Below are 117,792 nucleotides of genomic sequence, written 5' to 3'. Positions count from 1 at the left end.
TACGTGCATTATGCCATAGTTTCCTTCACGGGAAAGAAAATACAAATGACGCAAACTGCATGCCATTGATAAAAGCAGAGATAATTCTCACTGATCTGTATTCACAAGCGCCACCAAACCTTATTCTATGAAAAAGCTGATATGATAATAATGGTGAAAAAATAAGTTAAACAAAGAGTCATTGCAACCTGCTTAAGATAAAGCCCATTCAAAATAATAATAAGAAAAATAGGTAAATAAAAAAGTTTTTTATATAAAGAGTAATTTCGGCATTATAAACAATAGCTGCTTGTGTGTTCTTAAAAGGATCTTAAAAATTGTTAAGACTAATGTGTCGATTATGGATAGCAACCAACGTTCAGTTGAGTGGTTGTTGTTGTTGTTGTAGCAGTTTATTGTGTACTATCTTTCGTCTGCTTGATTCTGTTGAGTGTCAAGACCCAGGAACTCCGCGACTAAGATGGGGTGCGTCCACAGGGATCTGGGTCTGAGTCGAGTGGGTCTGGCCGGGCAGTTAAACAGGTGACGTGTATCGTGCGGTCCCTGGTTACAGTCGGGACATACATCTTGCACGTCGGCATCAATCCTAGCTCTGTGGGAATTGAGGCGGCTGCATCTGCCGGAACGTAATTGAGCCAGAATCACTCTGGTTTGCCGGGGGAGGTCGATTTCTTCGGGTGCAATGGGTGGCGGTCGTACTCCAAGGACTACATTCACCCGGTAGCCAGTTAACGCGTCTGCTACCGTGTCTGCATGAATGTTGTTCAGACCCGCTTGATATGCCGCTTGATCTAGAGGTTCTCTCTTATAGCGCTGGACCTCACGCTCTAGATCATGTAGATCTACCTTAAGGCTTCTGGGCGGTGGGTATCTATCCACAAGATGATGATTTGGATGATTTCTGCGATAACAGCCCAAAAGGTATTGCTTAGACAGCATGTAGTTATGTCTTCGCACTGGTAGGATCTTTGTCTCCTGGTGGAGGTGGTCCACATGAGAACTAAGGAGGCAGCCCGTCGCAGTTCGGAGGGCGGCATTCTGACAGATCTGAATATTATTCCACTGCGTGTCACAAAGCTGACGTGACCACACTGGCGCTGCATAACTTACCACAGACCGGCCAATTGCTTTGTACGTGGTCAACAAGGTTTCTTTGTCTGCACCCCAAGTGCTGCCAGCGAGTGACTTGAGGACCTTGTTTCTACTTTTGACTTTATTGCAGATTGCTGTGGCATGTGGGGAGAAAGTGTAGGAGCTGTCAAATGTGACGCCAAGTATTTTGGGACACTTGATGGTCGGAATCAATTCTCCATCGACCATCACAGTCAGCTCAGAATTCACCTCACGCGTATTTGTAGTGAACAGTGTGGCTGAAGATTTGGTGGCGGATATCTTCAGATTTCTTGCAGCGAAATATGAGGCAAGCTCGTTGAGGTAGACGTTCAACCTATCGCAGATGTCATCAATGGGTGGGGGGCCTGATGCCAGGATCGTACAGTCGTCCGCATATGATACGATCTCTATGCCGTCTGGAGGAGGTGGGATGGAGGAAAGGTAGAGGTTAAACAGAGCCGGAGATATCACCCCGCCTTGGGGAACTCCCTGTTTCACTCTACGGTGTTTTGACTTCTTATCCCTAAATTCCACAAATGACTGGCGGCCACACAGATAATTCGCGACCCAACGTTTAAGGCCTGGCTGGAGGGACGTGTTGGCGATGTCCTCAAATAATTTGGCATGGCTGACCGTGTCGAATGCCTTCGATAGGTCCAATGCCACGAGGACCGTCCTATCACATGGCCTGGGTTGATTGAAGCCACGGCAAATGTGTGTGGTGATGGCATGCAAAGCTGTTGTTGTGCTGTGCAGTCTCCGAAAACCGTGTTGATGCTCGGCGAATGGAAATTCTCCTACGAGGCTCGGGAGGAGTAATGCCTCAAGCGTCTTAGCCACTGGTGAGAGAAGGGAGATCGGTCTGTACGACTCCCCCAAACTCGGGTCTTTACCAGGCTTCAGTAGCGGGATCACTCTGCCCATTTTCCAGACATCGGGAACTATAAGAGTGTTCAATGACAGGTTAAGGACAGTGGTAAGGTACTCAACTCCAGGTAAATCCAGATTCTTCAGCATCAATGTAAAGATTCCGTCGGGGCCCAACGCCTTGGAAGATTTGGCGCCACGGATGACATTCGTAACTTCGCCCACGGTAAATTGTGATGGCTGTTCATCGGCTCGGAGACCACGAATACGGCGAATGGCTCTCCTCCTTGCCCTGTCTCTCTCGGGATGCACGATAAATTGACGGTTGAACAACCTGGCGCATCTCTTCGGATCAGTCACGGTTAACTCGCCAAAAGTGACTGAGGTCCTGTCGTCCCGTCTACCGGGGTTCGAGAGAGACTTAACAGTGGCCCACAATTTGCCTGCACCGGTGCCTAAGTTACATTGCTCCAAGTGTTCCAGCCACAAATTCCGCTTATGTTCGTTGACTACCCTGTTTATTTCCAGATTCAGCTCGCTGATTCTGGGGTTAGCGGGGTCCATAGCACGAATCCCATCACGCTCGTCTGCGAGTACCACTGCTTGCGCCGGGAAATTGGGTCGCACTTGCGGTATTCGACCGGCTGGTATAAAGCGAGCGGCTGCTGCGTTGATGATGTCTCGGAATTTCCTCTCGGCCACAAGCACATCAGAGGGGGGTGGCAGTTCATTGAAGCGGCGATTGGTATACTCTCTGAAGCCAGTCCAATTGGCCTTCTTATAGTTGATGAACGTTCGGCGCTCAGAGGTTATGAAGTCGGGTGGTCGGTCGATGGTGAGGATTATGGGGAGGCGGTCTGACCCCAAAGAGATGACGGCTTGCCAGGATACGTCACTCAGGAGATCAGGGGATGCGATTGAGATGTCTGGCGAGCTGCTGCACCTCCTCGTAATCCTAGTGGGGGCATCCTCATTCACCGTGCAAAACGTGGAGCTATCTATCTGCTCTGCCAAAGCTATGCCACGCTGGTCGTTGCCTAGGGGAGAATGCCATGACGAGTGATGTGCATTGAAATCCCCCAGAACCAGACGACTATGGCCAGATAGCAACCCACTTATGTCGGGGCTGTAGGCCTGGCCATTAATCGGGACACAGCTGCCAACCGGCGGTATATACACGTTGTATATCTCTATCTCGGCAGTACCAGACTTGACTGCTACCCCCATACATTCCATGTATGGGTCACTAGCGTCAAGCGCAGGCGAGATAGGTCTATACTGCACGGAATGGTGTATAACGAAGGCCAATCCCCCACCTCCATTCCTTGAGCGATCCTTACGTAGCACATTGTAGCCGTGACAACTGTGCAAGCTGCAGGTGTTAGTCAGCTTTGTCTCCTGGATCGCTGCGACCGATATGCTCTTCCGACTCATAAAATCCACAATCTCATCAATCTTGCCTCGCAGTCCATTGCAGTTTAACTGCAGGAACGATACATTTCCCGACACTGGCCTGGCAATAGTAGGGCTAGGGTGCTGTCTTTGCATAAATTGCCGTACGGGAGAGGTCGGGGGGGTCACATAGTCCGACGACGAGGACGCCGAAGGCGACGACGGCGACGCTTGTGACCCACTGCTGGCTGTGTTCGCACAGCACCTAGCGACATAGCCAGTATGACTATACTCCCGTAGCGAAGTTAGGCCAGAGCAAGAACGGAAATGTACCCACTCCAAGCACCTGTTACACCTCACCGACACTGACCGATGATGAAGGCGGTTCTGGCAAACGGAACAGAACCAGGGTCCGGGGTTCTTTTCAATCCCGGCACGGACCAAAAGCATACGGAGAAGGCACTCCGGGATGTGCCTCTCCCATGACGAAAAAAGACGAACACGTACACTGAGGCGGCAGCCCTTGCCGATGAAGATTCCATCGGGTCAATCCGGTACGTACAACCGGCTGCCATGGGATTGCGAGTGGTTGTCTGACAATGCAACCAAAATAAAAATTTGTATTATGTGTGGCAACTTTTGTCAATTGATGCAGATAATAGTGTTTTGCCAGTCCCGCAATAAGAAAATGTGTAAACAAATAATTAAACCACCATAGAAGTTGTGAAATATCATGAATTAACATTTTATTTTGAATTAAAAGTAATGTTGAACTATCTTTTACCATGTAAAAGATTGTTTTATGTGGTCGTTGGCTACCCTTCTCAATGGTTTTCTTTAGCTGCTCCAAACCCAATATATTTTGAACACTTAAGAGCTCACCTACTGCTGCCATCTGTAAATCTGCTGCCGTCTGTATAAAGGGAATATGTAGACACTCCTGGCGGTGGCCGACGGCCAGTGATTCGTGCCGGAAAACCCATTTTTTTGCAACTTCAGTTGACATCCATAATGCAAATTTGTCAACTGACAACGCAATTGAACTAATGGTTAAATTATGGATTGCAACTAGACTGCAGTTGAGTTGTCAGGGGACAAAACCACGAAGTAAAAATTAGTATAAAGCTGGAAATTTTTGTCAATTTCATGCAATATCAGTAATTTTAAAGTTCAGCTAATAAATACAAAAATGAAAATTTCTGTAACGAATTTGAACGTTGGCAACGCAACTGAAGTTAGGTTGGCTTCCATAATTGACCCATAAATATACTCTCTATTGCAACGGAATCTATTCTCCGAAACCTTGAAGCTTGTTTCCAGATGAACCTAACTTAATTTATCTCCATTAATCTCTCACTTGTTAAACTTTCTTGTGTTTTTCTGTGTCTTTTTTATGTTTAATAACTCACTTTAAAATGTAAAGGACAGCAAATTTTTACCAACTGTAAATATATTGGTCCGCTCGCTGCAGCCTTACAAAGCAATTCTTTCGTGTTACAAATTGCCGGCAATGCGGAAATTTTAATATAACTTTCCCTCCAAAATAAACACTTACTTTCTCTCTTCCTTGACGAGGAAGACCAATTATATGCACGCCACTTTATGTGATTTCATTTTTACCTCATATAATTTCCACAGAATTTCACTTTCATTTTTGCGATGCAATCGCCTAGAGAAAAATGAAAGTTCGATAATTCTTAGTAATTTTCCTTGCAATTTCAAAAGAGTTTTCTGTGATTGAAGAAAAATAATCTATAAAATTGAAATTGCTGTGTATAATATATCTTGAGCTATAGAAAATCTATGTATGTACGATATATTTGTTTGTTCGCTTTATTAAAACTATTATTAGTAAGTATGTATTACCTTCCTATACTTAAAAAAAAACTATGTAACCTAACAAAGACTTATTTGAAAAAACGAAAAAAAAAATTTTTACCCTTAGGTTAACAAGCAACCACTCCAAGGCCCATTATGCACATTTACTTCTAATTGTTATAAAACTCTTCTAAATGGAATGTATAAAAATGTCATCAACATATTTCCTGATTTATTAGAAATTGTTTATATGAGTTTGAAAATGATTATAAAGATGCAGAGCAAATGCCATAAAAAACTTAAAACTGCAGTAAAAGTTCCAAAAATTAGGTTCAATTTATTCTGTGAAATATAAAATGTTGAAAACTCTACAACTAGACCGAAAAAGACGGTCCTGCAGGCGGAGAACCGAGAGAGAAATGGTGTGGTGCTAACGCGAGGACGTCGAGTGTGAACATCTTTGCCGATAGTAAAATGCCATAAAGGCAATTGCAGTGTAAAAAGGAGATTAACGCCTTCTCTGAGGATGGCAAAATCCGCATCGTTTGGGTGCCGGGCCATAACGGAGTAAGGGGAAATGAAAGTGCAGACGATTTGGCGGTGAAGGCCAGAGGACTGCCGTCAATAAACTTGGTTAACCCGCAGCCTTTCAGATCGACGCGGTCCGAGTTAAGGGAGTGGGCGACGAATGCGCATGCAACATTGTGGAACAGCGAAACGGTCGGTAGGACGGCGAAAATCCTATGGGGGGATCCAGATCGTGAGAAGAAGAATGTTGGAGAACTTTCTTTGTCATTGCCCGGCTTTCGCGTCTAACAGATACCGGCACTTAGGTGGCGACACAATACTAGACATGAACCAACTTAGAGGACTTTGAACCAATTTAAGGATTTTGTAAGTAGCACGGATTTCCTTACGTAAAATACTCTTTTAGAGGTTACTTTATAGTTTTTTGAGCGCACAACAAGCCGATAACTGGCTTAGGTGTATGTCCATAATGACATGGAGCGGATTAATATCTGCACCCTCTTTTCAACCTAACCTAACGAGATGAGTGAATACATAAAATGAATCTTTCAGCAAAAAGAAAGATTCGGAGTTCAGTAAGTGCACGTTGTACAATGCATGCATTTTGCGTAAAAAAAGTAAAATTTTTCTTGTCGTCTGCTTTCGTACGAAGGCAACGTTGTTTGTTGTGTCAAAAGCATGGGTAAACACATGACATAATTACCAGGTAGTGTACCGTAAACAGCTGAGTACAATTTTTTCTCGCGAAGTGCACTATCTGTCAACGAGTGTATGTGTGTGTATTATAGTTAAGAACCATAGCACACACAAACAACGAAAAATGGCGCGAACTAGTTACATACACAACATCAGAGTTGCGCTAATCACTGATTTTGACAGAAAGTGCACTCAATATTTTGTTGTTGGGCAACTGCCACTACCTGTAAAATAATATTTCTGGGGTTGAACGTACCGGATTGAAACGATGATGCTACAATACAACAACTCTCTTCATGTATATGTAGACCAACTGAAGTGTAACAAACAAATATGCATATTTTGTTTTTCATAATTAATTTTCTATAAATTTTATTTTGAACTAATTTTTTTTAAATAAATGTTCTTTAAAATGTAATAAGAATTTAATATAATTTAATTTAATATATATATAATATAAATTTAAAAAATCCATATTCCCTTTAGAAGAGCAATAGATGAAAAGTCATAGCATAATGGGTGACTAAGATCCTACAAAAAAACATTTTTTTGTAAACATTCTTTCACATCATCCCTCAAAAAAAAAATTTAAAAATCTTTTTAAATCCCAACTCTTAAACGTTTCAGTTATTGAATTTATTAGAAATGCAATTGATTCAAAGCAATTTTGTATTAAAAAACACATACACAAACTCCATTAAAAAAGCGAAAACAAAAACAACACAAGGACTCCTATTACAAACTACACAAAAAAAAAACAGAAATCCCAGGAATTAAAACAAAACAAAATCTCAAAGAGAACAAACACCTCCATGGAAAAGTTGTTAAAGTTAGCAAATAAAAAGAAGAACGCCCCACTCCCAAGTCTCCCGTATAGTTTTGGAAACAAAACCCAATCCAACCAACCGTTTATAGAATCTACACTTGCTTACACATTAAAAACATATACATACATATATTTTGTAGCTAAACTCCTCTCACAATGTAATACTTAAAATACTACTATACCAAAGCTACTACACGAACAAAGGATAACTTCCTATCCTATCCTATACGTACATTCATACATATGTCCATACATACATATGTATGTATTTCCTATTAAGTAACTCCAATACTATATTTATGATTGTTTGTACATTTCATTTGCTTTGTTCTCTGCAAGTTTCCCTCATTATATAATACAAATGGGGGAAAGGGGAACGATGAGCACTTGCTTCATCAATTAAATGTGGTGAGGAAGGGAGTAAAGAAAGTAAGAAAACTGATGGAAAATTTCCCTTATTTCCTGCTTGTTTTGTACATGTAATATATATATACTGAAAAAGCAAATACATACATACATAAACATAGTTAAATACTATATCTGATAAGAGGAAAAACGAATGTACTAAATATAATAGTTGGATTTTTAAAGAATCTTTATTGTTAACACAAACACTCACTCACACACACACACACACAGTCATACCGAATGAAACATCAAACAAAAAATTTTACCTTTTTTTGTTTTTTTAAATAATACTTTGATTTATTCTAAATAACATACAATAACTGATATGATTAGAACTATAAAGAAGGCAATGACTCCAGCTCACATTGTAAATGATCATGTGTGGGTGGGGGGAAAGGCAGCAGTATCATTGTTTAAGCATGACCATCGGTATAGTTTTATATAGACGAGAAGATTGATTTAATTTAATTAAAAAAAAAAACAAATTCGAGTAAATCATGAATACAACTAATAAAATGAGGCAAATCGAAAGCAAAACAAGTGAAACACACACACACAATACACAAAGGAAAAATATGATAATGAAAGTGCAGGAGAACCTTAATTCCCCCAAAGGAAATACTTAAAGGAAAAGAATACTAATTATAATAAATATTAATACATTATATACGAAAAGTCCATTGAGTTTGAATTAATTAACATTAACGCAGTCAATAGGAAATGGTATGTATATTAGGGTGAATCAAATTGTACGGGCACAAAAAGAACACCTAGCGGTTGTAAAAGTCGTAAATAAACAATGGCCTGCCATCATGTTTCCGCGGCGATCGGTTGTATAGACCGGAACGAGCTTGCTCACCTAAAAGAGCTTGACGAGGATCGCCAACTCTTACGTACTAAATGAGCCAAAACTGAGCTTCGTCGCTGAACACAAGAAGCGCGCAATGAACTTTCATAACAGAGCACTTATTTTGATAATAAAAATCAATCACATGCAACCGTTGCTCAATTATAAGGCGATTCATTTTACATTTCATTGTATTCTATAACTTATTCGCCTTCGACAGTTTGATAATAAAAAAATATTGTGGCAAATAAAAAAAAAAAAATAAAAAAAAGTAGGTTCAATTATCTTTCGACAGACAGGCGCGATGTAGTTTAGTCTACGACAACCATAATACCATTTTGTAAAAATTTCGACATTCGACTACGCCATCGCCAACCGGAACAAGGGGGAATAGCTAAAAAATCACCCTTTATAATCGGTTTATATTGAAGCTATGTCTAAACATGGACCGATTTGGCCCATTTATTATCCTAATCGACCTACATCAATAAGAAGTATTTGTGCAATATTTCCAGCACCTAGCTTTAGTCGTTCCAAAGTTAGCATGCTTTCGACAGACGGACGAAGATGGCTAGATCGAATTAAAATGTCATTGCGATCAAGAATATTTATTTCTTATGGAATTTTAGACCAATATTTCGATTTGTTCCAACCGGAATGATAAAGCCAGTATACTACCATGCTATGGTGGAGTACGAGGTCTGATAGAAAAATTACCGTTATTTTCAAATTTCGTGAGTTACGTATGTTCGACTTTCGCATTCCCCCTTCGAAGACGAGAATTCGTTTACATATTTGATATTACGAATTCGACTGTCAAATTAGACAAAATCGATCGATATAATTGCATTCTAAACTACATAGCGCCTGTTTGTCGGGAGGGTATGGAACCAATCTTTATATTATTTTATTTTTTATTTACCACAATATTTGTCTATTATAAAACTGTCGAAGTTACAGAATAGGACGAAATATGAAATTCGCCTTCTACTACGACTGCTGTAGATTTTCGCCTCCGAAATGACTGCAGCTTTCTTCTTGGCTGTCCAGGCAGTAAGACAAAAAGTGTTTTCCAAGCAACGCATCATAAAACGCTATTTGCATGATTCCACAAACCCCATCGATCTTCCAAGCTCATCGTCAATGAGAATTGTAATGAACTGTTTTTGAACAACAACAACAAGTGAAAAAAATTGAGACCAAATTGTAGATATTTTTTTTAAATCTCAATTTAGCGCACACTGAAGTGATTTTTTAACCCAAAAACTAATGACACAAATAAAAAAACAAAAAACAGTTGTTTTGTCCTTTCAAGGTGTATTTTCAGTATAAGGAGGAATTCACATTGCTTTCACCATAAAATTTTTAGTGAAATGGTTTCACAGTTTTTTTGGTGAAATCTATCATACGGGTCACCTCATTTCACAAATTTTTCACATTAGCCTGCGAAACGAAACCAAGGTCATACCCGATAAATTCAAAATAACGGTTATATTTTGATCAAACCTCGTATACTTTCTTGGGTCTCAGATCATTACAACATGAGTCACAAACGGAAAAATCAAGCGACATATCAAGCAGGTCTGGACAACATTCATGCAGACACGGTAGCAGTGAATTCCTTGGAGTACGACTTCCATTGCACCTGAAGAAATTGACCTCCCCAGCAAACCAGAGTAGTTCTGCTCAATTACGTTCTGGTAGATGCAGCCGCCTCAACTGCTGTAAAGCAAGGATTGATGCCGACATGCAAGATGTATGTCCCGATTGTAACCAGGGACCACACTATACACGTCACCTGTTTGACAGCCCACCCAGACCCATATCCCTGTGGACGCATCCCATCTTAGTCACAGAGTTACTGGATCTTGACACTCAACGGAATCAACCGGAGAAAGGTAGAACACAACAAACGAAAGGACGATTTTAGTATTACTTTGAAGGAGCAAGATTATTATTTATAAACAAATAAATACTTGTTTTATTTATTTTAAAATAACGGTTATTTTTTCATCAGACTGAATATATTAAAATAAATAAAAATATTTAAATTAAAAAAATGGTTTAGTTTGGAATAAATCTTCTTTAACTGAATGTCGTTGAAAAAATATGGAACAGTAATAGAAAAATATTGTGTTTTTGGAGCCACTCGGTCTGCTCAGTGCCAAAAAGCCTCAGAGATATCACTGCCATTTCTATAAACCTCATTTCGCGGTGGATAAATCGTGTAGACAGTAGTCCGAAAGTCGGATGAAATAAACCCTCCACCATCGGTATAGCAGTAGAGCTGGCAACATATCGATGGTATCGATATTTAATTTTTTTGACTGAATATCGATTGATATTTTTCTGAAGGATACTATCGCAAAAGCTAAATTTTTTGCAAAAATAAGCAATTGCACACTGAATGTATCCTTTAAGACACATTGCGCCTATAGAAGGGGCAATTTTCATCCGATTCGACTAACATTTTGTACAATGATTTCTTGCAAGACTTTCAACTGGCTTTATTAACCTCGGTTTTATTTGGTTTGTGCATTGATATTGCTTCTATATAAATTGACCTGCAGATTTTTACTTCTCATTTTCGTTTGAAATATGGGTGATGGGAAATTAAATATCGAGATTATCGATATTTATTATTAAAACTATCGAAAATATCGAATGTTGCGATTATCGATAGTTTGCCAGCTCTATACAGCAGCCGTATATTCTTGTTAAGCATGTATCTGTGGACGTCTTGGTCCTCTTTTGGGTCATTGGCATAGATAAGACGATGTTGAAATATGTGGCTCTTACGCGGATCCCAATTTAATTCAATTACCTCTACAGTAGTAGTGAATAAAAACACGCTAATTGAATTTCCCATGATCATTCCATAAAAGAACTTCTATCATATTAATGAGTGCAGTCCGATTTAAGTTTTAAGCATAATAATAAGTGGCCTCCTTATTTACGCCGCGTCCGAACGGCATACCGCATAGCGACAACACTTGGTAGAGAAGTTTTAACATGGCAGGGTACCTCAGAAATTTTGTCATTAAGGGGTTAACAACCGCTGAAAACGTTTTAAATTTGAACCCAGGCGATCGGCGTCATGGGCAGACATGCTATGCTCTTAATCGGGCCCCAAAATCACGCATTGTCCCATTAATTTCAAGCCCGTAGGCTCATGTTTTTGTGTACGTGCGCAATAATGTGGATTAATGTGTGTTTGAATACAGGCAAGGTTTGACTAGGTTAAAGGGGCTGTCTATTTTCTAACCACACTCAGATTAGTAAAGTCAATTGTGATACCAGACTAACGGCGTGGTCTGCCGCTACTCTGGTGGGAATCAAACCCAGCACCTCCGCACTTTCAACAGAGCACCCTACCAACATGACTACCGAAACGACTGCATTTAAGGCTATTTTGCATTGCTGTCTACATCCCCATATAGAAGAAGATCATATACGTCAATTTATTTTAGTTTTATTCAATTACATTAAAAATAATCCTCATATGGCCACTCAATATATTAGACCAAAAAATATAAGAAATGCAATTTCTATCATGTTGGATATTTCGAATTCACTAGACTTTTAGAACGAACGTTCGATAAAGCAAAAATTATTTCGATTCGATATTAAATAATCCATTGTTAGTCTATCTGGGACACATGGCGTGGCGACCACCATCAACAGCCAAACTGACACCAGTGCTAAAGGTGGCCAAATCGCTGGCCAAGAAACAAATGGCATTAGCCACTTCGTCAGCAGTGCCAGGACGACCCAACGCATGAGTTGTCTTAGAATGTTCCAAGAATTTGGCATACGTTTCAGCATCCATGCCACCACGCTTGTGTAGGTTGGTTACCGTCACACCAGGATTGACACAATTCACTCTCACCCCCTTTGCAGCCAATTCCAGAGCAGCGCAACGCGTAAACTGGTCCACACCCATCTTGGAGATATTGTAAGCCAATACACCAGGGAAAGAGCGAATGCCATTAACACTGGAAACATTAACAATGTTGCCTTTGGTCTTAATCAATTCCGGGACGGCCAACATGGACAAGTGATAGATGGATCTTAGGTTAGTATTCATTACACGATCATATTGCTCAAGGCTGGTGTTTTCGATAGTTCCAGTTTCAATGATGCCGGCATTATTAACCAAAATATCCAATTTTTGTTGTTTTTTCAATGTTTCTTGCCACACACGTTCCGTATCAGCTACCTTCGAAAGGTCACCTACAACAAGTTGTGGCGTTTGCTTGCTGCCTTGGGCAGCACATAATTTTGCTACCTTTTCCAAGTTCTCTACATTACGTCCATTCAAAGCGAGTACCGCACCAAGTTGTGCAAATTTAACAGCCGCTGCTGCTCCAATACCCGAAGAAGCGCCTGTGATGAGAACTACTTTGCCAGCAAAGTTCATTTTTTTAACTAATTTCGAGTATATTATAAAAGAAAGCAAAAGAAAATATGATATTTTAAGAATTGCGTAATATTTGGCGATTTGTTTATTGTGTCTCTTACCGGCTCTCGTCACAGTTGACAATAACTGGGCGGCAGAGATCGTCTGATTTGTATTTTTCAATTTGCTTCTTATCTTCTATTTGCAATTCTTTTTGTTTTGCTCATTTAGATTCTGTATGTTTTTCCTTTCGTATTTACGTGCATATCTTTTAAACATTTTTCGCACCCAGAGCAAAGCGTAGGGATGGTATACGGTTAGCATTACCATTAACATCAATAAATGATTTTAAAGTAAAAAAATTCTGAAATTACATTCTGACGAAATTTATTCTGAAAACGCAATTTTGGTAAAATTGTCCTTCTGCGGCAGTCCAGAATCGAAATCCATTGCCTAAAGCAGAGTATTTTGTTCACATTATACTTTTTTCAAAATATAATTTGTTTTCAAACATAATCACATGAAAATTTTTACCAGCTCAACCTTACATTCATACAACACTAGGATTAATTGTTTTTAAGTGCTTTTTTTAAGTCATTAGCGTAAATATTAATTTCATATTTTTTTTTAGAAAATACGTTTTTTATGAGGTTTGACTGTTTTTCGCGTGAAAAGCCGAATATTCATGTTAGGGTTGGTTCCCTACAAAGTTTTTCACCAAATTTATAAATTTTGCATTTATTTTGTGCGATAATCAAATTTAGATGTTAGGAAAAAAGTGTTCCACGCTATATAAGATCATCACCACGCTATATAAGCAATCAACAATCCCATGGCAGCCGGTTGTATGTACCGGATTGACCCGATGAATTCCTTCATCGGCAAGGGCTGCCGTCTCAGTGTACCACACACTGCTACTACAACAACAACATCAAGCTTGGTACTAAGTTTATTTTCCACCTAACACTTTCTAAACATCCTTCAAGGAACACAGTAGTACTTCAGTGGAATTAATTCAAACATTCAATGTATTTTATTTCATAAAAATCACAATTATTTTCTTTTGCATTTGTATAAAATAATGCTTATCTGGGGCACATAGCATGACGACCACCATCTACGGGCATATTAACTCCAGTTATAAAACTTGCCATGTCACTGGCCAAGAAGCATATAACCCCCGATACTTCATCGACTTGTCCTGCTCTTCCTAAAGCATGAGTGGCCTTGCAATGTTCCAAGAACTTTTGATATGCTTCCTCATCCATACCTCCGCGCTTATGGAGTTCTGTGACAATAACTCCTGGATTCACCGAATTGCAACGTACACCGGATAAAGCCAATTCTAAGGCAACACAGCGGGTAAACTGATCAACAGCAGACTTTGAAATATTATAGGCCAAAACATTGGGAAAGGAACGTAAGCCACATACACTTGAGATGTTAACAATGTTGCCTTTGGTCTTTTTCAGTTCCGGCACAGCCAACATTGTCAGCTGATAAAGGGAGCGCATATTTGTGTTCATCACCCGATCGTATTGTTCCAACGAAGTATTTTCAATACTACCATTCTCTATGATGCCGGCAGCATTTACTAAAACATCCAATTTTTGAAATTTCTTTATGGTCTGCTTTATAATTCTTTCCACATCTTGTTCATTGGTCATGTCGGCAGACAATTGTAGATGACTGTCGGAATTGGTACATTTTGCCGCAGTTTCTTTAAGTTTTTCAACATTTCGTCCCACCAAAACTAATTGAGCTCCAAGTTTGGCAAACTCCTGGGAAGTGGCTGCGCCAATGCCGGAACTAGCTCCTGTGATTAAAACCACTTTTCCAGAAAAATTCATCTTGTTTGCGGAAAAATAAAAGAGAAGCAAAACAATGCGATAAAAATAATATAACCACAGCAAGTGTTTTTTTATGCGTGTGTGTGTTTGTTTTGAGCCCTTGACATAAGTTCATTGATAAGGAAATGGAAAAAAAGCAGATGGCGTTGTAGTTCTTTTTTATAATTATGTTTCCTTTGTCTTTTTAGGAATTTAATGTGTTTTTATCCAGAACGGCGTATGATTAATATGCAACAGCATGAATCTACGGTAGAATTATATACATTTGAATTTATCATGCATGAATCCATACAATACGCATACGTCACCCATGAACCTATTTCATTTTACAACAGTGATGGGCACACTAACACTGTTGAAAAGCCCCAACTATGTGTGACTATCATCAAACACCAACTAAATGAAATGGCTTTGACGTAGTGACAGCCGAACGAAGCCACATATGTGCGGAGGTTCATACTGCCCATCTATGTTTTAGAACAGTGATGGGCAGTTGAAAATAGGCAATTTTGTTTGTGTGAATGGCAGCAAAAACCGACCGGTCAAATAAGTGAAATAGCTATGTAAAGTAACAAAAAGGCGTAGAAGGAACGAACCACACGAAGCTGCTTAAACAACTGTACATTTGCTACTAACCGTTTTTGCTGTTGTTTGATGTTGTTGTCCATCTATGTTTCAGAATTCTCCAGTGTAAAGTGTAGGGTATTGACTGTTATATATCGACAATTAACATATCCAATGCATAGATGGGCAACAACATCCATCCACTCAGAATTTTCTATTACCGCAGGCATCGGGCAACCGGTATTGTACTTATTGGCATAGATTTAAATGATTCTTCATCTTTACTAGTGTATCTTCAATTCTTTTTTTGGGTAAAAAGAGAGGGTCCAGCGTGCCCTCTAAGACAAAAAGCAAGCGTAAATTGGTACAAGATCAAGGCAGATTTAAAAAGGTGGTCTCACACGAACAGCTGACCAGGTTTGACGGTATTAATGCCAGATTTTAGTTTGCATTTTCTTTGTTATCATCTTTTTTCTCGCATATTCTCTGCCCATGTACGTGCACGTATACACATACTCACGCCAATTTTTTTGTGTGTGTTGGCAAAACGTCGATCTGTTTGATGGCTAAATGGCGGATTGCACCATATGATTTGCGATTGTTGTACAAATGGGACCGCCTTTAATTGTTTCGCCATGGATTAAGATGAGTAGATTACGAATTTTGAAAAAATCCAAACAATCGACCCGGGAAGGGCCTTTGAGAACTTGAAATTATTGGATTGGAAAGGTGCCTTTTGCTATTTTTACATATTACACACATCAATTATTATTGTTATTGTAGCCGCAAATTCACATGTGAAGGTAGCAATCCTCGGGACGCTCCTATAGGTGAGTAAGCTCGTTCCGGTCCACAAGACCAATCGCCTCGGAAATTCTTATTTAAAGGTGCCAATTACTCGCCTTGTCATATCGAGCGTCATAGGCACTCAGTAATAAAGCATGAGCCGGTTCCGCCCGACTTCTCACTAAGACTCCTCTTGATACTGCTAATTATCGGCAACTGCATTTGCATCTACTTCATATGGAGCATTACACTTTCCATAGCCTGTAGAAGCGCTATGTAGCTTTCAGCTGAGCTTCTCACGATAACGTCCGGAGCTAAAAGTTCCAAGCTGTGTAGTGTTCAAAGTTATCACGTGCCAGGACATCAATTCCTTTGAATTGATAATCTTCCCTAGCTTGCGGGTGTCACAATTTTCTGGTTCACTATTTGAATATTTTTAGTGTTCCTGGGCTCAAAGCAGATTTGTGTAGTACATATCTTTGTATTCGCAAACTTTGCTTAAAATTTGATTTACTGCTTTCTTCCTTTCAACATGGCATGGCAAGATCGTAATCGAAAATGATCGAAATTGTCTAATCAAGAAAATGGAAAATAATCTTATGCGGATATAGAAGGCTTGTCCAGTAAATTGCCAATCAAATTAGGGGCGTTGTGATAAGAAGATCATTAAATGGATTTTACCGATAAAGTCATTATTGTTACTGGGGCAAGTTCGGGCATTGGAGCTGCAGCTGCAGTAAATTTTGCCGAATTGGGATGTGGCCAGTTAACGATTGTGGGACGAAATGTGGATAAATTGCAAGAAACAGCTAACAAGATCCTTGCCGTTAATGGAAAAGCCCCTCTTCAACTTAAAGCTGATATGGCCAATGAAGAAGATGTGAAGCGTATAGTGCAGGAAACACTTGGTAAATTTGGAAAAATCAATGTTTTAGTCAACAATGCCGGCGTTTTGGAAACTGGCACTATTGAAAATACTTCATTGGAACAATACGATCGTGTAATGAACACAAATATACGGGCTGTATATCAATTGACCATGATAGCAGTTCCCGAATTGATTAAGACCAAAGGTTCCATTGTGAATGTATCAAGTGTTAATGGCATACGCTCATTCCCTGGGGTATTGGCGTACAATATTTCCAAAGCAGCGGTGGATCAATTTACTCGCTGCGTTGCCCTTGAGTTGGCATTGAAGGGTGTACGTTGTAACTCTGTGAATCCAGGAGTTATTATAACGGAAATCCATAAACGGGGTGGTATGGATGAGGCAACATATGCGAAATTCTTGGAACATTCAAGATCCACACATGCCTTGGGAAGACCCGGACAAGTGGAGGAGGTGACAGCTGCTATTGCATTTTTGGCTAGCGAAAAGGCTAGTTTTATTACTGGAGCTAGTTTGCCCGTGGATGGTGGCCGTCATGCCATGTGTCCAAGATAATAAATTTTAAAACTTCATAAAATCACAGCCATGAAAAAATTTAGCGCGAGATTATTTTATTTTTAAAAAAATTATAAAAATTCTTATTAACCGAAAATATTGAAAAAGTATAGTGTCAATAAATGTGATAGCAATTCTTATTAATTGCGTAATTTTTACTTTGTACATCCATTGTATGTACCTATATATAGTTAAACTCTTATTAAAGGAAGATAGAAACGGAAGAATTCAAAAAATGTTTGAAAGCATGCGGTAAGTTAAGCCGCATTCATTCATTGTTTTAAGGTCATGGAAAAATTATTTTACACAGTAATGACTATGAAGAGCTTTTGATAATATATTAACTGATATGTATTAAGTTATTTGTATTAGGGTGGCGGCATACGAGTTCAAGTGCTTTGAATGACTTTTTCAAATACAAATGTACATGAGCTATATCAAGTTATTGACCGTAATTGTCATGGCTGATAGATGTCATAGTAAAATACCACCTTCAAAATTTCAGAAAAATCGAGGAACAATTGCGCCATCCAGAGGCTCAGAAAGCTAAATTAAGGGATCGGTTTATATGGCAGCTATATCAGGTTATAAACCAATTTAGACCATACCTGGCACAGTTGTTGGAAGTTATACCAAAGCGACATGTGCGAAATTTCAGGCAAAACGGATAAGAAATGCGGCCTCTAGAATCTAAGAAGAAGTCTAATCGGGAGATCGGTTTATATATCAGCTATATCATTAAGTAGTATGAATTATTTATATTTTTATACCCGAAGGATGGGGGTATATTCATTTTGTCATTCCGTTTGCAACACATCGAAATAACAATTTCCGACCCAATAGAGTATATATATTCGTGATGAGCGTAAAAATTTAAGACGATCTAGCCATGTCCGTCCGTTTGTCTATTGAAATCACGCTACAGATTTTATAAATAGAGATATTGAGCTGAAACTTTACACGGATTCATTTTTTGTCCATAAGCAGGTTAAGTTCGAAGATGGGCTATATCGGACTATATCTTGATAAAGCCCCCATATAGACCGATCCGCCCATAAAAGGCACATTTATTATCCGATTTTGCTGAAATTAGGGACTGTGAATTGTGTTTAGTCACTCGACATCTCGAAATTTTACTAAAGTATCAGGCACATCTTCCTGCGGAGACAAGAAAAGAAAAACTGGTAACTGATACAAATAGTGTGCATGAGATATAGAAAGAAAATTATTTTCCCGCTGCTAGTATCCGATAGTGGCGGTAACAAGGGTACTGCAGAACCAATGCCTGATTATGGTAAATAATGTATACCGCCTAGTTGGAATGAGGTCGAAGAAACCATCCGACTGAAAAGCAAGGCAGCAGGAGCTGATGGGTTGCAGCTGCACAATTTAAGACCTAAGCCGACATGCTGATAAGACGCATGCACCCCATGAGCAAAATATGACCCGTTTACAAGAAAGGGAACAAGTATGCTTTAACTTGAGAGGAATGAGTATCCTTCACATCGCTTACAAGATACTTTTGAACGTACTGTGTCTTCGATAAAAATCTAAAGTCAATGAAATAATTGGGCTCTATCAATGCGATTTAAGAAGAGGAAAATCCATCATAGACCAGATATTCATGATGCGCCAAATTCTAGAAAAGACCCAAGAGAAAGGGGACACTTACCATCTCTTTTGAAATAAAACCAAGAGTAAGCACCCTTATTCCGGTTGTCCGAAGGTGAAAATCGACAGCAGTGTTGTCAAAGGCGAATTTCACATTACGTGATATTTTGTAACTTATTTGCCTTCGACAGTTTGTTTATGTTGTTGTTGTAGCAGTGGGTTGTACACATTTTGTTTCTAGTAATAAATATATATTGCAATAAATAATAATTTAATGTTAAGGTAGCTCAATACTATCTAAACAAATAGGTTTGGTGTGCTGTAAACTGAGATGCATATCGTTTCCATCAAATTTAAAAGTCGAATTCGACATGATACCAAAAATGTACAAAAAAAAATCCTATACGACAACTTTAATACAATTTTGTAAAAATGTTAAAATTCGCCAACCGGAGTAAGTATGAATATCGGCAAGTTTAGGAACAAGGTCACCTCCCGACCTACGAAAATTGCACTATACAAGACAGTGATACTAGCCGAGACCAATCCCATGGTAGCCAGATGTACGTACCGGATTAACCCGATGGATTCCTTCATCGGTAAGGGTCGCCGTCTCAGGGTGCAGCACACTGCTACAAAAACAACTAGCTGAGTTGTGGTTCCGAGGCATGCTTGTGCAAGCAGGCGAGGCAGTGCTTTGGAGTTTCCGACATAAAAACCTTCGTAAAATAATTGAACCAGCCAAAGAATGCATGGCAACGTTAGCATACCTAAACGTATCAAAATACGATTGCATTAGCTAGATCAGTTTGTCAGAGTGAAGAAGAAGCTACACCGAAGATCTCTTGAAAGGAAACACTGTAGCATACGGAAAAGGTGAAGACCAAAACTCCGGCACGGGATAGCTGTGAGCACCACACAGGCTGAGGTCCGATCTGTGTGATGTGTATTGCTGTCACAAGAAGCCTAGTTGCGAGCTACCGGGTGCGTACACAGGTTGCGGATAGTGGAATGCTCCATACGGAGTACCTGCAATGGCAGTCCCGGACAATCAGCGGTATCGAGCGAAGTTTCAGTGAAAGGCCGGGCGGCACCGCCTCTTGCACAAATACTGAGTGCTTATGATGCTCAATATGTGAAGTCGGGTTATTGGCGCCTTTAAATAACCAACGACCACCCTGTTCCCGCGGTGATCGGTCTTTTGGACTGGAACGAGCATGCTCACCTAAAGGAGCTTGACGAGAATTGCCACCTCTACATGAAAATGTGGCTACATCGACAACAACCAAAACTCCGATACACGACCTCTCGAAACTAGGTGCGGAAATTGGAAAAGATTTCAATAATAGGCCTTAAATCAAGGTGACGAAAAATTTACTCTAGCCATAGTGGCAAGATTCCTTACATTTAGTGCAGAAGGCGCTTAATAAGGATTTAGCAACATACGAGTGTGTTCTGTGGGTTGATTTTAAATGTCCCCTCAAATTACTTGGTATTATTACGCCAATAAAATGTCATCATAGGATTTCCTAAACAAAACCAAAGAAATATTTTACCATAAATGCACCATGTACCACGTGCAATTTTGGACAATTTTCTTTACGTGATAATACGAATTAATTGGTATACCAATTTTTGTTTTTTTTTTTGCTGTTTGTTCATGACCACTTCTTTAATTTAAACTTCATAAGATGATTTTGTTTTTTAACTTAATTCTTTTATTAAAAACATTTTTATCAGGCCGTCCCATTTTTTCACGTTTTTTTCATAAAAAAAACTCACACCTATGCTATTATAAAGTAGTCTATACGAAAATTAACATTCGTAACCGTAGGACTTGATGATTTTGTTGAAGGGTTCGGCTTGCTTGGCAATGTTTTCGCGAGCCTTGACGGTCAACTTCTTCATGAGTCTGTTGTGTTTCAAGGTGACCTGCAATTTGGCCTTGCGTTTGCGTTCCAAGCTCTTGACAACATCTTGGTGGTGCCAGCCGACTTCACTGGACAAGCGGCCCAATTGACAGTATTTACGGTCAGAGCGCAAAGTCAACACACGCATGGCAATGGGTACGCAGACACGACGACGCTTATCGTAGGGCGATGGAATACCATCGAAGACGCGGAGACGAGCCAAAGCAGCTTGACCGCGCTTAGTTTTGTGTGGGATCATACCTGTGAAAAGAAAATTAAAAGAATTACTATAGAGGCCAATGAAAATATGAATGCAACATTTTTAGATGGATGTTCAGTTAATGATGACTTTTCACGACTCAATCAAATAATGTAGGTAAGAAAGGTATTATTCATCATAATAGCAGGAAGACAAGTGAAAACGTTGCCCAAGGATGTACATACCTGGAATAAAAAAAAAACAACGAATTAATATTAAATTGATTACCTATTTAAAAGTAATAAAATGTTCTCCTTCCTGTTCAGCTTATATTGGATTATTTTCACGATGTAATCAAATAATGTAGGTAAGTTTTTATTTGTTCATCATTCGACAAGTTATTATGGCATTAAAGGTTTTACTTCGAAACTTACCTAAAAAGAAAAAAAAAAGACATTAGTAAAGTTTGTATAACGTAAAAATTAAATATATGAACTAGTTTCAGTCTTAATGTTCGTTACATAGGTATTGTTCAAATAATGTAGGTAAGAAATTGTAATCATCATACTACAGCAATAAGATTGTTTATCAAATATGCCAAAATATATGAAAAATATTTTCTAACGAGTAAGAATCCCTGTTAAATTTTCTAACGGCAAAAATAGCAAGCAAGTAGATAAAATAAATTGCGGTAAAATTTAGGCAATGAACTTATTACAGTAATGCATTTAGAAAATTAAAAATATTGCTTCCCCACTCGCGCCACTAAGAAACGTTCAAGGTTAGATCTGCAAAGCGTCCTCATTGACAGACATAAACACGATATAAACTCGAGCTAGATTACAGTGTTTAGATTGGACCTGGTAACATTGATTCTATTTGCTGTAATAGCTCAGCTCACTAAACGTTCGGTATTTGAAAAATGTTTGCACTAACTTCTGCATATTTGATAAACAAAATTTTGGCCAAAGTATATTCTTGGTAAAGCTTACCTCTAACAGCTTTGTAGAAGATTCTGGAGGGAGCACGGAAGTGGAATGGACCACGGGCAGGGTTGACATTGCAACGTTTGCGCAAGTAAGCCAAATACTTGATCTTGTTTCTGTAGAAATGACCAGAGAGGTTCAATTCTTCGCAACGGACAATAGCAACTTTGCCACCTTGCAACAGGTATTTGGCAACGACTGAAGCCAAACGGCCGACCAAATGGCCACGACCATCAATAACAACGGCCTAAAATATAAATCAAAAACAACAAAATATAATTAAAAAAGCACTGAATCACATGTGAGGTTAAGTGGAAAACATCATACACGCACGTCGCTGCCCCAACAAACAATTGAAATATTTTTTTATAAACAAAAACGCTGTTCGCAAGAATTTCGAATATGATACTTAAAAAGCTCTTTGGATTTATTAAATCTTTTTTACTTTCACATTATTTAAAGTCACAGTTCCACATGGTATAACAATAAAATTATTGTTTGATTCACAGAACTGAAATAATGGTTGCTATACATTTTGGCAAATGTCACTACGCTAGGGCACGTGTGACAGTCAACACTTCTCATAATTTTTTCATGCTTCTTTTCAAGAACTAGGATTTATTTCTCACTTTTTCCATACATTGTTTGTTGACACAGCATTTGCAATTAGTTTTGTTGAATTTTTACTTTAATTTTGGTGAAATTTTTAATAAATATCACCACTTACCCTATTCGTTAAACCAGTCATGTTTAAGAACCGCACGGAAAGAAATTCATAAAACGGAAGCGGCCATCTTGAAAATTTGACATTTCACGATGACATTCGAGAGCGTATAAGACGTCCTACGTCGCTCTTTAGTTTACGCAAACGAAAGCGTCTGTAGAGGGATCCCATTCTTTGATACATCTACGAAAAATAATTAAAATACATTTTTTACATGATGCATTTTGAACATAAAAATGAATTTAATTTAAACTTTCTTAACATTTTTACTCAGTTTTGTTGGATATTTCATTATTTTATGAACAATTGAGGATGTTCTAATCAAGTACATTTGCCATGGCTGAATTATTAAAAGGTTGTCTCAATATGCACCCATAAAGTGAGGCCAAGCTGAGTACAATTTTTTTGTTTTTGATTATGCAATAAATCTAAATGTCAAATGCTTATTAAAGTTTATTTCTAAAACCACTATGACATTTGATTTTATGGCATTTGCCAATAAATGTAGATTTCATGCTTGAATTAAGAAGGTTGCCCCACTTATCCAATAACAACGAAATCAACGATACAACTCTGTGCCGATGGTGGCGTAAATTCCAACAAGGCTGTCAAATTTATGGACATTTTCTCTGCTCATGTACGCACAGGTATACACGCACGCACACAAATTTTGTGTGTGTTGGCAAAACGACTATCAGCTTGATGGCAAAATGCATACAAATAAGACAACCTTTAATTGTTTCGCCATGAATCCAAACAAAGCATTTGACGTTCTAGTGGGATTTGGATGCAATTCTGGAGTATGATAATAAAATCACCTGGGCAAAGTCAACCTTTTTAATTCAACCACAGGATGCACTAATAAGGTGAGCTAATGCGAACAGCTAAGTACAATAGTTTTTTGTTTTGATTTTGCAGTAAATCAATATGTCAAAGGCTTAATATCATCTAGAATCTTAAAAAGATGTTCTATTTGATTCGATATTGCATACATAAGCAACAAAACAGTTTTATAATTATGAAAATACAAATATAAAACACATTTGTAAAATATAAGTTGCACAACAAAGTTTATTTCTAAAACCATTTTGACATTTGCCACTGAAGGTAGTTTCGTTGGAGCTAGATTTTTGTTGTTGTGCTAATGACACTACCTCTTAATTGCACCATGAATCAACTATGGCGTCACTCAAGATATATTCATTTACAAGTAGCGGCAGTTGCCCAACAACAAAATATTGAGTGCACTATCTGTCAAAATCAATGATTAGTGCAACTCTGATTTTGTGTGTGTAACTAGTTCGCGTCATTTTTCGTTGTTTGTGTGTGCTATGGTTCTTAACTATAATACAAACATACAACCAAAACTCATTGATAGTGCACTTCGTGAGAAAAAATTGTACTCAGTTTTTTACACTATCTGGTAATTTTGTCATGGGCGACACTCATTTATTAATAATTTAAATTAATTAATAAGTTAAAAATAAGCTTACTTGCCCAACAACAACGAAATCAACGATACAACCCTATGGCAATGGTGGCGCCATTCCCAGCCACTAGGCTGTCAAATTTCTGCACACTTCCTAATAGACATTCTAATTTGTATTTGCATTATCATATGTAGCAGCCACAAGATCAGGATTCACTAATAGAAGGTTAGGTCACATGCAAAAACACAAAGTGGATAGGCCCCATAAACATCATTAAGGATGTCAAATCTGACGATTGAAAATGTCATCATATAGGAGAAAACGTAAACAAAGAATGAATGTAAAAAGAGAACAAGTTGACATCCTCAATGCCAAGTACTGCCAAATATTAAAAAAAAGTATATCGGCTGATCGCTTGGCTTAACCTTATTCAGTGAATCCTGCCACAAGATCAAAAGATTTATGATTATAAACGAGTAAATTATAAATTAAAACAATTAAAATGTGAAAAAGGAACAAAATGTGAAAACAGTTTTAAAATCCAAACCAAGCATTTGACGTTTTAGTGAGATTTGGACACAACTCTAGAGTTGGACTATTCCATCAGCTTGACAAGTGACCCAGGATTCACTAATAGAAGGTTAGGTCACATGCAAAAACACAAAGTGGATAGGCCCCATAAACATCATTAAGGATGTCAAATCTGACGATTGAAAATGTCATCATACGTAAACAAAGAATGAATGTAAAAAGAGAACAAGTTGACATCCTCAATGCCAAGTACTGCCAAATATTAAAAAAAAAGTATATCGGCTGATCGCTTGGCTTAACCTTATTCAGTGAATCCTGCAAGTGACCCAACCTTCTTAATTCAACCATGGCGACACTCATACAGTGCTGTATTCACAAATCGAAAGGCTATGGCAACCCTTACACAACCGGCTGTCCAAACTGGTTGACATTTCTCCATATACTAACTACATTATTATCTTCAAATAAAATAAATATTTTATATCCATTCGTAAGCTATAAATCCGTATATGCGAATTTTTATCTTGGGAGCTCTATTTAACAACAGCATTTAATTTACTTTGATATACCGTAAGTTAACCTTGAGAATATCCATGATATTCGCTTGGAAATATACATTGTTTTGAACCACTCCCATAAAAAGAAAGAAAAACGCCTTTGTGTTATCTTTCACTGACCCACATATGTGTGTGATTTCTTTTTGGATTACTTGAATGAGTAATCGTGTAATCTCTAGCCATAAAGTTCAGTTTTTCCTTCTTCTGTCTAAATAGGTAGTACCAAGAACTCAAAACAAAAATGTGGAAAGCCACAGCTGGAATGCAAATTCAAAACGCCAATGCTGCGGAGGATGACGACTGGGAAACTGATCCAGACTTTGTAAATGATGTTAGCGAACAAGAACAAAGATGGGGATCTAAAACTATAGAAGGCAGTGGGAGAACAGCTGGTGCTATAGAGTAAATATACGATTGTTTGAATAGTTTTTTGCTTTTTATATTCAACTATTTATCTTTGCACTCATAGCATGGAAAAGTTGCGCTCGGAAACGGAAAAGGCAGATCAGGCTAAAAAACAAAAAGAAATTGAAGAAATTAATCCCGGCTATGGATATGGTGGTAAATTTGGTGTTCAAACTGATCGCATGGATAAATCAGCTGTAGGCCATGACTACCAGGGCAAAGTGGAAAAGCATGCTTCCCAAAAAGATTACGCCACAGGCTTCGGTGGAAAGTTTGGAGTACAAACTGATCGTGTAGATAAAGCAGCAGCGGGCTGGGATCACATAGAAAAGGTTGAAAAGCATGGATCACAAAAGGGTATGTTGATAGACTTTTAAAATGAGAAAATAACCTACAGAATATAATTTTTGTTTTTTATTGTAGATTATTCCAAAGGCTTCGGTGGTAAATTTGGAGTCGAAGAAGATCGCAAAGACAAGTCAGCTGTTGGTTGGGATCATATTGAGGCACCACAAAAACACGAAAGTCAATTGGATCATAAAATTGTAGGTATTACACAGAGAAAGATTGTCTTAGATATGTTAAATCAAAAATGTATTACTTAATCTAGACCAGTGATGGGCACTCGTAATACATTTGCACATTATTTCGAAGTCCACGAACTTATGTTTAGTAAACGTAGAATAATGTGCAATAGTTTGTGAGACTTGTTTGCCTGTCTCTAATATAGGCCTTTGCTATTGAATATGGACTGCAGTGACTCGAAACTAATGTATTTAATAACATATAAAATTATGACTCATTAATATTTATTCATCCAATGATTTCGAGCATCACTATTTTTAGCAGTCAACAATGTTTCAATATCAAATGTAACACTTTAAAATAGCCTTACATCCAATTTATTAAAACTTTCGTTTACTTTAGGGTTTTGGTGGAAAATTCGGCGTTCAAAAAGATCGCATGGATAAGTCGGCGGTAGCTTACGATGATGGTGGCAAACAACAGGTTGGAACAAACTATACCAAGACAAAGCCTGTTATCGAAGGTGCCAAACCCTCGAACCTAAGAGCTAAATTTGAAAATTTGGCCAAAGTGTCCGAAGAAGAAAATCGCAAAAGAGCTGAGGAGCAAAAACGATTGCGTGAAGCTAAAGACAAACGTGATCGGGAAGAAGCTGCAAAGAAGACGATTGTCGAAAATCAACCACTGCCTCAGGCCGATGAAGCCAAACAACCACCACCCAAAGGGGCACGCTCAACCATTGTAACAGGACGCGAGGGAGGCATAGGCAATGCCATAAGTGCTTTTAACCAAATGCAGTCACCCACCAAAGAAGAGCCGCCTGTCATTCGCAAAGAACCCATACACATTCCAAGGGAGGAACCTAAGAGTGTAGCTAAAGCAGAGGTAGAAGAAGTTAAGCAACAGGTTGGGGAGCAACAAGTTGCACCTGCTGCTGTTGCTGCCCCACCGCCAGATCTAATACCTTGTATAGAAATAGATACTGTGGCTACACCGCCCGAAGTACAAAGTCCCGAAACGGTTGAAACAGTTGCAGCGCCAGCAGCAGTTGAAGAACCATTATATCAAAATCAATCGGAGGTTCACAGTTCCATACCTGAAAATTCTGCTCAACCAGCCGACCACGAAACACCAGTATCTTATGAAGGCGATGTTATTCCCGCAACTTCCGACAACTTGGCGGATTACATACAAGACACCCAGGTACACGCTATTGCATTGTATGACTACCAGGCCAATGATGAAGATGAAATATCCTTTGATCCGGATGATATTATAACACACATTGAGAGGGTAAGAGTAATTCAATAGTTTACTTAAAAAGGAAAAAGAAACTTTCCATCTTGCTTTTAATCACTTTTTTCCAAAGTCACAAGCTAAATATGGTAGAAACGTGTATCGGCATTTTGTAGATCTAGGTAGGAGGGTGCATATGCCAAGCCATTTGGATATATTTGAAAATATTCGACTTAAGATTTCGTTGAAAGCGACTCTATGAAGGGGTCTTTTTTGTCCTTTTTCAAAAACATAAAGACTAAAACAAGCTTATAGGTTGTTGTTGTTGTAGCCACATATTCATGTGGAGGTGACGATCCTCGTCAAGCTGCTGTCACAGCATCATAGGCACTCAGTATTTGTGCAAGAGCCGGTGCCGCCCGACCTCTCACTGAGACTCTCTGCTCGATACTGCTGATTTTCTGCGACTGCCGTTGCAGCTTGGAGCATTCCACTATCCGCAACCTCTGGACGCGCTCGGTAGCTCGCGGCTAAGCTTCTCGTGATAGCAATGAACACCACACAGATCGGTCATCAATGTTCCGGCCTGTGTGGTGCTGACAGCTATCCCGTGCCGGGAAGATTGTAGGTAATCAACATATTCTACAAAAATATTTTTCGTTATGATCAAAGTCAGCAGTACAAACAAGCTACTCAACTTGATAAAGAAACCAACCTGTTTAACTTAAAGAAAGAAAATGGCAGGTTAATTGTAACTAATGCATCGCTAGTGAGGACTCGCCAGAAGAGTGGCTAACAGTGAAATAAGAATCAGACCTTCTAGAAAGCTGCTCTACGTCAAACAACATATTGTTTCCTCAATTCCTCAAAAATCTTTCCTATGCGAGCACACAATCGAAGCAGCCATCTAACTCATCTTCTTGTGGATAGGCAACCATCATCTAGAGACAGATTCGATATTTGGTTGTAGAACAAGAGGTTCTGTGTTACAAAAGGGAATATTTACAAAAAATTCTAGAATTGATTATTTAACGATAAAAACATTCAAACATTCAAAACGCCGATACGCCTTTAAGTTCCACAGAGTTTATTAAAAACCAGTAAGGAAAGGCAAAAGTCGGGCGGAGCCGACTATATAATACCCTACACCTACCCTACAATTATAAATTCGGGCAATACAAAAATATATATGTATATGAGATCTATATCTAAATCTGAACCGACTTTCAAACAGATCTTTTATACGGCCATATATGTGCAAATCAGGCGATACATATATATGGGAGCTATATCCAAATCTAAACCAATTTTAATGAAATTTTGCAGATATGATAGGATCAGTAACTGTAAAACTGTCCCTGCCAAATTTTGTGCAGATCGCTTGAAAATTTTAGCTTCTACGGCCATTTAAGTAAAAATCGGGCAACATATATATATGGGATCTATATCTAAATCTAAACCGATTTTGATGAGATCTCATAGACATGTTAGGATCAGTAACAAAACAGTTCTCGTCAAATTTTGTGCAGATCGGTTGAAAATTTTAGCTACTACGGCCATTTAAGTGCAAATCGGGTAATACATATATATGGGAGCTATATCTAAATTTGAACCGATTTGGATGAAATTTTGCAGTCATGTTAAAATCGGCAACGAATCAGTCCGTGCCAAATCGGGGCAAAATTGTAGCTACTACGGCCATTTAAGTGCAAATCGGGCAATAAATATATATGGGAGCTATATCTAAATCTTAACCGATTTTTAGCAAAATCAATAGCGTTCGTCCTTGAGCCAAAAAAGTGATACGTGCGTCATTTCGTGAGTATTTGACTCACAGACGAGACAGAGTATTTGACTCTCTTCAAAATGAATTTTCATTTATGCAAAAATTAATTTATGTTTTCTTAATTGTTTTTTTTTTCAGATCGATGAAGGTTGGTGGCGTGGTTTGTGCAAAAATCGTTACGGTCTCTTCCCAGCAAACTATGTACAAGTTGTCAATCAATAATCAAAACACTGACATTGATCACCCCCCAAACTATGGAATGTTAAATGACAATTGTTTTACTATATATTTAAACTCATATAACTAATATAGCATATATGTATATGAGAACAAGATGAAAAATTGTATTGCCAATCAAAAACAAAAGTATTTTTTGTCACAAACCACAACGATGATGTATTTTAAATTATTATTTTTATTTTATTGTTTCCTTTTTTTGAGACAAATTCTGGCATTTGTAGTTTAAGAGTCCATAAAAACATTCGTATTTGTTGTATGTTTTAAACATACCCAAACACTTTTTTTGTCCCAATTTGTGTTTTAAAAATACGTACTGCAAAATCTACTGCATTGAAAACAAAAAGCATTAAGTATACATTGACATTTATATAGTATAACATTATCTTCATTATTTAGGAAAAACAAACTGTTACAATCTTTTCATTTTGGAAGTGTTTCTTCTTAAGTAATAATAATTATTGTTCCAATTAAATGAAAATGAGTCAATAAAATTATTAAAACTACAGACTGTATGCAATTATAAAAATAAACTTAATAAATACATTGTTCTTTCTTTAAGTCAAACATATTTGCGTACGATACTATCTCATGGTTTACTTTTGAATGCAAGGAAAGTATAACGAAACAATTTTTCACTTTTTTGGCAAGGAAAACAGTTTTATCTTGCAAGTTGTTGTTGTTTTTTGTAAGAGTCATGAAGAGTTTGAATTGTGAAATGCATGTTTGAGTGGCGGCATTAAGATAAGAAATGCGTGCTACCTGTCTACACTTAAATTGTATGTATTAAGTACTTAGCAACTTCTCTGGGATGCCGAAACATGTCAGTCAGCCAACAATGCGATTTTATGTGGAATATTTTTTTTCTATATTATGTTTGTTTCCAATTCGTGTAAAAGTCTAAGAGTTCATTATAATTCCATTCTGTATGAATTGGTTGACACTCTTGTTGTTAGGGGCATTTAAGTTGATACTCTTCAATATTTGTGGTATCACACATTTGTAGATGTGCAAAATAACATGAAAACTGTTAACCTTCAACGTTTGTTTTTAAATTTTGGACAGAGCTTTTTGAGTGGTGGATTTGCAAAATGTCATGAGTTTTTGATAGATACATGGATCAAGTCAAACAATTCCATTCCATATTTTATATGTTTGTCTTTGTTTAATAGGAATGATGACTTAAGTTTCCTATACCTGGATTAAAATTGCTGACTCACTTTACAACATCATTCGTTTTGTTAGATTTGGCAAAGAAATGATCGCTGGGTGAGAATTTTGGTCATGTAATTGCGGCAATATACTGGCATGTGGGGTTAGAGATCCTTGGAAAACTTCTTTGTTTGAGATGGATCGGTGCGAGCATTACGAACAATCGCTGGATAATCTGTGTTGTCATTTTTGGCTTTTGTACCACATTTGATTGGTAAATTTGCGCTCAATAGGGTGTTAGGCTGACTTTTGGTAGAGTTACCTAAATTGATAAAATCCGGTCAAATTTTTTGAGAAACTCAATATTTTGTCCCACCTATGGAGGCCACGGTAGCGCAGAGGTTAAAATGTCTGCCTATGACGCTGAACGCCTGGGTTCGAATCCTGGCGAAACCATCAGAAAAAATTTTCAACTGTGGTTTTCCCCTCCTAATGCTGGCAACATTTGTGAGGTACTATGCCATGTAAAACTTCTCTCCAAAGAGGTGTCGCACTGCGGCACGCCGCTCGGACTCAATCAAAATGCAAATTTTTCCCACGAACATTCCATTAAGGCACAGGGGCAAACTACTCACATATCAATGAGTGCAGTCCGATTCAAATTTAAGTTCAATGATAAGGGGCCTCCTTTATAGCCGAGTTTGAACGACGTGCCGCAGTGCGACACCTCTTTGGAGAGAAGTTTTACATGGCATTGTACCTTACAAATGTTGCCAGCATTAGGAGGGGAAAACCACCGCTGAAAATTTTTTCTGATGGTCTAGCAAGGATTCGAACCTAGGCGTTCAGCGTCATAGGTGGAAATGCTAACCTCTGCGCTACGGTGGCCTCATCTCATCATCATCATCATCTATGTAGCATTTTCAATTTAATGACTGGAAATAGACTGTTTATTAATCCTGCGAAAACCTTTTCCATTCTCGCTTTTTATTGATAACCATATGGTTGAGTTTGCGGAATCTATTGTCTTGGCTTGACATTCGGTTCCAGCCTGAATTGTGGATCTCACATACAATTTGTGTTATCTTAAGAAGATTGTATGCTCTCAGATCTTATAGTCCTAGCCGTATTCGTCTGCGATTAGCCCACTCACTTCGAATGTCACAGGTGAGTTATGGATTCGAGGCTTATTGTGGACCTTGGTCTTACAACTTACATAAGGTACAATAGATAGAGTGGTTAGAAGTAGATAGAGTCGTTTTTGTTTCGGATTGACCGTGCCTGGTCATTTTGGCCGATGTGGGCTTTCTTTGCATTGGTATTGAAAAATATACATAAATAAATAAATTATGATATTTGGGCCTTTTTTCGTTTACTTCGTCTAGATCATAAGATTAGCACACTCTCTCAATGGTTCTTGGTCTAAGTATGCATCGCATTTGCTGCTAATGACATCTGATACCATATCCTCCAAAATATATAAAGCAAACTTCACGAATGGGTGGATTTGAATTTGAATTTTTGTCCCTAGACCTTAATACACTGAAATGGCTCTCCAGAGCGTCTTGATTAAATCGCCCTTGAGGAACAAAGATTAAACTTTTTTCTTCCTCCAGAATAGAGCTTCTCTTCGACTCAAAGCGATTTTAGTCGCTGCGTACCTAGCATACAAGGAAATTATAAAGGATGATGTTTGTGCCTTTCTTAGGTTACTTCGTCTAGCTCACCAGATCAGGACAGCCCTACAACTTCTCAATGATTCTAAAGGTTAGAGAAAGGCTGATGCCTGAACAGACTCTTATTGGTTGAATCAGCTGGAACTCTCGCAGTTCAATATTTTGTGGGATTTTTTTAAAAGCCAATGGTCTTCCTCCACCTACACAGATCCTTAAGAGTACCCTGAACGAAGTCCGCAGTAGTAGAGTGAAACAAGTTATCCACAATACCCTCACCCTCTTCTCCTCAAACGACCTGAATTTAACCCTGATAACTTAGAGCCTAAAAGATGGTCTTAAGCCCCTCATTGAGTCTGCTAGTAATGATTTGATGATCCCTCTCTTTAGCATTATGAACCTAATGCAACAGGAAAGGATTCTTCATTACAGTTGGATCAATTGGAAAGTACCAAAAACGCAACTAGGCGTTTGTAAAATCTTAATCTTGGTACAATTATAAGGTAAAGTCATAAGCTCAACAAAAAAAAAACAATCCAGTGGGGATGGTGGCGCAAATTCCCACTAGGCTGTCAAACTTCTGTACACTCTCAAATTGACATTCTACTTTTAATTTGCATTATCATGTTAAGCAGAGTGGTTAGAGTTATGATTATAAACGAGTAAATAATAAATTCAAACGATAAAAATGTGAAAAAGAAACAAAATATAAAAAACCTTTAAAATTCAAACAAAGCATTTGACGTTCTAGGGATTTGGATACAACTCCGAAATTGGAAAATTTGATCAGCTTGGCTTATGACTTTAGCTTTTTGTTGTACCAGGATCTTAATCTGCGACAAATTCTAAGAACATTTGCTACAAAAACCATGTGTCTAAAATCAAATTTGAGCTTCCGGTATTTAATTTCATTTTCATTTATTTTGTGGAAAAATGAAATCACTTAAAATTATCTGAACAGACTCACTACAACACAGAGCTGCCAAGTTTTAAATTCAACAAATGCCTGTTTGCCCATTAATATATTTAGGATTTATTACGTTCCAAAATTGATAAACCGATTTAAAACCCAAATACTTTCGATTTATATTTCATGAAATTTAGTTAGGTGTTGCAGCAAACTGTTTTTTTTACAAATCACAGCCAAAATGATTAGCATGCATTTTGTACACTTTCTAAAAACGGGTAAATGGCAACCCAGTTTACCGATAAAGCGTTCTCTTAAATTAATATGTTACTCTCTCAATTGACCATTAGTCAAACTGTCAACTTTTCAAGAGAAATACTATATAAGCTGAACCAAATTAATATACTCTCAGTCGTTTGACGTTTTTCGTTGGTGGGTTTTCGCGGAACAATAAAGATTGCAGGATTGCAGGATTTGTGTTGATTCTAAACAAAACACAAACACAACGACAACCCTGTGCAAGAGTGAAATTGGAATAAGTTGTTAATAAAGAAAAATAAATAGCATTTAGTAGAAAAAGCTTGCATAAAACCATAAAAATATGGAATACAGATTGCATGAATAATTAAAGATATTGCTGAAACAAGTTAAAGATATTGTACCTTTGACATTCATTGATGTGTATCGTTGTGTCGTTGTCGCCGTAAAGAAAATTCGTTCTCATCGTTTTGGTCAATGCAATAAATTAACCCAAATAGAAAATAAAAGTTTTAAACAAAGAAGTGCCAACGCGTTTACAATAATAATATAAAAAAGAAACAAGTAATCATTGCGGAGGCAAACGACAAGAAAAATACATATGAATAGCAGATACCTTTAATAAATAAGAAATAAAGAAAACAAAATACCACACTGCTGTGATCAAAAATCATTATAGTAAGTGCCACATGTTGCTGTGAAATATCGATTATTTTTTATCAATCAATTTATGAATGTCCCCAATTGGAACTTTAATATATAATTTTAATACAAATCAATAAACGGCATATCGGAATATTTGATGTGAAATGTAATTATGTATTCGTTCGTGTGTGTGCGTGTGTGTGTTCAAGTGCCAACTGGTCGAAGTTTTCTCTTTCTGGAAGAATGGTTATGTCTCTTCTGCCACATTCCCCAATTTTCTTGTCACTTGGCTCTCAATTCTCCCATAAATTAATGTAATGTAATTACACTCAAAAAATTCTCAAATGCTTGCAATTTCGTGACATTGTCATTCTGATAAGAATGTGTTAGGTGTATGTTTTTGAAAATGGCCTTTGTCCAAAGTTGAAAGCATATGGGGAACAAAAGTGCACTTTTTTTTAGGTAACACTCAGAGTAAACGAATTGTGGTCTAGACAATTATGGCATATTAATTTCACCGGAAAAAGGTGCAATTTATGTTTGTCAAATCCCATATGCTAGTAGTCAATTCTGAATTTCATTTCCTGTGTACAACTATCAAAAATAATACATACCTTATTTCTCTTATGTCAAAGTAGGAATTAATTTAATAATCAATAAATAAATATCCCGCTCTTATTATTGAGAGACGATTATTGATATTTCTCAATAGTCACACAATTATGTTTATAGATATTTTGGTATTTTTAATAACAGTTTTAGATAATAAGTACATACCTACCTATAGCAAACATTTGTGCAAAATTTGTTTCTGGGTTTTTAACTTTACATTTCTGCAGTTCATATTTCAATAATTTCCTAAGAATTTCAAAGAATTTCTTGACCTTCCTCCTTCATACTACCTCTATATCCAGACCCTCCAAGTAAAAACAATAATCGCACAATTTTTTCCACAAACAAAAAATAACACGGACTCAATGAACTTAAATTGATTTGATGACTATAAACAAACTCAAACAGATACAAATTAAACAATAACAAAGCAAGAGGGAGAGAAAACACAGCAACAACAAATAATTAGAAGAATCAAATGATTGGACAAAAGAAGGTTTGCCGAATAGCTGGTTTCGTTTTCAGAACGCCAGTGGACAGACAGACAGCTACTACACAGTCACTGACATGCAATGAGAACTTTTTTACAAATCATCAAAATTTTAAATTTCTTTGCTTACATACCTACCTATCTGCTTTGACAATAGGTGGCCACCCGAATAAAAGTGATCATGCGAAGGAAGCAACAATTTTTGTAACAAGATGCGATAAAAGAGCATATTCACGAAATTATTATGAAATTTAATTGATGAAATTGGAAATTATCCCTCCGAACACACTACTAAGGAACTGAAGAAACACCTTATATAACTGAGCGCAGTCGTGTTCAGATCAATAGCTAGAGACGAGGTCCAAGTGCAGTTTACTGGCCACACACCGATTCCTCTGAAAATGACATATTGACGTAATGTACAGCTTGGCGAGCTGATTCCAACGATATGAAAAACTCCCGGGGGTCAGACCTGGGTCTTGGTTAATAGGCCTCGAAAGGGTCAGTCAAAACTATTGACTATTCCATCCGATTTTTAAAAATTTGACATGTGGATGTAAAAGAGAGTTTTAATTAAAATACTTTTGGCTTTTTCCCAATGGTAGACATATGGTGGAGGAGAAAATCGTAAATCCGGCCGTAGGTTGGCAAATTTGTCCAACTTTGGATGGCAAATAGAGTATTAATTAAAATACTTTTGACTTTTTTCCGACTTTTGGACATATGCAGAAGGAAAAAATGTAAATTTCGTTATTAAAAAGTTAACTTGGTGTATTTTTAGCGAATTATACGTCAAATAAAAGCATAGCGGAGTGTTTATTGTGACCTGATGTAATTTAGTTTACTTTTTATAGGAAAATTTTGATTATATTGTCGTTTTTTGAAAAAAGTTCAACATTTTACTATTTTCAATAAAATTAACAGTGTTTCAAAGATTTTTTAAAAATATTTCATGTTGTCTGGGATTTAAAAAATCTACAAGATCAGTTCAAAAATAAACAGGCAAAAGGGTACTATGTTCGGCCGGGCCTCCACCAGGGATCGCATTTGTCAAGTTCTTTGAATGACTTTTTCAAATAGATAAACACCTGTCACAGAAAAATACCGCCTCCAAAATTTCAGTCAAATCGAGTAATAATTTATATGGCAGCTATATCAGGTTATATACCGATTTAGACCATATACATAGACATGGATAAGAATTATGTACAAGTAGTCTTATCGTGAGATCGGTTTATATGGCGGCTATATGAGGATGTGGACTGATTGAGACAATACATGAAACAGTTGTTGAAACTCAAAATAAAGCACTTCATGCAAAATTTCGGCTAAAACGGATAAGAATTGCGCTCTCAAGAATCTCAAGAAGTCAAGACCCAACATGGGCTTATATGGCAGCTATATCTGGTAATGGAACGATTTCAACCATTCTTAGCAAAATTGTTGAAAGTCATACCAGAAAACTTCATGCAAAGTTTCAGCCAATTCGGATAGGAATTCTGCCCTCTAGGGGCTCAAGAAGTCAAGATCCCAGAACGGTTTATATGACAGCTATATCAAAATATAGACCGATATGGTCCATTTGCAATCCCAACCGACTTACACTAATAAGAAGTATTTGTGCAACATTTCCAGAGCCTAGCCTTACTCCTTCGAAATGGCGAGGGGCTCGTAAGTTGCACTGTGAGGGTGTCGTAAATTGCTGCTATACTAAGAGGATTGCCCATTAAGATTAATTTAAACATTTTAATCTGCTCGCATATGACTACAAGTGTAAACCAACGAAGATCTATATATGTGGGTCATGCTGTCAGCTGATGAATTTTTTTTTCAATTAGAATTTTTTTGTTAAGTATGGTCTAAATCAGTCCACATCCTGATATAGCCACCATATAAACCGATCACCCGATTAGAATTTTTGGGGGGAGAAATTCTTATCCAATATGATTGAATTTAACATATGTCGTTTTGGTATGACTTCCAACAACTGTTCAAAGTATAGTCTAAATCGGTATATAATCTGATATAATTGCCATATAAACCAAACTCCCAGTTCGACTTTTGAGACTTTAGAGGGCGCAATTATTACTCGATTTGCCTGAAATTTTGCAAGTGGTGTTTTTCTATGACTGGCATTTTTCTATTCTAGAAAAATATTTAAAGAACTTGACCAATGCGATGAAGGTGGTGGGTATATAAGATTCAGCCTGGCCGAACTTAGCACTCTTTAACTTGTTCTCAATTTATTTGGATTTTGATAAAATTCTAAATATCAAATGCATTTCAAATAGGCTTTGCGGTTGATTGCGGTGATTGCTGTACATAAAACTCTCATTGCAATTAATGGCTTTTAACGTTAAACATATGGGATCGAACCCTGGTGGGAAAATTTAATAAATTTTCAGTAGTTTTTCAGGCGACATTTGTTAAATGCTACGCCATGAAAATGGTATATTATTTTACTTTAATTGGTAATGAAAGAAAATTTGGTCACTATGCGAATTCAGAGAAGATTTCCAAGTAGATTGATCTCCTGCGCTATTTTCTAATTTCTGACACCCAGTTTCGAACACCGACCACCGTGGCGCAGAGGCTAGCATGTCCGCCGATGAAGCCGAGCGCTTGTGTTCGAATCCAGGCGTAAACATCAGGAAAAATCTTCAGCGATGGTTATTTCCTTAAAAATGCTAGCGATATATGAAAGGTATCCATCCATGTAAAAATTCTCTAACAAGTGATGTCGCTAAGCGGCACGCCGTTTCGACTCAGCACAAAAAAAGAGGCCCTATATCATTTGAATTGGACTGTTTTCTTTGATATGAGAGAAGTATCCCCTGTTCCGTAATGAAATGTTCATGGGAAATTAAATAGTAGTAGTAGTTAAGTTTTGATATAGCTTTCTTTCCTAGAGTTTTTCATTGGAGTTTTGGTCTCATGCTTTTGCGTATCAACTTCGCTTGAGCTTCTTCATTCATTCTGAAAACATGACCTAGCCGAAGCAATAGTTTTACAAACGATGCCAATATTTTCCATCAATGAAGATAAGCCCATAGATACTTTATAAAAGTGCTTAATCTTGGGGACTTTTCACACCAATTGCTAAAAATGTCTATTTTTGTTACAATCAATTTCGCCAAGAACTAAATTAAAAATTTTTTGTTATATTTAATCCGGCTTATTATAATGTACAGAGATACATTTTTATAGTTCCATATTCACACACAATACAACAATAATTGTATTGAAATGTTTTTTTTTATATTCAAGCAAAATTAAAAACGAAAAAATAAAAATTAAAGTACTTTACTGTTTTTAATTTTGGGTACTTTTAATGCTTTTTAATTGAACAGACAGACCATTTGTTATCTATTGGTCTGTCTGTTTCCTATATAACAAAAGGGGGATCACCGCAAATTGATCTTCATCTGCAATTATTTCATAGAGTTATAAATATTTCCTGGTCTTATGACAAAATAAAAACGAAAATGAATTTGACTATAGTCACGATAATGTAAATAAAGAAAAACTGTAAAGCGTCTGAATTTTTTTAAAAACAATTATCTACAATTATTTTGCGTGTTAATTTTCTCTATTGTTGAATACATTTGATGCATATTTTTATTGATCATTTTCCCAGTGAAAAAAAAAAACAAATTTAAAAGGGTGGAATGTATAATATTTTGTGTTTTTAACCACCACCATATAATGGGGGTACAAATATTCCTGATCGTCTCGATGCTCTGAGTCAATCTAGCCATGTCCGTCCATCCGCCTGTCGAAATCACTAAAGCGAACGCGTAAATTTAACCGCTTGAAATTTTGCACAGATGCTTAGTATCGATGTATTGTAGGTCGTTGGGGATTGCAAATGGGTCATATCGGTTCATATTCGGATATAGCTCCCATATAAACCTATCTCCCGATTTGATTTCTTGAGCCCCTGAAAGCCGCAATTTTTGTCCGATTTGGCTGAAATTTTGCATCTGTTATGACTTCCAACAACTGTGCCAAGTACGGTCCAAGTCGGTCTATAACTTGATATATTGTAGCTCCCATATAAAGCGATCTCTCGATTAGACTTCTCAAGCCTCTGGAAGCCACAATTTTTGTCCGATTGTGACTGACTTTCAACGACTGTGATAAGTACGGTTCAAATCGCTCTTTAAGCGGTTATAGCTCCCATATAAACCGATCTCCCGATTTCATTTCTTAAGCCCATGGAAGCCACAATATTAATACAATTTGGCTTAAATTTTGCATATAGTGTTCTGTTATGACTCTCTACAACTGTGCCCAATACGGGTCCAATTCGGTATATAACTAGATAAAGGTCCCATATTTTAGCAAAATCCATAGTGGAAGGTTTCCAAGATTCAGCCCTTAGAACTTAGAATGCTTTTACTTGTTTTGTATTACAAGCATTACTTAATTGAAAAAGGGAAACTTCTACCTTATCCGATTCAAGTTTAGCTCAAGGACACAGATCCTTATTTATCTATGTTTAAATTTGTAAACAACATTACATTAGGAAAAAGCGGTGTTCATACAAATCAACACTGTACGATTCACGTTTTAACTCAATGATACGTGAAGTGCTTTTTACAATATACCTTTAATTATTGACAGCGACAGCTGGTTGTAGGTACCTTATCGACCCTATGGAGTCCTTCACCGGCAAGGGCTGCCGCCTCAGTGTGCAACACATTGCTACAACATACACAAGAACAGCGCACTGCTGAACAGAAAAAGAAATAAAAATCAGTTTCAATCACAAAATTAACAATCCAATTAATTTTTTAATTGCAATGGTTTCACCGTCTTTCAAATGTAAATTCCCAGCGGTCTAAGTGTACATCAAAATGAGTTTTCAATTCATTTGTTCTTTATTTTCCTGTAACGTTATAAAAGGTATATATTTATAAAATTTAAAATGTTATCTTATAAGTAATAAATCTTATAAGTAATAATTATAAATCTTATAAGTAATAAAGAAATATACAGCATGGGTTTTATTTAAACCGTCTGCCAGAAAATTGAGTTGTTATTATACTTTTTAATGATTTTATTTCAAATAATCAGTAGTTAAACTCTTCTATTAGATCTTTTCTATATTTTAGTGCTTCTTTCAGGAATTTGTACAAGTTAAGCCAGCTTAAAATTTCCCCACCATGTTGGAATATCTAACACGTATAATTTTAATTATTGGGCAACAACCCATGAAATGTTCCAAAGGTTCTTGTTCCCCAATGTTACACAGAGAACATCTTTGCTCATCTTCAGTCCTGTGTATATTAGAATTCAACCAAAGAAGATATCTAGCTTTCATTATTAAGATTATTTGTTCTTGGCTGTAATTATCATTGCAGTAAAGTGGGCCAGCCCTGAAGTCAAGGAATTTAAAGATACCCAAAAAGTATTTGCGGAGTTTTTAAAAGAAAGTAAATGCATTTTTAATAAAACTTAGAATGAACTTTAATCAAATATACTTTTTTTACACTTTTTTTCTAAAGCAAGCTAAAAGTAACAGCTGATAACTGACAGAAGAAAGAATGCAATTACAGAGTCACAAGCTGTGAAAAAATTTGTCAACGCCGACTATATGAAAAATCCGCAATTACTTTTTGGGCAACCCAATACAACACACTGCTACAACATTACATATTACACAGTATATTTTGTGCCTTTAGATGTCATTATGGGCTAGAGACAGAAAAAGTCAGTCGAACTCAATAATTTTCTCCACTGTAATCGAATGAATATAGGCGAAAATTGAAAAAAAAACATGTTTTTTATATGCAAATTATGAATTATTTTTGAATGCCATTGTCCCATTGCCCCACTTTCATCAACGAGTTTATTGGGTACTCATTCCAAAAAAACAAAGAAATTATTTTTGGAAATGAGCGATTTAAGACTGAATTATTTGCCAAATGCTAATGTAAATTTCAATTTAAAGTTTGTTTTTACCTGTGAAAAACAAATATGGTACCAGCCTTAACACTTATTTACGGAGTTAAGAATTAATTATTTCTTAAAAACATCAATTTAGTATGTTTTAGTTTTACTTCGATGTTAGTATATCTGCCGGGCCGAACTTTGGATACCCACCACCTCGGGTATATACGTAAACCACCTTTTGTCAAAATCCGGTGAAAAATGAATACCTTATGCCCCATAGCTGCTATATAACGAAATATTGATCTTTTTAGTAGCTATATCGAAAAATTAACTGATCTGAACCATATACGACACGTCGAAAAGCCTAACATAAGTCACTCTGTCAAATTTCAGTGAAATCGGACAATAAATGCGCCTTTTATGGGGCCAAGGCTTTAAATCGAGATATCGGTCTATATGGCAACTATATCCAAATCTGGACTGATTTGGGCCAAGTTGCAGAAAAATGTCGAAGAGCCTAACACAACTCACTGTCCTAAATTTCGGCGACATCGGACAATAAATGCGCCTTTTATGGGTCCAAAGCCTTAAATCGAGAGATCGGTCTATATCGCAGCTATATCGAAATCTGGACCGATCTGGGCCAAATTGCAGAAGCATGTCGAATGGCTTAACACAACGCACTGTCCCAAATTTCTGCAAATCGGATAATAAATGGCCCCAAAACCTTAAATGGAGAGATCAGTCTATATGGCAACTATATCCAAATCTAGACCGATCTGAGTCAAATTGAAGAAGAATGTCGAAGGGTTCAAAACAACTCACTGTCCCAAATTTCGGCGACATCGGACAATAAAATTGCCTTTTATGGGCCCAAAACCTTAAATCGAGAGATCGGTCAATATGGCAGCTATATACAAATCTGGACCGATCTGGGCCAATTTGAAGAAGAATGTTGAAGGGCCTAACACAACGCACTGTCCCAAATTTCTGCAAATCGGATAATAAATGTGGCTTTTATGGGCCTAAGACCCTAAATCGGCGGATCGGTCTATATGGGGGCTATATCAAGGTATAGTCCGATACAGCCCATCTTCGAACTTCAGTTTCAGCTCAATATCTCCATTTTTAAAGACTGAAGCGTGATTTCAACACATAGACGGACGGACATGGCTAGGTCGTCTTAGATTTTTACGCTGATCAAGAATATATATACTTTATAGGGTCGAAAATGGATATTTCGATGTGTTGCAAACGGAATGAAAAAATAATGTACCCCCATCCTAAGGTGGTGGGTATAATAAAATAATATAAAAAGTTTTCATTTTATGTCCAAAACTATTTAATTTTTTCTATACACTGTACTGTGCCTCCTTTCTTAATTTGCCATACATTTTTGTAATCGAATACGTAAACAAAAATATTACACTGGAATAATTATTTTCGCCGGTCATTATTATTGATTAAAAAAAACACATACAACAACAATCAGGTGTTGTGGCATACATCTTGTGAAGTTGTTTGGCCATTTTCAAGACCTTTGTTTTGGTACGAAATCAGGTTTACCTTGAAGGCACACTTCAGAAGATGTTGAAATGACTAACTTTGGCAAATGAAGAATTCTGTCAACAATTTGGAAAACTTGGTAATGAAGTCTTTGGTCATTGTTATTTACTTTACGAAATATAAGAAAATTAAGTAACGAAAACAAAAAATGTATTACAAAACTAAATAACTCAATAGAATATGAATTTTCTTAAAGGATTTCTTGCAAAAAAAATCTGAGCAAAAAGCCATTAGATAATATTTAGCGATGAAGATAACAAAGTACACTTACAATTTAGGTATGAAAATTCAACCTACCACAAATGCAACGCTGATTTTGTTAGCTTATGTGAAATTGGATCATAGTTGCACCGTCTGCAGGGTAGCTGGCACAAAGTATTACCAATTTAAAGATCACATTTTTTTGTGAGAAACATTTCCCAACTGAGCAATTCGTAAACTCACAAAATGATCGTGTTTACTTAACCGAGTGCACGTATGAGAATTCGTCTCATTTTGTGTCATTTACCCCATATTGTTGTATGCCGGCAACGACGCCAGACTCAACCAGAAATTACTTGCTCTATTTTCGGACATGTCTTTCTTGTGGATGATGAAATATCGAATATATTTGAATTATACATTTCAAAAAAGACTTCGATCTTCGATATTGAAGAACTTCTTAAACTATTTCCTCGCATATCTTAAACGATGTATAATTTGTTTATGTTCTGTTTATATTGAGTACAAAACTATTTATTTTACTTTTTATCATTGTTATTTCTCTTATTTATATTAACTGAATGAACCCTCCTCCGAATATTTAATTATTTTCTACATTTCCTTAAGTAGAGCTCATCCATTTTGAATCGAAATGCTCGACATACCAAATTCAAATATGTATTTTTTTAAGAAAAAGTACCATTCCTTCTGGAGGCAACCAAATATTTTGACAGCTGTTTTGCTATTCTTAATAGCGCGTATGTAAATTATCTAAACAAAAGAATATGACGCTAAGAGGCAATCCCTATAAAAAAAAATATTATTTGCACAAAAACATCGAAAAAAGAAGCAAACGCTAAGCTGAGGCTTCACAATCGTTATGAAGGTAGCTTAGTATTAGTTCAATTTGGTTGTGTCATTTAACACCTACTAGGCGTCATCTTGTCATTGCATATTTTTCGTTATTAATGGTGACTTGGAAAAGTCGGGGAATCACTAGATGGGCCTTCCGTACATATTCATAATGCAAACGTTCATTTAGTGATCATGTTCGAAGTACTCATTAAACGGAAACTTTATTAATTGTATAGAGTAAGCCACAAAAAGTTAAGCAATCTCTAAACGACATGTTGGGTCGATATTAAGGGAGAATTTTAAAGCATAAATAAAATTATGTATAGTACAAAAATACATCACTCTTATATGCTAATAACACATACACGAAGGAATGTATAAACTTCTAAAAGTTCTATTACATGGCATGTAAATTTTTTGAAATAAGAAGTATTAAGTTCTTTTTACGAAATGATTTCAATATATTAATAGCAACAGTGTCAAATTTCGTAGATTTTAAATGTACAAGTATATTATTGGGTTGCCCAAAAAGTAATTGCGGATTTTTTAAAAGAAAGTAAATGCATTTTTAATAAAACTTAGAATGAACTTTAATCAAATATATAATTGCCATTTTGTTCGATAACCTTTTGCCATCTTCCCGGCAAATTTAGTATTCCACGCTCATAGAACTTCTGGCCTTTATCTGCAAAAAACTGAACCATGTGCGATTTTATAGCCTCATCATTGCCGAAAGTTCTACCATTAAAGGAGTTCTGCAAAGATCGAAATAAATGGTAGTGGATATCAGCCTTTGAAGTGGTTTGAGCTGGTTCACCATGCTTGGACCATGATCGTTTTCGACTAACGTTGTTGTAGACAATCGATTTTTCATCTCCAGTTATGATTCGTTTTAAAAACGGATCGAATTCATTGCGTTTAAGGTGCATATCACAAGCGTTGATTCGGTTTGTAAAATGAATTTCTTTCAATACATGTGGTACCCATATTAAAATTGACGCCAAACAAACAAATGTAAACAAAATTTCGCGCTCTTTTTTTCTAAAGCAAGCTAAAAGTAACAGCTGATAACTGACAGAAGAAAGAATGCAATTACAGCGTCACAAGCCGTTGAAAAAATTTGTCAACGCCGACTATATTACTACTATATTACCGACAATTACTTTTTAGGCAACCCAATAATTCCATTGAACAACCAATCAGCTACAATATTTACAGAAATTGTTAAGAAATGTTGTCTTTTTATTTTGTGTTGTAATTTTTTTTTGGGTAGTGATATTCTGGATAATGAGAGGCACTGCATCTTGGACCTGGACCAATCCCTGTTAAAAGAGGGACCTGAGAAGTTCGGGCCGCTTTCAGCCTAAAGCCACCTCTCCGGGAAGACAAACTCCAATTCGCCATTGAAGAAAGATCCGCCCGCTACACAATCCGTCGCAATGCCACGTCGTCGTCCCACGCCATCCGCATTCCGTAGAACAAACGAATGCCCGAAATCCGAAGAGTGCCATGTAACTGACTACATCAGTCGGAAGGTAGACCTCAACGACACGCCCTCCGCGTGCAAGTGCAAAAGTCTCCGAGTATCGCATTTAGTTTTGCGCTGCCTCCCCGCCTCCGATACCGCAATACCCTGTACTTTCTCCACCATGCCGATTTGACTCACCCTTTCCACGATCAGGTGCCACACCAAGCGCTTATAGGCCCTGGTCTATCTTCCTAACTCCTGTCTATTGAGTTGCGCCATGAATATAGCGCGCTCAGACTCCGTTTAACTCTCTCCTCAACGTACATTCTCCCGTTCTATTTATGGTCAAGAATAACGCCCAGGCAGATCTCCATTAAGGACCAGTCCCCTGGTCGTCGTCTTCTTCTGATGAACTACATCCGCTCTGTCTTTCTGAGCTTTACGTCAAGCCCATTTGCGCTTGCCCATCTATACAGTTGTCTCACCATACTCTGAAGGGAATTTGTGATAGTACTGACCTACCACGCCTGAGTTTGACGTTTGTGACTCATACATGGAACGTATGACGGTATCAGTCAATGCATTAACAGTGCCTTTCATGATACATGGGGACACTTTGACATCCTTATTTTCTCCTGGGGAATGAAGATGAGGCTTGGCGGCATGTTATAAGCGGTGCGAATGATTAGATATCAGTGAGGCTAAAGGCTCTGGCGTCGAACTATGTAAAGTAGAAGATGCATAGAGCTTCTTTGAACCATGGAAAGGGCGGAGCCGAAACTTATATACCCTCGACCATGGATCGCATGTGTAAAGTTCTTTGCCTGGTATTTATTTAAAAGCAAAAAGAGGATAATGGAACAGCATTTGCTATGCTGTTGGTGCTATACTAGGTTAAGAACCTATTCGGACCATTAATGGTTTTGATATTGAAGACAATACTGGAAGTGATTATGCAAAAATATTTGGCACATACGCACAACATTTCAGACACATAATCGGGAGATGGGGTTATATTTCTTTAGGTGCAATGGGTGGCGGTCTTTTCCAAGCATTACATTCAACTTTGTATTGTTGTTGCTGTAGCAGTTTATTGTGTTCTATCTTTCGTCTGCTTGATTACTGTACTTGATTACTAGTACTGCCAAACATACAGCAGCTTCTGTTTCTAAATCCATGTAATTGTTTTATCTTTTAAATATTCTTCAAACAAATTCGAGTTAAAAAATGCCAATTCGTTTTAAGTTTGATTGACATTCGTATGATAACAATGATGTCAATATACAACTGTTTACTACCAAAACAACGCTTTAAACGCCAAATAAAAAGTTTAATTACAATTGAACAAATTAGCAACACTGTTGCAAACATTGTGAGATTTCACAAATTTTATTGATGTTTAGAAACATTTTCCGCAAAATCGGAGTCAGTACTAGGCTTAAGCCACAAAAAGTTGAGCAATCTCTAAATGACATGTTGTGTCGATATTAAAGGGGATGTTTAAAGCATAAATAAAATTATATGTAGGAAAAAATACATCACTCTTTCCATATATGCTAATATTACATACACAAACGAATCTATAAACTTCTAAGTAATAGTTTGAAAATGCTTTAACAGGTAGGGAAAAGTCAAATTATGTGTCGTTTATATTTGGGAATGCAAAAACTTTTTTGTTATTTCATTAGCATTTGATTTTCAAAGCCTATACATTTTTTTGCCTATGCCAAAACTTAAGTGGTTGTTGGTTGTTTTTTCCATTTAATTTTATCAAAAATTTAGAATACATCAAATGTAGTAAATGCGCTACTTTATTCCGCTTTAAAACGAAAATGTATTTTTCCACCGCAATATACATTAGGGTGGGTAATTTTTTGTTTTTTGCAACAATGCGTTATCGAACTCATCTGGGCTTAGAATATAAATTAGATACGGACGAAAACAAATTTTACTGTTTAAAACCGAAAGCTCCATTTTGTTTTAGAATCATGATTGCTTGGGCAATAAATGACCCACCCTAATGTACATACACTTATATATGAACGTTCAAATGTGTGTAATGTACACTCGTATAAACAACCAGAAGTAACAAAAGATGCGTATTGAATATAGGTAAAGATATCATTTTTTGTTTTGAGAAAACAATTGTTTTGAAGGCCATTCCACATTGACTTGACAATGGCAGTGCCCGACATGCGCGTGTAATTTGTAATTGATATCTGATAACAAATTATGTGCCTTTTATAAATGTAAGGAAAATGCAAAAAAAAAATACTAACTTAAATGTTTGTAGATTTTGCGACTTTGAGCTCCAAACAGTGTTGTGTTAATCGTTGTAACGAGAAGCTTAGCTGCGTGCTACCGGGCGCGTCAACAGGTTGCGGATAGTAGAGTGCTTCATACGGAGTACCTGCAACCACAGTCGCGGACAATCGGCGATATCGAGTGAAGAGTCTCAGTGAGAAACCGGACGGCACCGGTTCTTGCATAATTACTGAGGGTCTATGATACTCGATATGACAAGGCGAATTTTTGGTGCCCTATATAACCATCGTGTTCCCGTGGCGATCCCGGAACGAGCTTGCCCATCTATGGAGCTTGACGAGGATCGGCATCTCCTAATACAGACATGTGGCGACAACAGACATGTCCGTAAAATGTTATAGTTTTTTGATTTCCATTTTTGCTAAAAAATTCTCGCTCGAAAGCAAAATATCAAGTGACCGGTTTTGAAATATGCTTCGCATTGTTGACAACTATTTCGATTTAGATGAACCGAGTTTGTATGGGAATGCTTACGTTTTTCTTCGGCTTGTCATTCGATAAATTCTTTGTTTAAAACGAGATATACCAACCCAAATCATTTTTTTCGTTTACAGGCCGAGCGTTCGACGTCGACAAACGGGCTATTAAATTTTAAGAACAAACGGAAGTAATGTTGTTATATAAATTCTGTACATGTGGCAACTACATTGAGCATACCGTTATAAAATGTGCTATGGGACGTTTACATTGATCTTTTTGGTTATTTTTTGGTAAACATTTTATCGATTAATTTTAGAGAGATTATATTTAAGTCTTAGGTGGCTTAAGCCACCGTAGCGCAGAGGTTAGCATGTCCGCCTATGACGCTAAACGCCGAATCGAATCCTGGCGAGACCATCAGAAAAAATTTTCAGTGGTGGTTTTCCCCTCCTAATGCTGGCAACATTTGTGAAGTACTATGCCATGTAAAACTTCTCTCCAAAGAGGTGTTGCACTGCGGCACGCTGTTCGGACTCGGCTATAAAAAGGAGCTTAAACTTGAATCGCACTGCACTCATTGATATGTGAGAAGTTTGCCCCTGTTCCTTAGTGGAATGTTCATGGGCAAAATTTGCATTTGCATTTCCCCAACTTCTACTTTGGACAAGTGTAGACATTTTCACAATAATAGAAGCAAAAAACCCTATCATTATTTTATAATATCTGTTTAAACCGGTAGCTAATATTTTCCAGTGTAGGAACACTTTTACTCCAAAATCATTAACACCATAAATAACCAAAACATTTCTTTGAAAGTATGAAACGGCAAGCTCTGTGGGATATTTGCATGTTAATCTGTGATGGTCTAATAAACAGATAAACAAACTAAAATGGAAAAACAAATTTATGAATAACAATTTCAGTTTAAGTGTCACAATCTATTGTAGCAAAAACATATGAGCTAAAAAACAGTCAAAATACGTGAACAACAAGCTTTGGGAAAAGCTGTGTTTATCTTCAATTGTCTTAGCAAAGCACAAAAACAATTAAAAAATCACAACAGTTTCATTTTTTAGGTTCGCTTTTAAGATTATTATTACTATTATAGAGTGAGTATTGATAAATTTCTGAGTATCACCTGATCACCTTTGTGAGCATCACCATCACCTGATCTTAATTGTAATGGCTGTATATTTCCGTATTTAGACATATAAAGCTAAAACCTGGTACAGTCTAGTGAAACGCACTTAAAAAATTCGGCCTAGTGCTCAAAAATGGTCTGACATAGACAATTTGTAGAACATTGTTATAAAACATTTGCGACGGACTAATGCCTATGGGGGAATCGAAACCAACACTACGGCATTGGTAAGTTGAGCTCGCACCAACTCAGGTACCAAGTCGCGTAAGTGTACATTAAATATTCCGATACGAAAGTTCGAAACAGAACTGACTGTGCATTATAGAATGCGATACTGCATCACTAAGGGTGATACAAACTGAAGCACTAAAAGTAACTCGAACCTCAAAGCCTCTGGATTTAGTGGCTACGAAATGTGTTGCCATATCTTCCTCTAATATGGCTACGGTACGGTGTCATCGTTGATTTGATAGGCAATTTAAGCAAACTAGTATGCTAGATTAGACCTACATATTTTAAGACAAACATAAGGACAAAGGGGACAGAAATAACAGTGCAATTTAATTTCTAAAAATTTGACATCAAATGGCAAGCTTATAGGTGTCGTTAATTATTATATTTTCTTTAAAGCAAGCAGCAAAATGCAAATTTTGCCCATAAACATTCCACTAAGGAACAGTCCGATTCAAGTTCAAGCTCAATGAAAAGGGCCTCCTTTTTATAGCCGAGTCCGAACGACGTGCCGCAGTGCGACACCTCTTTGGAGAGAATGGCATAGTACCTCACAAATGTTACCAGCATTAGGAGGGGAAAACCAGTGCTGAAAATTTTTTCTGATGGTCTCGCCAGGATTCGAACCCAGGCGTTCAGCATCATAGGCAGACTTGCTAACCTCTGCGCTACGGTGGCCTCCGCAAGCAGCAAAAAGAAAGAAAAGAAAGAAAATAAAGATACGCATATTGCAAGCTAAGACTGCCAAAAACCTTCCCGGGTAAGGAAATAATTGATATTTAGAAAATGCAAGTAACGCAAACAGCATGCCTTTCAGGGCAGGTGCGATCTATAAAGAATGCACACCCTCCACCATAGGATGAAGGTATACTAATTTCGTCATTCTGCATGTGACACCTCGAAATATGCACCATAAAGTATATATATTCTTGATCGTTATGACATTTTAAGTCGATTTAGCCATGTCCTCCCGTCTGTCTGTCGAAAGCACGCTAACTTTCGAAGGAGTAAAGCTAGTCGCTAGAAATTTTGCACAAATACTTTTTATTAGTGTAGGTCGGTTGGGATTGTAAATGGGACAAATCGGTCCATGTTTTGATATAGCTGCCATATAAACCGATCTTGGGTCTTGACTTCTTGAGCCTCTAGAGGGCGCAATTCTCATCCGATTTGACTTGAATTTTGTACGTTGTGTTTTGGTATCACTTCCAACAACTGCGCTAAGTATGGTTCAACTCGGTCCATGTTTTAATATAGCTGTCATATAAACCGATCTTGGGCCTTGACTTCTTAAACCGCTAGAGGGCGCAATTTTCATCCGATTTGACTGAAATTTTGCACGTAGTGTTTTGATATCACTTCCAACAACTGTGCTAAGTATGATTCAAATATGTTAATAATCTGGTATAGCTGTCATATAAACCGATCTGGGATCTTGACATCTTGAGTCAATAGAGGGAGCAATTCTCATCCGATTTGGCTAAAATTTTGCATGAAGTGTTTGTTATGACTTCCAATGACTGTGCTAAGTATGGCGCAAATTGGTAAATAACCTGATATAGCTACCATATAAACCGATCTGGGATCTTGACTTCTTGAGCCTCTAGAGGGCACAATTGTCATCCGATTTGGCAGACATTTTGTACAACGGCTTCTCTTATGACTTTCAACACACGTATCTAATATGGTCTGAATCGATCAATAGCTTGATACAGCTCCCATATAAACCTATCTCCCGATTTTGCTTTTTGAGCCCCTACAAGGCGCAATTCTTATCCGAAGGAACTGAAATATTACACAATGACTTCTACAATGTTCGGCATTCATTTATGGCCCGAATGGGAGTATAACTTGATATAGCATAACAGTTCTTATTCAATATTCTTTGTTTGTCTAAAAAGAGACAGAACTGGTACATATCGAATACTACTTTTCGCAATGAAAAACCGGTAGAAGACGGAACATGTTCTATTTATTCGAAGATCTACTTAGACCTATTTGACGATTCAAATCTGTTTGAATTCGTATTTAATTTCCACAATAAAATCTGGTGCGGATATTAATACCCCATGCCACGATGGACACACACTTAACCCATTAACTTAGGTGGGGACACAATACCAGACATGAACCAACTTAGGGGAGTGGTATTGAAAACAATTATGGATTTTGTAAGTAGCACGGAATTTTTTTTAAATATTTAAATTTTACAACAACAAAAATAATTTCCTTTATATTTTATAACCATTTAGCGAAGAAAAGTTAATTTTAATGACTTTAACATAAAATAGCAAATGCAAATTTTGCTCATTAACATTCCACTAAGGAACCGGGACAAACTCCTCACATATCAATGAGTGCAGTCCGATTCAAGTTTAAGCTCAATGATAAGGGGCCTCCTTTTTATAGCCGAGTCCGAACGGCGTACCGCAGTGCGACACCTCTTTGGAGAGAAGTTTTACATGACATAGTACATAGGAGGGGAAAACCACCAATGAAAAATTTTTTTGATGGTTTCGTCAGGATTCGAACCCAGGAGTTCAGCGTCATAGGCGGTCATGCTAACCTCTAGTAGGCGTATAAATTTATTTTTATACCCTGCACTATAGGATGGTGGTATACTAACGTAGCTGTTTCGTTTGTCACTCCTCGAAATTTTGATCTAAACCCCATTAAGTATTTATATTCTTGATTGTCTTGACATTTTAAGTCGATCCGGCCATGTCTACCTGTCTGTCTGTGGAAAGCATGCTAACATTCGAAGGAACAAAGCTATGCGCTTGAAAATTTGCACAAATTAGTGTAGTGTAGGTCGGTTAGGATTATAAATGGGCCATGTCGGTCCATATAAAGATAGTTCCCTTCCCTTATGAACCGATCTCCATATTTTACTTCTTGAGCCTCTAGAGCGTGTAATTCTTATCTGATTTTGCAGATATTTTCACAACGATTTCTCCTATGACACCCAACATACGTGCTAAGTAGTCCGAATTGGCCGAAAACCTGATATAGCTCCCATATAAACCAATTTTTATACGATTTGGCTGAAATTTTGTACTAGATTTTACTTGTACTAGATTTTATTTGAGAATCTAGAGCGCTTAATTCTAATCCGATTTTTCTGAAATTTTCACAAGACTTCTCCTATGACACCCAACCTACGTGCAAAGAGTGCGAATAGGTCTATAACCTGATATAGCTCCCATATAAAATGATCTCCCGATTTTACTTCTTGACCCTCTAGATTGCGTAATTCTTATCCAATTCGGCGGAAATTTTGCACAGTGACTTCTTCTATGCCTTCTAACATAAGGCAAATGCAATAAGGCACTTAAATGGTTTTCAGAAATCTCACTTCAAAGAATTTTGAGAAAAATTTTTGTTTGATTTTTCGAGCTTTAAAAAATTGCCGACTTTCGACAAGCCAGTTTTACCCCAAAACATGACCTTATATGATGTCAAATATTTTTTTAATTTGTTTCATTCATCCACTTTACGTCAATCTAAATTTCATTAGGATACCTTTTTCCTACTCGAGCTAGAATTTTTCAATTCGGCTTAAAGGGATTAAGCCAGTTATCGGCTTTTGGTGTGCTCTAAATAATGAATAGTACCACGAAAACAATCTAAGTCAGATATTCCTTGCTGCTAAAAAATTCCCTAATGGTTCTCCATTCTACGCCACTAAGTCGGCAAGTCTGGTGTTGTGTTCCCACCTAAGTGCCGCCGTCTGTTAGCCGCGAAAGCCGTATAACGGGGGATTTTTTTTTAAATAAAAATTGTATTGAAGGCTTTAAAAGTATGGCTAAATAATGAATAGTACCACGAAAACAATCTAAGTCAGATATTCCTTGCTGCTAAAAAATTCCCTAATGGTTCTCCATTCTACGCCACTAAGTCGGCAAGTCTGGTGTTGTGTTCCCACCGCCGTCTGTTAGCCGCGAAAGCCGTATAACGGGGGATTTTTTTTTAAATAAAAATTGTATTGAAGGCTTTAAAAGTATGGCTAACTGAAAAATATGTTTCATCTAGAGTATCTTTTTAATAAAATTCCTTTTAACTTACTTAATTTTAATTAAACTCGGAATATAGAAGTACCATACTTAGTCTGGGAATTTTTAATAGTGTTGTTGAAACTTCAGCCACTTTAAAATTAGCAAAACTAAAAAGGAGACATAAGCGACTGCTCATTTATTAAGAAAACATTAAGACGATGGTTTAATATTTGCTCGATAAGTGAAATCAAACAGTAAATTCCAGGAAAGTCATATTCTAAAAGAAATTGAAGTTGATTACACAGATAAAACGACTTTGAATGCATATTGGCTGTAACTCGCAGTAAAATTACTTGAAATACTCCTGACTATTGTTACAACTTTTTTTTTTATATTAACACATTCTGAATGTACATGGTACTGATATGATGGCTGTTCATAGAGCGATACCATTGCTATCATAACTTATCGTCAAGTCCAATGTTATACCACAAGTACACGAGAGTATCAATGTAAACATGCTTATGGTGTAAATTATACCATTTTTTATCGCATCACCATTTCCTCTAGCCCTAGTATTTTGAAGAGAAAACGGGGAAGATAAACATATTACTCATGGTCATGTTTTTGTTTTGGTTTTTTTTTCATACCGACCGGGTTTTTACCAGTTGTAAATTATTTATTTTGCTTTCTTTTTCCCATTTTAGATAAGCCCACCAAGAGAATGTCATCAAATGACGGATATAATCGCAATGAGGAGCAAACTAATGGAAAAGGAAATACTGATTCAATATTTGCCTCAGCCGATGATGTACCATCCCACAGAATGCCTTCCACATCAATGCAGCCACAGCCAGCACACATGATAGCAAATGAGGCCACCCATTTGAAGGGTGATTCGAAGCAGGCTTATTTCAGCGATGAGAAAGTTCTAATTCCACAAACAGAAAAGGTAAGATTATAGGATTTTTATATCGCATCGACCCCCCGATTAGACTTTTTGCACCCCAGGAAATCATAATCTATACCCAATTGCATTCTTTAGTATAAAAAATCCCCTTTAAACTGAATTTTTTGTGCTTTGTTCTTAAGGAACATTCAAGTTGTTGACTTTTTTATCGACCCCATTGTTATTCCCAGAGTTATTTTTTTTGTCTTTCAACTGCCAAATGCGCTATATGAAGGGGATTTTTTTCTCTCAAATCAACTAACATCATGAAAATTCATTTTTTTATTTTCTTTTTTACCACCTTAATTATTTACCTATTGTGTATTGTATTAATGTTTGCCCATATTTTTTCAGCTTGGCTTTAGTTGGCGCAAACTTTGGGCGTTCACCGGTCCAGGGTTCCTGATGTCAATCGCTTACCTCGATCCGGGCAACATTGAATCTGATCTCCAAAGTGGTGCCGCAGCTAAATACCAAATTCTATGGGTTCTATTGTGGGCGACCGTGTTGGGTTTGCTGATGCAACGCTTGGCTGCAAGGTAAATTCTCATTCTCATGTGAAACAAGTAAATGGGAAAGACAATATGATGAAAGTAATTAACATAAAATTTATTTTTTTACCTTTTTCTATTAGATTGGGTGTTGTAACTGGTCTTCATTTGGCCGAGATGTGTTTTCGGCAATACAAAAAGATACCACGTTTTATTTTATGGATTATGATTGAAATAGCGATTATCGGCTCGGATATGCAAGAAGTCATAGGCACCGCAATAGCCATTTATCTATTGTCAAATAAAGTGTATGTATTGACTTAGTCCCCACTTTTGTTTTTTTTGGATAAATGACCGATTATATTGCACATTTTGTTTTGGCATTTTCAGAATACCATTGTGGGGCGGGACGCTGATAACCATTATCGACACATTCACGTTTTTGTTCTTAGACAAATATGGTCTACGTAAGCTAGAGTTTTTATTTGGGCTTCTTATCACCATAATGGCTGTGACATTCGGTTACGAGGTATGTATTATAGTACATTTTTTTTTTGTTTATTTTAGCACAGTGATTCCCAACATCAGGAGAGAATCATTAAAAAGGGCAGCAAGTGAAAAATGTTTGAGGGGTCATAGAAAGGAACAAGTTAGAGCGTGCTAATCTCATATACCCTCCACCATGGATCACATTTGTGGAGTTCTTTGCGCGGTATCTCTTTTAGAAAAACAAAGAATAATGCATATAGTCCGATTCGGACTATTAATGAATTGTATGCTGAACATTGTACAAGTCATTGTGTAATCTTCAGTTCATTCGAATAAGAATTGAGCCTTGTAGGGGCTAAAGAAGCAAAATCTGGGGATCGGTTTATATGGGAGCTGTATCAAGATATAGATCGATTCAGACCATATTGAACACATATGTTGAAGGTCTGGGAGAAGCCGTTGTACAAAATTTCTTCCAAATCGGATAAAAATTGCGCCCTCTAGAGGCTCAAGAAGTCAAGATCCCAGATTGGTTTATATGGCAGCTATATCAGGCTATGTATCGATTTGCGCCATACTGAGCACAGTTTTTGGAAGTCATATCGAAACACCTCATGTAAAATTTTAGCTAAATCGGATGAGAATTGCGTCCTCTATCGGCTCAAGAAGCCAAGATCCAAGATCGGTTTATATGGTACCTATACCAGGTTATGAACCTATTTTGAACATACTTCGCACAAATATTGGAAGTAATACCAAAACACCACGTGCAAAATTACAGCCAAATCGAATAAGAGTAGCGCCTTCCAAAAGCTCAAGTAGTCAAGACCCCATATCGATTTATATGGCAGCTATATCAGGTTATGAAACGATTTAAACCATACAGAACACAGTACAGTGATATCAAAACACTAAATGCAAAATTTCAGTCAAATCGGACGAAAATTGCGCCCTCTATAGGCTCAAGAAGTCAAGACTCATGATCAGTTTATATGGCAGCTATATCAAAACATGGACCGATCCCAACCGACCTACACTAATAAGAAGTATTTGCACAAAATTTCAAGCACCTAGCTTTACTCCTTATAAAGTTAGCGTGCTTTTGACAGACAGACGGACGGACATGGCTAGTTCGACATAAAATGTCACGACGATCAAGAATATATATACTTTATGGGGTCTTAGACGCATATTTCGAGGTGTTACAAACAGAATGACGAAATTAAACGATAAAATGGTTTTCCGTAGGGGTTTTTTTTAAAGTTAGATTTTCAAAATTTTGATTAAATAAGTCAAATATTTCTTTAAGAATGTAGCTCTAAATGAAATGCCTCAAATATGAGATTAATCATGGAATACCACTTCATTCATATGACTAAAGTTGTTGTTGAAGCCACAGATTTGCGAAGGGGCGGCAAACCTTGGCTAGATTCGATTTCGGTACATAAATCCCACGGTAGTCGGGATCATGTGACTATTTCAGCTAGACTTGTACTTAGCCCATTCAGTCGACCCAAAAGCATTTTTGATTGAGTGATCCTCTTCAGCTGTAAGGGTGAATTTAGCTCTTTTTGAAATGCCTCACATATGAGGTTAGGCATGTAAATCGTATCACTACTGTTGTTGGTGTAGGCTCATTTATTAATTAATTCATTAATTTCATGTTTCAAGCCCTAATTGCCTCTGCTTGCTTGGTGTAACATTTATTTTTAAAGGCTCCAGACAGCAACCTCTTAATATCGCCTAAATATGTTTTTTTTTTAACTTTTTGAAGAAATAAGACAACATTCAAGGAATGAGGCCATTATTTAATTTGAACGTTTTCAGGCTAAGGCTGTTTAAATTCCATATGATTTGGCAAACTCTGCCTTTAAGGTGAATTTACCGTGTGTTCAATGCTACGGACACCCAATTTTTCCAATATCAATTTCAAGTCCACAATTTTATTTATGATTTGTTGTTCTTGATAGGTGTCGTTGACGAGTTTATGATCTCCGTGTCAAATGTTGATAACTATTTTTTGGTTGCTCATGGTCTAATTATTAAAATTGTTTTGGTACTTGCAATAGGATACGTGGCTTGTATTAGAAGAACGAATAGAGTGTAGTTCATGCTATCGATTTTAAATTAAAATTAAAATTCTCGTCTCTTCTTTCTTATTTTAAAATTTAAAACTTGGGTCTTTCGCAGATGTGGACTTCGGTATGGAAGCTTTTTTTCTGAAAGGTATATAATTGGGAATGTGCAGAAGCGACTCATCAAAACTCGTTCAAACTACAAAGCAACTTACCAAATATATGATCAAGTATACCCTGACAATGCCAACTAGTGAATGGTAGCTTATTTGAAAATGCAACCACCCTAAAGGTATTGGCAGCCTCAAAAGTAGATCGAAACTTTGTGTTAATAGCACACCCTTCAACGCAAAACTTAAAAAAGAAAAAAATAATCTAAAGTTGTTAACTCCGGAAACGTATAAAAGGTCATGATTTGCCTGAAAGAACTATGAAAAGATGCCTTGAAAAAGATATAAGTTTGGCAGTGCTTTCGACTTCAAATCGATCATGTTGTGATTTACAATAGGAATTTCTACTGTGTGTTGGACGTACAATCGATGTGAGACGCCATTATCACCACCTTTGTGGGGGCAAATTTTCGTCAAGAATCCTTGAGAGAAGCGTACAATCTCTAGACACCCTAAATCGCAACGGTATATTCCCCCTAACATGAGTAATGAAAACATTGCTTGTCCCATTAATACAGTTTTACAATAGTAAACTATTGTCGTCTGTCTGTCGAAAGCACGCCAACTTTCGAAGGAGTAAAGTTAGGCGCTTGAAATTTTGCACAATTTCTTTTTATTAGTGTAGGTCGGTTGGGATTGTACATGTGTTGTACACTGAGGGGGCAGCCCTTGCCGATGAAGGACTTCATCGGGTCAATCCGGTACGTACAACCGGCTGCCATGGGATTGATATGTTTTAATATAGCTGCCATATAAACCGATTTTGGGTCTTGACTTCTTGAGCCTCTAGAGAGCGTAATTCTCGTCCGATCTGACTGAAATTTTGCACGTGGTGTTTTGGTATCACTTCCAACAACTGTGCTAAGTATTGGCAAAATACCCTGATATAGCTGCCATATAAACCGATCATGGATCTTGACTTCTTCAGCATTTAGAGGGTGAAATTTTTATCCGATTTGTCTGTAATTTTGCACGAGGTATTCTGTTATGACTTTTAACAACTGTGCTAAGTATGGAACATAACCTGGTATAGCTGCTAAATAAACCGATCTTGAATCTTGACTTTTTGAGACGCTAGAGGGCCCAGCTCTCATCCGATTTGTCTGAAATTTTGCATGAGGTGTTTTGTTATATTTTCCAAGAACTGTGCTAAGTATGGCGCAAATCGGTACGTAACCTGATAAAGCCATATAAAACGATCATGGGTCTTGACTTCTTCAGCTTTTAGAGGGCGCAATTCTTATCGAATTTGGCTGTAATTTGGTACGTGGTGTTTCGGTATCACTTTCAACAACTGCGCCAAGTATGCTTCAAATCGGTTCATAACCTGACATAGCTGCCATATAAACCGATCATGGTTCTTGACTTCTTCAGCTTTTAGAGGGCGCAATACTTATCCGATTTGGCTGTAATTTGGTACGTGGTGTTTCGGTATCACTTCCAACAACTGTGCTAAGTATGATTCAAATCGGTTTATAACCTGGTATAGCTGCCATATAAACCAATCTGGGATCTTGACTTCTTGAGCCTCTAGAGGGCGCAATTTTCATCAGATCTGGCAGAAACTTTGTCCAATATGGTTGAATCGATCTATTGCTTGTTTTAGGTTCTCGTCATGACTCGAACTCTGGCGTTCTGTGTCAAAGGAGGACGTGCAGCCTTCTAAAGCAAAACTGAACAGAACATAGAACATCAGACTGAAGTCTTTGATACAGGCACTTCCTTCTGATGGTAGACTGATAACACGTACAGAGTGTATGCTGCGGATATGAAGATAATATTTTTCTAAATTGTTGGTATCCTGATAGAAGCGGTGACGACGATACCTCCGAATCAATAGCTGATGACGAACAGAATGCTTACCGCCTATCCAGATTGAAGTAAGAGCAGCATAAACCCGTTGGGTTGCCACCTAAGTTACTTAACAGGATGTGACAATATGGCTTTAGACCTAGTAAAGCAGTTATCGGCAACCCTTAAGGTGTAGTTACATACCTATTATTCGCACGCATTAAAAATGCAACTCTGTAAACAAATCTTATGGCTGGTACTATGTTCGTTTCCTTTTTTTAGATAATAGATATTGAAGCAAAAAAATTAATCATCATTAATCATTAATTATGAAAAAATCTTCATAATGTATTATGTTTTCATTGAGATTTTTGTAGTGTTTGAAAAAAGTAACGGTGAAAAAATGTGCTTTCAACTGTGAAAAACGAATAAAGTACCAACCTTTAGATGATTGAAATCGAGTGTCATTCTGTGTTGCCGTATGTGAAGTAGCGTTTTTAGGCATCAACGTTAACATTTTTTTTAACTTTTGTGCCTTGCTTTTGTGGGATTTTGCATTTTAGTTGTAACTCCCTCTACGTTCAAACGTATTTTTAACCCATGTCTGAGTTTCCTATGCCCTCAAACTTCTTACGTAAAATAATACAGAATCTCTCTCCTCAGAATCAGTCCAAAAAGATTTCTTGAAACTTGGTGTCACAATTTGCATTAAGAATTTCGCAATGTCTTGTGTTTGTTAGATGACTATTGTTTCCAGTGCTAGACACTATGCAAATTCCTACAAAACTCATCACATACTTTTCTAAGATGATAAGAAAGTGCAACACTTATTACATATTTGCAATTTCGTTGATTTATTTAAGGAACAAACCTGTATATCATAGAAACAAATTGGTATAGAATACTGCAGTGCATTGGTTTACTCTTGATTATTCACCTACGCTTGTCCAACAATATGAGCAGAACGTTGTTATCTGGGTTTACACTTCTAGTGACGGGCATACGTCTGTGTGGATTATAAAATACCATACCATAGTAGTTGCTTACTATGATATCAGAGGCGTCATAACGACCTTAACTGTTATTCTTAATTTACTTTTCCTCTAAAGAAATTTAAAATCATCACATTTCTTATCTTCATGTGAGAATATGAGTGTTTGGTCTTTAGCGGAAGAGTGTCATAAATCAAAATTGCTTAATGTAAAAAAAAATATTGAAAAAAAAAATATCCTTCAAGGCCTAACTTGTTTAAGACAAAATGTGGTTTTGTTTTTTAAATATGTCATTCTTCTAGCAAAAAGAAAACTACCAGACATACCTCCATTCATTATTCAAATATGAACTATTTCAACTTGATTTTGCGTTTTTTTTTTGTTTCCGAGAAGAACACGAGCGATAAAATAATTGAGTACATAGTGAGTGGTGTTGTTTAGGTTTCTGGTTTTTTTCTTCTTGCAATTTACAGCACTTGTCGTCCGTTTATTTTGTATCATTTGCGGAAATTTATAACTGACATCTTTTAAAGAAGATGATGATGTTTGCTTAAATTTTATTGCCATAAATTATGTCTGAAGTTTATGACAGAGCTTTTGCTATGTTTGCAAAGATTTTAATTATTAAAAAAAAAACCCATTTTCGGCAATAAAATGTATTTATGTGAAGTACATATTAACGGCCTTATTCACAAAACTTTATGAAGCCTTAAAGTGGATTTTTGTGACAGTTCTATAAAGGAAATATGGGTGAATCCTGCGTGACAAACGCTACATATTTACGCAATTTTCGATTGAAATCTATGATTTTTTGTGATGTGAAGAAATTTGTTTAATTTGCTTTTAATGAATTAAGGGATTTATAAATACTTTCGACTGAATAAAAAAATTGTTCTCATATATTGTAAAAAAAGGTCAAAATGTTGTGTGACCCACGCTTCAAAAATAAAATTTTCTTTCGAGGTTGGTATTTTCAAGAGAATTTTGGGCAGTTAACCTCAAAACTGACATTCTATGATTTAAAGATGAACAAACAACAATTTTTAATTTGTGTCTTAACAACCCAAACCTTTAAAAACTTAAAACCTAGTACAGACTTCGACTTTTCGCCTGAACAATGCAATTTAAAAAAATGTTGACGAAGAAAATGCGAACACATTCGGAGAAAGTGCTCAGAAGCACTATGAGTAAAATAGTAGGGACATGTCGCTGTGTCAGTATAAATTTCGCTTCAATTAAATGCTTACGAAATAGGCATCAATGAACTCTGTTTTAATGCTGTTGTCATTATTGTGTGTTGTTGTTTGACTTTTTCTTGTGTTCTGGCGAAGAATAGAGTCCGTCCGATTTCGCAATAATTTAATCGACATTTTCGCTGGGAATAAGGTATTTATTTTAACGGATTAATGTGTGTTATCATTTATTAATAACATTTTAGAGAGATTTTATGCATTAGATCAATTTATGAATTGCAAATTTTGCCCACGAACATTCCATTAAGGAACAGGGGCAAACTTCTCACATATCAATGAGTGCAGTCCCATTCAAGTTTAAGCTCAATGATAAGCGTCCTCCTTTTTATATCCGAGTCCGAACAGTGTGCCGCAGTGCGACACCTCTTTGGAGAGAAGTTTTACATGGCATAGTACCTCATAAATTTTGGTCCCGCCAGGATTCGAACCCTGGCGTTCAGCGTCATAGCCGGACATGCTAACCTCTGCGCTACGGTGGCCTCCAATTTATGAATTAGTATTCAATTATATATGAATTTTATATTTTGATAAGTAGTTTATGGTCTTTAAAAGCAAAAACGGATATTGGCTCGTATAGCAGCTCTCAGGATTCACTGAATAAGGTTAAGTCAAGCGATAAGCCGACATACAATTTTTATACCCTCCACCATAGGATGGTGGCATACTAATTTCGTCATTCAGTTTGTAACTACTCGAAATATTCGTCTGAGACCCCATAAAGTATATATATTCTTGATCGTCGTGACATTTTATGTCGATCTAGCCATGTCCGTCCGTCTGGCTGTCGAAAGCACGCCAACTTTCGAAGGCGTAAAGCCAGCCGCTTCAAATTTTGCAGAAATGCTTCTTAGGTCGGTTGGGATTGTAAATGGGCCACATCGGTCCATGTTTTGAATAGCTGCCATATAAACCAATCTTGGGTCTTGACTTCTTGAGGCTCAATCTTATCCGATTGGAATGAAATTTTGCACCACGTGTTTCGATATGATATCCAACAACTGTGTCAAATATGGTTCAAATTGCTCCATAACCTGATATATCTGTCATATAAACCGATTTGGGGGCTTGACTTCTTGAGCTTCTAGAGGGCGCAATTCCTATCCGATTTGGAAGAAATTTTGCACGGCGTATTTTGTTATGACTTTCAATAACTGCGCCAAATAAAGTTCAAATCGGTTCATAACCCCATATAAACCGATCTGGGATTTTGACTTCTTGAGCCTGAAGAGGTTGCAATTATTATCCGATTTGCTTGAAATTTTGTACAACGGATCCTCTCATGACTATCAACATACCTGTTTATTATGGTCTGAATCGGTCTATAGTCTGATACAGTTCCCATATAAATCGACCTCTCTATTTTACTTCTTGATCCCCCAAAGGGCGCAATTCTTATTCGAATAGCAGAGCAAATCTTTTTTTTATCCTTTTTTTGCCTAAGAAGACATGCCAGGAAAAGAACTCGACAAATGCGATCCATGGTGGAGGGTATATAAGATTCGGCCCGGCCGAACTAAGCACGCTTTTACTTGTTTTAATTGTTGTTCTCTTTTCACATTCATTCTTTGTTTACTTTTTTTCCTATTTGATGACATTTTCAATAGGCAAATTTGACATCCTTAATGAAGTTCATGGGGCCTATCCACTTTATGTTTGCGCAAGTGAAATCAAAAGGCAGTTTTGCTTTATAATAAAGTCGAAATAAAATTTTAGCCCCTCTTAGCACCCCATTAGCTTCATCCATAATATTAAAATTATTTAAAAAAAATTATTAAAAATTAAAATATTGGTGACAGGTCAAACCGTGACGCACGCTACAGATAATATTTTGCTATAACTTTTTTCAGTGTATAGTAAAACTTTCGTATTTTGTCTACATGAAGGAGCACTAGAAGCGTTATATCGTATAATATAAGATTTGTAAAAAATCCACTCAAAGAATAAAAAAATTTATTTTTCGTGACACAAGCTGCAACGCATGGACCTGACTTTGCATGTCTAATATTATATATGTTTCTAAAATAATAAACTTATTAATTTTTATACGCTCCACCATAGGATGGGGGTATACTATTTTGATCATTCTGTTTGTAACACCTCGAAATATGGGTTTAGACCCCATAAAGTATATATATTCTTACTTTTGAAGGAGTAAAGCTAGCCGCTTGAAATTTTGCACAAATACTTCTTATTAGTGTAGGTCAGTTGGGATTGTAAATGGGCCAAATCGTCCCATGTTTTGATATAGCTGCCATATAAACCGATCTTGGGTCTTGATTTCTTGCGCCTCTGGAGGGCGCAATTCTTGTCAAATTTAACTGAAATTTTGCACGGAGTGTTTTGATGTCACTCTCAATAACTGTGCTAAGTATGGTTCAAATGGGTTCATAACCTGAGATGGCTGCCATATAAACCGATCTTAGGTCTTGACTTCTTCAGCCTTTAGAAGGCGCAATTCTTATGTGATTTCGCTGTAATTTTGGTGGTGTTTTGGAATCACTTCCAACATTTGTGCGAAGTATGTTCCAAATCGGTCCATAACCTGATATAGCTATCATATAAACCGATCTGGGATCTTTACTTCTTGAGCCTCTAGAGAGCGCATTTGGCACAAATTTTGTACAACGGCTTATCCTATGGCCTTTAACATACGTGTCCAATATGGTCCGAATCGCTCTATAACTTGATACAACTCCCATCCGAACCGGAGTATAACTTGATATAGCTCTTCCTCCTCCTCCTTCGTCCTTATTCATTTTTCTTTTTTACTATTTTTAAATACTTAAATGGTTTGGTGCATCCATGTTAACCGTACTGTAATATATGAACACATAGGTTAGGTTGAAAAGAGGGTGCATATATTAATCCGCCCCATGCCACTATGGGCATACACCTAAGCCAGTAATCGGCTTGTTTTGCGCTCTCAATACAACAAAAACAAAAATAACCTCGAAAAAGAAAATCGTTTAGTGTTTTCCATGCCACTCCCCTAAGTTGGTTCATGTCTGGTATAGTGTCCCCACCTAAGTGCCGGTATCTGTTAGACGCGAAAGCCGGGCAATGACAAAGAAAATGCTCCAAAGTCTCATCATCTTCCCCAAAAACACATATGAACACATAAAAAATGTGTTCAACCTACCAAACTAGGGTAGAATTTGGATATGATTTCTATATTCAATATCATCGAAATTCAATTTTTTTAGATTTACAAATGTAATATTTACTCTAACAAAAAAATTTATTTGAAAATTTGGTGGTTGGTAAACTGTTTCTAGGATCTGCCCATATGTCAAATAAACCTATTTCAAATATACATTAAGTATTGTGAATAAGGCCGTAAATATTTACCTTTTATATAGTACGTAAGTACAGTTATCACCTGGGGATGCTACCGGCGATAAGTACTAAAAAGATATAGCATAGACTCATATGCTTTAGGGCAATTCTGTGAACGTTAGTAGTATAAATAGGAGGATTCTGAAACCGAGCATCGAGCATTGATGACGTCATAACCGCAACCGCAACCGCAACCGCAACCGCAACCGCAATGATGACGTCATAACCGCAACCGCAACCGCAACCGCAATGATGAGGTGATAACCGCAACCGCAACCGCACCCCACCCCACCGCACCCCACCCTACCGCACCGCACCCCCCTGCACCCCACCCGCACCCCACCCGCACCGCACCCGCACCGCACGTGACCGCAAGCGCATGGGATTGAAAGCGCACGTGACCGCAACCGCAGCTGATCGTAGCGCAGGTGGCGACCGCCGGTTGAAATGTGTGGACGGACATAGTGGTGCAGATCGCAGGGCGCAGATCGCAGGGCGCAGATCGCAGGGCGCAGATCGCAGATCGCAGGGCGCAGTGGCAGATTTCGATGATGACTCATCGCCCAGAGTTGTGGTGAGGGTAGTTTAAAATTAGAACTAGGGTGTTATGTCAACATGTTTTCAGTGGTTAACATATAATACCTGCTATGCTTTCTCATAATTTAAAATTACAAAGCTCAAACTCAAAAGTGTTGTGATAATAAAAATTGAAAAGTTTTCTGTTCTAGAATGATTTATTGACTGACTTATATTTATAAATATTTGCTATACCACACATATTACTAAACGCAATTGCGGTAAAGGAAATTAAAAAAAATTCAAGTTGAAGTTAATAATTGGTTTCACGTTTATATAATTCCACAAATGCCTGGTATGCTTTATCATAATTTTAAATTTCAATCATTGTGGTGAAGAAAATAACAAAGCTCAAACTCAAAAGTGTTGCTATAACATAAATTGAAAAGTTTTCTGTACTAGGGTGGTATAGTGGTTAACGTATGCAAATACAATGCGATAATGTGAATGTACCCATGAACATTCCATTAAGGAAGAGGGGCGAACAGGGTGGTTAACATATATTTATTAATATATGCTATACCACACATATTTCTAAAACCCAATTGCGATAAAGGAAATTAAAAAAATTCAAGTTGAATTTAAGAATTGATTACACTTTTATTGCAAAGAATGTGATAGTATAAATTGTAGAGTTTTTGTAATAGGGTGTAACGATTATATTTAATTATACAACTACAAATATTTATATTTTCTATCGAGTTCAGCTTGCAGTCCCATGTATGAATTCCATGTGTTGTTTGTATAAATGAAGTATATACATTTTTATATATCCTTAATTCTTCAATCATCTCTTCAAAAAATTGTTTATGTTCCTTATCAATGTAGGAGTTGTATTCTTTTAATAGATATTTTATATTCGTTGATAATATCATTTTCTTTGAGAAGTTACCCCAACAAAATGGAAAAAGGAACTAATGTATACTTACATTACATAGCCATATATATCCTAAATAAAGAAAAAAAACGATATGTTTTTTATTTTATTTGCTTTATTTTAAAAAAACATTAATAAATTGGCTTAATAAAATAACATTTTTTTCAGCACATCTATAATTAGGGTGTTGTTTATGATAACTACAAATTTTCATATGCAAATTATTTTTATAAAGATTACATATGTTTGAACAGTTAGCATCATCTAAATTTATTATATTTATATCTTCTTCTATTAATTGTCTTATCCATTTTTGTTTTTCACATCCTTTCACAAATATTGTTAGATTTTCTTGTTTTTTTATAAATTTATTTAAATAATCGTTAAATTCTTTAAAAATGATGTTACCGTCATTCCACCTCAACCCATGAAAATGTTTCGTAAGCCAGTTATTTGTAATCTTTTCCTTTAATGATAGGGAAGAAAATTTGCAAGGGGGGTATATAATAAACTTTTTAATTGTCTGATTATGTTCAAAAATACAAATTTCCTTCGCAATAAATTTATTATCTAAGAAAAAACCTTGAACATCTATAATTATGAAATTGTTTTTAGACATTTTTACTCATCGGTCGTTAAAATTACAATGATTGTTTTTAACTGTATTGTAAATATTTTTATAATTTTTAATTATTTTCGCAGCAGCTGCTTCTCCCTTTATTTTATCTATATCATAGAATCTACAATTACATGTATCTGGACCACATTGTGCGTTATCATTTGACCAAACACAGCAGTCATAGTGGTTACCAAATTTACTTTCTTTATATTTTAAACTATCCACAAATTCCAGATGAGATTTTATATTAATTAATTTATTTTTATCTTCTTCGGAAACGATATTGGTAAATGTTTTTAAAAAATTATATATTTCTTTAATCATATTGCTTTTTTTTCTTATTCCGGTGAGAACTACTGTATACTCATGTGTAACGTTTGCAAATAATCATTAACATCAAGCGTCCTGATATTTATATCATTTTCTTCCCTTTCAAATAATGGGTTAAATTCACTCGTACTTTGATTATATTTGTAATTATACTCAAATTTATTAGCGTTATACTCAAAACAATAAATGTTGAGTTTGCGGTATGTGTAGTTACTGTAATAGCTACATATGAGTCTAATTTCTACATTTTCATATTTTAAGTTGAAATGACGGTAGAATACTGTAGAACTTTGAATGATCCCACCAATATTAGTTTCCTTTTCTATTAAGTCTTTTCTAAATACTTCAATGGCTTCATCAATAGTAAAAATTTTAGGTCTATCCGTTTGGCTATTTCTTGGTGTTGTTGTTGTTGTTAGTGACTCATCGATTGTTGCATTATTTAATAATTGAATTGATAAATATACTCTTGCTCCTGTATTATTTGATAGTTTTATTCGAAATTCTATACGTTTACTAGTGTCACCATCAAAAATAGCATTTTGATTGGTATTATATCTATCACATTGATGATTTTGATTACATCTATTGTAAGGTATTGGATAGTATTGTTGTTGTTGTTGTTGAATACTAGGATATATTCTATATATGATAATTAAAACAACAACGTATATTAATTTATTTAAATACATACTACTATTCAATTCAATGTATGTAAGAGAACTAATTGCTGTTTTCTAACTTATTTCCATTTTATATGTTTGAGTATAGTTCTCAATATCAGTTATTACAATATTTTCTAAATGTTTTTTTAGATCTTGAACTCGAACTTTCTCAATTTCACCATTACTTAAAATTCGTTCTTGTTCAATTTCACGATATTCAAAACAACTTATTTTTAGTTGACGTAACATGTAGTTACTATCATATGTACAACGGATTGGTATATTTAAATCTTCATATTGTAAATTAAAATGACGATAAAAAGGTTCTGCAGCATCCAGTATACCACCAATATCTGCTTCTTTTGTAATTAACCTTTTGCGAAATGCTTCTATAGCTTCATCGACAGTAAAATATTTTTCTTCACTTTCTTCACTTTCTTCACTTTCTATAGGAATTATTGTAGTGGTGCTAGTTGATAAGTCTGTATCATCTGTTTCATTTTTTATATAAAAATCATCTCTGTTTTCTAATATTTCACTTTCTTTCATCATAACAAATGAAATATTTACTTTAAGAATATCTTTGTTTGGTAGTGTTAAATTAAATTCAACGGTTTTTGAATTTAAGTCGATTGTAGGATCAGATGTAATGGATAACGCTGAATCAGTTGTGGAATCAAATATAACTGGCAATGATAATGAATTATGAATTGTTACATGAAGTATAACAAAACAAAGTAATACCCAATATAATTTCATAATGTTAATTTATTATTTTCTTATATCTACACTATTGGAGGTGTGTTGGAGAGATACTAATTAATGTAGTATAAATACCCAACCTTATATATTCTATAAATGTAAAGCAATCACGAAATAAAAATCACGAAATAAAAATTCTCTTTCTCTTCTCGACATTAATTCTCCCTCTCCCTCTTTATATTTAAACAATAATTCTACCCCTCCTTCTTTACATTTAAACAACTCACCTATATATTAATATTACATTATTAATAAAAAAAAAATCATTTTGTTTGTGTTTGTTTTTTGCTTTTTTTATTTTATACATATAGTTACTTTTACAATAATTTTCTTACTTCATTTGTTAGAGGTATATATTCAAACATTTTATCATGAATAATTAAACAGTATAGAGATGTGTTCGGTGATATATTTTTAGATGTTTCCAATTCAATTCGTATATCGATGGGGCCAGTTTTTACTGTTTCATTTTGATGTGTTACATCAAGAACAATAATCGGTGCTTCACTCTTGAATTTTTCACGCGTTAATAGAGGTTGCGGTTCACGTGTATAGTAGCTTTGTTGAAATTTTATATACATATCATAAAGTAGGGCGAAACGGTTCCTATCAAACTTGAGGTTAAGATCATCATATGGATATGTATCAGAATTCAAATGAACCTTAATGTTTGTTATATCACAGTGAATAAATTTTTTTTCACTACTTTTGAATCCTAAAAGAAGAAAACGTGGTCGCTCATTTTCATTTGCAAGCTTAACATTCCATAAAACTTTTGTATTCGATGGAACTGCAGGATAATAATACATATCCCATGTTCTAAATGATATATTTAGTGGTTGACGGTTATTAATTACTTTAAGCATTTGCAGCTTGTATACATCAGCAAGTTGAATATGTGGAACTTTCCATGTAATATTTAAAATTGATAGTTTACAGGTTTCACTGGAAATGATAGATTTCAATACATTCGTATCATCTTTTGATCGCAATAAAATTAATTCATGTTTAGCATTAACTATAATTTTATCAAAATCTTCAGCAAATCCAAGAAGCATTTTTAGTGGAACACAAAAATTAAAATATCCACTCACAAGAGTAAGATCATCTGTATTAGATGGAGCCCATCCTGCGTTGACTAGATTTCGACTTTCACTTTCATTTAATGATACATAATTTTTTATTTCTGTTGCTATACCCAAATGACGTGTACGATCAATTTCTATACCATTAAGTTCATATCTTATCTCATCAAATAAGTGTGCTATGCAATTGTTTAATAACTTTATCGATGCTGATACTGTAGAGTCCGCTTTTGTTGCAAAACCTTCAATGTATAAAAAACTCTCACCAGGAACGACATACAGGTCTTGGTTTTGAATGGAAATCCTAATTTCGTCATTATTTTGAAATGATTGTAAATATGATATATAGCTGTGATACTCCTTTCTTATTATAGCATTATCAAATTGTGGTTTTTGTAAAACATTAATAATGTTACTCATTTTTAAACTCAACCCTTTATTATTTTAGTGTGAAACCCAAGCTTTCCAGGAACTCTTGGTTAGTTTTACTTAAAATATTTCTCTTTTTCCTTTTTAATCCTTTATGTTTCCTGTTGTGGTGATGTAATATTTTAGTTGTGTATCCCTTCAAAGTAGATGGTTGAGTGATTTTTATATCCGCAACTACCTCCTTTTTGTTAAATATTATCATTCTTTAGATGGTTTCAAGTGTAATCTAATTGAAATTTTTTCCCCACGAAAGTTTATCAATTTTCCAGATTGATCAACAACTTTCAGAACAATGGTATTTATTGTGTTTGTATTAACAGGTAGATATATAACGTTAGTGGGATTTTCTGTGATTTTATATCCTGGGCTAACGACGAGTGAAAACTGATGAAGAGTGTGCGCTGACTTGTTGTTTATATAGGATCCTGTTACAATATTACACTCAATAACTATAGTGTTTACTTTTGTAATTTCTATCACTTTATCAGAATAGTGATCAACATTCGATTCAAGTACTCTTTTACTAAAACCTAATAATGAACCAATAGTGTTTTCTTTATCAAAATAAATTGGATCAAGCGTACTCTTTAGATATGTTTGAAGTGTATTATAATTTGCTTTCATAATAAGATTTCCATTTTTTTTATTAAGCTTGTGATATTCATCCGTTATTAACTCAGTTATATTCGAAAATTCATATGATCCAAGAGGAATAGTTATTTCATGTCCACCTATATGAAATTTATTGTTCTCTTCATCAACATTTGGTATTGAGTGATATGTATCAAAACTTATTAAACCACAAACATAGCTTTGTTTCAAAATTATTGGTGGAAAGTAGTTGGCGACAAGTACTGATTTTTCATCATTTAAGGTTAATGTTATCGACATCTCTACGGTTGACGTTAGAATAAATGTTTTATGTAATTGATTATTCTTTTATTGTGAAATATTATTAGCATTTATCCAAGAGTTATGCTCTGAAGAAAATCCTAACCATTTTACATAAAGTCTATTTCCTCTCCTTCTAATCACTTTTTCCACTAAATATGTGTGTGGAAATTTGGTTTTTGATAGCTCATATTCATAAAAACCACCTTCTATATCCCTTCCTTGATAGTCCTTAAGTATATATGTATTAGGATTTGTATTTTTAATAGATTTAACTGTAAATATTTCGGTAGTCCAATTTGGTGTATATCCTTTTTCAAAATGTTGTTTATATTTACTTATTCGCACATTATCATTGATTTTAAACTTTGGTCTTTTAAATACCTTGAGGTTGTTGTAGACTGAATCTAAAAGTGATTTCTCATTTAAGGAATTCACATCATTCGGCGACATTTTTATAGTTCGATGAAATGTGTTATTATATATATTAACTAGGTTTTTATATATATCAATCCATTTATAATTTCCACGAAAACTAAACTCTTTCCACATTTTTCCTTTCAGTGTTCTATTAAATCGTTCTATGATTGATGCTTTTAGAGTGCTGTATGTTGAATAATGATTTATATGATTTGTTTGCATAAGTTGAGAAAAATTGTTATTAAAAAACTCCTTTCCATCATCAGTTTGTAAATTTTTGGGTTTTCGACTACTTTGATTGAAAACTTTCTGCATAGCCTTTACTACACTTTGAGCTGTTTTATTTTTTATTGCTTCAACCCAAGCTTTTTTCGAGAATGTATCTATAACGGTTAAAAGATATCGATATCCGCTGTTAAAGTTCACATAACTACCCATTTCAACAAGATCCGCTTGCCACAAATCATCGATACCCTTCATAACCACTCGTCTCCTTCCAAAATTTTTTCGTGCTTGCTTGTGTAGTTCATTAACAATTTCTCTCTTATCCTGGTTAAGCTCCATATTGATGTTGTCGATTGAAGTAAAAATTGTTTTGTTTTGATGTTATATACCCTCTACTATATCTTATTTTTGATTTTAAATATTTAATTAAAATATTTATTTTTTCTAGTATATCCAATACTTTGAAAAAGAAAATCTTCGATGGAATCAAATCGGATATTTATTATTTTTAAAGTATCTTCAATAATTTTTTTCGTATCTTCAATATTATGATTTTTCAAAATATTCAAATTGGTACTCAAGTTGTTGTTAAATTGATCAATCACACTTTTTAGTTTAGTTAAATCACTGTTTATAGCTTCAATATGTTTTTTATTTTCTAGAACAATTTTTTCCACTTCAACCCATTTGAAAATATATTCTTTCATTTTTTCTATATGTATGTCTTCTTTTAGTTTGTTCTGTAATTCTTCGAATCTTCTAAGTATTTCATCTTGCTGATTTTTGATTTTATTTTCGATTTTATCTATTTTTTTTTTCAAAAATATTTTTGTTACAGCATCATCAGGATCAGAGGGAGCACTTAAATTAGTTATTTTCTTCCCATGAAAGTTTAAAGCATTGTTGTGAATAGTAATTCCAAGTGATCTACCTAAACTCAATTTTAGCATTGCATTGTTGACTTGGTTTTTACTTCCGCTCTCTCCAAATTTATTGATTGTATACATTTTTGATTTTTTTATTTAATAATATGTGCTTCTCGCAATTCTTCAACAATTGAAATAATTTCGTTTTTGTGATTGTTGTGACCAACACCTTCAGATGAAAGGAGCAATCTTAATCTGTCAACCAATTCGTTAGGGTCATCCCAATATATATAATTTGGTTTGTGATTGTCTAATGATTTCAAACTCAATCCATTACCTTTGGATATCCTATTTGAATTCACATCAAATAACCGTTTTATTATAAATTGATATTTATAAGCTTGAGTTCCCTTAATTTGTTCTCCTGGTGAATAATTTCTTTTATGAGCATTTGTTTTCATCAAAATATCCTTATATTGATTTAAATCCTTCTTTGTATAATGTTGAGGTTTAATGTGAAACATGAGTTGAAATAGTCCGGGAGACATTTTCCAAATAGATTCCCCAATTTGAATAGAGTTACATCCATTAAATTTTAATTGATTTTTTCCAAAATACATATTTCCATTTGTATCTATATGAAATCCATAAACTTTATCTAATTGTCTATTATCGATAAGTGTTTGTAGAACGTTGGGTAATGAAGATGCTACATTTATGTCTGATAGATTATCACTACTCAATTTTATTCGCTTTCTATCAATATTTAATTGCGTAACAGCTTTTCGTTTATTCAATTTTGATGAGATATCATTATTCAATTTTATACGTTTTCTATCAAGATTTAATTGTGAAACACCTTTCCGTTTATTCAAGTTTAATTGGTTGTTATTAATCAATTTTAAACGTTTTCTATCAGTATTTAATTGTGAGGGTCTTTTTCGTTTATTTATATTTATGATTTTGTTGTTAGTTAATTTTATACGTTTTTTATTAGTATTTAACTGAAATTCACATTTTCGTTTTGAAAATAGATGTGATTTTTTCATCCGCTTATTATCGTTATCGTCAAATAAACTGAGATTGTTATCATTAGATCGTTTTAATTTTTCTCTAAGCTCATTCCGATTCACTCCACATTTTTCTAGTGTATAATCTTTTCTCTTTAAATCAACTGGAATATTATAATTTTTTCTTATCCTTTTATTAGTGTTATTTTCATCTGATGAAAATTTTCGTTTTTGTGAAAATTTCTCTATATCCATCTGTTCTATTTCTGAATTATCTTCTTTATGTGTAGAATTTACTATATTCGGAAATATTGTTGATGAATGTTGATTATTATATCTTTCATTATCATTACTTGAGGTAATATCTCTCATTTGAAGTCCATTGCTAGACATATAGTCATCATCATCATTATAAATGTCTGATATAAAGCTATCATCATCATCATCATCATCCTTATTGTTTTTATCAAGTTTTCCATCGTCTTCATATTGTTTATTATAATCATAAATATTTTTATCATTATATTTATTAGAATACTGATTACTTTCTTTTTTGTTCTCATCTAGTTTTCCTATAATATCCTTCAAAGGTTTGGTTATTGGTTGAAATGTATCTTCTAATAGATTATCCCTATCTATTTGATTAAGTTTAATGTTTTTTAACTTTTCTTTCAATACTGCTCGTGTTTTTACAATTTCCTTCAACAAATTGTGTCTCTTCATGATTGGATAATTTATTTTTTATTTTTTTTGGTTATGTATCCATCTGCTTCCGATCTGCTTTACATCTGCTACCGATCTGCTTTATATCAGCTACCGATCTGCTTTATATCTGCTACCGATCTGCTTTCTTTCTGTCACCAATCTGCTCTCTATTCTGTTTATAATCTACATTATATCTGTTATCAATCTGATTTATATTATAACTGAATAAAACAATTGAATCCTTTGCGATATCGACCTTTATCAATGGGATCATCCTTGCTCACAATAAGAAATCCATATTTATCTTTCCAACATTCACTACAAAGCTTTAAAAAATCTTTAAATGTCATGTCACCCAAGACATGATCATTATATATATGTTTAATATTCATTTCATCTTGCTTAAATATGATAATCATGTTTGCATTATCACGTATTAAGTGTTTAGGAATCCTTGTATATGTTTGACATAAATAAAAACAATCAATGTGTTTATGTCTTCCCTTTATACAAACAACACATGGAATTCATGTGGGATTTTGCATTTTAGTTGTAACTCCCTCTACGTTCAAACGTATTTTTAACCCATGTCTGAGTTTCCTATGCCCTCAAACTTCTTACGTAAAATAATACAGAATCTCTCTCCTCAGAATCAGTCCAAAAAGATTTCTTGAAACTTGGTGTCACAATTTGCATTAAGAATTTCGCAATGTCTTGTGTTTGTTAGATGACTATTGTTTCCAGTGCTCATCACATACTTTTCTAAGATGATAAGAAAGTGCAACACTTATTACATATTTGCAATTTCGTTGATTTATTTAAGGAACAAACCTGTATATCATAGAAACAAATTGGTATAGAATACTGCAGTGCATTGGTTTACTCTTGATTATTCACCTACGCTTGTCCAACAATATGAGCAGAACGTTGTTATCTGGGTTTACACTTCTAGTGACGGGCATACGTCTGTGTGGATTATAAAATACCATACCATAGTAGTTGCTTACTATGATATCAGAGGCGTCATAACGACCTTAACTGTTATTCTTAATTTACTTTTCCTCTAAAGAAATTTAAAATCATCACATTTCTTATCTTCATGTGAGAATATGAGTGTTTGGTCTTTAGCGGAAGAGTGTCATAAATCAAAATTGCTTAATGTAAAAAAAAATATTGAAAAAAAAAATATCCTTCAAGGCCTAACTTGTTTAAGACAAAATGTGGTTTTGTTTTTTAAATATGTCATTCTTCTAGCAAAAAGAAAACTACCAGACATACCTCCATTCATTATTCAAATATGAACTATTTCAACTTGATTTTGCGTTTTTTTTTTGTTTCCGAGAAGAACACGAGCGATAAAATAATTGAGTACATAGTGAGTGGTGTTGTTTAGGTTTCTGGTTTTTTTCTTCTTGCAATTTACAGCACTTGTCGTCCGTTTATTTTGTATCATTTGCGGAAATTTATAACTGACATCTTTTAAAGAAGATGATGATGTTTGCTTAAATTTTATTGCCATAAATTATGTCTGAAGTTTATGACAGAGCTTTTGCTATGTTTGCAAAGATTTTAATTATTAAAAAAAAAACCCATTTTCGGCAATAAAATGTATTTATGTGAAGTACATATTAACGGCCTTATTCACAAAACTTTATGAAGCCTTAAAGTGGATTTTTGTGACAGTTCTATAAAGGAAATATGGGTGAATCCTGCGTGACAAACGCTACATATTTACGCAATTTTCGATTGAAATCTATGATTTTTTGTGATGTGAAGAAATTTGTTTAATTTGCTTTTAATGAATTAAGGGATTTATAAATACTTTCGACTGAATAAAAAAATTGTTCTCATATATTGTAAAAAAAGGTCAAAATGTTGTGTGACCCACGCTTCAAAAATAAAATTTTCTTTCGAGGTTGGTATTTTCAAGAGAATTTTGGGCAGTTAACCTCAAAACTGACATTCTATGATTTAAAGATGAACAAACAACAATTTTTAATTTGTGTCTTAACAACCCAAACCTTTAAAAACTTAAAACCTAGTACAGACTTCGACTTTTCGCCTGAACAATGCAATTTAAAAAAATGTTGACGAAGAAAATGCGAACACATTCGGAGAAAGTGCTCAGAAGCACTATGAGTAAAATAGTAGGGACATGTCGCTGTGTCAGTATAAATTTCGCTTCAATTAAATGCTTACGAAATAGGCATCAATGAACTCTGTTTTAATGCTGTTGTCATTATTGTGTGTTGTTGTTTGACTTTTTCTTGTGTTCTGGCGAAGAATAGAGTCCGTCCGATTTCGCAATAATTTAATCGACATTTTCGCTGGGAATAAGGTATTTATTTTAACGGATTAATGTGTGTTATCATTTATTAATAACATTTTAGAGAGATTTTATGCATTAGATCAATTTATGAATTGCAAATTTTGCCCACGAACATTCCATTAAGGAACAGGGGCAAACTTCTCACATATCAATGAGTGCAGTCCCATTCAAGTTTAAGCTCAATGATAAGCGTCCTCCTTTTTATATCCGAGTCCGAACAGTGTGCCGCAGTGCGACACCTCTTTGGAGAGAAGTTTTACATGGCATAGTACCTCATAAATTTTGGTCCCGCCAGGATTCGAACCCTGGCGTTCAGCGTCATAGCCGGACATGCTAACCTCTGCGCTACGGTGGCCTCCAATTTATGAATTAGTATTCAATTATATATGAATTTTATATTTTGATAAGTAGTTTATGGTCTTTAAAAGCAAAAACGGATATTGGCTCGTATAGCAGCTCTCAGGATTCACTGAATAAGGTTAAGTCAAGCGATAAGCCGACATACAATTTTTATACCCTCCACCATAGGATGGTGGCATACTAATTTCGTCATTCAGTTTGTAACTACTCGAAATATTCGTCTGAGACCCCATAAAGTATATATATTCTTGATCGTCGTGACATTTTATGTCGATCTAGCCATGTCCGTCCGTCTGGCTGTCGAAAGCACGCCAACTTTCGAAGGCGTAAAGCCAGCCGCTTCAAATTTTGCAGAAATGCTTCTTAGGTCGGTTGGGATTGTAAATGGGCCACATCGGTCCATGTTTTGAATAGCTGCCATATAAACCAATCTTGGGTCTTGACTTCTTGAGGCTCAATCTTATCCGATTGGAATGAAATTTTGCACCACGTGTTTCGATATGATATCCAACAACTGTGTCAAATATGGTTCAAATTGCTCCATAACCTGATATATCTGTCATATAAACCGATTTGGGGGCTTGACTTCTTGAGCTTCTAGAGGGCGCAATTCCTATCCGATTTGGAAGAAATTTTGCACGGCGTATTTTGTTATGACTTTCAATAACTGCGCCAAATAAAGTTCAAATCGGTTCATAACCCCATATAAACCGATCTGGGATTTTGACTTCTTGAGCCTGAAGAGGTTGCAATTATTATCCGATTTGCTTGAAATTTTGTACAACGGATCCTCTCATGACTATCAACATACCTGTTTATTATGGTCTGAATCGGTCTATAGTCTGATACAGTTCCCATATAAATCGACCTCTCTATTTTACTTCTTGATCCCCCAAAGGGCGCAATTCTTATTCGAATAGCAGAGCAAATCTTTTTTTTATCCTTTTTTTGCCTAAGAAGACATGCCAGGAAAAGAACTCGACAAATGCGATCCATGGTGGAGGGTATATAAGATTCGGCCCGGCCGAACTAAGCACGCTTTTACTTGTTTTAATTGTTGTTCTCTTTTCACATTCATTCTTTGTTTACTTTTTTTCCTATTTGATGACATTTTCAATAGGCAAATTTGACATCCTTAATGAAGTTCATGGGGCCTATCCACTTTATGTTTGCGCAAGTGAAATCAAAAGGCAGTTTTGCTTTATAATAAAGTCGAAATAAAATTTTAGCCCCTCTTAGCACCCCATTAGCTTCATCCATAATATTAAAATTATTTAAAAAAAATTATTAAAAATTAAAATATTGGTGACAGGTCAAACCGTGACGCACGCTACAGATAATATTTTGCTATAACTTTTTTCAGTGTATAGTAAAACTTTCGTATTTTGTCTACATGAAGGAGCACTAGAAGCGTTATATCGTATAATATAAGATTTGTAAAAAATCCACTCAAAGAATAAAAAAATTTATTTTTCGTGACACAAGCTGCAACGCATGGACCTGACTTTGCATGTCTAATATTATATATGTTTCTAAAATAATAAACTTATTAATTTTTATACGCTCCACCATAGGATGGGGGTATACTAATTTGATCATTCTGTTTGTAACACCTCGAAATATGGGTTTAGACCCCATAAAGTATATATATTCTTACTTTTGAAGGAGTAAAGCTAGCCGCTTGAAATTTTGCACAAATACTTCTTATTAGTGTAGGTCAGTTGGGATTGTAAATGGGGGAAATGGTCCCATGGCTGCCATATAAACCGATCTTAGGTCTTGACTTCTTCAGCCTTTAGAAGGCGCAATTCTTATGTGATTTCGCTGTAATTTTGGTGGTGTTTTGGAATCACTTCCAACATTTGTGCGAAGTATGTTCCAAATCGGTCCATAACCTGATATAGCTATCATATAAACCGATCTGGGATCTTTACTTCTTGAGCCTCTAGAGAGCGCATTTGGCACAAATTTTGTACAACGGCTTATCCTATGGCCTTTAACATACGTGTCCAATATGGTCCGAATCGCTCTATAACTTGATACAACTCCCATCCGAATCGGAGTATAACTTGATATAGCTCTTCCTCCTCCTCCTTCGTCCTTATTCATTTTTCTTTTTTACTATTTTTAAATACTTAAATGGTTTGGTGCATCCATGTTAACCGTACTGTAATATATGAACACATAGGTTAGGTTGAAAAGAGGGTGCATATATTAATCCGCCCCATGCCACTATGGGCATACACTTAAGCCAGTAATCGGCTTGTTTTGCGCTCTCAATACAACAAAAACAAAAATAACCTCGAAAAAGAAAATCGTTTAGTGTTTTCCATGCCACTCCCCTAAGTTGGTTCATGTCTGGTATAGTGTCCCCACCTAAGTGCCGGTATCTGTTAGACGCGAAAGCCGGGCAATGACAAAGGAAATGCTCCAAAGTCTCATCATCTTCCCCAAAAACACATATGAACACATAAAAAATGTGTTCAACCTACCAAACTAGGATAGAATTTGGATATGATTTCTATATTCAATATCATCGAAATTCAATTTTTTTAGATTTACAAATGAAATATTTACTCTAACAAAAAAATTTATTTGAAAATTTGGTGGTTGGTAAACTGTTTCTGGGATCTGCCCATATGTCAAATAAACCTATTTCAAATATACATTAAGTTTTGTGAATAAGGCCGTAAATATTTACCTTTTATATAGTACGTAAGTACAGTTATCACCTGGGGATGCTACCGGCGATAAGTACTAAAAAGATATAGCATAGACTCATATGCTTTAGGGCAATTCTGTGAACGTTAGAGGCATAAATGCTTCGTGGTTTACAGCGATAGGTGACACACACTCACACGTTTTATTGCACATTATTGTATACGTCCCCAAAAAATTTCGTGATTTTTGAAATAATGTGCAAAAGTGTGTTCTAACTGACTTAAAATTTTGTTGATTTTATTTGATTTTTTAAAGTTTATTCCCTTATTTTAATTTAAGTTTTTATTCCTTTTCAGTATATTGTATCGGCTCCTAATCAAGGCGAGGTGCTGGAGGGTATGTTCGTACCATGGTGCAAGGATTGCGGTTCACAAGTTTTGCTGCAGGCAGTAGGCATTGTGGGTGCAGTTATCATGCCACACAATTTATACTTGCATTCGGCCTTGGTTAAGGTAAGAATAAAAAGGGGCTAGTTTTATATTTGCAAATAGATACGCAAGCCTTATGCAAAATAGTCAAATCATTGGGCCGGTTTTTATGGGGCCTATACATGTAAGTAAATTTGAGGACATCAAAGAAAACAACAACAGACTAATGCCTTCGGTACAAGCGGACTCTCCTGTAGAGGTGAAGATGATAATTTGTTAAAGTATATAGAGTTGCTGTTGTTGTTGTAGCAGTGTGTTTTACACTGGGCGGCAGCCCCTGCCAATGAAGGACTTCATCGGCGCAATCCGGTAGGTACAACCGGCTGCCATGGTATTGTTGAGTATGTGGAGAGCAAATAATTAGAAACTATTGGTGTCGGATTGTTACATTGTCAGGGATTACTCCGAACCAAGCCCTAACGATGGGGCTGAGTGTGTACCGCAATGTGATGGGAACTGACTAAAGAACAATAAGCCAGCATGATCTTATTATGGCCAGTTTAACTGCTTAAGAACAGAGGTTACAGATTTATAACGCATCAGATATCTGACATATGCTGAGTAGAAGAACGCAAACTCGATACTTGGACTTTATGGTTGCCAATTTGGAGGAACCTTCTCTCTATCAATGTGTGATGTTCGAGACAAGTTTAAAACTCAATTATAAGGAGCTTTCTTTTCATAGCCGAGTCTGAACGGTCTTCCGCTAAGCGATACCTCTTCGTGTGCCGGGATGCGCGTAACAATTAAAAAATTTTGTTGAAAACAACGTAATTTTTAAGATTTTGAGAGGTGTTTGGGTGCTTAGCCCACCTCCCAAAGGTCTTTCTATGCTAATGGTGATTTATTAGAATATTTGAGAGAAATTGAAACCTGTCGTTCGTAGTGAGCTCGTAGCACTATGTGCCCCGTTATGATACCGAAAGTAATACTGACCTCTCCCAAAACCCTCTAAATTGACTTCTGACACGTTCAGGAAAATGTGGGGTCGAGTACAAACCTGATATTCAAATTTGGCGCCAAGTGCTTGGTAGCGTTCAACCGCAAAAGAACCCCCAAAAACCGACATAAGGGTCCATCGGGACCATCTGATATCCACTTTGAACACCTAGGGTTTGGGGGACCGTCCTACCCCCCAAAAACGTCCCCTAATTCAGACATTTTTTACCGACCATGGTATCATAGGGTTCAAACGAAAAGTAAATCGGAATAGATCAGAAATTTGATATTCAATATGTATCGAGTGTTTGAGAGACCGTCCCACTCTGTCCACGATGTCCAGAGGTATTGAAGCGTCTTCCACCAGACCACAACACCATATAGCATTATTGGTCTACTGGATGCGCACTGCTCTGGTTAGACGATCTTCACGTATGGGTGCTTGATGTGTCTCCGAGCCCTATATAGTGTGAGTCTACGCGATATGATGGAGAAGGTACAGGGTATTGTGGCGGTGCTGATATCGGGGGAGACGAGTAGTGCTCCAAGAGCAGCACTAAAGAACGAACAAAAATACAACGGCTGCGTTGGCTAGGTTATGTTGTCGGAATGGATGAAGAAGCTCCAGCAAAGAAGTCTTTTGAAGGCAAACACGGTGGAATACCCAAACCGGCACGACCAAAAGCCCGATAGAAAGATCAAGTGGCGCTTGGAACGCTATTCTACATTCGGCTAGTGTCACTAATGTTCTGTTCCGTAAAGTTAGAATGTACCTTTAGAAATCAAATTTTTATGTAGGGGTACTCACATATCGATTTGCTAGGAAACATATATGAGTGATTTTTCTAGTTAGTTATTCTAGTTCCCCTGGGCTTTTTATATTATACGTAATTTTACCTATTCTCTTCTCCCAGTCCCGTGATATTGATCGTCGCCAACCATCTAAAGTTCGTGAGGCAAATTTTTATTTCTTTGTTGAAGCTGCTGTTGCCCTGTTTGTGTCCTTCATTATCAATTTGTTTGTGGTGGCTGTATTTGCCCATGGCATGTTTGGTAAAACTAATGCCGATGTGGTAAGTGTAGTTTTATATACAAAAATAAATTAAATTTTTTTAATAAATATTTTAATTCTTTCTAGTTGCAATCTTGCGAAAATCAAACTATGTTCGAAGATGCCAAAATTTCCTTTGGCAACAATACCGAAATTATTGATGCTGATCTTTATAAAGCTGGCCTCTTTCTGGGATGCACATTCGGTGCTGCAGCCATGTACATTTGGGGTGTTGGCATCTTGGCTGCTGGTCAAAGTTCCACAATGACCGGTACCTATGCTGGTCAATTCTCCATGGAAGGTTTCCTCAATCTGCAATGGCCCCGCTGGCGTCGGGTCTTGTTCACCCGTCTAATTGCCATTATACCCACATTCTTTTTGGCCTTCTACAGCCGCATGGAAGATTTGACCCATCTTAATGATATTCTAAATGCTGTGATGTCATTGCAATTGCCCTTTGCCGCCATTCCGACCATTGCTTTTACATCGTGTTCAGCGATAATGGGTGAATTTGTTAATGGAGTGTAAGTAGTTAGTTATGAGCTATGCATTTGAAATGATGTATTTTTAATGGATTTTTTTACATTTTCTCTTTGACAGTGGCAATAAAATTGTTTCGATTTTATTAACAATACTTGTTATTGCTGTTAATTTATATTTTGTTATTACTCAAGTAGAAGCCTTAAGTATTGAAGGAGGAGTTTTAGCTGTAGTTTGTGAGTATAGACAAGATGTGATGTAATTTGGAAGGAATATTTTCACAATCAATGGAACCAGGAACGATAATTGAATTAAATGAAACAAGTAAGGGCGTGCTAAGTTCGGCCGGCCCGAATCTTATATACCCTCCACCATGGATCGCATTTGTCGAGTTCTATGCGCGGTATCTCTTTTTAGTCAAACAAAGAATATTGAATAAGAACTGTTATGCTATTGGAGCTATATCAAGTTATAGTCCGATTCTGACCATAAATGAGTGCTGAACATTGTAGAAATCATTGTGTAATATTTCAGTTCATTCGGATAAGAATTGCGTCTTGTAGGGGCTCAAGAAGCAAAATCGGGAGGTTTATATGGGAGGTCATGAGAGAAGCCGTTCTACAAAATTTCAGCTAAATCGGACGAGAATTGCGTATATAGCTATAGTAAACAGCTATATTAAAACATAAAACAATCCCAACCAACCTACACTAATAAAAAGTATTTGTGCAAAATTTCAAGCGGCTAGCTTTACTCCTTCGAAAGTTAGCGTGCTTTCGACAGACTGACGGACGGACATGACGATCAAATATATATACTTTATGGGGTCAAATGCAAATTTTGCCCATGAACATTCCACTAAGGAACAGGGGCAAACTTTTCACATATCAATGAGTGCAGTCCAATTTAAGTTTAAGCTCGGCTATATTAACAAGTATTGTTAATATAGCCGAGTCAGAACGGCGTGCCGCAGTGCGACACCTCCTTGTAGAGAAGTTTTACATGGCATAGTACCTTTCAAATGTTGCCAGCATAAGGAGAGGAAAACCACCGCTGAAAATTTTTTCTGATGGTCTCGCCAGGATTCGAACCCAGGCGTTCAGCGTCATAGGCGGACATGCTAACCTCTTGCAGCAACCCTTGCCGATGAAAGACCCCATCAATCCGGTACATACAACCGGCTGCCATGGGATTGATATTACACAATATGCATTCCCATATTTTTTTCTCAGCTGTGGCAACTCCGAAAGTTGTACACTTCATAACAATACAATACAATATGAGAATACATGCCGATTAGAGCGCGGTCTATTCGTATTTGGCGTACTTAAGAGAAGCCAGCACGTACGTTAAGCACATGTCTTTTAATAGCACCATAAGAGATGAGCTGCTTTTTTAACAATTCTTAAAAATGTTGTTAGTTTAAACAGCATACTTCGTTAGTACCCTTGAAAATAGATGTTTCGACATTTCCATTGATTGCAAGATTTTCCTCCATATTATCAACTGCATCAGTGAAAAATAACTTAATGAACTGAATATGGTGTTATTTATTGAGCTGATTACACGATTATTAACTTTTATTTTTAACTTTCTGTTGCAGGTATATTTTCCATTTTATATTTATTATTTAACTTATACCTTGTGATACATATGATAGCGTGTATGGGCAATAAACGCTTCATAAACAGCCGGGTAAGTTTTACAGCAAATGTGTCAATTTAACTTTTTTCAGCATTATCTACTAAATAAGGGGGTTTCCATTATATACATCTTCAAGTATTGTTTAAGTAAATATTAACTTAGATGGCTAGGGAAAAATCAATGATTTCAAGTTGCTTTTTTGCACTTGTAATCTAAATCGCAAGTCTTCATATACTGTGTTTTCAATGTCTCTCTGGTTGAAGCTTCCCCATTCTCATGACAATGGTGGCGTATAGCTCATAAGAGTACAGCTCTACACCGATATCCTTCGTTATTGCAGATTTGTCCATATTATTAACGGAGGATTATCCGCACAGGTATCCATGTTTACCCGTCGAGAGATGATCCTACTCGTTATCATCATATTTAGTCCAAAGAAGCATTTTAGCAGATTTTTAAATATTTTAAAAGTCTGTACCAATTGATGGCTGATTGATTTTATGGAATCCTTCATCGATCATGACCTAGACTATCGTGTCTGTTTCGTGCTATTTTAACAGATGATCCTGAGTCCGTTATGGTTATTCTGCAAAGTGTTATTAGTTTTATAGGGATACCAAACCCAAACATGGCCTTATAAATTATGAGACGGAACACCTTATTACTAGAGTCCGGATATTTATGCTAAATTGAAATTTCGCCATCAATTATTTGGGATATGCGGTGGTATTTTGCATAAATACATGCAAAATCGAAGTTCGGAAGTCATTATATGTTTACAAAATGAAATTTTATTGCAAAATACCACTGCATTTAGAAAATAGAGGATGTCGAAATTTAAATTTTGCATTAAAATCCGGACTCTACTTATAACTTATGATTCGTTGTCGACATATACATATTTCTCATGGGGTTTCTTTCTCTTCTGTCACTGGTCGGCAAGTCCGCCTATGATGCTGAAAAAAAAATCTTATATATCCTCCACCATGGATCGCATTTGTCAAGTTCTTTGAATTACTTTTTCAAATATACATGTATGAGTTATATCAAGTTATTGACCGATGTGGACCGTACCTGTCATGGCTGTTAGAATTGATATAAAAAAACCACCTCCAAAATTTCTGGCAAATTGAGTAATAACTGTGCCCTACAGAGGCTGAGAATGTCAAATGAGGTCGGTTTATATGGCAGCTATATCAGGTTATGAACCGATTTTAACTATACTTGGCACAGTTGTTGGAAACCATACGAAAACGACATTTGCAAAATGTCATCCAAGTTAGATAAGAACTGGGCCCTCTAGAAGCCAAATACGTCATATCGGGAGATCGGTTTTAATGGCAGCTATATCTGGCTATGAACCGATTTATACCATACTTGGTACAGTTGTTGGAAGTCATACTAAAAAGACAGGTCCGTAATTACAGCCAAATTGGAGAAGAATAGCGCTCTCTAGAGGATTAAGAAGTAAAATTGGGAGATCGGTTTAAATGGCAGCTATATCAGGTTATGAACCGATTTAGACTATGCCTTCCACAGTTGTTGGAAATCATACCAAAACGACATTTGCAAAATTTCATCCAAGTTGGATAAGAACTGCGCCCTCTAGAAGCTAAATAGTTCATATCGGGAGATCGGTTTATATGGCAGCTATATCTGGCTATGAACCGATTTAGACCATACTTGGCACAGTTGTTGGAAGTCATATTTCAAAAATTTCCAAAGAATTGCGCCCTCTAGAAGCTAAAGAAGTCAAGGCCCAAGATCGGTTTATATGGCAGCTATATCAAACATGTACCGATATTACCCATTTACAATCCCAATCGACCTATACTTATAAAAAATTTCAAGCGTCTCGCTTTAGTCCTTCAAAAGTTAGCGAGCCTTCGACAGGCAGACGGACGGACATGGCTAAATCGATTTAGAATGTCATGGCGATCAATAATATATATACTTTATGGGGATCTTAGACGAATATTTCAAGGTGTTACAAATGGAATGACGAAATTAGTATACCCCCATCCTATGGTGGAGGGTATTAGAATTAGATGTGGTTATCTCCTTACTACATTTATGAGGAATGACGACAATTAGGAGATATGTAGAATTCCTATGCTATTGGAGCTATATAAGGTTATGGGTCGATTCGTGTCATACTTGGTTTGGATGTTGAACATCATAGCAGAAGTCATCGTTCAAAATTTTGGGCAAATTAGATAAGAACTGTACCCTCTAGGGGCTCAAAAATGAAATCGGGAGATCGATTTATATGGGAGCTATATCAGGTTTTATACTGATGCGGATCATACGTGGCACGTACTTATGTTGAAGGTCACAGTAAAAGTCGTATAAAATTTGAGCCAAATCAGGCAGATCGGTTTATATTGGAGCTGTATCAGGTTTTGGACCGATTAAGACCATGTTGGAGGTCAGAGGGAATGTCATTGTGCAAAAACGGATTAGAATTGCCGGACTCGGCATTAAAAAGAGGACCCTTATCATTGAGCTTAAACTTTAATCTGAATGCACTCATTGATATGAGAGAAGTATACTTAGTACCTCTTTTAAATGTCATAGAAAAGGCCATAGTGCAAAATTTCAGCCAAATCGGATAAAAATTGCGATCTCTAGAGGCTCCAGAATTATAATCGGGAGATTAGTTTCTATGGGAGCTATGTCTTAACATGGACCGATTGGGTCTATTTGCAATTCCAACCGATCTATATTAATAACAGGGCGTCAGCCCTTGCCGATGAATCCGGTACGTACAACCGGCTGCCATAGCCAAGTTGTTGTTGCTGTAGCAGTTTGTTGTACACTGAGGCGGCAGCCCTTGCCGATCAAAGACTGCATCAGGTCAATCCGGTACGTACATGGGATTGCCATGGCCAAGTATTTGGGGTTTGCTCCAACTTAAAAAAAACCCTCTGAGGACATGTAGGTAGGGCGATTGGGATAATAATGAATGTCTGCCCTGTGGTTCTCCAATACATTCGCCAGTTCGTTTTCAGTACCCTCTCTATAAAGAGTTCGGACGTTGCAGGTGCAGATACGCAGATTACTGACCTTATCGAGTCTTTAGAGGGCGTAATTACTACTTTGCAAGTAGCACGGAATTCCTAAGTTAAAATCTTCTTTTGAGGTTACTTTTTAGTTCTTAGAACGCCGATTACTGGCTTAGGTCTATGTCCATAGTAGCATGGGTTGGATTTATATCCGCACCCTCTTTTCAACATAACCTAGTTACTATCCAATTTTTGTAGGTAGTGTTTTGCTATGACTTCGCACAGCCGTGCCATGTATAGTCGAAATTTGAGAATTTGACCCTTAAAAATTCCCAGGCAGACATTTAAAATGGTCGGAGCAGTATGAGACTATAAGGAAAGAACTTTGGGTCTAAAGTGCGATTCAGATAATCAAATTTGGCGTCAAGTTTCTTGGCTGTCCCTGCTGTTTGTTTTATAATTTTTCTGCAAGTCAATGTATCTCACGACTTGTCTGTTAGTGTTACTAGGAGTCACAACTTGGCATAAAATTGGCGTGTTGACTGCCCCTTCTTGAAAGATATTTTTAGTAAAATTGTAGAAATCCCGTATGATGAATTAAAGTTGTAGAAATCCCGTATGATGAATTATGGGTTTTTCAACTATTTCTAAGAATTCATAAGTCCACAGATTGTCTAAAATACCATTTTATGCTTAAAGTTGATGATATAACACCTTGAACTTATAAAACCATAGACAAAGATAATGTTTGACAAAATTGGTATTTTCTCATCTCTCACGAATTGCTAGTCACATATTTTATTATCAAAATTTTGTAGTATCATAATTTGTATGGTCATCTAACCATCCACCCAATACTTGACACTAATGCCTTTTTGACATGTTCATTTCTAATACATATGGGAGTGCTATGGGAAGTTGTTGTTTTTTTTTTTTTTTTTTTTTTTTTTGATAAGGTACCAACAAAAACAATGATTTATATCATTCATCATAATCAGATATACATGGTCTACGATCACGTATTTTTCATTAATCGCCGGTTGTGATAAGAAATAATAGGAGCTTTGTCTATATTATCTATTGGTTGCGCTCCAGCACGTTAAACATGACATATTGCGGTGTCACTTGGAATATTTTATGTGAACATTTCACTGAGCTTTGGCATATCAAAAGATATTAGTTGGTACAATGTCATATTTGGTGTGAGGTGATTGAGTTTCTAACCAAACGGCAGGCTGTACAAAAGGTTTTAACAAGACAATTACCTATAAATATTATCAGTGAGGGGATTCCACCCATGCCAAATTTGTTTGCCGCACTTTTCTCTCTGATGACTAGAGTGGTAGTGGGTGTCCATTCAATCGGAGCTCTATATTTCCTGTTTTCTTGATTTAATATATTAAAATCCTCGACTCTGCAATCATAGTTCACGTTTGCTAATTCTCTGGAAGATATTTCCTATAGGCACAAACTGAAAGAGATGAAAGTCGATGATCAAACTCCACAGTTCTGACGTGAACCATGATGGAGTCGATATAAGATTCGGCGCTGTCGAAATTGACATATTTTTACTATTTTATAATTTTATGTTTGTTTTCCTCTCATTTACAGTGGGTCCAAAAGTGGGTACTTCCAAGTCAAAATAGTTTTTCGATAAAGAATGCCAATTCCACATATGCTAGGTAAGTCTAATTTTTAAAGTAATTATAAAAAAACACCAAGACACATTCTTGCTGCACAATAAATCTGGCGTAAGCACTATAACTGAATGACTCATACATATGCACTAAAACTTTTTGGTTATTAATTTGGCACCAATACTAAAAAACGAACTATCAAAAATCTTCGATTTATATCTTCAAAAGTCCTTCTTTAACTCACCACTCTTACAAGACTCCCTTTTCTCTTTCTCTCTCTCACACACACTGTCACACTTTCTCTCTTACACACTCTCTCTTTGTTTGATATGTCCTTTCTGCTTTTGCTGTTCCATCTAAAAATGATCTTGAATTTTCTATTAATACACACAATTTCCTTGGAAATCCCTTCTTTTATCTCGCCCTCTCTCTCTCTCTCTCCCCTAACAGTGGTGTTTCGATAGACATAGCAAATGATAGTAATTTTAAATCGCTTCCCCCTCCCATTGTAACCGTATCGGAAAAAGTCCTTTCTGACTAACAAACGCCTGTGTATATAACCTATAGAAAGAATTTAAAAGTGCGAAAGATATTAAATAAAAACCAATATTTGTACATAAAATATGATTTTTTGTGTTTTAATGAATAATAATTAATATCTATTTTCAAAAATTTTTATATGATTTATACTAATATTGGATGACTGGTTTTATGTACATACATATTTTTTAAATATTTGATGTTTTAAACAATTTTATGATTTAAAAAATTTTATGTTTTATTTCTGTTTACAATTTAAGAAAGCCATGTTTTTATGTTTATTTACTTGTGTTGTCTCCGAATGGATTGATTACTTGAATGTGTTTGGTTGTTGGTTTTTAATCTAAAACTTTATTTAATCTTTTCTAAATATTATAGCAAATTCAAACAATTTTATAAAAGTGAAATTAAAAAAAAAATCCTTGGAGGATTGTCATTTGTTTTTTTTACATTCATGATGTGACAACTTGAGTCGGAAAGCCTTCGCTAGAGAATAAAAATCGGTAAAATGCCCGGTTTTAGTACTTTATGTGTGCCGAATGTTATCGCATGATATCGATAACTTTCCAGTGCAACTTTGCACTGAACCTGTACATCTGATTTGTCCTGGCATGTGCTGAAAAAACAGGGTCATTATTGACATTTTATTCTCTAGCGAACGTCTTTTGCCCCAATTTTTCATAATCTATCAGAGGTTTGCATGTCGCAAAGAGGTGTCGCACTGCGCCACGCCGTTCGGTCTCGGCTATAAAAAGGAGGCCACTTATCATTGAGCTTAATCGGACTGCACTTATTGATATGTGAGAAGTTTGCCCCTGTTCCTTAGTGAAAATGTTAATTTTTATCATTGAAATTCAGTTTTTAAGAATTCTTTGTCACAGATGGTTGCCATTCAATTTGAGTCGAAAGTCCTTCGGGCGACGAAAAGATTCGTTTTCAATTTTTTTGCCTGTAAGGCAATTATTTCACAATTTTTTGTTTGTTTCTCTTTCAAGACGAGCTCAATGATCGGAGATTTTTATACGCTCCACCATAGGATGGCGGTATACTAGTTCATCATTCTGTTTGTAACTCCTCGAAATATTCGTTATGGGTCTTACCCCATAAAGTTTATGTACTCTTGATCGTCATGACATTTTAAGTCGATCTAGCCATGTCCGTCCGTCTGTCTGTCGAAAGCACGCTAACTTTCGAAAGAGTAAAGATAGCCACTTGAAATTTTGCACAAATACTTCTTCGTAGTGTAGATCGGTTGGAATTGTAAATGGGCTATATCGGTCCATGTTTTGATATAGCTGCCATATAAACCGATCTTGGATCTTGACTTCTTGAGTCTCTAGAGGGCACAATTCTTGTCCAATTTGGTTGAAATTTTGCATGAGGTGTTTTATTATAACTCAACAACTGCGCTGGACTTCTAACCACTGTGTCAAATATGTTCTACAATCTTCTCTTCCTCAACGTCCTAACAGCTTCTGCAGAAGTCGTTACTTGCAACCTTCAGTCTGTCTTGCACGTTTTTCGATCAAACGGTGACAACGACTTAGACGTCTGTTTTAGCCAGTGACATGAAGCGGTGGACCTCTTTAAGTCTAGAGCGACATAATTTTAAATTCAGAAATGCGTTTCCCAAAGATTTAATGACGGCCTGGCTTTCCAAGAAGATATTCAATCATTGTTATAACACTATATTTTAGTAATTCCACAACTTCTTTAAATGCAAGGATCGCGGATTGATACACACTACACCCTGGTCGTCTAGTTTGGAACCATCCGTATAGAGGTCTATGTAACTTCTTTTGCTAGGGATATTGTAGTTCCAATCGGTTCTATCAGGAAAAGTACCATCAAGCGTTGATCAGTATAAATGGAGTGCCATGAGTTGCCATATTTTGAAGAGGGCTATGATATGGGGGTTGGGAAATCCCAAGTCAGGGCATAAGGTCAGTGGAGTAAAACCCCAAAAGGGTTTAAAATTATAAAGTCACATTTTTCTAGGACCTTTTCATATTGTCTAAACTTAATATAAAGGGTCCTCCGATACTTGTGCTCAAATATTTATATCAGATTCGTACTCTACTCTTAAATACCTTTCATTGGAATTTCATGTTTTAACGATTGATCTATATGCTCGTTTAGGGGATTTTGGGGAGAGGCGTGCCCCTTAGGTACCTGACCCCAGATTGAAATGTGTGATTAGTGGGTTGGTATTAAGTACCAATGGAGGCCATCATAGCACAGAGGCTAGCATGTGACGCTGTACACCTGGCTTCGATTACTGGAGGAAATAAAACAAGTTCGGTCGGATCGAATCTTATATACCCTCCACAATGGATCGCATTTGTCGAGTTCTTTTCCAGGTATCTCTTTTTAGGCCAACAAAGGAAATAAGAAAATAATTGCTATGCTATTGGAGCTATATCAAGTTATGGTCCGATTCGGACCGTAATCGAGTTGAATGTTGGATACCATAGTAGAAGTCATTGTGTAAAATTTCAGCTAATTCGAATAAGAATTGCGTCCTTTCGGGGATCAAGGAGTAAAATAGGGAGATCGGTTTATATGGGAGCTGTATCAGGCTATAGATCTATTCAGGCCATATTTAACACGTATGTTAGAGGTCATAGAAGAAACCCTTGTACAAAATCTCAACCAAATCGGATAATAATTGCGCCCTCTTGTGGGTCCAGAAGCCAAGATCCCAGATCGGTTCACATGGCAGCTATATCAGGTTATGGACCGATTTATGCCACACTTAGCACACTTGTTTAAAGTCATAACGAACCATGCAAAATTTCGTCTAAATCGGATAGGAATTGCGACCCATAGTGGCTCAAGAAGTCAAGACCCCAGATCGGTTTATATGGGTAGCGGGTCATCCATTATAGAGTTTGACGAAATATTACCATGAGCCAATGGTGAATTCATTCCAGGAATGATTTCTTCAAAATGATTGTCTAGGGTTCTGCTGGCGTTTCCGGTTGGCGAATGAAACATTGTCTTATTTGCTTTAACGTGTAGTCGGGGTCACCAATTGACCAATTGCAAAACGAAATAAAACGCAAAAAATTAACAAATTTATGAATATTTTTATTTTTGTTTCCTGACACATCACTTATATTTTTACGACTAAATCAAACTTTACAATGAAAAGAAAAGAAAATGACAATCCAATGGCTACTCAGTCTAATATATTTTTTAAAGCTCAAAAGTGTTATATAAACTAACAAAGAAAATAAAAACAACCTACTTTGTTAAAAAATAAATAATTTAAACGATTGAGAACTATAAATGTGGATACACCACACACGTAATGCAAAATTTCAGCCAAATCGGATAAGAATTGTGCCGTCTAGAGGATCAGGAAGTCAAGATTCAAGATTCAAGATCTATTTATGTGGCAGCTGTATCAGCTTATAAACCGATTTGAACCATACTTAGCACAGTTGTTGGAAGTCATAAAAAATCACTTCGTGCAATATTTCTGCCAAATCGGATAATAATTACGCCCTCAGTCAGGATCCAAGATCGGTTTATATGGCATCTATATCAAAACATTGACCGATATGGCCCATTTGCAAAACCGACCTACACTAATAAGAAGTATTTGTGCAAAATTTCAAGCGGCTAGCTATACTCCTTCGAAAGTTTGCATGCTTTCGACAGACAGACGGACGGACGGACCGAGGGACGGACATGGCAAGACCGACTTAAAATGTCATGACGATCAAGAATATATATACTATATGGGGTCTTAGACGAATATTTCGAGGAGTTACAAACGGAATGACGATATTCCTATGGTGGAGGCTATAAAAATTAGGTGCTATGTCATGTAAAAACTTCTCCCATAAGAGGTGTCACACTGCGTCCAGCCGTTCGGACTCGTCTATAAAAAGGCTCATTGATGGTTAATTTGAATCAGACAGTACTCATTGATATGTAAGAAGTTTGTTCCTGTTCCTTAATGGAATGATCGTGGATAAAACATTACCAGTGCAGGGGTTGTGGGTTCGATTCCCGGCAGAAGCCTTGGTCTGTCGTAAGTGTGGTATCACAAAAGGACTGCCACTCTTACCTAACCTAACAAACAAAAAATCGCATAAATTGATCTACCTTTTTGCTATATATTTCGGATTTACCCTAAAATTAGGGGTTTAAAATATGATGAGCTTTAAGCTCCAAAAAAAGTTTGTTATAAATTAATCAAGTGTTTAAGTTTATTTTTTATTAAGTGTAATATATTGCTTGAAATTTTAATAATACAAGTGCTTGATTTGTTTGATTGTGGTTGTGGTTTTTGTTTGTAATGTCATCATCATTATTCTACATGTGCTTTCATTTTTTACTTTTTGGTCGTTAAAACAGCATCATTTGAAAACATTTTAAAAACATATGTAAGTGTATTGATATTTTGAATAGTGCGTATGTTGAATTTTGAATGAATAATTTTTAAATTTTAATGTTTTCTATTTTCTGTTTCATGTTTTATTGTAATATGTTCTTCTCCCGTCCCCAACCTACCTCAAATGTTTTTGTGTACTTTGGTTCGACTGATTTCTGTTTTGTGTGTTTTTTCTGTCTGTCTGTACGTACCCTCAATTGATCTGACTGAAACAAATTTCAAATAAAAAAAATTATAAAAATAATAAAAAATCTGTGATTAACCCATCACTGCTCTAAATGCGAAAAACACAAAAATTTAAAATGGATGATAAACAATTTTGGCAAAATTTCTGGATATTTTATGGGTGTTTTTCGAATGTGTCATGTTCTGTTGATAATCGTAAATGGATATCTCTCTAACAACTCTAAAAATCTCAACTAATCAGTATCTCATATAACCTGCAAAGCTTTGAAAACTGACAAGGTGCTGAGGCTGCATTCAAAACGATCGGGTCTGCCTTCACTGAACTGCACCGCTACACCATAGAAATTGAAATTTTGAAAAATTCACACACACACATGTCCTTTTTGTTTTGTGTTCGAGTTTAAATTAGTTTCGTTAATAATTCCACATGGAACTAAAGTGATTTTTCTATATATTTTCCCTTTTACCATTAATTATCATCAACATCGACCACATCATTGATTGATCTGCCTGACCAAATGGCGGTTTTCGTTGTCTTTAAACCAAAAATATAACATCAAATGCTCTCATTCCACGCGACCACGCTAATAACATCAAAAAAAAAAAAAAACAAACCAAAAAACCCATAATTATACTGCAATCACTTCTCGATCGATGGGCCAAATAAACCACCAATTCAATGAACTTAAATCGTATACCATATTTCGCATATAACAAACCAAAATGATTGAATGGCTTGTGCGAATTTTGAAAATTTTAAAACGCAAATGTGTGTAATTGAAAAAAAAAACAACAAACAAAAATCGGTGGCACACTTCATCTTGGCTTTCATCTGGGGGCAAAATTTAAATTGATGGGCCATATGGTGTTGTGTTGTTGCATGCATTTAAATTTTTGGCACAATAACCATAAAATAATGGCTCCTCTGCCTGGCCTTAAAAATTGGATATTCTGGAAAATTAAACAACAACTACGACAATGCCCACTATTCAACAACGCTTGCTACTTCAATCAATCAATCCAATGCCATATGTCGTCTACGCTTTTTATCTGGAATCCTGTTATCCTACAGCGAGTTATCACTACATGATAGTGGCATACCTGTATTCTCGTTATCCTATCGAAACTATTGAAATTATACAACTCCTTATGTGATTACCAATTTATTTAATTTATTGCCTTTCTTCATTTCGGTTTAGTTTGTAAACTTTAAATTGTAGTAATATTTACTTAAATTAAACAGCTTTCCTTCTAATCACCTCTATGGTCACAAGAAACTACTTTCATGTACATTTTTAAGTTCATTATCGTTTTCTCTATAGAAATTCTGTTATTCATACAGTGAATGTCAAAAATAGGTAAACATAAAAAATCATATATAATTCTATGTAAATGTAAAAAAATACAAATATAAATTTTTTAAAGCAAAAACCAATAATTTGAATGGATATTTCCTTGTAACACACAAATTTCAATATAGCATTTAGAAAAAAATGTTGTTTACCTACTTTTGTTACTCACTGTATAACGGTGTTTCTGCAATTTGGGGTTTTCTATTCTCAAATTTTTCAATCTCATACATTGTTTTGTTATCTAGAATTTTGTTTGAAATAAACATGTGTAAATATAAACAAGAATTTCAGCTTTACTTTTTGCCTATTAGTATTTATTTTGTAATTAAATACTTAATTTATGGTCTATTATGTTATTTTATTGTAGTTAGTTATTTTATAAACAATAAGCAATATGTGCTTAAACAAATCTCTTGTCATACTTTGCCTTAAATTTCATACATCATATTTTGTAGAAAATCTAAAATCTTCTATAAACACAAAAACAAAAATCTTTGAATATTTAAACAAAATCGCCATGCAATCATTTAATTTCTACATAATTACAATTTAAATGTGTAATAATTTTGTTTTTGTAAAAATATCGGAAATCATTCTGTTTTATTTTATTGGGGATTCCGTTTTGTTGTTATCGTTCTGTTTAACCTTGGTTTAGCCGTTGTTATTAATTTTCATTTCTATACGAAATTTTAGCTGCTTCCATTGCATATCATCTCAATCGATTGTGTTTTGTAAACATTTATTTATTTTTAATATTTTTGTTTATTTTTTTTAGCAATCATGCTTATGAATTATTTGAATAATTTGTTGTAAACCATCGTTTGATTATGAAATAAAAAATAAATCCTTTTAGTTTTGTTGTGTTGTAGCGTCTTTTTATTTCTATTTATTTGAATTGGTTTTCAAGAATATTTACTAGTAATCCACAATAGAAAAGTAGTTTTGTTGTCCCCATTTTTGTTGTGGTTTAGTTTGAATGTCCCTTCGGTTTTACATGATTTACGTATTTGTTGTAATCGTAAGTATATGGAAATTTTAAAAATATATATTTCAAGATGAGATTAATATTATATTTTAAGTTATCAATAAAGATTTTCTACATAACAGCTGTGCTGCTTCGTTTTTTTTAATGTTTGAAGGAATCTTGACTTAGTATTACTTCATTCAGACTATTGCAAAGTATGTAGCATAACGCTTGAAGTGCTATCAAGGGGCCCATTCCAAATATATATTGGGAGGAGATATTGCAAAATTGCGAATTTTGCCCATGAATATTCCACTAAGGAACGGGGGCAAACTTCTCACATATCAATGAGTGCAGTCCGATTCAAGTTTAAACTCATTAAAAAAGCGCCTGCTTTTTTTATAGCCGAGTCCGAACGGCGTGCCGCAGTGCGACACCTCTTTTAGAGAGAAGTTTTACATGGCATAGTACCTCACAAATGTTGCCAGCATTGGGAGGGGAAAACCACCGCTGAAAATTTTTTCTGATGGTCTCGCCAGGATTCGAACCCAGGCGTTCAGCGTCATAGGCGGACATGCTAACCTCTGAGCTACGGTGGTCTCCAAGAGAAGGAGGAGATATTGATATCGCTTTCCGATGACAGTTATGTAAACCGAATGTTTAAAATTTTGAAACAAAAAATTTATTGGGTAAACACTGTAACAAAAAGTGAAAAACCATGACATATTGTTTAAAACGTATACTAATTTCGTCATTCTGTTTGTAACACCTCGAAATATGCGTCTGAGACCCCATAAAGTATATAAATTCTTGATCGTCATGTTATTTTAAGTCGATCTAGCCATGTCCGTCCTTCCGTCCGTCTTTAAAAACACCCATTTTGACAATTTTAGTCCTGATAATCCGGGGCACTCGTAATCCGAAGTCATTACCAACTCGGCCACCGGAGCGACCCACTTAGATACCGCTAAAATACTTGTCTCTTGAATCAATGCAACGATTCATCTCACAAGCGGCTTGTACAAAAACGCAAATGATTTCGCGGTGGCGCTGATGTGTATGTGTATGTAGTGCTATGAAGCAAACGAGCGACATCTGAGTTAAAACTACAACCGCAAATACTTATTCTAATGGGTCTCTTGAATATGCGGTGGTATGATGAGTGTTAGTTAAACACAACGGAAACACCGCAATTTTATTTCCGATTCAAGTTTAAGATCAATGATAAAGGACCTCCTTTTTATAGCAAATCCGAACAGGGCTGCCATAGCAAATTGTACAGTACCTCACAAATGCGGTGGAGATACAGTACCAGACATGCACCAACTTAGAGGCGTGGCATGGAAAAAATATATGGATTTTATAAGTAGCACGGAATTCTTAACTTTGATTTTCTTTTTCGAGGTTACTTTTTTAGTATTTAGAGCGCACAACAAGACGATTACTGTTTAATATCCGCATACTTTTTTCAACCTAACTTTACCACCGCTGGTAATTTTTATTTTTGGATGTTTTCCGCCAGGATTTGAACTCAAGCTTTCAGCGTTATGGGCGGACATGTTAACCTTTGGGCTATATTAAAATCTATTTTTGTTAATATAAATGGGTTTTCTAATCGCGGCAAAAGCTATTATGATTCGAATCAATGTGCTGTGTCGATTCGGTGTTGCCATTTTCGACTTATATTCACACCCAACACCGCCATTGATATAGATGACTTTAAAAGCGGTGGTAGACAAAGCATCGCCACTCATATCAAGGAGTTGAGCATAAGATCGCATCAATTGCGTAGATAATACCACCGCATGGTTATGAGTATACCGCATATCAGAAATATAGCACCGAATGCAGTTCTCCGAGTTTGTATGTGATATCGTTTGGAAGAGGCTAGAATGTTCACCTAAGACGCTGAATATATTCGAATCCTAGTGAGAACATTTGGTTTTGAGGTGGACGAAACAACCATCCAACATAGTGTCCATATACCATCCATACTTATCTCCCTCTTACTTCCACTTAAAATAAATCTTGTCTTTTAAAAGTATGGAGCTTTCTTTGGTGGCATTAGGTGGATGTTTTGTACTATAGTGGCAATACAATCAGATGAAACGATTACAGGTGAACTGTACTCACATTCCACTTTCAAGGCCAATGGCATTCTAAGGTCATCTCTGACTGAGAAATATCTGTTCCAAAATAATATGGCTAAAACCACTTTAAATTTCAAGAAGATGAAAGAGATTCATACATAGACTTTACAGCCTCAGAGACTGTCGTGGTGCATAGGTTGTCGGTCTATAACACTGAACTTCAGATTTAGAATCCTGGCGTGAATATCAGAAACAATTATAGGTAAGCTGACAGAAGTATTGCCAATTCAAACGGCCACATTTTTTTATGTGAAAATATTTTTTATTGATTCAAATGACAAAAATGTGTGGAAGTAGTCTAAATTTCAGAATCCTTCACTATTTTTTTTTTGCCTTGACTGCGTTCAAAAAACAAATTGCAATCTACACGAATGTAATCTGCCTTTGTTTTGGTCCATTTCCGTACAATGGCTTTCTTCAGCGCTATGTCCATACTGACATGGAGGCCACCATAGCGCAGAGGTTAGCATGCCCATCTATGAAGCAGAAGCACGTGAAATTTTACACAAATACTTCTTATTAGCGTAAGTCGGTTGGGATTGTTAATGCGCCAAAGCGGTTCATGTTTTCAACTACCTGCCATATAAACCGATCTCCCGATTTGACTTCTTAAGCCTCTAGAGGTCGCAATTTTTTATCAGATTTACAATAGTTGAAATATTGCATGTGGCGTTTTGTTTTAACTTTCAACAACTGTGATATGGTTCAAATTGGTTTATAAACTGATATATATAGCTGCGCAATTCTTATCGATGTTGCTAAAATTGTATACAATGATTTATGCTATGACCTTCAATATCCATGGAAAGTATGGCCCGACTCAATCCATAACTGCTGCCCATCACTTCAGATGGAAAATTGCTTCTGGTGGCCGTTTGTAGGCTCAAATTCTAGGATGGATGATTTTGGGAGTTTACGAATTGCTCACATAGCACGATGTTCGGAAATTCACTACGCTTATGCAAGAGCAGCTCTTTGTGTCTACTTTTTATTATACCCACCACCGTAGGATAGGGGGTATATTCATTTAGTCATTTCGTTCGCAACACATCGATATATCAATTTACGACCCTACAAAGTATATATATTTCGGATCGTTGAAAAATTCTAAGACGATTTAACGATATCCGTGTGTCTGTCCGTCCGTCTGTTGTAATCACTCTAGAGCCTTCAAAAATTGAGATTTTGAGCTGAAATTTGGTACAGATACGTCTTTCTGATGCACGCTGGTTAAGTTCTTGAACGGGCCAAATCGGACCATATTTGGATATAGCTGCTATATAGACCGATTTTCCGATAAAGGGTCTGAAGCCCATAAAAGCTCTATTTATTACCCGATTTCGTTGAAATTTGAAACAGCGGGTAGTTTTAGGTCTTCCGACGTCCGTCTCAAATATGGTTTGTATCGGACAATATTTAGATATAGCTTCCATACAGAGCGATCTGCCGATAAAGGATCTGAATCCCATAAAAGCTTTATTTTTTATCCGATTTCGTTGAAATTTTAAAGAGTGCATAGTTTTAGGCCACATGCTATTCGACCCAAATATGGTAAAGATTGGATTGTATTTAGATATAGCTGTCATATTGACCGATATGCCAGTTAAGGGTCTGAAGCTCATAAAAGCTTTATTTATTACCCGATTTTGTTGAATTAGAAATACAAAATTCAACGGCGACTTATATTTATTAGACCACTCAATGTCCGTGCCGAATTTGGGTGCATAAATTATCCAATTTTCACCAGATTGTGTCAAAAGGGGGTTTACATATGCATCCGAGGTGGCGGGTATCCTAAGTTCGGCCCGGCCGAATTTAATGCCTTTTTACTTGTTTGCTTTGTTGTGATATCGTGTGCAACATTACCGTTGTGACCTAAGAGGGTATTTTTTTACCCTTTTTAATCAATATCCTTTTTTGACCCCTTTTTAATTTTTGCCTTAATTTCTCTTTGTTTACACTTATTGTTCTATATAACGACGTAGTGTTGTCTATTACGTTTCACCGTCAAATCTACTAACATGTTCGTATTCGTATTCGATTTGTTCGCCAATTTATCGATATCAGTTATTTTTATAGAGAAAAAAAACACAGTTTAACAGTGATCAATTGGAAAGAAATCTGCACGAACTATGGGAAACAGGCTCAGAATCATATGTCACATTTCATTCAGAGCCAAGAAATGTTGACCAACCGAAATTACCCGCAAATATAATTTCCTGGATTTTCTCCAAGGAATGGCAATGTCTGTATGCGAATTTGCCCATGAACATTCCATTTTTATACACGAGGATACTTCTCTCATATCAAGTGTTTACAAGTGTCGCCAGCACTAGGAGGAGATAACCACCGCTGAAAATTTTCTGATGTTTTCTCCGGGATTTGAACCAAGGCTACAGTGGCCCTTAACTTCAGTATAGATGGGTCAAACAAGATGATAAAACTAAGAAAGGCTTTGACCCTTTTTGTCACTTTTTTTAAACTACCACAATTTATGGTGCGATACACAATCATTTTGTTCACTTTGAGTTGTTTGATATCGTCAACGAAAGATTCGGTTAGGCTTATGTAACAGTCTGCCATCAGACTCACTTAGACGACTTCGTCCATTGTGATACCACAGGAATAGATAGAAGGAACATGCCATATATTTGACTTGACTTTAAAAAGCACAACATTTTGCAAATATTCACATCCGCTTATTCAAACAACTTCAAATAGCCGAACTTCAGACAAGTTCTCAAAGAAATGAGAACCTAAAGTGGAACCCTTTCTAACTTATAGCTGGCAAAATATCGGATGCACCATCGATACTATCGATATTTCCTTTTTTGTATGAATATCGATTCATATTTTTCCTATCGATACTGTCGGCGAAGTTAAATTTTTTTGCCAAAAAAAAACAAACTTCGTTTCTGAAAGGTATATGTTCGTCTTTTCCAGCAGACAGCGCTAAATGTTTAACAAACAGCAAAAAAGCAAAACGATTTGTTTTTTTTTTACAGAGAACGGAGAGAGAATGAAAGAAAAAAAATCAACTGATATTTGAAGACATTTTCAATCGGCACATTTGACATCCTTAATTATGTTCATGGGGCCTATTCACTTTATGCTTTCGCAATTGACCTAACCTTCAATTAGTCAATCCGGGGTCTTTGCATTGATATTGTTTCTATATAAATGGATCTACTGATTTTTACTTCTCATTTTCGTTTGAATTATAGGTGATGGGAAATTGATGATAGTATCGATACTATCGATATTTATTATTAGAAATGTCGAAAATGCGAGTATCGATAGTAAGCCAGATATATTCTAACTGCCAGTGCGGCACAAACACACACCGAGGAGGTGTTCTATAGTCTCCTCTTCCTTGTGTATCCAGTACAAAAATAATTTTTTGATTTCTAACCCGCAGATGTTTTGACTATTTAAATCAGCACCAAGATTTAAGATCGGTTTACAAATGTCTTCACAAATCAGAAAATACGAGGTCAGCCTTGATTAAAATCAAAAAAAGTAATTATGTAAGTCGAATATCTTCACAACAATTAGAGATATTTGGCATAAAAAATATGTTTTATTGGACTTGAGAATCACTATCCAACGAATAGAGAAATTTCGGAAATCGAACCACAAATAAACATTTCGCAGCGCAAACCAAAATTGGTAGAGGATAACTTAATCAGAGGGTCTCGAATAAGGCCCAGATTCCAATTTTGCATACCGTCTAACCAATATCTCCGCTCTTTACATTTCAAATTTCATAAAGATTCCAATTCTTTCAAAAATGGGAGACAGATTTTCACTGCTTTTAAATCTTTCCAATGGGTGATTTGTCGAGATAGTATAGGAAAAAAGACGAGGTGTCTACATTGGATGGACAGTTTTGCCCATTTTTATACCCACCACTATAGGGGGTATATTCATTTGTCATTCTGCTTGCAACCCGTCGAAATATCCATTCTCGACCCTACAAAGAATATATATTTCGGATCGTTGTAAAATTCTAAAGCGATTTAACGATGTGAGTGTGTCTACAGCCTTCAACAATTTGAGATATTGGGCTGAACTTTGGCACAGATAAGTCTTTTTTTTTGCACACAGGTAAAGTTCTTGAATGGGCCAAATCGGACCATATTTGATTATAACTCATAAAACCTGCATTTTTTACCCGATTTCGCTGAAATTTTAATCAGTGAGTTGTTTTAAGCTTCCTGTCATTCGACTCAAATATGCTTCAGATTATACTTTAATAAGATATAGCTATCATATGGACCGATCTACCGATTTTGGGTCTGAAACCCATAAAAGCACCATTTATTCGCCGATAGCGCTGAAATTTGAAACAGTGAGTTGCAACTGAGACTCCCGACATCCGCCCAAATATGATTCGCATCGGACTTTATTTTGATAAAGCTGCCATACACAACGATCTGCTGATTAAGGGTCTGAAGCCCATAAAAGCTTTATTTATTATCCGATTTCACTGAAACCTCCCGACATTCGACCCAAATATGGTTCAAACCGGACTATATTTAGATATAGTTGTCATGTAAACCGACCTGCTGATTAAGATCTATTGATATTTTTTCGATGGATATTATCGCAAAAGTTAATTTTTTTTGCACAATTAAATAAAAATAAGCAATCCGACGCTGAATGCATCCTTAAAGATAAATTGCGCCTATAGGGGGCGTAATTTCATCTGATTAGTCTAACATTTTGTACAATGATTTCTCTCATGACTTTATTAATCTTAGTTTTATTTGGTCTGTGCATTGATATTGCTTTTACATAAATCGATCTCCTGATTTCTACTTCTTATTTTCGTTTGAAATATAGGTAATGGAAAATTAACGATAGTATCGATATTTATTATTAAAACTATTGAAAATATCGAATGTTGCGACTATCGATAGTTTGCCAGCTCTAGTCTGAAGCCCATAAAAGCTTTATTTATTACCCGATTTTGCTGAAATTTAAAATAGTGAATTTTTTTAAGCCTCCCGACAACCGACCCAATTTGTTTCAGATCGGACTACAGTGAGATATAGCTGCCCTATTGACAGATCTGCCGACATAGTGTATACATCGCGTAAAAGACGCATTTATTTTCCGATTTCGCTGGAATTTGACACAGTGACTTGCATTTAGCCTCCCGTAATCTGACCAGAATAAGATCCATATCAGACTTTATTTGGTTTTTAATAAAATTGGCATGAATCGAAAGATATTTTCCAGAGATGTGCAGAATATATATGAAAATTAATTTTCCAAAAAGAATTTCCATGAAAATGAAGAATAAATGTAATAATAAAAAGCGGCAAATTGTTGTAGCTTTTTACCTAAGCATCCGTTATTTGTGTAATATGTTGGCAATTGTTAAAACTTTGGCATCACACTTATTTAAACATTTAAGGAGTTAAATTAAATAATTATGTGGTCATACCATACATTGAATTAATGAATAAGTTGGCGGGGAGTTAAAACAAGTAAAGTAAAGAGGGCGCAGTATTTTGCTCGCATTATGTAATGGGTCCCATATGTTTTAAGGTAAAAATTAATATATGTTTCTATGTGCGTAAAGACTCAGATTTACTTGCAACATTCCGATAGTTTAAAATGATCATGTGATGAAAACAGTGCATTTCAATATGAGAAGGTGTGGGTGAGGGATTGCCCTGCCACTGAACATCCCAAAGCGATATGTAGCGCGATCTGGTAATATGTGGTCTCGAATATGACGCCAAATGTGTGGTGGTCATCCTTTTTTCTTAAACTACCTATCATGACAATGAGGGTTCTATAAATAGAGTACAAACCTTACATTGAAATATGGATTCAACTTTCAGAGAGTTTTACCCCATAAAGGCACCAACGGACATGTAGCCTTACTATGACAGTATACGGCTCAAATTCAAGGTATTTGAGAATAAAGCGGAATTTGAAATCGAAATTTTGGGTTGATTTAAAAAATCTGGGTCTAAATGAAAATTGCACTGCGTTGAACCGAATGGTATTGGTAAGTTGAGTATGTCAACAATGTGGAGTATAATTGAAGTCAAGATACACCCATGAGATTTATAAGCTTAGATTATAAATATAAGTAAATTTTTATTGTGTATTGTAGAAGGTACAGCGGAGGGTGCTTGGATTGGCTAGTTAATTTTAAACGCATCTACGTTTAGTCCTCTTTACAGAATAATAAGCTTAATAGAATGCTTTAGGTCAAATATTCCTCATATAAACAAAACAAAACTTTTTTGACCAAAAAATGCAAAAATTGCCTTTTTTTATTCTTTAATTTGTAACTAGCATAATTTTTGGCTTAAGATTAAACCTTAGCATACATTGCGTAGAGCTTAGCATGTCCGCCTGGGACGCTAAACGTCTGGGTTCGAATCCCGGCGAGAACATCAGAAAAAAAATTTTAGCGGCGGTTATCTCCTCCTAATGCTAGCGACATTTGTTAGGTACTTCGCCATGTAAAAACTTTTCCCCAAAGAGGTGTCGCACTGCGGCACGCCGTTCGGACTCGGCTATAAAAAGGAGGTTCCTTATCATTGAGTTTAAAACTTGATTGGACAGCACTCATTGATATGTGAGAAGTTTGCCCTTGTTCTTTAATGTAATGTTAATGGGTAAATCAGTTAAAAAATTGAAAATCGGTTAAGAAATTCCTTTGCAAACAACAAATTAAGAGAACAGCCTTTGCGAACATTTCAAAACATAATTTTTGTTAGTCGATTTTTTTGGACCCAATAAAAGCATGTATTTGTATGGTTTTCCAGCAAATAAAAAAATGAAAATCGGACCATAAATGCGCCTTTGGCAGTCCAAAGAAAGGCGGAGGTGACCAAATTTGAAGGCACATCAATGGGCCGCCGGGCCTACTAGGGTCCTGAAATTTTGCACATAGTCTGGATAACAGCTATAACCATATAAAATTTCCATATCTTTATCCATGCACAAATGACAGACTTTTTTCCCATTCCTCTGTGTGATGTACTTTTCCAGACATAAAACACTTTCATACTTATGCCATTCATCACATCATTGTTAACAACGCATGCGTTGTTGTTATGTAAACATCATTATGATAAAAACAGACAAATTAGGAAACAATTTAAAGCACATGCATAAATATTTCCTTTGATCTAAATAACCACTTTATGAATTTCCTTATATCTTCTTCTTCTTCTAGAATATCAACTAATCCCGATGCAGAAGCTGATCTCTTCAATGGTGAGGATGCGTAGCCATTACTGGGCGATGCAGAATCGGATGATAATAGCAGTGATGATATTGACGTCTTTAGTCATGTCCAGGTTAAATGTGATGTGACAGTACATCCCAGTTCATATCGCCAAGGAAGCGAAAGTAGTGGCGGTGAAAGTGCCAGTGGAAGTATCATTAGCTAACATCGACTTAATTTTATATCGATTCTTGCATCATCATCAACAGCTTTAGCTAGACATTTTCTTCTCATTACTATTTAAGCATAGGGCTTTTAAGATTGTCTTTAAACCAAAGGTTACACTTTTCAATAATAAGATGTTTTTTTATTAAGAAAAAATTCTGTACAAAATGTAATTGTCATTAAAAATATTTTGTTTTCTGCAAAACATTTTTGATTTTCTTTAGTTTAAGTCAAAACAAAAGGCACTTTTAAGTAAAAATTTTTTGAGGAGTTACGTGATTTCCATACACCCAGAGAAATAAGTTTGCTGTTATCAGCAAACAACACTGTTTATCGATTCATAATTTAGAGATGAGTTTTAATATAAAATTCTTTTAAGTATTTATGACAACTGCAATGTAAAGTCGATTTTTTTAATATTTGTACCATTTGAAAACATTTGCCATTTTAACAAAAAGGACACAGACTACTTTTCCTTTTTCATCAGACTTTTGGTTGTTATAGCAAATTTTTTGTTACTGTTGCCACCATTAAATTTTTTTTGAGTGTAAGAGTGCAACTTTAAAATAAGCATTTGTTTATATTTCTTTGTTATATTAATGTCTTCTGTCACACCTAACTGTCTTCTGAGTTATTATTAGTGCTATTTCCTTAAAAGTTTAACTGTTAAAACAAGTCTACTTAAACTATGTCAATCCATCATTATCTACAATAGTTTATGTATATAGTAAAGGCTGTGAAATTAAAAAATGAAAACATCACCTTTAATTGATTTATAATTCCTACACAATAAATGTACTATAATCGTCTAAACTAATAAAAGAAGTAAAAAAATAAAAAAATAATTAATAATGCCATACCCTCCATCCTATCTATTTAATAGAAATATCAATGAATATGCAATCGAAATATTGCGTCACTAATGGAGAAAAACAGTTACTACTTTGTTTTAGTCTAAATCATAGGAATTGCAATTGTTTTTCTAAAAATATCTACAAGCATCACTTGTTCACTGAATTCAATGTTTATCAAATCACTAATTAATTTAAGTTTTTTATTTGTCACACACACATATTCCGTAACGTATGAATGTTCTTTGTTTTGAAACAATGGTCAAAAGTGCAATTTCTCTTAATTGTAAGTTATGTAGTTGTATATGTTAAAATTACTTTTAATTTAAAAAAAAGAAGTTAATTTATAAAGTTCAAAGTTTGTACATCTGTGGCATTTTAAATAAAGAAATATTTTCAAAAATTATAAATCTATATTTTAATAATGATCTGTGTCAAAAAGACTGTTCTTACGTTTTCTAGAAAGAATATGTTGATAAATAAACCAGTAGGGAAAGGCAAAAGTAGGGCGGAGACGACTATATAATACTCTACACCACCGAGTCAACATACGTACTACTTTCAATATACGAAACCTATGTTGAAATCTAGTCGGAATTTAATTTTGCAAACTGAACAGAACCTTGTAAGACTTTTTTCGATAGGACTTAAATGGTCGCTACTAGAGACTTTTTATTGGATGAAAGATATATCGGAGATATATCTAAATCTGGACCGACTTTAATGAAATTTAGCACGCGTGCTAGGGCAATAAATAAAATATCACAAACGTTAAACAAATGTCACATATCGGATGAAAGATGTGTATGGAACCTATATCTTAATCTGAACCGATTTCCATAAAATTTTGCAAACGTCAAATTAAACATCTCATGCAAAACTGTTAAAGATCGGACTAAAATTGTGAATTTTATCGTTTTAAAAGGCCTATTGGCTGAAAGACATATATGGGAGCTATATCCAAATCTGATCCGATTTTGATGAAATTGTGCACATATTTCTGGACATTACAAAAAAGCACTTCGTGCCAAATTTCTGGCCCGAGCCCCCACTCCCAAAATGAAATTTAATGAAAAATTTTAAATTAATGTTATTCTAAACAAAAATTTCATTAACATTTTTATTAAGCCAAAATTTCATATTTATAATATTCTACAAAGACAACATTTTGCTGAGGCTAGGGCCGCCTTAAAATTATTTCTCTTGAGGACAAAATTGTAATGAAATCCTTAGTATAAACAAAATTTTAATGACATTTTTTTTAAAAAATTTTAATGATATTGTTCTAGAGACAAAATTTCAGCGTAATGAAATTCAGCACGGGCCGGTCCTCCTCGAAATTATTTTTAAGACCAATTTTTTTTTTAATTTTTTCTCAAGACTACATTTTAATGATTTTTTTAAGGATTCAATTTCAGCGAAACATTCTCTAAAGATAACCTTACTTCGAGATTTATTTTTAAAACCAAAATTTAAATTTTGCATGGAAATTTTTTCTATAGAAAAATTTTAATAAATATTTTTAAAGACAAAATGTTAACCCATGACGCCTGACCCTCGATTCCGTTTCCCGATTTTGAATAAATTGTATCTCTATATAAAAGACGCGTGATTGACTGACCAGCCCAAACGTCTAAAGCTAGAGTCATGAAACTTGATACAAATGTGGGTCTAGAGTCGTAGGCACGCGTTAATACGGAGTTTTGGGATATTCGTTTGTTTAGGTACTAAAAAATACAAAATGGCGACTTTTTACCCAGCACGAACGGATGGGGCTTAAAATAGTACCGGAAGTGGGAAAAATGGTACGTTTAGTACCCCAATTGGTACTTTTTGATACCTTGTTTGTTAATGAAGCTAGAGCTTTGAATTTTGGCTACACTACAATTTTGGCTACAACCTTAATTGGGATGACAAAATAATTTTTGGATATTTAGAAACTAAAAAGTACCAAAAAAGGTACGAGATAGGTGAACTTTGCATAAGGCGAACGGGTGAAGCTACAACTTTGAAATTTGGCTAAAATGATTGTTGTTGCGAAACGGAATTGAACTAGAGCTCTGAAATTTACCATGTAGATTTTTCTAAGAAATATATGTTGACTGACTATGTAATTTTTAACAAATCATACATTTTGGTACCAAAAAGTACGAAATAGCTTTACTTTTACAGTGAACGGAACGGCTAAACTTAAAAATGATCGATGTCTTGACAAAAATATGATAAGTTGTACCAAATATGAAATAGTACCAGGAGTGGAATAAAATGTACTTAAGTGCTGTAATTGGTACTGTATAGTACTTTCTTTATAGATTGAGCTACAGATCTGAAATTTGGGAAACAGGCACATCTTGGCAGTATGTACCGGACGACTAGCAGATTTTGTTGATATTCGCACATTTTGGTACTGAAACGTACACACGCACCTTCTTTACGGATTGAGCTACAGCTCTGAAATTTGGAATACAATACATACATGTAGGCACTATGTACCGAGCGACTAGAAGTTTTTTTTGATATGCGTTCATGTTGGTACTAAAACTTTATTTACGGAGCAATACAGGTACATCATGGCAGTATGTTATTTACGGATTGAGCTAAAGATCTCAAAATTGCGGTACTGTTACACCTTTTTTTCAATTCGTACATTTAGGCACTAAAACTTTCAAAATGTTCTTTCTTTACGAATAGGGCTAAAGCTATTAAAATTGCGATATAGTTACACCTTGATATTGGGGGTACCATCGGTGGCAGCATAGCGACCGTGCATATGCTAGAATATTCATAATTTAGAGAATTTATATCGACGTAGCAATTTTTTCAAATACTTGGAATTTTAAAAATTTAAAAAAAAAAAAAAAAATTTTTATTTCCTAAGCCCCTACAACAAAAAATCATCGGTATACTTATCTATGGTTATAGCTCTTCTCCATTTGCGAGTTCTTTGCGCGGTATCTCTTTTAGGCAAACAAAGAATAATGAATAAGAATTTTTATAGTATTGGAGCTATATCAAGTTATATTTCGATTCGGACCATAAATGAATTGAATGCTGAACATTGTAGAAGTCATTGTGTAATATTTCAGTCCATTCGGATAAGAATTTTGCCTTGTAGGGGCTCAAGAAGCAAAATCGGGAGATACATAGGTTTATATGGCAGCTGTATCAAGCTATATATCGGATCAGACCATATTGGACACGTATTTTGAAGGTCATGGGAGAAGCCGTTGTACAAAATTTCTGCCAAATCTGATGAGAATTGCGCCCTCTAGAGGTTCAAGAAGTCAAGATAACAGATCGGTTAATATGGCAGCTGTATCAGGTTATGTACCGATTAGCTCCATATTAAGAACAGTTGTTGGAAGACATAACTCAAGAAGTGAAGATCTAAGATCGGTTTATATGGCAGCTATACCAGGTTATGAACCGATTTGAATCAAACTTGGCACAGTTGTTAGAAGTGATACCAAAAGTCCACGTGCAAATTTAGAGCCAAATCGGATAAGAAGAAGTTAAGACCCCAGATCGGTGTATATGGCAGCTATATCAGGTTATGAACCGATTTGAACCATACTTAGCACAGTTTTTGGAAGTGATACCAAAACACCACGTGCAAAATTTTAGTAAAATCGGAGCCGCCTTCTGGAGGCTCCAGAAGTCAAGACCCAAGATCGGTTTATATGGCAGCTAAATCAAAACATGAACCGATTTGGCCCATTTACAATCTCAACCGACCTACACTAATAAAAAGTATTTGTGCAAAATTACCCTTTCGAAAGTTAGCGAGCTTTCGACGGACAGACGGGCGGACATGGCTAGATCGACTTAAAATGACATGATGATCGAGTATATATATACTTTATGGGGTCTTGGACACATATGTTACAAACAGAATGATGAAATCAGTATACCCCCATCCTATGGTGGAGGGTATAAAAATCTTTAAAGTATTTGGAGCATTACCATTTAATGCTATATCATTACCCTCAGCATTACTGGTGGTTTGAAAATAATTATCTCCAATATCTCCAGTTATACAAGAGATGATAAGCAGAGAGGCAAGTGCATTGATTAGAACTATGAAATTTTTGTTCATGCTTACCAATGAGCCACCGATGTACATGCAAATAAGTTCTTACTTTTTACTAACTTAATTTGGAAAAATGCGTAAAAATAAGTACTACCTATATTTTGTGTTGGCTTACCAACCTGGTTATTTAGTAATGAAATTTTTTGCTGGGAAAAAAGAAAGGTTCTAGAATTTGTAATGATTTTTATTTCTAATGGAATATGGAACATTAAACCAAGGAAATGAAATAGTCGACCAACATGCTTAGGTTAGAAAATCAGCCCAATTATATCTACCATCAGATATAATTGGATTAAATTAAATCTATTTACATAAAATTTTATCTCAAATTTGTCACGAATTTTTACTTTTTTACTCGGGAAGTTTCAAAACATGCCCTTTCATTTATTATATGAAAATTCAAAACTCAAAATTTACAGTTCTTAAATTTCAAGGCGATTTTTATGCATATTTAAGATCCAAGCTAACTTATTGAAATTATTTAATATTTATAATATTATAAGTGACTTATTGCTTCAATTAGAAATTTATGTAAATGAATAGTTTCCTGGTGAGACATAGAATTCTCTGTATAAAAGGGACAACGCACCAAGTTCACAAGATTAGATTGTACTTGATTTGACGTTGGAGCAGTACTGGTGGAAACAATTATTGAAAATAGGAAAAACTGAAATGAATACAAAATATCTTGCAGTTTTCTTTACAATTGTTATAATATGTACCATATTGTTGCCGGTTTATAGCGGAATGTTGCGTAAGTGTTGTTCAAGCTGAACTTAGTGCAGATTAGTACAGAAAAAATTCTTAGTTCAATGTTTCTAGCATTTTCCTCTTTGACTTTCTTTTAGCTGCTGACTTTACAAAATGTAAAGTGGGAGATAATGCTTGTGTCCGTGATAAAATGCAGGAACTATACGAAAAATTTCCCAAAGGTAATCCCAGTTTAGCTCTGCCCGACATATCCGCACTGTATATGGAGAATATAACTGTGGCCCGTGCCAATAGTGGATCCCCTCTACAACTAGATTTCAAATTTTTGGATTTAATCAATTATGGCATAGAAACGGCCAAAGTAATAAACACCACAGGATGGATCAAGGATCCCAGTATTATCGAAGTAGACGCTGAAATTCCCTTACTAAAATTGGTGGGCCATTACCAAGTGAAGGGAAAAATTTTACTATTCAACCTGAAAGGGGAAGGCAAGGCTACATTTGAATTAACCGATTGCAAGATACACCTTAAAGGCCGTGTGAAACTCGAAAAAAGAAGTAATGGAAAAAATTATCTTAAACCGATAAAGTTAATAGCTACATTGGAACCCAAAGAGTAAGTGCTAGCATAGCAAACATGAGTAATGAGTAAAGCTATCCAAAGTTTGGATAGATCAAAAACTCTGGTGGGCAGAGGGTATGATCTTTCCAAATCTGAACTCACTATTAACTCAGCCATAAGGGACCACCTCGGTGTTAGTATATGGCGAATTTAATTTAAAGACAGCATCAATGTTTAGGTGTTTTGCTTCATTACCGAAATCCTTTGATTAAGAAAAAAACTTTAAATTGTGATAATCTTCAGCAGTTTGCATTCTTATAAATAATTTCTGTTTTATATTTTTTTCTTTCTATTTAGAGTTGTTGTCCAAATGGAAAATTTAATAAATGGCAACAAGGAGCTGTCGGATAGTGTAAATGCTATTATAAATGAGAACTGGCGTGACATTTGGGAGGAATTGAGGGATGGCACCAATAATGTTATATCCCAATTATATTTTACTATAATCGGCAATGTTCTCAATGTGCTATCATATGATGATTTTTTTGCAAAATAAAATTGTAAAATTTAATTAGAAAAAAAATATTGACATTTTGTTTTAAAATGAAGTGCGAAAGAAAACAAGTAAAAGCGTGTAAGTTCCCCAACATAAGTCGCATTTGAAACGTTCTTTAAATGACTCATCCAGATATATTGGATATACATCAAATGATGGACTTTTGGTTGTGCCTACTAAAAGTCTTAAGAAAATACCACGTTTAAAATGTCAGCCAATCCAAAAGCCAAATGGGGCGATCGATTAATATGGGAGCTGTATCAGGTTATTGACCGATTTGGACCTAACTTGCTACAATTGTTGGAATTTATAATAAAACGCCATATACTAAATCATAGAAGAAGTGGGTCCTCTACAGGCTCAAAAATAAAATAGGGAGATCGGTTTAATTAGCAGTTGTAACTATCATCACCATCATGGATCCTGTAAAAAACAAATTAATTCATCTGGGCTGAGTGTAATATAGATTCCGCCATTGATCGTATTTGTCGGATAATAATTACTTTATCAAAAGGCTCAAAAAGTGTAAGCGGGTTCATATATCCCAAATGACCCACATTAAAAGGGAGAATTTATGCAATATATCAGGCTAAGCGCTTTACTCCTTCGAAAGTTCAACTGTTTTCAACAGACGGACGGACTTTGCTGGATCTTGGCAGGTCTTGGAGTCTTAAGCTGAGTATTCTGCTCTGTTTTTGAGGTGGAATGCTGTCAAACTCCATATAAAAAAAACGTCGGTGAAACGCTGGAGGAAAATAGGCGAATAAGTGGTACTCTGTTTATAGTGAAGAAACTGGCAAAAAGAAATTTTAGTGGCAATGCTTGACATCATTTTTGTTTTATTGGTTTCGACGGTTCGTTTTTTCTTTTTGATCTTTTATTATAGAACCATAAGTGCAGATAAAAAACGTCTTTTGGTATCAAAATAAAAACAAAACATAACTGTCAAATTCCGCTCGCGGAACGATTAAAGATTTCCACGACTATTCCAAAAGCAGAATAGAATACCAACCCTTAGACGAATATTTCGAAGCTTTGGATACGGAGTGACGAAATTAGTATAACCCTGTCCTATACTGCAGTGTTTAAAAATACTATTCGAATTGGCTTAGTTTATATGATAATATCTTTATCTTTTTGCGAGGCAAATCATGGACTCAAATTTTGGGTTGGTTAATTGGGGGTAGTATTCATTATTCGAAAAAAAAAAATTGTTTTTTTTTTCATTTCCACCATTAATTTTAACAATGGTCTCAAGCCAAAGACAAAGGGCTTGAATCCATAAACGTCCCAGTTTTTATCACTGAGCGATAGTTCATACATCTTATTCCGTCGTTTACATATATGACACGGCCAAGAATTGTCTCAATCACATCCTAAGTCAATCACGTTTCCTAACCTTTAGCCGCTGGAGCATTGCCCGATGTCTCTCAGACATCAGAGCCACTGATCCATTGCTTGAGTTGTCCGAACTTCCGACCACAGCCAGTCCTAAGGTCATGTTGTGCCAAAAGCACCGCCATCAGCCAATGTACTGTCCAGTGTCCAAAAACCTCACATCCCTTGAAATTCGCCATATCCACAGCCTTATCTTTATCTTGTTGTTTATCTTTATCTTTCAACTCACGTAATTCTTCACTATGACCCATTAGCGATAAGTGTAATATTATGCCAACCAACAAGGAAACTGAAAAAAAACTTATTTTCATTCCTGTTTCTAGCACTTGTTTCGATAATTGTCATCGTCCGCAATAATCTAAACTTGTAGACATGTTGCCCTGCCATTTTTATGCAAACAATTCTAGACCTCAAAAGGAAATTGTCCATTTGACTTATCAATGCTAATTAAATCAAAGCTGTTTTTAAAAAATAGTCACTCGTAACTCGTATTAAGCTATCTGAAAAAACGTATAAAGAGGATTAAAGCTAAAAATTAATTTTAACTTTCAAGATTTTATGAATGAAAAGGCAAATTTTATAACCAGTTGCGAGAATTTCTAACCAATGAATCATGGTCACCATTTTTTTTAGTTTACCTGGTTTAACGTCACATATTAATTTAAAATTAATTCTTAGTTTTTAGGATAGGATAAGGATAGGATAAGGATAGGATAAGGATAGGATAAGGATAGGATAAGGATAGGATAAGGATAGGATAAGGATAGGATAAGGATAGGATAAGGATAGGATAAGGATAAGGATAGGATAAGGATAGGATAAGGATAGGATAAGGATAGGATAAGGATAGGATAAGGATAGGATAAGGATAGGATAAGGATAGGATAAGGATAGGATAAGGATAGGATAAGGATAGGATAAGGATAGGATAAGGATAGGATAAGGATAGGATAAGGATAGGATAAGGATAGGATAAGGATAGGATAAGGATAGGATAAGGATAGGATAAGGATAGGATAAGGATAGGATAAGGATAGGATAAGGATAGGATAAGGATAGGATAAGGATAGGATAAGGATAGGATAAGGATAGGATAAGGATAGGATAAGGATAGAATAAGGATAGGATAAGGATAGGATAAGGATAGGATAAGGATAGGATAAGGATAGGATAAGGATAGGATAAGGATAGGATAAGGATAGGATAAGGATAGGATAAGGATAGGATAAGGATAGGATAAGGATAGGATAAGGATAGGATAAGGATAGGATAAGGATAGGATAAGGATAGGATAAGGATAGGATAAGGATAGGATAAGGATAGGATAAGGATAGGATAAGGATAGGATAAGGATAGGATAAGGATAGGATAAGGATAGGATAAGGATAGGATAAGGATAGGATAAGGATAGGATAAGGATAGGATAAGGATAGGATAAGGATAGGATAAGGATAGGATAAGGATAGGATAAGGATAGGATAAGGATAGGATAAGGATAGGATAAGGATAGGATAAGGATAGGATAAGGATAGGATAAGGATAGGATAAGGATAGGATAAGGATAGGATAAGGATAGGATAAGGATAGGATAAGGATAGGATAAGGATAGGATAAGGATAGGATAAGGATAGGATAAGGATAGGATAAGGATAGGATAAGGATAGGATAAGGATAGGATAAGGATAGGATAAGGATAGGATAAGGATAGGATAAGGATAGGATAAGGATAGGATAAGGATAGGATAAGGATAGGATAAGGATAGGATAAGGATTGGATAAGGATGCATGCATGCATAAAACAAAATAATCCTTATTCCAGATCCCGACATTATAAAATGGTGAGAGACAATGATTGCGTTCGCGATAAAATCCACGAAGTATACCAAAAACTCCCCAAAGGTAATCCTAGTTTATAGTAGCCCCTGCGAACAGTGCATCCCCCGATACAATTGAATTTAACTAACAATGGCATAGAAGCTGCCGGATAATAAACACCACAGTTTGGACCAAGCATCCCAAAACTTTCGAAGTATATTTAGAAATCCCATTACTCAAGTTGGTGGGCCATTACCAAGTGGATGGTAAGACTTTACTTTTCAATCTGAATGTCGAAGGCAAGGCAACATTTGAGTTGGCCGAATACAAGATCCACATTAAAGGTCGCGTAAAACTGTAAGAAAGAAGTAATGGAAAACATTATCTTCAACCAAACAAAATAATGACCACATTGGAACCTAAAAATTTTGTAACAAAAAGTGGTAATGTTTCAGACCGAGAAATTTTTTGTAAAGGATAAAGACCCACGCACAAATGTAAACCAAAACTAATTCGCTCACGAACATCACCAAAAGAATTTTAATACCCAGCACTATAGGATGGGTTAATTTTTTTTAATTCCTTTTGCACCAATGTTCTATCTCAACTATATTTCAATATAGTAAGCAATGTTTTAAATGATCTATTATATGTAGAGATGGGTTTCTACCGGGTAAATACCCAACGCTTGGGTATTTATTGGGTAAATACCTGATATCTTGGTATAAAAATATTTTCAAACAATTTTTTATGATTTTGTATCATTTGTATATAAACCTGACTGTCTGATCTCATTACATTGGATTTTAGTTATATGTAGCCGCTATAAAAACCGATCTCTAGTCTTAAAGTCTTGAGGCAATTAGTAATTTTCCATCCGATGTCGATGAAATTTGGTACAGTGAGTTCTGGTAGACCACTATTCATTTCTGTGAAGTGCGGTTCAGATCGAACTATATTTGGATATAGCTGCCCTATAGATCGACCGCTCGATCACCCGATATAGGGTATTGAGGCCATAAAAGATCCCTTTATTACCCAAATTCGATGAAATTTGGCACACTATTAAGATTAAGCACGAGATTTTGCAAAGATGTTTTATTTGACGTTTCAAGACGTGTGCAAAATTTCATAAAATTCGGTTCAGAATTAGATATAGCTCCCATATATATCTCTCAGCCGATATGGCCTTTAAGGCTGTAGAAGACCAAATTCTATTGGATGTCCCAATATGTGCACAAAGTTTCATTAAAATTCGTTCTGATTTAGATGTAGCTCCCATATATATTTTTCATCCGATATGGGCTTTTAAGGCAGTAGAAGCCACAATTTTGGTCAGATTTCCACAATATTTGGCATGAGATGTTCTATTCGACGTTCCGGTATATATGCGTAATTTCATCAAATTCGGCACAGATGAAGATATTGCTTCCATATATATCTCTCATCCCATATGGCCTTTTAAGGCTGTAGAAATTCACAATTTTTGTTCTGTCGTAAGAAAATCTTATAAGGTTCAATTCGATATTTCCATAGGTATGCAAAAAAAAAGTCTGACTAGATCTGGAGATAAGTCTTATATATTAAAAGTGGTAGTAGACTAGGTGATGTAGGGTATTATATAGCGGCTTAGCCCGATTTTTGCCTTTCCTTACTGTTTTTTAATATGAAGTTC

The 117,792-nt window shown here is 35.8% G+C and overlaps 7 protein-coding genes across 11 annotated transcripts; 4 read left to right on the top strand and 3 right to left on the bottom strand.

The window, feature by feature from the left end:
- Positions 1–11,947: 11,947 nt before the first annotated feature.
- On the bottom strand, positions 11,948–13,087 carry LOC106088315 (uncharacterized oxidoreductase TM_0325). The gene is made up of 2 exons (XM_013253807.2): positions 13,017–13,087; positions 11,948–12,923 (listed from the first exon to the last, which is right to left on the bottom strand). The coding sequence occupies exon 2, from the start codon at positions 12,913–12,915 to the stop codon at positions 12,142–12,144; it is 774 nt and encodes a 257-aa protein (XP_013109261.1). The 5' UTR covers positions 12,916–12,923; positions 13,017–13,087; the 3' UTR covers positions 11,948–12,141.
- Positions 13,088–13,894: 807 nt separating this feature from the next.
- Positions 13,895–14,835, bottom strand: LOC106088158 (uncharacterized oxidoreductase TM_0325). The gene has a single exon (XM_013253575.2). It carries the CDS (start codon positions 14,742–14,744, stop codon positions 13,980–13,982), a length of 765 nt encoding a protein of 254 aa, XP_013109029.2. The 5' UTR covers positions 14,745–14,835; the 3' UTR covers positions 13,895–13,979.
- Positions 14,836–16,658: 1,823 nt separating this feature from the next.
- On the top strand, positions 16,659–17,682 carry LOC106088389 (3-oxoacyl-[acyl-carrier-protein] reductase FabG). The gene has a single exon (XM_013253924.2). The coding sequence runs from the start codon at positions 16,765–16,767 to the stop codon at positions 17,536–17,538; it is 774 nt and encodes a 257-aa protein (XP_013109378.2). The 5' UTR covers positions 16,659–16,764; the 3' UTR covers positions 17,539–17,682.
- A 3,162-nt stretch (positions 17,683–20,844) lies between these two features.
- Positions 20,845–23,059, bottom strand: LOC106088102 (large ribosomal subunit protein uL13). Its single transcript, XM_013253449.1, has 3 exons — positions 22,972–23,059; positions 22,251–22,491; positions 20,845–21,320 (listed from the first exon to the last, which is right to left on the bottom strand). Exons 1-3 carry the CDS (start codon positions 22,990–22,992, stop codon positions 20,965–20,967), a joined length of 618 nt encoding a protein of 205 aa, XP_013108903.1. The 5' UTR covers positions 22,993–23,059; the 3' UTR covers positions 20,845–20,964.
- A 2,285-nt stretch (positions 23,060–25,344) lies between these two features.
- LOC106095636 (hematopoietic lineage cell-specific protein) lies at positions 25,345–30,118 on the top strand. Its single transcript, XM_013262916.2, has 6 exons — positions 25,345–25,499; positions 25,703–25,888; positions 25,956–26,248; positions 26,315–26,436; positions 26,819–27,709; positions 29,577–30,118. The coding sequence occupies exons 2-6, from the start codon at positions 25,728–25,730 to the stop codon at positions 29,658–29,660; spliced, it is 1,551 nt and encodes a 516-aa protein (XP_013118370.1). The 5' UTR covers positions 25,345–25,499; positions 25,703–25,727; the 3' UTR covers positions 29,661–30,118.
- A 3,709-nt stretch (positions 30,119–33,827) lies between these two features.
- Positions 33,828–106,317, top strand: LOC106092907 (protein Malvolio). 5 transcript variants are annotated; one of them, XM_013260040.2, is made up of 12 exons: positions 33,828–34,343; positions 54,220–54,464; positions 54,816–55,000; positions 55,096–55,260; positions 55,343–55,481; positions 80,225–80,380; positions 82,210–82,368; positions 82,434–82,870; positions 82,947–83,062; positions 84,430–84,521; positions 89,087–89,157; positions 105,917–106,317. In XM_013260040.2, the coding sequence occupies exons 2-12, from the start codon at positions 54,237–54,239 to the stop codon at positions 105,969–105,971; spliced, it is 1,803 nt and encodes a 600-aa protein (XP_013115494.1). In that variant the 5' UTR covers positions 33,828–34,343; positions 54,220–54,236; the 3' UTR covers positions 105,972–106,317. The 5 variants fall into 5 exon arrangements, with proteins under 5 accessions (XP_013115494.1, XP_013115641.1, XP_013115420.1 ...); XM_013260187.2 differs by lacking the exon at positions 105,917–106,317 and adding an exon at positions 96,371–96,447; XM_013259966.2 differs by lacking the exon at positions 105,917–106,317 and adding an exon at positions 95,316–95,653.
- Positions 106,318–111,691: 5,374 nt separating this feature from the next.
- On the top strand, positions 111,692–112,919 carry LOC106089564 (protein takeout). The gene is made up of 3 exons (XM_013255468.1): positions 111,692–111,827; positions 111,922–112,402; positions 112,706–112,919. The coding sequence occupies exons 1-3, from the start codon at positions 111,746–111,748 to the stop codon at positions 112,902–112,904; spliced, it is 762 nt and encodes a 253-aa protein (XP_013110922.1). The 5' UTR covers positions 111,692–111,745; the 3' UTR covers positions 112,905–112,919.
- The last annotated feature ends 4,873 nt before the right edge of the window (positions 112,920–117,792 follow it).

The sequence above is a fragment of the Stomoxys calcitrans genome, chromosome 2 (genome assembly GCF_963082655.1).
Source record: "Stomoxys calcitrans chromosome 2, idStoCalc2.1, whole genome shotgun sequence".
Classification (NCBI taxonomy): Eukaryota; Metazoa; Arthropoda; class Insecta; order Diptera; family Muscidae; genus Stomoxys; species Stomoxys calcitrans.
Note: the sequence above shows the minus strand (reverse complement) of the source record. Positions and strands in the feature narration are given on the sequence as shown.

Bases quoted from the DNA above. Each gene is read 5' to 3' on its own strand.
- LOC106089564 (XM_013255468.1), top strand. From the start codon at position 111,746: ATGAATACAAAATATCTTGCAGTTTTCTTTACAATTGTTATAATATGT. The intron at 111,828-111,921 runs GTAAGTGTTGTT...ACTTTCTTTTAG, and splicing joins GGTTTATAGCGGAATGTTGC to CTGCTGACTTTACAAAATGT. The intron at 112,403-112,705 runs GTAAGTGCTAGC...CTTTCTATTTAG, and splicing joins GCTACATTGGAACCCAAAGA to AGTTGTTGTCCAAATGGAAA.
- LOC106088389 (XM_013253924.2), top strand. From the start codon at position 16,765: ATGGATTTTACCGATAAAGTCATTATTGTTACTGGGGCAAGTTCGGGC.
- LOC106092907 (XM_013259893.2), top strand. From the start codon at position 54,237: ATGTCATCAAATGACGGATATAATCGCAATGAGGAGCAAACTAATGGA. The intron at 54,465-54,815 runs GTAAGATTATAG...ATATTTTTTCAG, and splicing joins TAATTCCACAAACAGAAAAG to CTTGGCTTTAGTTGGCGCAA. The intron at 89,158-89,562 runs GTAAGTCTAATT...CTCCCCTAACAG, and splicing joins GCCAATTCCACATATGCTAG to TGGTGTTTCGATAGACATAG.
- LOC106088102 (XM_013253449.1), bottom strand. From the start codon at position 22,992: ATGACTGGTTTAACGAATAGG. The intron at 22,492-22,971 runs GTAAGTGGTGAT...TTTATATTTTAG, and splicing joins TGACTGGTTTAACGAATAGG to GCCGTTGTTATTGATGGTCG. The intron at 21,321-22,250 runs GTAAGCTTTACC...TTCTTTTCACAG, and splicing joins CTTCTACAAAGCTGTTAGAG to GTATGATCCCACACAAAACT.
- LOC106088158 (XM_013253575.2), bottom strand. From the start codon at position 14,744: ATGAATTTTTCTGGAAAAGTGGTTTTAATCACAGGAGCTAGTTCCGGC.
- LOC106095636 (XM_013262916.2), top strand. From the start codon at position 25,728: ATGTGGAAAGCCACAGCTGGAATGCAAATTCAAAACGCCAATGCTGCG. The intron at 26,249-26,314 runs GTATGTTGATAG...TTTTTATTGTAG, and splicing joins AAAGCATGGATCACAAAAGG to ATTATTCCAAAGGCTTCGGT. The intron at 26,437-26,818 runs GTAGGTATTACA...CGTTTACTTTAG, and splicing joins GTCAATTGGATCATAAAATT to GGTTTTGGTGGAAAATTCGG.
- LOC106088315 (XM_013253807.2), bottom strand. From the start codon at position 12,915: ATGAACTTTGCTGGCAAAGTAGTTCTCATCACAGGCGCTTCTTCGGGT.